We start from the raw sequence: 142,332 nt of genomic DNA on the forward strand, positions 1-142,332 counted from the left end.
GCTTCCCGGAAGGTAGAGTAGAGTCAGGTTAATCAAAAGATAGATGTCCGGTTGTCAGAGATAGATGGAAATGGATATCCTCTAAGAGCCCTTGACTGCCGTACAAATTCCTCTTTTCAGAGGTGTTAGTAAACACAAAAGAAGAAGCATCGTTAGTTGCGGGTGAAGTCTTTTAACCCCTTTCACTTTCTGCCCTCCTTTAGGTCCGGTTTCGGTCCATCTATATAAGATGCCTTTGCCACTGCCTGAAGATTGATCTCTCGGGTAGCTGCCTAAGGTGCCGGAAATAAAAACTGAATGAACTGATGCTCGGATCTTGTTGTTTAGGCTTCAATCCTGTTACGATCGGAGTGCGGGTAGATTCGCTCAGAGGCTAATGTCTGCCTATAGAAAGTTATTTTCATAGGGGACCCTAAAACTCTTTCTTCTTAGGGGTCCTCTAGATCAGCTTCTCTCTTTTCACAGTCGAACCGGTGTGACAGTTTGTCTTCCATTCAACTGCTTCGAGGAAGACCCACTTCTAATTAGTAGGAATCTTCGCCCGGTTATTGAATGCTTCTAGCTTTTTTTCTTTCTTCTAGGCGGAATAATCCCACTGTCAAGCAGAAGAGCGAGAGCGACTCGAATGGAAGGAAAGATCCGCGGAGAAAGCAATTCTCAACCCTCTGGCCTTTCCCACTATTGAATAGAAGCGAGTGAATAGAAGCTGAGAGTTGAGGCATGAGGATCTTCGTTCTCGTTCGATCATGTAAGTGGATCCCGCGGATCCTTTCTATATATGCCACCTCGTCTCTGTATGACCCTGTTTCTAAGTGTAAAGGACGAGCGCTCGGGAAAGGCTTACAAAATTCCAGTTGTTCACTCTTCAGGATTCATTCAAGCTTGCCCCACCCAGTTGGAGCTTCTCGTTCAATTACCGTGCTTGGATCTCACTAGGCTATACACCAAGATTAAAGGCGGGTCGACTTCTTTCGTTTCGTTGCTCTCTACTCGATCTCATCAGCTTGTGATAAAATGAAAAAGCTATGGCTTTTGTAGCATTGGAAAAGGCAAGATTCCTATCTCCACAGGTCTCTGTTTTATTACTTTCTTTCTTTCATAACCTGCTTGGCATTCTTTCCTAAAAGAAGGTATTCCCCCGCTAAGGACTTATGACCTATCAATGTTACTGAACGTAGCAGGAGAACGTCAAATATAGGCCAAAGGGCTGTTAGGTTCTTTCATAAGCCTTGTCTTATCCGCACAAAGCATCCTTGGCTATTAGAATCGGATAGGCATCTCCTCTTAAACCTTCTCTGCATAGCTCTTATGCGAATGTGGCCCTTCGCCTCCTCTCTTTCGTTGTCCGAGCTCTTTCTTTGCTTCTTCTAGTTTCTGTCAAAAGTGGAATGGTTTTCTGAGTGAAAGCATGCTTGCTCGTTCGCAACCTTTTTCTTCTCCTTTCACGTCCTTTGTCTATTTATCTAAGTGGGAGACCGTAGGGAGAGGCACTGTTTCAACTCCCGGAATTCCTTGCTTAAAGAATGTCCCGCTTGTTGAAGACCGGAGATTTGTCTTCAGGTCTTCAACAAGCGGGAGGGGAGTTGTCTTAAGAGCAATTGCCGTAGAATCAGACTGCCCTGTGTCCCGAGCCGAATGCCTAATGTCCGGAGCCCAATTCAAGTTCCAGCCTATGACGGCCCTCCACCTCAGCAGCAGGGGTATGAGCACCCTTACCCAAGGCAGCAGCTGCAGCCGTACTCTGCTCCAGTGCATGCGATGAACTACAATGCGGCGCACCCCTGCGTTAGCTACGGCGCGGCTCGCTATGCTACACAACCTGTTTATTCTCAGACGCACACGTATGCACATTGGGGTTTGGGGGGAACTGAGGTTGAGCCGCCATCGTATCATTTTGAAAACCATCCGCCACCGCCGTCCCATCCACCACAAGCCAACTATCCACCACATCCCTACTATTCCGCCGATTCCGATACCTTCCCCTTGTTCAGTGATGAAAATAAAAATGGGTGCCATATTATGTGAAGTCTTGGGGGTGCAATGAGGGCTTAATGGACATTGTAGTGTATGGAGGGAAGCCTATACTGCTTGTGTAAGTGATCAAGTGCATGGCGATGGTTTGTGGCTTTGTGCTATGGTATCAAGTAATGTGGATATAGGAAGATGATCAAGTTTAATCTAGGGGGAAGAATCAATTTGGGGGTTTAGCTTTATCTAGTACTTTAAGTATGTAGCTAGTAGGACTCTAATGTATGGTTTTCTTTTTCAGTAGGTAACCCAATTGTAACTGATTGCCTTTTCTGATGTATAAATTGGATTTGGCATTTGGGGTTGTTATGAAATGGTGGCTTAATTAAAGCAAAACATGCATTAGCTATTGCTGGAAAGAAATTAAACAACTTTCGAAAACAGTAACTATACCTTTAAAATCTTCACTGTTTCATATCCAGACCTGAAAGCACGAAGTAAACGCTCACATGCATACATTATTACTGGGAAAGCCAGATACATCCATGTCTGCGATGACCATTCATGAAAACAAGCATGTTATAAAGTGATGAAGCAGAAAGTAACAAAGGGCTTTGCCGTTTATAAAATTTGCTTCACTGGACTAGTACAATAATTTGAAGGAGCACTTACTGTTTTCTTGTCCCAGTTCTTGGAGAGGTAGAGAAAGTATCCATGGATAATAAAGAGGATGTACACTATGACAAAGAGGTGGTGGGAGTACCAGAAGGCATTGAACCCGGTAAGTTTCTTTAGGGTTTTAGGGGGGTTTCTTAGTCGATTGCGACGGAACCAAGGTTGAGCCAATGTGTATGCCACGAGCATTAACGCCACCATAACCACCCCGGTCCAGCCCTCGGTGCCCTTCACGAACCACCAGTAGTCGTCCGGCCGAAAAACGGCTTCATCTTGTCGTATTGATCATTGGTCGAGTGTAGTAGCTTAGGGAAGTCGCATGTCAGATGGTAAAAAATTCTATGAGTAAAATCATGGGTGTTGGTACGGTGCAATTAAGGATGTTTGATGGCATTGTGAGAATACTTGAAAATGTGAGGCATGTTCCGGAATTGAAGAAAAGCTTGATTTAACTTTCGGAGCTTGATTCTCGTGGCTACAAATACACCGGGCAAGGTAGAGTTATTAAAGTCTCCAAAGGTATTTTGGTTGTCATGAAAGGGGTTGGAAACTTGTATAAATTGCTTGGAAGCACGGTTGTTGATGGTGCACAAATGGTGATAGAACATGATGAATTTCCGGTGGCATAGAAGATTGGGTCACATGAGTGAAAAAGGTATGGGGATCTTGATGAAAAGGGAACTTATTCCCGTGCTTTGGTGACAAGGAATTTTGTGAGCATTGTGTATATGGGAAGCATCATAAGCGAAGCTTCAAGGCCGGGAGTCACACTAGTAAAGGCATACTTGACTACATTCACTCGGATTTATGGGGCCCGTCTCGCACTAAATCATGTGGAGGTGCATCATACTTCATATCTTTCATTGATGATTACTCAAGGGGTAAAATTCTTGAAGTCAAAGGATGAAGCTTTCATGGCATTCAAGCATTTCAAGACCGAGGTGGAGAAAGAAAGCGGAAGGTGCATCAAGGTGATTAGAACCGATAATGGCTTGGAATTTGTAAACAAAGTCTTTCTCAAATATTGCAAGGATGAAGGAATTGTCATGCATAATACCATTGTTCGGAGCCCTCAACAAAATGGGGTGGCGGAGCGCATGAATAGAACTTTGGTGGAACGTACAAGGTGTATGTTGAGCAATGCGGGTGTTGGTAAAGAGCTTTGGGCGGAAGCCATCAACACGGCTTGTTATCTTGTGAATAGGTCACCTTCGGGGAGAGAAAAGACCTCAAGAGGGTTGGTACCAGAAGAGGTTGTTATTGGGCTGGCCTAAAGGCAAGAACAGTTCCAGGTGGTCCAGTGGATTAAGCCCTTGTCAAGGACGGCACGCAGAAGGAAAGTAAAGAAAAACCTCCCCGTTCATATCTCTTATGCGCTTTCTTTAGCCCGAGCTGACGGAGATTCATGGAAGGCTGTTACAAGGCGTAGTCCCTGAAATTGATTGCTTTGATGACCCTAATGGGGGATGCCGTTCAATGCCTTTAACTCCCGATTTTTATATAGGAAGCTAGCCTTGAAATCGCATTTGATTCCTATGATAAGGTGGAGGACCGTCTATGCAGCAAACTCGCGTTTTGGATATAGGAAAATAACCAGAGAATTGCCGTTTCGATTGATGAGGCCAGCCCGAGTTTACCCGATTTGAGGAATTGGGGGAATCGAAGCGCCTAGTCTTTGTCATTACTTGAGCTATTTCAGCAATAAAGAAGAGTGAGCAGAGTGGCTGTTGGTTTCGTTGAAGACGTGAAGGCGAGAACTCTCACCTCTGCCAGTGGGACTCAAAACATTGATTTCAGGTTTCATTGGAGAATGAAAGTGAAAAGCAGCTTCTTAAATCACAATAAGGATCGTGCGCCTAATCCTCATAAGCTTCCGATTCGGATCTGATTCTATAATCAAAGAGACGGTTGAGTTCGCAGCTACAGGCAAATTCCACATCGTCTTATCGGCTTCGACCTTCATAGCTGTATGAGATGATCCCATCCCATTCAAGGGAAGGGGTGGAGATGGCCACAATCGTCATTGCCTATGCCTTCTGAGATGGAAAAGAAGGCCGTTTAAAGCCCTTGAAAACGTAATGAGGTGTCATAACACATAAGGCTATCGAAGATTGGCTTTTAAGCATCAGAATTCCTCACAGAAACTAAGTTGGCAACGGTTCCTTCGCTCCTCTTCCTCCCCTTGAGAGTCGAGTCACTTTCTTCCTTACATTGGTAGGGGGTTTACTAACAGATCAAAGATCTTAGTGCGAAACGCTAGTCAGAACGCTTACCAATCACCTACCGTAGGCTGCCAATAGCCACTCAAAGGGACAGGAAAAGAAGCGACTCAACGGATGAAATAACTCGAATGTCAAGGAGATGTTAATCGACTCGACTAAAAGGAGAGGAAACAAAGTAGCTCGACCAGAGGCGAGGGAATCCTTGATTTCGAATGTCAAGAGAATCGAAGGGATACCGTTCATGTGCCACACCCACCTGTGGCCCACTCACTTTTAAGCAAACTACCTGCCATCAAAAATACGGGTTCTTCAATCGGGGTTTTAAAGCAACTTGAAAAGACCCTCGTGGCCTGAAACAACTCCTTTTAAGCATCATCATAGATCTTCTATCCGAAAGCCAGCCGTGGGTAAAGACCCTCAATTTGCCGCTTTCCAATGACAAGGAGAAAAGCGGAGCTCGAATGACAAGGTTCCGAAGGAAGGTAAGTTCCGCGGATAATTATTGTCTGCCAGACCAGCCGGTACTTCTTAGTCTTCTTTGTCTTCTTCTTCATCGACACGAGCCGGATGACGCTCAAATGAAAAGGAATATCCCAGCGATGTCTATTTATGGAGAAGGCGCTACTGTGTTCGAGCCTGTTGTACCTTTTGGCCGAAGTTTCACTTTTTTTATGATTTATTTACGGTCACTCGGGAATCTCGAAACTAGTCGGTCGGTGCTTTGTGAGAAGCGTCTTACCTCTTGTAACCCGCTTGGCCACATATTCTACTAAGAAAGAAGAAGGCAAACTAGTTGGGAAAGGCCTGGAAGTTGCGATATGCCAAGCACCTATTTCTAGAATCTCTTTTTTACTTAGCAGACTCTATTTGCCAGACTTATTTCCCAGTCGTACGCACCTTTTGGAAAGCGTTTTCAAACAAATCTTAAGATGTCGAAATTGATCGGTTCGATCTCGGTTAGTTTGATTTCTCGCATTCATCATCCAAGCTTGAGTGCGCTGTCTGTCATCATGCTCCAGAGGGATGTCAGATAACATAGTCGTTTTCGCCCCACTGTGTCCTCCCCTTCCTTCTTCACAGACTGGGCCAGTCTCAGGAAATGAAGTCAACTTTCTACTGATGGAGCGGCAGGACTTTCTCCTTTTAGAGCTCTTTGAGACCACTTCGTAACCATCGTAGTTGTTTGTTCACATTATATGTCTCAGGTGCGAGACAGCCCGGGCGGGCTGGTAATAGATCCTCTCTTGTTAGTTAGCAAGGTGGAAGGGAGCTGAAAGTTTTAGGTAAGGAACGAGCGTAGACAGAGAGGGGGGCAGTCAAACCGCTATAACCTGGTATATAGAACCAGCTCACTGTAAACATATGATGAGCCCAAACAATAAATCCAAGAACACCTATCTGGCAAATCTTTCTTTGTTAAGCCTCACTAATAATCTTCCTTATCGTACTACTGGCAAGAACTCTTGAGTGAAAAGCCTCAGTATCTAACCGTGGCTTACAGCTTATAGTTGTTGTCAAGCGAAGGTAAAAAGGATTCATGAAGAAGCATGAGTTGAGCGGAAGCTCTGAAAAAGGTCGTTAAAGAAATTATGCCATTCTTCCCTGAAAGAAAAGGGGAAGGAGAGGTGTCCCAGAGATTCTACAGCTTCTGCTGCTGGTTTGGCTAAAGGCACCGAAGTTGAAAGAAAGTCGTTTCTATCTCTCCACTGAGACGTGGAAGGCACCAAAGGCTATGAAATAGAAGCAGCGAAGTGGGAAACAGGGGTACGGGCTATTGAGAAGGTAATAGCCGAAATAGGATTCGTTTTGGCTAGAGCGCCCAAATCCGAACATTGGAACCGTTACGAGCGAGCCTGTTGAGACTCGAAGTGACGCATAAAAGACCGTTATAATGCTGATCTCATGACTTGCTCGCCCTCATAAAGTGCCTTTTTCTACCGCTGCGCCTTACTCTTTGCATTCAAATCTGTAGCTGGACGATTAGATGGATGCAAAAGGACGACGTCGAGGCATGTGCGAGAAGCTCTATTTCAAAGCTTAGGCGGTCAACCCTCGAAAGGAGTCTAGTAAGCCACTCACGGCTCTTAGCATGCTGTTTTCTTACTCGACTCGATAGTGGTGGGAATGCAAAGACATCCTAAACCAGCTTCCCGGTAGACCCTATTTCCATTTCGTCGAGAAAGAACTATTCTATGACAGCTCAATTGAAGAAGGTGTAGGAGCAGAAGTAGCTCGATCATAGGCCTCCAGTGGTTATAGATCGGAACAATTAGGGCTTTCCCCTTCGGAGTTAGATAGTACTTACTTAGACGATTAACCAGAGGCAAAGCCATCCTTCCAGATCGTAAGTACACGGCCTCCACCAGCTGAGAAAGGAGGCGGAGGGGAAAACTCTCTTTCGAGAGGCAGAGACATTTTATTTCTTTAGTTTTTTTTTAGATTTAGAAGCGCTTTAAAAATAGTTATATATAGTTAAAATGTGAATTTAACTAATCTGTTGGAGATGCGGAGTTATTTTGAATAAAAATTAGAAATTGTCTACACTCGATGGGTGTGGGAGTAATGGGTAGTTATGCTTAGAGTGGGTAGTTTTAGGAAATTTTTTTAATTCGTTTTATTTTATTTTATTTATTATGTTTTGACATTTTTATCTTTGATGAATAAAATGTTATCCAGAATATTTTAATCTTTAAATGTTGAAAAGGTCAAAAAAAAAAAACAGTTTTAGCTAACAAAGCCTCTTCTCTCAATAACAGTATAGATTAGGGCAACCTCCCCAATTTAGACTTTTACCAATAAACCTAAAAAAGAAAAAAAGAAAAAAAAAATAGAAGGGGGGTATTTAGGATTTTAAGATAATGACACAAATACGCGCCCGTCTTCCATATAAATATATTACATAATTGTTGAAATTGGACAAAAAGGGAAAAAAGCTCCCCCATTTCTGTTCCTTGGTTGTCTCCTCTCAAGTTTCTGCAGAGCTTATATCGCCGGGAATCACCAGAGAAAGGTGAGTGTTCTTCTGTTATCATCATCTCCTTTGTAAACCGTAGCTAACACATTTTATTGCTTTAAATTCTGACTCAGTAGCTACTTAATTTGTTCCAAGTGGAAAGCACGATTGCCTGCCCTGACTTTTCCTTTCCTGTTCTACACTCGGTTTTCAGTAAATTTCTGATTTTAGAGTAGCAGCAAAACCCTAAATTCACTTGGTCCTCTTTATTTTCTACTCGATCATTAGTCCAGTTCTAGGTTTTGGTTAAACTAAAATGAAAGTGAAGGAGCTAACAATCAAAGCAATGGCGGAGTCTAAAGTCAAGTCCAATTCCTGTGCGGATGACCTCGAGAAACGTGTAATGAAGGTTTTCAAGGAGGCCACCAAAGACTGTGAGGACAAGGAAGTGAAAGAAATATTTGACATGATTAGGAACTATGACGACCTTAACAAGTATGCAATTTCGGTGTTCAATTCCATGGCAAATGACAAGTTTATTGAGGTAGCTAGAGAGCTCTTTAAGCCTCGCTCTGAGTCTGAGTCTGAGTCGGCTGCCATACTGCCTGATGTGGCCATCTACACCGTTGTCATTTGGGCCTGCATCTCTGCCGGCAAGATCATGGCTGCTCACAAGGTCTACCACCACATGATAGCCAACGGTGTCGCCCCCACCTCCTGCACTTACATTATTCTCATCAACACACTTGCAACCAACTCATCTTCTGATGTCAATTTTATTGGGTATGCCAAGAAGTATTTTTTGGAAATGTTGGATAAGGGGATGATGCCTATCTCATCCTCCTACATGGCCGTCTTCAAAGCCATTGCTCGCCAGGAGCCAGTGGAGAAGGCCAGGGAGTTCCTTGAGCAGATACAAACAAAGGGGTTCAGCCCTAAGTTGGATGTTCCTCACTTTGATGTGGCCTACATGGAAGAAGCAATGAATGCGTTGAAGATGTCTTATGAAGGTTTTCAAGGAAGCCACCAAAGACTGTGAGGACAAGGAATTAAATGAGATATTTGACTTGATTAGGAACTATGCCGACCTTAACGAGTATGCAATTTTGGTGTTCGATTGTATGGCAAATAAGAAGCTTATTGAGGAAGCTACTTTAAGCCTCGCTCTGAGTCTGCGTCGACGGCACATGATAGCTAGCGGTGTCGCCCCCACCAGGCACTTTCACTACACTCATCAACACACTTGCAAAAAACTCATCTTCTGATGTCAGTTTTGTTGGGTATGCCAAGAAGTATTTTTTGGAAATGTTGGATAAGGGGATGAAGCCTTATCACACCTCCTACATGGCCGTGTTCAAAGCCATCGCTTGCCGTGAGTCGGTGGAGAAGGTCAGGGAGTTCTCTCAGCAGATACAAGCAAGGGGGTTCATCCCTCACCCCAATGTTCCTTGATTTGGAGAAGCCAACCTCACAGAAGCAATCAATGCAATGAAGTTGCTTGATGATCTCGTCAACAAGACCACTGACAAGGAGATGCAAAAAGTCTTCCGCAATTGGCACCCCACCCACCTCAAGAAAGAGGCAGCGAAGATGTTTTATGCTTTGATAGCGGATGGCAATGCAACCCTGGTCAGGGAGCTCTGCGAGCAAAATTCTGAGACGGGTATATATCCCACTGTCATGCTTCACACTTTTGTTATTGAAGACTACCTCAAAGCAGGCAAGACTAAGGGTGCTCTGGAGGCGTACAGGGGCATGCTAGCTTCTGGGGTTGCCCCAAACTCCTACACTTACCGAGTTTTAATCAAGGGACTCGCTGCTGACCCCCACTTTGTTGAAGATGCCAAGAAGTGCTTGCTTGAGATGATGGACAAGGGAATGAGGCCCAATGCTGCTACCTACACTGCAGTCATAGAAGGGTTTGCAAGGCAAGAGGACAAGGAAGCCGAGGAGGAGGGTAAACAGTTGGTGGAGGTCATGGTGGGTAAGGGGTTTGAGCCAAATGTAAAGGCTATGATGGAGGTTTTAAAGGGAAGACCAAAAGGTATTATAAGAAGGGTCATCAGCATTGTTCTTTCCAAGTTGAAGGGCTGATGCTTTGGTTCATCGATGTATGAACTTTTTTAGGATTAGGATATTTCAGATATAGGGTAGCTGGTAAGAGTAGGAAACTAGGAATCATGTAGGATTGAGTTTCAACAGGGGATTTAGTGCTGTTCTCTATCATTGTGAATGCTGACCACGAAGAACAAAATCATATAGGATCCATGTGGTACTTGGTGCTTTCCTTTCTGACAGTGAATGTTGACATCAAAATATATTGTGGTGCTAATTCCTTTAATTTATATTTCTTCTATTCTGCAATTTTATTTTATTTTTACTTTACTTTACTTTTAGCCACATGAAAATATCTGCTGTTGGCAGGTTGGGCAAACAATCTGAAACTGCAATTATGCTAGATTTACAGGTTAGGACAGGAAAAAAAAAAATTCTGATTGAGGGAACCAAAAGGGACTTGAAACTTGGATTTCAGTACAAGAGTTCTTGTGGTTGTGTCTTCTCTGCAATTTGTAGTTTTAATTCCTTGTGCGTCCTTCTCTTCTTGAAACTTAACGACACCTTGTTCAATTAGTTTATTGGTTACATGACTTCATTTAGTTGTTGTCATCTTCATTTCAGTCAAAGGAATAATAATCTCAGTGGTTTAAGTAAAGTTGTCTGTTTAAGTCTGGTAAACGGGATTCTACTAATTGTCTTTGTGCTTTACTTTGATATGAGAGAGTCTGCTTCTGTCTCCTTTTGTATCCAGTCCATTTAAGGTCAGATTTATTGATTTCCTTCTGTTATTTGACCATTTGTGATTGAATTCAAAACCAATCTTTTGTTTGTTAAATGTGAAAGTGTTCAATATCTCGCAAGAAGGTTTGTGTAATTTGATGCTAGGCTTTTTATTATTTAATTTTCATATATATATATATATATATATATATATTTTGTCTATGTGGTTTACTCGTGGCTGATTCATTACCACACTTGTTAGTAATTTTAATATTCAATATCGTTGACTGTTTGACAACAGTTGTTTTTAATACCTTTAAGTTTTGCATGTAAATTGGGCAAGGTATATACAGAAGTGTATTCAGAAGTCAAAACAGATGCATGAAGTTGAAAATGGGGGTATTTTTGCATATAACAATGTTCAATAATAAGTATTAAGTTGTATGTGGCTTGAGAAATTATGATTCTTTGTTGCTTGATCATCTGGAGACCATGAATTGGAGGGAATAATTCATCATGTTCATGGCGTAGCAAAAACTTGTATTTGAGTCAACACCATCTTGCTGGGCTAGTAGCTGCTAAGGACATCAAATGCATGTTAGATGTGAGGATTTACAGAATAGTATTAACTTTGTCAAAGCTTTTACTTTTCTCTGCCATACGAGTCAATAAGTTTGGTTGAATCTTTTTTTATTCTGTTTAGATTAAATTTCATATGAGGTAGTTATTATATGTTGTCGTCTTGTCGAGCACTGTCACTCAAGAGGTATATGGATCAGGATTATGCATCAAGACATCAAAGGATCGGATCGCTTGGATTCATGAGGCATATTAAAACTGAATTAATATAGAGGATCAGATCTGTTATAGAGTCATTGACATTCTGCAGGAAGGACAAAATGATGATGGTTGAGCCAAGAAGATGATAGATTCTCAAGGCAGCTTTACATGTGCACATTGGATTGATGATGCTTTGCTTCATCGTTTTTATGCCAGCAGCTCTAAGATTAGTTGGTTTCATATAGGGGAGTAGTGTGACTGCTGACATTAAAGTAGAAAAGCATGTAGGATTGGGTTTCAATCCTGCACTGCACCAGCAAGAAAAAAGTTATGAATTATCTCTGATCTTGGTTGTAAGATTATTAAGTTCTAAGGTAATATTTCCTCTTTTCAAGCTTTTGCTGTCTAGAAAACTGCGACTTCCGTTTTACAGAACTTTTGTAGTTTTATTTCCTTCTTGATTTTTAATTCTCTGTTAATGAACATTGTAATGGCACATGAGTTGTGGACAGCACTTGTTTTTGATGGTACTTCTCTATGTAGTCTGTACCACCACCATTTTTGTGTTGCTTTCTTTACTACCACTTTCATTTTGTTGCTGCATTCGTTGCAAGAGTCGGTGCTCAATGTTTAGTATCACGTTTTCTTATTCGTATACTTTACTGATGAATTAACTTTTACTCTGTAATTTACAGTTAGGAATATCAGAAACAGCTTCTCCTGCTGCACTTTTGAGTCCAAATATGATCCTAAAAGAGGCACTGCAATTTGTTACCCGAGATTTGTGATGGTTCTGAGAAAATCTTCACCTAAAGTAATTGTATAGAAAGCAGTAATTAAACTAGGCTATATATAGTCCAGTACATGTTTTCAGATATTATTAGGGCCTTGGGGCATTAAGTTTTGCATATGCAGACATTTATGGTATAAAAGGTCACTGGCTTTGAAAGATGAGCTTTCAAGAGTTTTTTTTACTTCTCCTTTTTCTCAAAAAAAAAAAAAATAATAATAATAATAATATTAATCAACCACTTTTTCATGTAGTGTAACTCCATAATTATAATTATTTTATTACGAAATGTGCCTTTTTAAAGTGAATGAAAAAAGATTAATAAAGATACGGTGTTATTATTGGATTTCCAATTTTGGTATCAATGTGGTCGAGCTAGGAGAAATATTTGAAACGATCGCAAATGCATGGATGAGGCCATGAGGGAGCTCCATATCTTCAAGGCGCCTCCAGCCTCTTGAGACTTTAGTTCAAATGCGATTTTCTTTCTCGAGGCACATTCAAATTAAATTTCGATGGCTTTGTTCATCAAAGTGGTGTAGCTGCTATAGGTTTCATTTTTGGATAATAGCTGCTATATGTGAATATGAATAGTAATGATTATTGATACTTTCATGTACAAATTAACATATTAGAGTTTCTTTGTTAGCTAAGATGTTAAAGTACGATTGGGTAGTTAGATCAATCTAATAGTTCGACAGCCCTGCTTAAAATTTTTTAGTGTAATGTTGATTGGTTCTTCAATATAAATCTTCTCGTCTCTTATCACCTTCTATAACGGTGAGATTCTAATAAGGATTTCGTGAGGACTTTTAAATCAATGGTTGGATAATATATGTATTGTAGAATTAATTTTTATACTAAAATTGAGATCACTCATCCAACCGTTAATTTAAAAATCCACATTGAGTCCTCACTGAAACCTTCCGTCTTATTATATTGAGTTTTTCCCCTCAGACGGGTCAAAACTTTCATGAACCGGACAGAATGATACCCAACCTTTCAAAGTGACCAAAATGGTACCTGAACTTTCAAAATGTGACCAAATGGATACCTCCGTTAAATTTTCGTCACTTTACCGTTATTTTCATACACGTGCCGCGCACATGACTTAAAATTGAGGGCTATTTTGTCTTTTTATCTATCAGAAACCTAAATGGTCGTTATTGGGCCGGGTTTTTTTTCTTTTTCTCTTCTTCCTGCTTCGTGTGTTCTTCTTTTTCTCTCTGTTTCTGTTCCTTCGTGTACCAGTGGAGGTCGCGCCGGCAATAAGGCGAAGGCGGCGCTGCTGCTGCAGGCGGGATGTACTGCAGGCGGATCTGCGCGGCTGTGCGACTGGGTTGCTAGGCGTGAGGCGTGCTGGAGACGCCGGGAACTGATCGACGCCGAGAGACGAGGCCGGTCTGGTCGATCTTGGATGTTGTGACGGTGGAGAGCGCCGGCGGCTATGATGAGGAAGAAGATTGTCGAACTGGAGAGGGAGAAGAACTGGAGACGCTGGTCTGTCGGACTAGGCGGAGGACGATGCCGTGGGGTTCTGTCTGGGGAAGGACCCAGATGGGTACTGCAACGAAGAAGGATCTGGGCAGTGTGATTCACAAACCGGCGAAGAGGGATTTGGGCAGGATCTGGGTTTGGGTTCTGAGGCCGGATTTGGGCCGGCGCGACCTCCACTGGTACACGAAGGAACAGAAACAGAGAGAAAAAGAAGAACACACGAAGCAGGAAGAAGAGAAAAAAAAAAAAAAAAAAACCCGGCCCAATAACGACCATTTAGGTTTCTGATAGATAAAAAGACAAAATAGCCCTCAATTTTAAGTCATGTGCGCGGCACGTGTATGAAAATAACGGTAAAGTGACGAAAATTTAACGGAGGTATCCATTTGGTCACATTTTGAAAGTTCAGGTACCATTTTGGTCACTTTGAAAGGTTGGGTATCATTCTGTCCGGTTCATGAAAGTTTTGACCCGTCTGAGGGGAAAAACTCTATTATATTACTCCTTAATATTTAGTCATTGCCTTTCACAGTAACAGTAGGCTCTGGTTTTCTCATTTTAAAATTTGAAATTGTCCAAATTAAAGGAACACTCCTCCATTTCTCCTCCTCTGTTTGCTCTCCTCAAGCGACCCCAAAATTCCTGAAGAGCAACCGCCGGAAACCGTCGCAGAGAGGTGAGTGAGCTTCTCTTCTTCTGCTATCATCTTCGTCTCAGATTAGAAACCCTAACACAGGTTATTGACCCAATTCTCTTGTAGAAGTAGCTACTGTTTAATTAGTCTGTATTGAATAGAAGACCCAATTTCATTAGCTGCTGGTTTTCAAGTGAAGTTTTGATCTTTACACTCCGGCGGTGGTAGATTAATGTTTGTTTCAAAGTCGAAAACACTAATTGTACTCGGCTGATTTGGGTCTATTTCCTTTTCTCGATCCAACAACCAAATCAATGGGGGACACTGCTTGCCCCAATTCTTGTGCTGATGACCTCAAGAAACATGTAATGGAGGTTTTTGAGGAGGCCACCAAAGACTCTGAGGACTTTGTTTTGCCACTAAAATTTTCCATGATTCGCAACTATGATGACCTTAACGAATATGCTATTCAAATATTCAATTCTATGGCAAACGACGACCTCCTCGACGAAGCCAAAGAGCTCTTTAAGCCTCACCATTGTCATCGGGGAATATGCCTTTGCTGGCGAGATCAAGGCTGCTCTCAAGGTCTACCAGCGCATGTTAGCCACCGGTGTCTCCCCCACCTCCCACACTTACACTCTACTCATCATGGCTCTTGTAACAGACTCTTCCGATGTCAATTATGTTGGCCTTGCCAAGAAGTATTTTATGGAAATGTTGGATAAGGGATTGAAGCCCCATGATGTGTCCTATATCTCTGTCTTTGATGCCATTGCCCGCCGGGAGTCGGTGGAGAAGGCCAGGGAGTTCATTGAGCAGATAAAAGCAAAGGGGCTCAGCCTTGAGTCCATTGTTTTCAACTTTGACGAAGCCCACCTCACAGAGGCGATGAAGACAATGAAGTTGCTCTATGATCTCATAAACAACACGACTGACAATGATATACAAAAGCTCCTCCGCAAGTGGTGCACCAGTGGACATGGCTTCCAGAAAAAGTCAATGAAGATCTACAAGGCTCTGGTAAAGTATGGCAATGCAGACGAGGCCATGGAGGTTCTTATGTTGTTCATTAAGGGCATAAAACCGGCCGCCCTAATCCATACCTGCGTTATTGAGACCTACGTCAATGCTGGCAAGATCAAGGGTGCTCTTGAGGCTTACAAGGACATGTTAGCTGCTGGGGTTGCCCCAAACTCCTACACTTACACAGTTTTAATCAAAGGACTCACTGCTGACCCCAACTTCTTTGGAGATGCCAAGAAGTTTTGCTTGAGATGATGGATAAAGGGAAGCGGCCCAATGCTTCTACCTACACTGCGGTGATAGAGGGCTTTACAAAGCAGGAGGACAAGGCAGCTGAGGAGGAGGGAAAAGAGTTGGTGGAGGTGATGATGGGTAAGGGACTAAGGGGTTTGTGCCAAACGCAAAGGCTATGATGGAGGTTTTAAGGGGAAGACCAACAGCTGTGATAAGAAGGGTCATGAACATTGTCCTTTCTAAGTTGAAGGGCTGATGCATTGCTTCATTGATGTATTCCAGCAGTTTTGGATTGGGATGTTTCAAAAATGGGATAGCTAATGAGCTTAGGTGATCATGTTGGATTGAGTTTCAGTAGGGGATTTTGTGCTGTTCTATATCATTATGACATGTTGACCTTGAAGTCTTTGGTGCTAATTCCTGCAGTTTAATCTGGTTCTGCATACATATTTTTCCTTTTTAGCCACACTATTATCTGCTTTTGACTGGGTGGGGATCGCAAAACGTATATCGATTTGCACAGGTTGCTTTTCTTGCTATGCAAAACCATGACTGATTAAGGGAGGGAAACAAAAGAAATGTGAAACTGGAACTCATTGGTTGAAGTAAAGACGTTTAGTTAATTCAGAAAAGTGGGCTTTGAAGTGATCTCTTCTACTAAGGGTGTCTCCACTTCACTTTGACATGAGAAAGAAAAATTTTCTGTTTCTGGGTTTCTGCCTCCTTTGTATGCACTCTATATGAGGTAACATTCATTCATTCTGTTTTTCTCTCATTTTACCCTTTGGGAATATCTGTAAGTCTTACACATATCTTCTATTGACTAATAATCTCTTAGTATTAGATGTTCAATAAATATTAGTTTCAGTAATGATTATAAAATTAGATTTAATATCCTAGTTTAAATCACTATGCACTTTCTAGGATTTTGATGCCTTCTGGATTTGGGAATGTGCTGATAAAGCGAAGTTTACAAACAATTACATATGGTTGTCTGGTTTTAATGTTATCCATCAATAGTTTGTTAAGTGTACAAGTGTTCAAACTCTTGGAAGAAGAGTTTTGTTTTTGATGTACTTAAGTGTGATGTTAGTTTTTGATCTTTGTTGTATATATGTAGCTGATTACTGCCCACTTGTTGTCATTAATTTTGAATTTGTTTACAGTTGACTGTTTTGGGAAACAGCCACTAATGACATTAGATTCAATGCCATCAAGGTTAGATAGAGGTTAGGCTAATTTTGCTTAATGCCATTAATAGGCAGAAGTTATTGAACTTTGTCATAGCGTTCTCTTTCCTCTACCAATACAAGTCAATTAGGGTTGAATCTTTTTGTCTGTGTATTCGATATGTGGCCCACTGCTATTATCTGTAGTCGAGATAGTCACTAAGAGAGTAAGAGGTATATGCATTGGGCTTTATACAGTCACTAAGAGTCATACGTTGAGACATCGAACTGTCAAATTTTTGGCATATTTAACAGCTTTCTTTGTAATTGTCAATATTAATGGAGCTTTCAAACTGCCAATACTTGACCAAGACCCCGGACTTCAGTCGGGTCCCCAAATCTTGAGAGACTTCCCAATTCCATTAGAATAAAATCATGTGTTCAGGGATATTCGATAGGATTGGCTCTGGAGTAAAATTTTATCTGTAGCAATTGGAGGTCTCAAATACCTGGTTTTATTGACTCTGATAGGTTATAGAAAGTCTAGAGATTGCATCAGCACCATAGTATCTGTGTAAGGAAATTGGATACAATTGGTTATTCTTTATGTTCTAGGTTTTTACTCCCAGTTGCAACTCTTCAGATCTGGTCTTTGGCCTCAAAATGTTTCCTACTTTCTTTCCAAACTAATTAACCAGCTTTCGACCAATTTACTATGTGGCCTTATGTATTTATTTCCTGTTGGCTTTGTTTGAATGTAGATGGCAGTAGTGTCTTGGCCCTGGGTTGTCGGGTATTGGTTTAATTAGCACTAAAGGGGGTGTGATCAGTGATCATTTCTTCTATTGTTCCTTGTCAGGTTTTGGTGTGGGCTTTGGGATGTGTGCCATGGCCTCAGACTGGTCTCTGATCTTGGTTACAGAGCTGTGAGGTGGAATCTTCATTTCTGTTCCTCCAACTCACTCGGAAGACTTGCATCCTCTCTAGAGTCTCATATACAGTTGCAAAGAGTTGTTGGGAAGGAGTTGAACTGCCCCCATAAATTTGAGCCTCTCTTAAATCTTTGTTGCCAACTCTCTTGCATTCCGTTTTATTTGACCCTTTTGGGACGCACTGTTGCATTGCACCAGCAAGAAAACATGTGTTGCCTTTTCGATAGTTAGGTATGCCAAAGATGTCATTGGCACACACGTACCTTAGTTATGGCTATACTAAGCTTCCACTAGAAATTAGAAATCTAACAAAGGACTGATTTGTCCAACTAAACCTGAGTACTTTCAAAATGAAGTCCCTTCAGTCCGTTGTAGAAAAATTTTGATTGCAATTTTTCAGTGTAGATTTGTTTAACTTCCTTGCTTTACTGCACCCTGCATTTAATTGGAAGCAAACCTTGCATCCAGTGGTGTTAAAGATACTCTTGTAAAGGTCAGGAAGTTATATAAATCTGCACTGAAAATTTATGACCAAGATTCTGTTGCGACATTACCAATTTATATGAATCGGCACTGGGTTAGCTTTCTTCTGGATAATCATAACTGTTTTCTATTCATTTAAAATTTGTTTAAACATATAGTTTTGTTAATCATCTGTTTTCTACTTTTTTACTCGATCTCATACCACTGTCATTGTGCTACTTTCCTCTATACTGCTACTTTCTAATGCTACTTTATGTAGTACCACTTTTATTCTTTTGCCACTATAATAACAAGACTTTGATGCATATGAAAGTTATTTTCCTCTCTTTTCCCAATAAGTCGACGACACTCCCTATTCTTTCTCAAAGCTTTATAGGCCTTTTTTATTATGACATGTTTTATCCTGTAATTTACCAAGAAATTTAATCACACTCTTCAATTTTGCAGATGGGTACATCAGAAACAGCATCTGGTACTGCACTTGTTAGTCCAATTTTGTTTAAAATTGAAACCCCTAACTTCATTCACTAATTTTGGTGATTGGTCTCATTCCTTATAATTCTACAACACCGAATCCTCAGTGAAGCTTTGGTTTTTGTTGTTTCTCTTGCCTTTAATATTAATTATTGCTACAACTAAACTACAGCTAACAATCGAATCAATGGCGAACACTACTTCCTCCAATTCAAGTTAATTTGTTTCCAATTGAAGACCTAACAATGTTTCGCTGATTTTTCCTTTCCTTTTATACGGTTCAAGTATCGTTCTGATTTTTTACACTCCGGCTGTGGAAAAAGTTAGGGTCTTGGACAATCTTGATTCAATTAAGTAACAACCTTAATGCAGAACTGGAATTGGCATTACTTACTGATCTAGGAATTCATGATTGTGGTTACTTAATCGACTATGAAAACCAATTTTCTTGTCAAACACTGAAGAGAAGCTAGGTGAACATGATCTAGGAAGTAAGCCAGGCCTTTAGGACTGAGTTTCCTTTTTGTATGCTTGTAAATACACTAGGTCCTTGCTCTATCGAGACCAATCAATACATTATGAGATTGCCTACATAATTTACAGTGATTGATCAGAGAAGAAGGCTTAGAGGCTTAATGCAATACCAAGGAAGAACTAAGAGGACGTCTAGGGTAGTGCTTTGTATTGAATGCTGTTTGTTGAGTGATGCTTTATGTTCTTGATTATAAGCATGATTATACAGGTATATATACATGTTTTAATATAGAAAACCCTATATATCTACAGTCCATTGGTTTAAGCTCCTATGTTTGTTGTTTCAAATTTAATTTCTTCTACAACTAAACTACAGGGAATAATCAATTAATGGCAGACACTAGTTCCCACAATTCTTATGCTGATGACCTCAAGAAACATGTGATGAAGGTCTTCCAGGATGCGACCAAAGACTGAGGACAAGGACTTGAAAGAACAATTTGACATAATTCGGGACTACGATTCCATTAACAAATATGGGATTAAGATATTCAAATCTTTAGCCGATTCCCACAGCTCCTTAAGGCTCTCTCTGAGGTAGCCAAACTCCCTGACATGGCCGTCTACACCATTGTCAATGGGGACTACTTCGCTGCCGACAAGACCAAGGCTGCTCTTAAGGCCTTTCAGCACATGATAGCCACTGGAGTCGCCCCCGCCTCCTGCACCTACACTATAACCTTCACAGCTCTTGCATTACACCTCTCTGATGTCCATTTTGTTGGGTATGCCAAGTACTTTTATGGAAATCTTGGTTGCTCTATCTCACAGAAGCAATGGACTCGATGTAGATGTATGATGATTTTGAGAAAAGCATAACTGACGATAATTTGCAAAACGTCTTCTGCAAGTGGAGCGCCCACCCCAACCTCCTCTCCAAAGAGTCGAGGAAGATGTACATGTTTTTGCTGGAGGATGGCAATGTAGAGCTAGCCAAGGAGCATACTTCCCATGGTCCTATGATGGAAGGTTTAAAGGGCAGCACAGCTGTAAAAAGAAGGGTCCTGAACATTGTATTTCCAAGTTGAAGGGCTGATGCTTTGCTTCGTTGAGGTTATGCCAGCAGCTTTAGGAATATATGGGGTAGCATGTGAGATGGGAAATTATGTAGGATTGTTTTTTCAGTTGTGGGATTTGGTGCTGTAGTAATCTTTTGTGACATTGGAGAAGTGTGAATGCTAAAATTGAGGTAGAAAATCATGTAGGATTGAGTTTCAATGTTGATTTGGTACTGTTCTATCTGTCTGTTAATTTTGACATTGAAGTAGTCTGTGCCTCTGTGGTGCTAGTTTCTTCAGTTTCTGTTTCTTTTATTCTGGTGTTCTGCATTCATTTTCTTAAAAACTTTTTAGCCATATGATATTATCAGCTTTTGAAGGGTTGGGCATGAAGAGATGCTTCTCCTTTGGTATCTCCAAAAGGACAAACAACCTGTAATTGTTGTCATGCTAGATTTACATTTCCGAAATTGAAAAAAAAAAAAAAAAAAAAACATTGAGGGAACATGAGTAGGGATGGCAAAAATCCCCAGCGGGGCGGAGCTCCATTGGATACCCGCCCCTAATGGGGGGAGAATTCGGAGACAAATGGGGAATGGGGATGGGGATCCCCAATCCCCGCTATCTAAGATTAGGGATGGGGCGGGGATGGTATTGTGATCCCCATCCCCAAACCCGCCCCAATAATATATACATATATTTAACTTTTTTTTTTTTTGAAAGAAAGGACATCATATTTCATTGAGAAGTACTAATTGTTACCAAATAAATTGCTAAGTCCAGGAGGGACATGCCCACTCCAAGAAATCTGCAATCCTGAAACCAAAGCATACTTAGCTAGCTTGTGAGCTAGCATATTTGATTCTCTATACACATGAGAGAAAAAAGAACCAGCTAAATAAGAAATAGACAAAGAAATGTCATCAACAATTCTACCCAACTGCGAGGTATCATCTCCATCAGTTTGGATAGCTTGAACCAACTGCAGGCAGTCTGATTAAAAAATAACTGGAGCTAGAGAATTTTCCTCCACTAGCTTGCAAGCTAATCTGCTTGCCAAGGCCTCCACCACTAGTGGCTGCAACACATCAGAACACTGACCGCAAGCACCTGCCACCACTGTGCTATCTGCATCTCGTACTACTATCCCTAACCCTCCCCGACGTGTGCCTTGATCAAAGGCACCATCGATATTCACCTTAAGCCAACCTGCAGGAGTAATACTCCACGGCTTAACCTGCCTCCCCAATCTAGGTGTCACACTATGTCTGGCTACCACATATGAATGCAATATAGAAGTAGTATGACAAAAGACCTGCTGCACAGTCCTTCCCTTCCCAACCCAAAGTCGTTGGTTTCTCTCTTTCCACACTCCCCATAACAACATCAGCAAAAAAGCAAAAGCACGAGGTGTGACTAGAGTATAACATAGAGCAAGCCAATCTAGCAAAGAGCTAGGTGGAGTATGCAAAACCAGAAGCAAATCTGGTGCCAACCCAATGACATCACGCGTAAAACAACACTCCCTACTAACATGAGATAGGGTCTCCTCTTCCGAGTTACAGAACAAACAACCATCCTCAACTGGGACTCTTCTACTTCTGAGTTGAGAAGCAGTTGGGAGTATAGAAGCACAAACTTTCCAAACATGTACCTTAACCTTTCCAGGGATAGGAGCTGCCCAAATAAACTTCCAATGACTCGGATTGGAATTAGAGGAAGAGCCACTAATGAGCACCAGATGTAGTGAAGCAAAGGCAATTTTATATGCACTCTTTGTAGTAAACAGACCATTCATATCAAAATGCCAAATTAGTCTATCCGGAACAATGCTTCTACTAAGCGGAATGGAGCAAATTAGTAAAGCTTCATCCGCATGAAAATTTTCAGAAATAAGCTCTTTGTTCCAATGACCATCCACCATCAGATCGCTAACTAACACCAGAGGAGAGGGACCATACCTTATTGGACGAAACAAATTCGGCCTTGGAATCCAAGGATCATCCCAAATCCGAATGGAAGTACCGTTTCCAACCTGCCATCTAAGACCCGCTTGTAACACTGATTTAGCAGCAAATATTCCTCTCCAGCAAGCAGAAGCATGAGTAGGTGTAGTAGCATTTAAAAAAGAAGAGTGTGGAAAATAACGAGCTTTAAATAACCGACTCACCAAAGAACCCGGATACCGAATCAGTCTCCATCCTTGCTTGGCAAGCAAGGCTAAATTATGAGCATGCAAATCTCTGAAACCCATTCCACCCTCCTCTTTGGAGCGACAAAGACGCTCCCATGACATCCAATGAATTTTTCTTTCATTAGGTTTGCTGCCCCACCAAAACTTAGCGCACATTTGATGTAGATCATCACAAAAATTATTTGGAAGTAAAAAACAACTCATAGCATAGGATGGTAGAGCTTGCGCTACCACCCTAACCAACAAATCTTTGCCAGCTCCACTCAAGAGCTTACCTTGCCAACCAGCTAGTTTCTTACTCAAGCGTTCTTTTATATAAGCAAAAGTTTCAGTCCAATTCCTCCCCAAGTAAGTAGGAAGTCCCAGATATTTCTCATGCTTGACTTCAATGGCCACACCCAAAAAACTTGCCAAAGAAAGCTTATCAGCCTCAGGAACTCTCTTGCTGAACACAATGCTACTCTTAGCAAAGTTAATCTGTTGACCAGATGCCAACTCATAAGCATTCAAAACAGATTGTATATGCTGATATTCACTTAGAGTGGCCTTCCCAAAAAGAAGACTATCATCAGCAAAGAGAAGATGGTGAATTATCGGAGCACCCTCACAAATTTTGATCCCCTGTAGCTCACCATGAGTAACTTTACGTGCCAGTAGAGCAGAGAAAACCTCAGCACATAGTAAAAATAAATATGGTGACAAGGGGTCCCCTTGCCGGAGTCCTCTGGTAGGAGTTAGATAACCTCTTGGTTGGCCATTAATCAAAAAAGAGTACCTCACAGTAGTGACACATTTCATGATAACTCCAATCCAATTCTCATCAAAGCCTAATCTGTACAGCACCGCTTCTAGAAAACTCCATTCCATCCGATCATATGCTTTGCTCATATCCAACTTCAAAGAAAAAACACCCTCTGAGCTAGAGTAACAGTTATGGATAAAATGAGACACCTCATTTGCCACCAGAGTATTGTCTGTAATCAACCTGCCTGGAATAAAAGCGCTCTGAAATGGAGAGATAATATGCGACAAAATTTTCTTAAGCCTGTTAGCAATCACTTTAGAACATATTTTGTACAACACATTGCACAAAGCTATAGGCCTCAAATCCGATACCGAAACAGGATCCTTTACCTTTGGAATTAAACAAATATGTGTATAGTTAATCTCACCAAGAAATTGACCAGTATGCAAAAAGAGTTGAACAGCAGACACTACATCACTTCCCACAATCTCCCAATATTTTTGAAAAAATAAAGGTGGCATCCCATCAGGACCAGGGGCCTTCGTAGGATACATCTGAAAGAGAGCAGTTTTTATCTCAGCTGCCGAGTATGGAGCACACAAATCAGCATTCATCTCCGCAGTCACCTTTGGTTGCACCAATTCAACCACACTCTGCATATGAATATAGTTAATATCATTTGCCTTAAACAGTCTAGTGAAGTAACGCAAGACAACCTCTTCCATTCCTTTCATAGAATCCTGCCAGACCCCATTGTGATCAAACAAACCAAATAATCTGTTCTTAGCTCTACGATTGGAAGCCTTCCGATGGAAATACTTCGTGTTTCTATCCCCATCTGTAAGCCAAGACACCCTAGACCGTTGCCTCCAATATGCACTCTCCTCAGCTAAAAGCCCTTCTAACCGAGAATGCAAATCAAAGCATTCCTCCTAGTAAACCTGAGTCATAGGCAGATAAAGGATCTGCAATCTGTCCCTTATGTACCCAAACTCACGACTCCTTGCCCTAAATGTGACACGCTGCCACTGATTTAGAGAGAAACGAGTTTGCATTAGCTTCTTCTTGACTTGAAGCATAGGCAAACCTTCTGCTGTCATCTCCCAACCCTGACGCACCACGTCCTGACAATCAACATGCAAAGTCCAGAAACTCTCAAACCGAAACTGGAATTGACGACGTTCCACAGTGGGGAGATTACCACGATGAACACCTAACAAAATTGGAATGTGGTCACCATGAACTGGAGGCAAATGCACAACCCTGGCTGCGGTGAACACATCCATCCATGTTGCAGTGGCTACAGCTCTATCTAGACGGCTGCGCATACCTGGACCACTCCATGTGAATGGCTGCCCTTGAAATCCTAAATCATAGAGATCACACTCCGACAAGCAATCCCGGAAGGGCTGCATTTGGCCTTCCCTACGCACTGCCCCCCTTTCTTTCTCATAGGCATGAAGGAGCTCATTCATATCTCCCACCACCACCCAAGGTAGTGCACACTCAGCGCTTAAAGAACGAAGCAAATCCCACGTTCGGTAACGATCAGCAGTAGAAGGGTGACCGTATAGCCCAGTTAACCGCCAGGCAATGCCGGAACCATCCGTCTCACGCACCTCAACATCAACATGGTTTCGACTCTTAGAACGGAACCTGTTATCCAGTTCATCTCCCCAAAACAGAGCCACACCTCCGCTCTGCCCTTCACTGAAGACTGCTTCACAGTTAAGATATCCAATCTGCAGTCGCAGATCGTTCAGATAGTTCCAATCATCCACCTTCGTCTCCGAAAGAAAAATGATCGAGGGTTTCTGTTGTTGGATCAACAGCTTCAGCGCCTGAAGCGACGCAGAGTTATTAAGACCACGGCAGTTCCAAGCCAGAACCTTCATAGCTATCAGACGCCGGGACGTGCAGCATCGCTGACGAACGGCAAATATTGTCGCCGACGAAGCAGCGAGATAGACAGCGTGCTGTGAAGCAACGCCTAAAAGACCTCCCACGTGAGAGATCAGGATTCACGGACGACGAGAGTCCGCCTGGTGGTAGCTACGCACCGGCGTCGGAATGAATACCGAAACTGCGGTGAGCAATCTGCCGAAACTGCGGTTATATATATTTAACTTGTATATATTTTAATTTATTTTTTATAATATAAATCACAAATATATATATTTACTACTTTACTTTAATAGCTACAGTTTTACTTTAATGATGTTTTGACTTTTGCACTTATTGAATTATGATTTATGAATTTAATCATATTTTTAATTTATTTGTTGTAGATTTTGATTTAAAAAAAGGCAATATGAGAAAAAATTATCTTATTTATTAAATTCTTATTGGGGATTTGGGGTGGGTTTGGAGGCTTAGTCCCCAGTGGGGATGGGGACGGGGAATCCCCAATATATTTTTATTGGGGATTGGGGCGGGGATGAGGGTAGAAAATGACCCCGGGAATGGGGATGGTATTGTGATCCCCATCCCCAACCCGCCTCATTGCCATCCCTAAACATGAGCAAACTTGAAACTCGGGAGGGTTTTTTTTTTTTTTTTTTGTTGGACCAAAATGAAACTCCGGAGTCTAGTACAAGGAAGAACTGAGGTTTTGAAGCGTCAGTTTGTATTTTTAATTATTTGTACATTTCAGCTGCCAAAAAAAAATTATTTGTGCATTCAGCATCATCATCAGTGAATGTAATTCAAAAATCTACTAAATTTATACTTACTGGAGCAACAGCTTCAGTATATATGGAACTCTTCTTGAACAGCAAAAGTGCCATCAAATTGACACCAATTCACATAACAATAAAAGAATATTATTTACTCAAGTAATAGTGGTAATAACAATTTGAAAAGATTTAACATCTACAACAATCCTAGACTTGCATATGCACAGAGCAAATTCAACTAGTGACAGGACCAAATTAACCAACATGTCTCCGACGTCGATCTGATAAGATACTCTTCTTCTCCCCATCAGTCCGTTTAGAGAGAGGAGCACAACCATCATCAAGATCTTAAGAAAAAAGAAATCTGCAACATGTAATATGTAACTCTCTGATCCACTAAAGACAATTAGAAATAGGAATTGAAGAACCCAACCATTGAAGCAAAACAAAGTCGAAAAAAGCTCTGGACCTTCGTCTTAATTAAGCAACACTGAAACCAGAACCAGTCTTAGACCAAAACTGCTCCATTCCTTCACTTTAGTTTCTATTTCCCACCTTCAATTTTTCGTTATTTTTCTTTAATCAGAACTCTGTGATCCACTGTTCTGCCAAGGTGATAATGAGAGCTCTGAATATTCAGCAAAGATCAAATCGGAGACGAGCCTACAGAAAGATGGGTATCTGTCATCACCGACAACGAGGAGAGTCTCCGCCTTCACCGACAGTGGGTCATCGGGCAGGTCCACAGATATTGAAGAATTGAAGGAAAAGAGCCCTAGCTTAATATTATTGAATTAACTGGTTAAGGGGAAGAAGGGAAAATAATCAGATGTTAAAGAAAAGAGGGAAAAAAAAAAGACACGTGTTGGGCAAATGGAAAGAGATGATAGGTTTGATTAGGTATTGTCAGCCAAGTATTATCCTAAAGTCAATAGTATTGATCATTGGTCAAGTGTAGTAGCTTAGGGAACTCGCATTTAAAATGGGAACCTGCATAAGATATGTTATTAGATTCCTAAGTTAATTGAGACGCATCGTAATTGAGATGTCCTTGTGATGTCTCATTTTTCTAAATCATAATGATTCCTTTGTGTTAAATGTAGAGTTGCTTAACCTAGGTTGCATTTTAAAAAATAGGTTAAGTGTAGAGCTTTTCTCTCACTTAGCATATACATAAGGAAAAACAATAGGTTAATTCTAACGGTGAGTTAACTTGAGCATCATCCTCCATGCATAGATAAGACTAGGTTAAACCTGGTTTTGCATACATAATTGATTAGTGGTGCATACATTAGTGGTGCATACAATCCCTTACTTCTGTTCACCTATTGATTCTCAACCTTAAGCAATTTCGTTACTTGTTATTTACTTTTAATTGTTTTGACAACTTCAAATCAACTATTAAACTCAGAATATCTTACAATTAGTTCTATAAGTCCACTGTGGGAGACCCTACTTCCATATTCTACAATTGACATTTAAATCAGTAGTAGGAAAATTGTTGGCATAAGAACGTCCGATTAGGATGCCATCTTTAAAAGTCAGGAAAAAATGTGAACAAGGGCATAGTAGTAAATTCCTAAATAAAAGAGAGGAATGATGGAAAAGTAAAGAAAGAGATGAGAACGGCCGCCCAAGGACGTCTTTGCCGGCTGGATATGAGATCAATTGACTATCCCCGCTGCCTCTCCCTACAAACACTACAATCACCTCTCGATGTATCATATTGTACTAGATCACTAATCATTTAATTGAAGTAGATAAGATATAGAAATAGAAAGAAGCCAGAAAATTGATTATTTAAGTTGTTTTTTCTTTTCTTTCTTGTTTTTTTTTTTAACCAAATATCACTTAAGTTCTAATAATTAGTGATTATTAGTGTGCCGACGTCTAAACTTGGTAAAATAATTGACGAACTAGTTGAGATTGAAGTCGGAAAATTTCATCGAGGTTGTTAGATATATATTTTTTTTTACGAAAAAAATATTCACTAACCTCTCAAAGAGTCAAAGTCACATAAAAGTAACTTTTTACACGTATGTGCATACCCTTACACGTGAGGATACATTAATGACAAGAAAAATTACCTTTTTTTTTTTGGTAATGTTTACCAAAAATTATTCGTTAACCTTCAAAACGCATGTAGCAATAAGTATTTTCATTGTGAGATGCACAAGTAAATTCAATATTTGCATGAAATTAAAAAACTAAGTAAGAAGGCTAATGCATTGAAAAAGGCTAATAAAACAAACTTTTCAATTTACTTGAAGTGATGTCAACTCATCTTTTTTTTTTTTTTAGATAGAAAAATTCATTCAATCAAACGAAAAACATACAATGTGGGGGACATATGGACCAAAATCCCATGGAAGCACAGTTACAGATACCATAAGGGCAAAGGGTCTAAATTCTAACCACAATACACCTATTTTCAAAGCTACATCAATAATACGAGCCTCATCAATAATATGTCGGCTCATCTTTAAAAAGTGATAATATGAGCAAATCAAAGATGGATTTACTTTTCAGTCGGCAACCCTTTTAAATTTAGCTTGGGCGGTTTTGATATCAGCTCAGTCGGTTGTTAAATCTTCTTCTAATCGAACAAGAAGATCTTATTCTAAAGGAACAAGAAGATCGAGCCTGATGTATTAGGAGTTCTATAAGAACCCAAGGTGGTATAATACTTGAATACTATTTCTATTTTCGATTCGTATAAAGAACTTTAGACCCTCCTATATATTGACAAACGCAAACTTTAAACACCAAAAGCTATCATTTAGTTTTACCAATTACTAAATCGATTTAGGCTTAAGAAAGTTTTTGGCTGCTGGTCCAATTTTGATAGCTATGGTCCTCGCCGGCCCCACCAATCCAATGGTCACGCCTCTCCTCACCGATCTCTACCAGTTCACCATGGCCTACGCTTACTGGAAAGCCGGCAAGCACAAGGAACGAGCCGTGTTTGATTTGTATTTCCGCAAGAATCCATTCGGCGGCGAATACACAGTGTTTGCTGGATTAGAGGAATGCATCAAATTCATTGCTAATTTCAAACTGGCCGACGACGAAATCGATTTCGTCCGCCAATCCTTGTCTACTTCATGTGAGCTAGAGGAAGGATTCTATAAGTATCTGAGTGGAGTTGACTGTTCCGAAGTTGAAGTCTATGCTATCCAAGAAGGATCAGTCGTTTTTCCAAAGGTTCCTCTCGTTAGAGTTGAAGGACCAATCGCTGTGGTTCAGTTACTCGAAACTCCATTCTTGAATCTCATTAATTATGCGTCATTAGTTGCTACAAATGCCGCAAGGCATCGTTACGTTGCTGGAGAATCTAAAATGCTACTTGAGTTTGGGCTTCGACGAGCTCAGGGACCTGATGGTGGAATAGGGGCATCTAGGTACTGCTACATGGGAGGATTTCATGCAACAAGTAATGTTGCCGCTGGAAAGATATTTGGGATCCCGCTTCGCGGAACACATTCGCATGCTTTTGTCAGCTCATTCATGAGCCCAGACGAGATTATAGATAAATCACTTCGTCATAGCAGTGATAAGCGCAGTACTTGTGAGGATTTTGTTAGCCTGGTTCAGACTTGGTTGCGCAAAATTCAGTCGTGGTCAAATTCATTAAATGGTACTTTTGGTGGTGAGACCAATCATAGTGAGCTTGCAGCATTCACATCGTATGCCCTGGCATTCCCTGATAACTTTCTAGCTCTTGTAGACACATATGATGTTATGAGGAGTGGAATTCCCAACTTTTGTGCGGTTGCTTTAGCACTCAATGATCTAGGGTACAAAGCAGCTGGCATTAGGTTGGATTCAGGTGATCTAGCATATCTCTCCTCTGAGGCTCGAAAGATTTTTCTCATCGTTGAGAAAGAATTTGGAGTACCTGGATTTGGAAAGACGGTTATCACAGCTAGTAATGATCTAAATGAGGAAACTTTGGATGCTTTAAACAAACAGCGCCATGAGGTTGATGCATTTGGAATTGGGACCCATGTAGTTACTTGTTATGCTCAAGCTGCTCTGGGTTGTGTTTTCAAGCTTGTTGAGATAAATAATCAGCCTCGCATCAAACTTTCTGAAGATGTCACAAAGGTCTCCATCCCTTGTAAAAAACGATCGTACAGATTGTTTGGGAAAGAAGGTTATCCCCTGGTAGACATAATGACCGGAGAAAATGAACCACCTCCAAAGGTTGGAGAACGGATCCTGTGTCGTCACCCCTTTAATGAATCGAAGAGAGCATATGTAGTGCCGCAGCGTGTTGAGGAACTTATGAAATGCTTTTGGCATGGCCCAGGTGGAGTGAGAGAAGATCTGCCACCATTAAAGGACATCAGGGAGCGCTGCATCAGCCAACTCGGGAAAATGCGCCCCGACCACATGAGGAGACTAAACCCCACTCCGTATAAGGTTAGTGTAAGTGCAAAACTGTATGACTTCATTCACTTCCTATGGCTCAATGAGGCACCTGTCGGGGAGTTGCAGTGAGACTCACTCTGTAGTAGCAAGGGTAACATGAAGCAGTCCACATATCGCAGAGCAAGCAATGATTAAAGGTCTAGCCGTTTAGGAGCTTCTTTAAATAGTTTACCGCATACACATGAATGTCCAACACATAATTAGTTCAAATCCTGCAGTTACAGCATGCTCATAAACCACAAGGTAGTTTCTAGGATTTTGATGCCTAACAGTATTGAAACAGCTAATAAACCAAAGTTTGTCAACAGTAACCTCTGACTTTCTAGTTGAATTTGAAGTATGAATCTTGCAAGAAGATTTGTGTTTTTGATGTAATCCATTTTGATGCTAGTTTCTTTAGCTGTGTGGCAGACATGTAGCTGATTCATAGCACACTTGTTATTAATTTAATATTTCTTACAGTTTATGATTATGACAAAGGACAACAGTTGTTTTTCATTTCTTTAATATGGCATTCATCATGAATGGGCAAGGTACATATAGCAGTGCTTTGAGAAGTTAAAACTGCTAGTATTCTTGCACTCGAGCTTTTTGACAATGTTCTACCAAATGTGTTAGGTTTATGGTATGATAAGCTAGCTAGGTTCATGTCCTAAGGACAAAAGCAAGTCTTCTATGTGGAAAGTCTCTTACATTGGTATTTGGTATGGTTTAGGTCTTTAGGAGAATTGTGAGTTGAATGCAACCCAACAAGTTAGTACATTCTCTTTTGGTGCAGGAGCAAACTATCAGGAGCAAGCAGCTTTTACAATGAAAAATGGGAAAATGAGGAATTCAGTACTAGAACTGTAGTTTCAAATGGCTCCGAAAAGCAAGTTTTGTAAAAGATTTGAGTAGCCTTCCTTTATTTCTCAAAGTTATGGTTCATCCATGTTTGGAAGAATGGTAGATATATGGTCAGAGGCATTGGATAGACTTGATTAAGATGAGGATAGATACCTATAATGTGCTTGAAATAAGTTATGATGGATTCAGGGATAAAGAGAAGAGCGACCAGAAAGAACATTGGATGCAGAGAAGAAGATTGCATGTTTCTTCAGAGGCTAGTGAACCTGCCTTATAAAGAAATGCACTTGAAAGTTGATCCTTCTCAAATATGTGCAGCCCATTATTGTTTAAGATTTGAAATGCGAACTTTGTAGATGTGCACTTTGAATTATCCTTAACAACTAACGGTTTTGGAATGCCGTGAATGCCTTCTAGAATCCCTGCAATTGTTTTCAACCAGATCAAGGGTGCCACATTTAACCACTCTGGATGAAAGTGTGAGGTTATATTAATTTACTTGCACTGGTATATTTTCCTTGCATTGGATTTGTCCCAAGTGGTTAAACAGTTGGTCTTGGCCTCAAAATGTTGGTAACTCTCATTCCTCAAACTTAGAAACCAGGCTCACTCAAATATTGAAGGTAGATATCCTTTCCACCAATCTATTGTGTGGCCTTACCTTCTTGTTGGCTTTGTGAAACTGAATGTGGATGGCAGTAGTAGTCTCTGCCCTGGGATGTCTGGTATTGGTCTAATTAGCACTTGGGGATGTAATCAGGTCTTCTATCATTACTTGTCAGGTTTTGGGGATTGGCTTTGGGATTTGTTCCATGACCTCAGACTTACCTCTGATCTTGGTCATAGAGCTGTGCTGGTGGAACCTGACTTGAGTTCCATTGTTTCTGTTGTTCCAACTAACTAGGAAAAGGTGCATCTTCTCTATAGCCTCATATAAACGCAAAGAGTTGTCGGGAAGGAATTGAACTAGTGTCCTGCCCCATACATTGGCAGAAAATCTGTGTTGCTGACTCTCCTGCATTTCATTTGATAACAGCCTTTTGGGAACCACTGCTGCTTTGTACCGTACCAGTAAGAAAAAAAGTGTTTCATTTGTAAAGTTAGGCATGTCAAGCACTGTAACATTGCCATACCTGACCTAGCACAGTTGTGGCTATGCTAAGGCTTCCAGCATACATTAGACATTTTAAAGTGAATCCTTTGTAGGAGTAGACCTGAGCTGCTATCCATCTTTGAAGTTCAAAAGATATTTTGACAGGATTACATGTCCATTTCAGACTGGCAGTAAATGTGGATTGTTTTGTTCTTAAAAAAGCTGCAGCTCCTTATACTAGAGGTTGTATAAACGTCATTTCCTTTTCAGCTAGATTTTTACCCCTATGAATTGCTCACATCAATAACATAGTTCAACCGAGATTTTTTAACTGAGACCTTCCTTGAACTTCTTGGTGCAGGAAGAATATGGACAGTTGGTTTAAATATTTTGGCCTCTCCCTATAACACACATACACAGGGTCGTGATTGCATAAATGATACTCTGATAAATTAAGAAGTTTATCATATTGTAGTTTGGCATCCCAAAATCGAGTTGTTTCGTCTCTGTATACAATTATGATATTTCCCTCCAGTCTTCTAAGCCGAATCCCTGTCTAATGGAGTCTTTCTTGTTGACAAGGAAACCACCACCACCTCCATCATTTGCTTAATTGCATAGCAGGAATACCTAACTAGGCCTGTTAGACGATATTTCCTTCTCAGTTTATTGTGTAGGTATGTCGAATCGAATCATAAACTAAATGCATAGATTGCTTGCTACAACATGCATGTGTTATGGCATCAGTCTATGAAGGCTAAGGCTGTATCCTTTCATAACGGACTGTCTATATTGTTTCTTTTACAGGCCTGTTTGATAAGCTAATTGCCTTGTTTCTTCTGCAAGCCGACCTCAAATGACCTATAAAAACGAGACGGAGTCGGCTGTTGAATCAATAGATAAGTTCTTAGCAAACATATTCGATCAAGTCTCCCTTAAACATGTTGTATGTGAAGCAAAATTTATAGCTCTTGCAAATCTGAGGCATTTCTCATCGACTCCATAAATTATCAGACTTAATGTTGATTTACTCGGCTTTGGTTGTAAAATGGGCTTCTCCCTTAATCCTTAGACCCCTGGACCCGATTCCGACCCGAAGTGAAGCGGTGCGGTTCGGTGAGTGCTCAAAACGGCGCCGTTTTAGATGCGGTGCGGTTACCGCACCGGAAAATGCGGGCGGGTCGGGTCGGTAACCGGATTTCCGGTCCTATATGCCCAGTCCTAGCTAAAATTGCCAAATTGAAACGGAAACACTAGGCAACTTGAACAAAATAAAAAGACCCAAAATTGCACATAACAGGTGGCCTAAAAATTAAGGGCGCGGGTCGTTTATTTTTTCACATTTTTAAAATTTAAGCAAAGAAAAAAAAATAGAAACCATTTCTCTTCGTTGGTACTGTTCTCTGCAGCAGAGCTACCGCCGGAGATTCATCGGAGGAAGGTGAGTGCTCTTCTCTTCTTCTTCAGTTATCGTCATCTTCTCCTTTTGAAACCCTAACACAGGTTATCGATCTGAATTCTCACACAGTAGTTACTGCTTAATTTAATTTGTTTCTACTTGAAAACCTAGCTAGCTAGCTTAGTTTCACTGAATTTTTCGTTTCTTTACACACTAGGTCATAATTCAACTTGGAAATTTCTACATTTTGGTGGTATTATACTGTTTGTTTTGAAGTAGAAAACCCTAACTTCGCTTCACGTACTTATTTGGATCCTCAGTCAAGTTCTGATTTTTAAGTTGAAACTTTGATTTCTGCTGTAAATAAACTACTTAGAACAATCGGATCAATGGCGGAAACTAGTTCCCCCAATTCGTCTGCTGATGACCTCAAGAACCATGTAATGAAGATTTTCCAGGAAGCCACCAAAGACTGTGAGGACGAGTGCTTGAAAGCAGTATTTTGCACCATTGGGAGGAGCTACGATTCCCTTAACGATTTTTCGATTAAGTTGTTCAATTCTATGGCAGATACCGGCATCATTGACAGAGCCAGAGAGATGTTTAAGCCTGTCTCTGACTTGGGCATTCTATCTCCAGTGGCTGTCTTCACCATTGTGATTATGACCTACGCCGGTAATCACAAGGCCAAGAGTGCTCTTAAGGTCTACCAGCAAATGATAGCCACTGGTATCAACCCCGCCTGCTACACTTACGTTCAACTCATCTGTGTACTTGCAACAGACTTTTCCAATGTAAAGTTCCTTAGGTATGCCAAGAAGTATTTTCTTGAAATGTTGGATAAGGGGATGAAGCCCAATCCTACACCCTTCTGGAAGATTATGGAGGCCATTGCCTACCGAGAGCCAGTGGAGAAGGCCAAGGAGTTCCTTGAGCAGATAAAAGCCAAGGGGTTCATGCCTCCCGACAGTGGTTTTCACTACAAAGAAGCCTACCTCGCCGAAGGAATGCAAACACTGAAGATGTATGCTAATCTTGTCCACAATGACACCATTGATGAGGATGTTAGAAAATACTTCTTCGTGTTGCGCGCCTGCCCTGGCTACGCCGAAAAACTGGGGAGCAAGATGTACAGTGCTTTGGTAGATGATGGAAATGTAGACGAGTATTGTCCTTTCCACCTTGAAGCAGTGATGCTTTGGTTCATGGATGTTATACCAGCAAGCTTTAGGATTAGGGGGCTTCAGATATGGAGGAGCTAGTGAGAGTAGAAAACTGGATTTCAGTATAAATTTTGTGCTGTCCTCTATTGTTGTGAATGTTGACATTCAAGTATCCTGGTGCTCTTATGAATTTAATGCTCGATTTTTAACTGTGCCGTAGGCGTTGTTGATACACAGCACACTTGTAATTTTAATGTTTCTTATTCATTGATTTTTAGTCTTTTAGAACAGTTGTTTTTCATTCCTTTAATTTGTCATGCATGCATGTAGATAGTGGATTGAGAAATCAGTATATATTTTGTGGGATTGGGTTACAATATGGGATTTTTTGGCTGTTTTCTATGATATTGAAATATTTGTAGTTTCTGTTTCTTTTATTCTGGTTGTCTGCATGTTATTTTATTTTCTTCTTGCTCAGATGGTATTATCTGCTTTTGATAAGATGGGCATGAAAAAATGCTTCTTCTTTGGTATATCCAAAATGAGAAACAGTTTGATATTTTAGTTATGCTAGACTCACAGTTCTGAGATTAAAACAAAAAAAATAGTTAGACTGGGAACCAAAATAACTTGAAGCTTCAAATTCACTACAGGACCTCCTGTGATTATGAATTCCGTGCAGTTTCTATAATTCTCAGTGCACTGTTGTGTTCGCTTGAAACTTAACGATTTCATATCCCACTTGTGCAGTTATTAAGGGTTAAATGACTTCATTTAATCACTGCCATTTCCTTTTGAGTAGAAAGGAGTAGCAATCCGAAGTAAAGATGTTTATTTAAGTCTGATAGGGTTGTTGTCGTCTCCATTTGATACTAGTCGTATTTTTACTTCCTTCCAAATCAGAAAGAAAGGTGCACTGCATTTGCTTATGAGGTAACATTCATTCATTTTCTTTTGATCTTATTTGACCTTTAGGAATTTAGGAAAGTTTTGCACATTTCAGTTTCATGATATAGTAGTCCCTTATTATTTGGTTATCAAGTCAATAATAAATGCTGCTTTTTCTTAATAGTTTCAAGTTACTTGCATCAAATTAGACTTCAGGCACAAAAAAGTTTCTTCATCCATTATGGTTTTGAATTTAACATAAGTTTGCCTGGAATTTACCTCTGCTTGAACCCTCAAACGCTCACTTGAAGCACTAGTTAGTTTCTAGAATTTTGATGCCTAACAGAGTCGTAATAGCCCTAATAAAGAGAAGTTTATCAACACTTTTGTAGTTGAATTCAAAGTATGAATATTCTGTTTGTCAAATGTGCAAGTGTTCAATATCTTGCAAGAAGATTTGTCTTTGATGTAATTTTTTGATCCTAGTTTTTTTTACTGTAGGGTAGCTTCACAGAACACTAGTTATTAATATTTATATTGCTTACAGAGTTAGAGTTGACTGGTTTTGACAACAGTTGTTTTTCATTCCTTGAATTTATCATGCATGTATATTAGGCATGGTACATATAGCTGTGTATTGAGAAATCAGAGCACATGAAGTTCTGAGAGTATTCTTGCACTTGAGAAATTGTGAGAAACAAAAGTATTGTACTTGATAGTTAGGGTTTGTGAGAAATGTCAATGCCACACTGAATGCACAAAATCATGATAAGTGGACTGAAGCATTGGCACAGCCACACAGGCAGCACAGCTGTGGTAGTACAAGGCTTTCTGTGAAATTCTCCTTTTGTTCGAGTAAACCTGAGCTGCTAACGATCTTTGAACTTTCAAAAGATGTTTTTGACATGAATACTAGTCTAATCCAGAAGCTGAGAAGCAGCGGCTAAAGGAATGATATCTCCTACATTTCAAGTTTTTCTCTCCCTCATGTCCTCCAAGGATGACTGTGAGTAAATAGATAATGATGCAGCATCTTGTTGTGCAAAAATTTTCTCCATTGCTGGTGCTCAAATTCTTTGTACATCAAAAACTTTATTTTGACAAGTTTAGTTGAGATTTCTCCAACATCATTAGATATCTGGTGGCAGACTGGCAAGTAAACATAAATTCATTTGCCCTTCATAGAAAGTTGCAGTTTTACATGCTACGGAGATGTAAATGATCATTTAATTTTCAGCCAGATTTTTTATGTCTATCTCACCTCGATAATAACATTACTTTATAGTTCTTCTAGTTCAAAATTTCTTAACGATTATTATTATTATTATTATTATTTTTTTGTGACTTTGTCCAATTTGACTGAAAGTTTGTAATAGTAATATTTTCATAGTAGCTTAAAAACTGAATGATCAAGAGATCAAAAAGTGGGAGGATTTCACGAGCGATCCCCTAAAATTGCTAAGAAAGAAATCCATAACTAAGACCCTATATCTATACAAAAACCGTATGGCTATTGGTATGATATCCACACATTTCAAAGTTTCCTCCCTGATGTGTCACTGCGAGTAGTTAATGCATCGTATTGTTGAGGGCAACGTTAATGGTACCCAAATTCTTTGTACATCGAAACCCTTTATTTTGACAAGCTATTTTGATATCTCTCTTGAATCAATAGATAAGTTGTTAGCAAATAAAATTCAATTAAGGTTCCCTCAAAAATGTTGTATGTGAAGCGAAATTCACTGTTCTTATTAATCTGAGACATTTCTCATCGACTCCATAAATTATTAGACTAGGCTCTCTCTCAATATTGATTTACTTGGCTTTGGTCGTAAAATGGGCTTCTCCCTTAGTCCCTTTAGGATAGTTGAGTAGCGGTTTTTTTATTTTATTTATTTCTCCTTTTTTTTTAGAGAATGTGGGTGTGTTTGCCTCAAAATCGTCTCGGCCGTATTGGGGGTTGAGGGACTTGTGGTTGAATCGTCATTCTTGATACGCGGGTGTGCCAACTCGCGGCCGAATGGTTGAGCAAGGTTCTAATCTGATTTGCGCTTGTATTTGACTTCTTAACAAATGATTGTAGGCCGAGGAAGGAACCTTCTCGGCCGTTAGGTTCTTATAACTCTGTTGCAAGGACTTCGGTTAGGCGTCAACCCTGACCAGGATCTTCGATTACGTTTACTTCTTGAGTGAATTCAAAGGTTCGGGTGACAAGCGAGCCCCTCTGGGCTTCGCCGGTTTTGTTCGTCAGATGTCCGAGAAACTCTTCACGTCGGAATCGGGTCTGGGCTTCGCCAGTTTTGTTTGTCAGATGTCTGGGAAGCTCTAAAGCTCCGAAGCTCCAAGCCGGAATCGAGTCTGGGCTTCGCTTGCAGGTCTCGGAAGACGCCAAAACTGTGGTCTATTGGGGGGCAATAGACAGATTATTGCCCCTCAATAATTTCTTAACTGTGGTTAATTAATCACTAAAATTAGAGTTTTGATAAATCTTATGTTGTTTTGAGTTTATTAAAGTACAATAATCTGTCAATGATAGAAACTGGTGATTTTTGGGGTGGTCTATTGGGAGGCAATAGACAGATTATGGCCCCGCAATAATGTCTTAACTGTGGTTCATTTATTACAGGTCATTTCAACAAAATGCTGCTAGATTCATTAACAATCTATTGGGTGAAGGTACTCGCAAATCACGGTGAAGACGAAGGTGAAGTAGACTCGGTTATCAAAGCGTTGTGAGGTGATGTGTGTGTGAACAGCGAAACGCATCGATCCAATCCGAACTAGGCAAAAGAGATCGACGGACGAGAATTATATGTTACGAACTACTCCTAAGTGCGAAAAGTAAAGTGCATATAAAATAAAGAACAAGGAAGTAAAGAGCTTGAATGTAAAGTACTGAAATGAAAGTAAGAAACTAGAAATGAAAACAAGTTATGAGAGTTGAATCGCAAGGCAAAGTACCTATGAAAGATATATAGCAAGAGAAAAGTTTGAGTAAAAGTTGTATATTGATTTGTTTGTGTGGTACAGGACTTTTTACAATGAGTTACAAGGCACTATATATACAGATCAAAAACCCTAGCTAACTTGTCCTCCAAGACGTGGAAATTCAAGTAGGATTCATCTCCCTTTTCTAGATTAATTCATTCATAAATGTTATGATTTGGCTGATATCCGGAATCTTCACAATTGAAATCCTTAATTGACTCGAACTCTTTCCTTGTAAGGATTCCTTCTTTGAACCGATGTTTGCCAGTTGGCCTTGGTCGAGCACATTTAAACTCCTTCTTAGCCTGTCTGTGTAGTCACTCATTTGAACTCGGATTTCCCAACCATGTAACCGTGTGATCCACTTTATCATCTTTTGGGTTGTTCGGCCCAAAATCTCAAACCTCGGTCTAGTGATTGAAGGATGCCTTTATCTCAGTCGTACAACTCAAAATTCTAATCTCGGTCGAGTGACCGAACAACGCCCAGTCGGACAACTCAAAACTTTAATCTCGGTCGAGTGACCGAGAAACTCTGATTTCGGTCAACACCTTTATTTCGGTCGTACGACCTAAACTCTATATTCTCGGTCGACCCAATACTTATTTGGCTAATTTCCTCATCTCAGCTGAATGACCAATGAATTTCATTCTCGGCCGAATGATGGTGTGACTTCTGTAACAACCTGGAATTTTAAGTACATATTTAAGTGATAATATTTCCTTTACAAGCTTATGCGTGTGTGTGAGTGTGTGTATATTCAAGCAGTCTATCACCTATTACATATAGACTTGTAGGAAACTAGTTTTACTTAATGAGTTTTAGAATTTTTGAATGAGACCTTATAAACCCAATCAATGAATCTCTTTCTTATGTTTTAGTGAATCATAGGATTCATAAGCTAAAATAGATTCGTTAATCAAGATGTAAGTTATCATATTTTAGTATGCAGTGGAAATGAGACATCTTCGACGTACAGTGTCATCAGTTCTATGTAGCAGCTGCAAATTGATATTTATTTGCCCTGGTCAATAAGCTCATGTATCATTTTGCTCAAGTATGCAGACATTTCTTGTTAGAGATAAGTTTAGCTGAATCAAATCCAATATATATAAACAAGATGGAGTAGCTTTTCTAATCAAGCATATTTAGCTTAAGGTGGCAATATTAAAGGACGATGCCTTAATAGCTCCTACTATCAAAATTTTTAACTAAGGTTTGAACTGAGAAGGTTATACAAGCCTATCCTTAGAATCACATTGGCTCTTGTTCAGCGAGAAGGTTTCCTTATAGCATGAGGTGGTGAAAGTAAAAGCTCAAGGTCTTAGACTGTGATTAGTCTTTTGACACCTCCTACTCATGGAATATATATCTTTATTATATGTTAGTATATTGTAAATATGTAATCTTGATGATCAAGTTATATCTAGATAAGATCATTCATGTCAATCACTTCATAGTGCTCGGTGATTAAGTCATTAAGTGATAGGTATGGACTAACATGCACGCATCTATATGCAGATTTTATTATTATAATTGTTTTGCTTGATGGCCAAGAACCTGACTACTATAAATAATAGCTATCTACTTGATTCATATCCACACTACTATGAGAGCAATAGAACAACAGAACTTGAGCGAGGGAGATAGAGAGAAAGGAGTAGAATAGAAAGAAAGAAATAAACAGAAAAGAAAGGAAAGGAAACAAAAGAAAAGAGATACTGGGAGAAAGAAAAGGATATGTGAGAATGAAAATAGAGAGGAAAGGAAAGAGGTAGAAGAAAGGGAAGGGAAGGCATGATTACGAAGATTAGTAGATTTGGGATTCAAAGGTCTGTTTCGATCCTAAAATCTATTTCTATTTCTATGGAACTTTGTTCATGTGTTTTTGCTCAGTTCTAGTCTAAGTTGGCTTAATATTTTCCACAGTTAATAATGTAAATGATTTTTAAACAGAATGCAAGCATAGAAACAAATCAAGATGATTAGAGAATTGGTTTCATAAGAATGGGTGTCCTGAGTAATTCTTAGGTTGTTGTTTGAGTTAGAATTCTTATTTTGACTTAACAACAAGAGATTAGAGTGATCAAAGAACCTATATTCATCAGCTTAACAACCTTAGGCTGAGCAGTAACCTCAACCATTAGTTTGTAGGCATTGGAGAAAGCTAGAACAAGTTTTTGATAATCATTTAGTTAACTTTGAGCAACCATATCCTTTGATCTACACCTTCATTTTAGAAACCATTTGCATGTGTTGAAAGCTTATAATGTAAGCTTGATATCTATATAGTTTCGTACAATTTCATTAACGATTCATTGGTTAAGTTTGAGGCTAAAAATAGAGGTCTGCATTATGTAGTTTTTGGTTGGGTATTTGAAGTTTCTGTCGTCATGAAAGTTTCAGTAGATATCTTAAAGATCATTTCAGAATTGAAATATCATGAAGAGGAGTTTTCTAGAGTAACTTATGATTTTTCGAAGTTGAGGGTCTGCATCAGGAAATTCTTTCAATTGTCACTATGTTTCTGTTTGTTTCATTTGATTTCAATAGTTTCCTTTATTCAAACTTGTTCACAAACTGAAAATAGGCATTCTTAACTTTCCAACAAAACTTATGACACCACTTTCAGACTTTATTTTGGATAGTTATGTCATTGTGAAATTGGCTAGCCATATCTGTTTTTCGTCATAACAAATCTGCAAGACATTTTGGTTGGTTAGTTTGCACTTCAAATGAAATCTAAATGGCTTGAGATTGTAGGTACCATTTTCTTAAGACAGAAGTGTTAGAGCAAATCACTCTCCTACATTGATTTCCTCCCTCTCCACAATCAAAACTGATTGTGTAACCTCTCCACAATCAAAACTGATTGTGTAACTGTAGATTAGTTTTGAATATTTGTATTTATAGCATTGAATTCTGTTGGTAACAATAGAGCAGATCTTAGCTATATAATTGTACAATTGTAGACATACAAATCAAGGAAAATCAATTTCAACATGGTATCATCCTAGGTCTAGGATCCTTACCTGTGTCTCATCTTCTTCTCACATCGTGTTCTTTAATCTTGTCCTCCTGCGTCTCTCCTTTATCTTGTGTCTGTTCTCACTGTCATCCTCTCTCTCTTAGCAATAATCCAGTAATATTCCAGCAGCAATACTTTTCCAGCGGCAGGAATCCTCTGTACGTGATGCAGCACCACCACAACCTACCTGGGTTATTCCCTTCTCCTACTTGGGCTTCCTCTTCTTCTCCATGCCCACAAGGTTTTTCCAGCCCAAGTACTGCTCCACCCTTTCTTTTAATTCTTTTTGTCATAATTGCGCACTTACCAAGTCCCATCAACTACCTTTTCCTTCCAACCATATTTCCGCCTCTTCTCTATTTTCTATCATTCATAGTGATGTATGGATGTCTCCTACCTTGTCTGTCACTGGCTTCAAATATTATGTTCTTTTCACAGATGAATACTCTCGTTATATATGGCTTTATCCTATGCGTCGGAAAAATGAGGTCCTTACTCACTTTCAAAAATTGGTTGCTATGATTCGCAATATTTTCCACAGTTCTGTACAATACCTTCAAAGTGATAATGGTACAGAATATGTCAACAATGCCTTCTCCCAGTTTTGTGACTCTTTGGGCATCCAACAACGATTTTCTTGTCCATACACTCCACAACAAAATGGGCTTGCTGAAAGAAAACATAGACATATTGCCACTATGGCTCGCACTCTACTTCTCACCTCGGGTGCTCCTCACACTCTTTGGGCTGAGGCTGTTCTCACCTCTGTATATCTCATTAACCTTCTTCCCACTTCTACTCTCAATTGGGATACTCCTCACACACGTCTCTATGGTCATCCTCCTTCTTATTCATCCTTTCGTGTTTTTGGTTGCTCATGTTTTCCTTACCTAGGTACAAATGTTCCCAACAAATTGTCTAGTCGTAGTGTCGAGTGTGTCTTCCTTGGTTATAGTCCCCAACACAAAGGTTATCGTTGTCTCGATCCAAACACCGGTCGTGTCTATATCTCGCGTTATGTTTTATTTAACGAAACCAATTTTCCCTACAAAAATTTGCAGGTACACACTAATTCAGCTTCAGATCACTTCGAGTTCACTCGTCTCTCCAATCGAGTTAACATTGCACCTCCGCAGGCCATCCTGCCCAAGCCCACCTGATCACCAAATTGAGCAATCTGCCCTTCCTTTTCGCGCAGACCAACCCAATGACCTCGGTAAGTCAAGTCTGCAGCACAATGACCCAAGTTCACACTCTGGTGAAAATCCACCCTTGGCGTTTCTCGAATCAGACAGGCACTCCATCAATCTCGTGCTTCCGCTTTCTTCATCGCCAGCCCAGCTGCCCTCATCGCCGCCCACTGGTCGTGCTCCTCCAGTCTTGACTTACCGCCGCCATCACCGACCGGTGGCTGCACCCGAGCCGCCTGCTCAGTCCACCCTCGATCAGCAACCGAACGATGACGCTCCTCTGGTCATCACCGATTCTCCTATCGTTGCAGAACCTCCGATCGCCTCTGACCCTCCATCGCCGGTCATTGTACCTCCCCCTCCTCTACCAATTCCGGCACCAGCTCCTCCACCAATCCCGGCGGATGAGGCGCCACCCCCAACACACCCCATGCGGACTCGGCTCCGAGATGGAATCATCCAGCCCAGAATTTGCACGGATGGCATTGTAAAGTATCCCATTCCAAAAACTCTTTTATCTGTTATTAATTCCATGGAACCCACTTGTTATACTCAGGCTTCCAAAGATGTGAATTGGAGAGCTGCCATGACCGAGGAGATTAATGCTTTGTTGAAAAACCATACTTGGTCCCTTGTTCCTCCCTCTCCATCTCAGCATATTGTGGGTTGCAAATGGGTGTTCCGCATTAAGCGGAACCCGGATGGCTCACTTGAGTGTTACAAGGCCCGCCTTGTTGCCAAAGGATTCCATCAACAGCACGGGATCGACTATGGTGAAACCTATAGTCCTATTATCAAGCCCGCTACCATTCGAACCGTTCTCTGTGTTGCTGTGTCTATGGGTCGGCCTCTCCATCAGCTGGATGTCAAAAATGCATTCCTCCATGGCTATCTTCAGGAAGACGTTTACATGACTCAGCCTCCTGGCTTCGTCGATTCCTCTGGGCCCTCCTATGTCTGTAAGCTTCACAAGGTACTTTATGGCCTCAAACAAGCACCCCATGCTTGGTTTCAACGCATGAGCTCTTTTCTGCTTTCTGTTGGCTTTCGACATAGTAAAGCTGACTCATCTTTATTCATCTATCAACATGGACTGCATACAATTTTCTTTTTACTCTATGTTGATGACATTGTCATTACGGGCAGTAGTGATCAGCTTCTTCAAAGTTTTATTGATGCCTTGGGCCGTGGATTTGACATTAAGGATCTTGGTCCCCTTCACTATTTCCTTGGTTTACAGGTCAAGCCTCATTCCAACGGCCTTCACATCAATCAACTCAAGTATGCTCATGATATTTTAAAGAAGCATGATCTATTACTCAGTCAACCAGTGAGCACCCCAATGTCGGCAAAGCCTGTCCTCACCACACATGATGGTGATCTTGAAAATCCAACTGCCTTTCGTGAGATGGTTGGCTCCTTGCAGTACCTAACCATTACACGCCCTGACATAGCCTTTGTGGTCAATTCTGTGTCACAATTCATAAGTCAACCTCGTGCTCCACATCTCATTGCAGCCAAACGTATTCTCCGCTATGTCAAAGGCACACTAGGCCATGGTCTCCATTTTAGTCCTTAACGCGAACTTGCCCACCTTTCTGCTTACTCTGATGCCGATTGGGCCGGCTGCCCAGAATCTCGCCGTTCCACTTCCGGCTATCTCATTTACCTTGGCAATACCCTTGTCTCTTGGTGTTCCAAAAAGCAACCTACCATTACTCGCTCCAGTGCCGAATCTGAATATCGATCCCTTGCTCATTCCAGTGCCGAGACAACTTGGTTAGGCTTCTTACTATATGAACTTGGTGTCCATATTCAGTACCCCATTCGGCTTTACTGTGATAACCTAAGTGCCACATACATGGCTTCTAATCCGGTCTTTCACGCTCGCACCAAGCACATCGAGTTAGATTGTCATTTGTTCGTGAAAAGGTAGCACTTGGGAGTCATCAGGTTCATTTTGTCCCTTCCATCGATCAACCAACTGATCTTCTTACTAAACCACTTCACAAGCAGCGGCATAATCTCTTGTGTACCAAACATGTGCGTCCTGAGCCGCTCAGTTTGAAGGGGGGTGTTAGAGCAAATCACTCTCCTACATTGATTTCCTCCCTCTCCACAATCAAAACTGATTGTGTAACCTCTCCACAATCAAAACTGATTGTGTAACTGTAGATTAGTTTTGAATATTTGTATTTATAGCATTGAATTCTGTTGGTAACAGTAGAGCAGATCTTAGCTATATAATTGTACAATTGTAGACATACAGATCAAGGAAAATCAATTTCAACAAGAAGCTCGGTATTGAAGTATGTTCTTATGGCAGAATCATAGCTTTGTGTTTAAAATAAATTATATGCTTATGCATAGGAAATGTGAATTGTACTTGGATATTTACTTTTTATGTAGGAACATGTGTCTATACAATAGCTTGGAATCCAGGTAGGGGGATCTGGGGAACCTCTACTCAACCGAATTTTATGCATATATGTTGCTTGACATGTTTGTTTTGGAATGAATGAATATTTGATGCATCATCCAGTGAGTACAAATGAAGTATAAGGGTGGCGATGGTGATATGTGTAATGCTATCGATATAAGAAAGTTTGAAATTTATCTTTTGCATAGTTGAGTCCATAACCTCAGCAGGTACTAGATCCCAGGTATACCCATTGTTGATGTGCAATTAGTATAGGATTGAAAGGGTAATTCGGGACTGGCGAAAGGGGCATGGACAAGATGACTAGCAAAAGAGGGCAAGGGGGATTGATTTTTGGTGGGGGTTAGTTCATATAGTTGAGTACTCTAAGTCACCTTTGTGGTAAAATACATGGTATGCGATATGTAGGCTCAGTTTATTCTGTTGTGTGAATTATCGGGAATAGAACATGCACACCATATGATGATTATGTGGTCATCATTTGTATGAAGAGGAATAGGTCCCTACTGAGCCGCAAATTGAGCTCACCCCTTAACAGTCTTGCAGGTTAATAAACACAAGAACTATGAAGATTAGTGATTGAAAGCAATTAGAGTTAGTTGGAGTTTTGAATATGTAAAGATCATTATTCCGGAAGTGAGTACTCTTAGTGATCTTGAGTTGGATTTATCCTTATATCAAAATGAGAAGTCAATTCCATTAACAAAGTGTCGATTTTATTTTCTATTAATTTATTTTTACTCACACCTTGGATTTCGGGAAAATATTAAAAAATAGCCTGGGTCCGGGGCGTGACAACTTCATTCTTGGCCTTTACTTAATCTTAGCCAAAACTCTCTCTCATCCAACAGCTAGAGCTTAGTAGGTCGACGTGCAAAAAATAGGTGCAAACAGGTGAAAATGAACGTAATATTATAAAGAATGGAAAATTTCACAAACTGTACACCAAGTAAAGGCTACTAATAAAACTTATACATAATTTTCCAAACCAATCATTTTGGTACACGGACTCCTAAGCCTGACCCACTTTGTAGACACACCGTCACTAACGTTGTGAAGACCTCTGCCACCTGGCATAATTTAAGGGGTAAATTGGTCTCTCTCTATCTCTTGCTCTCTCTTGCTCTGGCCACCCATCTATTTCTCTCTTACTCTAGCCACCTCTCTCTCTCTCTCTCACCTATATCTTACCGTGTCCTCCTTCTCCTCCACCTACCATGACTACGTCTCCACCATCTGCTCTACCGCCGGCGTCATCGCGGTCTCCGTCGAGTACGACCTCTTCTCGAACCGGCCCATACCGGCTTTCTATGAGGACTCTAGGGCCTCTCTCCAATGGGTCGCCACCCACGCCAAAGGAACCAGGCCGGATCAATGGCTAAACGAGTACGCTGACTTGAACTGTATCTTCGTCGTCGGCGGCGACAGCATGGAAGAGACCGATGATGAGATGTGGCTTTACATAAACAAGGATAATGAAGGGGTGCAGGATAGGAGGTTAAAGCCGGCCGCGGAGGATCTGGGCCTGGTAAGGTGTAAGAAGGTGTTGGTGTTTGTGGCAGAGAAAGACCATTTGAATGGAGTGGGGAGGAGCTATGTGGAGGAGCTGAAGAAGAGTGGGTGGAAAGGAGTGTGGAGATGAAGAATAAAGGGAAGGACCATTGCTTTCATTTCCATGAAACTAAGGACAAGGAGGCTGTGAATTTGGTGAAGACAGTTTGTTCATGGTTTCGAGTTTTGGATCGACCCAGATGAAGTTCCAAGTCGGGTCAATGCTGTTTGTTGTGTTGTGCCTTTGTTCTGGAGCAAAGTCCTAGTGCATTAGTAGCCAAAGTTGCGATGCTTTGGGTTCTTAATTATTACTTGCGGCAGGGCACTAATCTCACTTTCATCGGAACCAATCTCAACTTCTTATTACTTTGGGTTCTTATAACTCTAGGTGACCTGTTCGAGTGCTACATCGTCTCCGAGGAAAATGGGCCCAAGGGTTGTGGTAGTGATCGGAGGTGAGGATGGGGCTGGGATTAGAATTAGAATTAGGGTTGTGGTGGAATTAGAAGTGGAATTAAGTTTGATGGGTGTGGATTTGGAAGGTGGAGGAGATGCAGTGGTCGCTGGAGTCATAGAGTTTTCTGGGTTTCGGTGTGTGGAAAGAGAGAGAGAGCGAGAAAGTCAGAGAAAGAAGAACCTTTTTTTTTTTCCTGACCAAAAAGAAGAGTCAGAGTGAGAGAGTACTAAACTACCCCTTGACAAATGAAAAATGGAATAAAGTTAATGGCGTCATTAATGTCATGTATGGATAGTGGGTTGAGATTCAGATTTCGTGTACCAAAATGATTGGTTTGGAAAATTATTTATAAGTTTTATTAGTGGTCTTTACTTGGTGTACTGTTTGTGAAATTTTCCCTATAAAGAAATAGGTCATCCAAAACTTGGGCTGCGGCAAGATTGAGATATCCTAGGGAGCCCTATAGCTAAAACCAAAATGAAACAAAATAACCAAGGCAACCTAATATGCAATATTATCCTAAAGAATTAAGACCAAAGTAACCAGTAACTTGACACTACTAGGGAGAGTTCCGAAACAGTTTAAGAACTAACCCTAATTTATTCATAAAGCCCTTAGACCTTCCTACACAAAGGGGGTGTCCCCAGAGCACTTGTTAGACCTATCCCAAGAAAGCAGACAGGTCCAAGTACGCCAAGTCCTTATTGATTCCCAAGAAACCCAAGTACAAGAGGCCTAAGTAATCAAGGCTCTAGGGTTGACAGCTTCTGTCCCCACTGCTGCATCTGTCGATAAACAACTCCGACGTCCTTAGTCAGCCATGTCCAGAACGGCATCTCATTGCGTAGTAGGCCTAGCCAACCTAAATGGAGTGTAACCTCTGCCAACTACCTCTGCACCTTCCTCCATCATCTAGATGGAGATTCGCTCTGGCATTGTCCATGGTGTCTCTTGCATGGTGGATCGGTCACGCCTACCTCTTATTCCATCCAATCCGCTCCGCGAAGGCGCGGGTTACAAGTGCGGCGTTTAAAAGCCACCTGAAAGCCATCGACCGCCAGTGGTCTTGTCCAAGGCCATCGTCCCCACGACGCTAAGCTTAAACACGCGCACAAGTCTAACACACAACCCGCCCAAAAAAACACCTTCAAGACCACACCAATTCGCCGATCCTGGCTAGCCATCGATGTATTAGCTAGCAACCGCTTCGCCACAAAGAGAAAGGAAAGAAGGAGAAAGCTGAGGCCAACGCAAGACCCTAGATGGGGATGATGCCTGAACTGGCGACCCCAAAGGCCTACGATCCGCAAACAAAACTCAGACAGTTTGGTGTCCAAGCTAAACCATAGCAAAAGTCCTCATTCTTGAAGAAGTTAAGTAGTTGTTAGTTCAATGTTTTATTTTTATAAAAAGACAATTATGCTTGTTTGCAACTTTGCAGTATTGATTTATTGATTTGAGGCAATTTTAGTACTTATGTACTGTAGACATTGATATTTGATATAATATTTTGGGATTCCAAGTGTTTTCGAAATTAGTAACTTGTTTCTCACGTTGTCGTTAGATTATTTTCATTTTGAAAGTCAATTAGATTTGGAAGTAAAAAGACACCACAAATTGACCATTTATTCGAGTTAGTTATTTAATCTCAATTTCTAGAGAATGACCAGAATTATAAAACATTGAAAAAAAAAAAAGAGGGATAAAAAAATGCAAAATTAGAAAGCGAACACTAGACAATTTGAACAAAATAGAAATAACAAAATTACAAATAACTAAAAAAAAGGTGGCCTAAAAATAAAGGGAACCTATAAAAGACGGGCGCGGTTCGTTTATTTTTCACATATTTAAAATTTAAGCAAAAAGAAAATAGAAACCATTTCTCTTCCTTGGTACTGTTCTCTGCTTCCGGAGCTACCGCCGGAGAATCATCGGGGGAAGGTGAGTGCTCTTCTCTTCTTCTTCTTCTTCTTCTTCATCAGTTATTTTGGAACCCTAACACTAGTTATCGATTTAAATTCTCACACAGTAGCTACTGCTTAATTTAATTTGTTTCTAGTTGAAAACCTAGCTACCTTCATATTTCTTCTGAATTTTTCGTTTCTTTTACGCTCTGGGGCTTAATTCAAGTTTGAATATTTACATTCCGGTGATATTATACTGTTTGTTTTGAGGTAGAAAACCCTAACTTTAGTTATTTGGGTCTCTTTGCCTTTTCTCTTTTACACTAGAAGCTCAGTCAAGTTCTGATCTTTGTGGTTTTAAACTTTGATTTCTGCGGCAAATAAACCACTGAGAACAATAGGATCAATGGCGGAGACTAGTTCCCCCAATTCTTCTGCTGATGACCTCAAGAACCATGTAATGAAGATTTTCGAGGAAGCCACCAAAGACTGTGAGGACGAATGCTTGAAAAGTGTATTTGGCACCATTGGGAGGAGCTACGATTCCCTTAACGATTATTCGATTATGTTGTTCAATACTATGGCAGATACCGGCATCATTGACAGAGCTAGAGAGATGTTTAAGCCTGTCTCTGACTTGGGCATTCTGTCTCCAGTGGCTGTCTTCACCTTTGTGATTATGCTCTACGCTGGTGAGCGCAAGGCCAAGAGTGCTCTCAAGGTTTTCCAGCACATGATAGCCACTGGTGTCAACCCCGCCTGCTACACTTATGTTCAACTCATCACTGTACTTGCAACAGACTTTTCCAATGTAAAGTTCCTTAGGTATGCCAAGAAGTATTTTCTTGAAATGTTGGATAAGGGGATGAAGCCCAGTCCTACTCCCTTCTGGAAGATTATGGAGGCCATTGCCTACCGAGAGCCAGTGGAGAAGGCCAAGGAGTTCCTTGAGCAGATAAAAGCCAAGGGGTTCATGCCTTCCGACAGTGGTTTTCACTACAAAGAAGCCTACCTCGCCGAAGGAATGCAAACACTGAAGATGTATGCTGATCTTGTCCACAATGAGACCATTGACAAGGATGTTAGAAAGTACTTCTACGTGTTGCGCGCCTGCCCTGGCCACGCTGAAAAACTGGGGAGCATAATGTACAGTGCTTTGATAGATGATGGAAATGTAGACGAGGCCACAGAGTTCTTTAACGAAGTTGAGGAGACGGGTATAGAGCCCATGGTCCTAATCCACACCGCTGTTATTGAAGCCTATCTCTCGTTTGGCAAGGCCAAGGGTGCTCTGGAGGCATACCTGGCCATGTTAGCTGCTGGGGTTGCCCCCAACTCCTACACTTACACCGTTTTAATCAAGGGACTCAGTGCTGACCCCAACTTCTTTGGAGATGCCAAGAAGTATTTGCTCGAGATGATGGATAAGGGGAAGCGGCCCAATGCTGCTACCTTCACTGCGGTGATAGAGGGCTTTGCAAAGCAGGAGGACAAGGCAGCTGAGGAGGAGGGAAAAGGGTTTGTGCAGGTAATGATAGATAAGGGGTTTGTTCCTAATGCGAAGGCTATGATGGACGTTTTAAAGTTTAGACCAACATCGGTAATTAGAAGTGCCATGAGTATTGTTCTTTCCACCTTGAAGCAGTGATGCTCTGGTTCATGGATGTTATACCAGCAAGCTTTAGGATTAGGAGGCTTCAGATATGGAGGAACTAGTGAGAGTAGAGAAGTGGATTTCGGAATAAATTTTGTGCTGTCCTCTATTGTTGTGAATGTTGACATTCAAGTATTCTGGTGCTAATATGAATTTAATGCTACATTATTAACTGTGCAGTAGGCGTTCTTGATTCAGTGCACACTTGCTGTTAATTTTAATGTTTTATTCATTGATTTTTAGTCTTTTACAACAGTTGTTTTTCATTCCTTTAATTTGTCATGCATGTAGATAGTGTATTGAGAAATTAGAACAAATGAAGTTGAAACTGGGAGTATCCTTGCACTTGGGAACTTTTGAAAAATAAAAGTATTGCATTTTGATAGTTAGTGTGCCAGAGATGTTGTTGGCACACTGCACGTCTTAATAGCACAGAGGCACAGAATCACTATAGATGGACTGAAGCATTGGCACACCTAACATAGTTATGGGAGTTATATGTAGTCCAAGGCTTTCAGTAGACATTAGAAATTTTACAAGTCTCCTTTTGTCCGAATAAACCTGAGCAGCTATCAATCTTTGAACATCTAAAAGATGTTTTGTCATGAGTCCTAGTGTATTTCAGAAGCTAAAAACCTGCGGCCAAAGGAATAATATCTCTATGTTTTAGGTTTTCCTCTCCCTTATATACTCCAAGGATGACTACGAATATATATATAAGGCAGCATCTTCTTTAATTTGCACAACATTAAAAGTTTCTCCTATTGCTGGTGCTCAAGTCTTTTGTACATCATAAACTTTATTTTGACAAGTCACTTGTGATTTCTCCTCAATCATTAGAAATCTGTGGCAGACTGGCAGTAAACATGAAATTTTTTTTTCCTTCAAAGAAGCTGCAATTCCACATGCTACAGAGATGTAAATGGTCATTTCATTTTCAGCTAGATTTTTTACATCCATGAATTTTTCATGTTGATAATGGTGTTGCTTTGTTGTTCTACAAAAATTTTAATTTAACTTCTGCAGATTTCACCCCAAGACGTTTGTGAGCCTGTATCAGGTTATAGCAGCTTTATTGTTCTCTAGTCCTGGGTTTGCTCTATAGTCAAATCTGCATTTAGTTTGTACTTCGAACCAAATCTGCATGTGCAATAGTGATAAAGATAATCTTGTAAATATATGAATCTTCACTGAAAACTTAGGACCAAGATTGGATCTTATGTCGACATTACCATTTTATGCAGACCATTGTAAGATTTCCTCTGGCTTTTCACAAGCATCTAGTATCCAGAAAAGCTACAGTTTCCGATTCATAAAACAGAGCTGTTTTCTTTTCAATTTTCAGTAATTCTCTGGTAGTTTTAACATTTGGTTTAGGACATGAAATGTGAACTGGGGACAAGACTTGTGCTACTTCTTACTCTTATCAGTTATCAATATCATTTGGTGCTACTTTCTTCGATACCACTAGCAATTTTTGTATACCAAATTACAAGCACTATCACTTTGTTGCTGCTTTGAAACAAGATTCAGGTGCTTATAGTTTAGCATATATGGCATCTTGTAATCATGTAATTAACTAAGGAACATAATTTTCCCCATTAATTTTGCAGTTTCAAACTGAAACAGCTTCTGCTGCTGCACTTGTGACTATTAGTATAATATGAATGATATTCAATTTAGACTTGATAATTAAGATCATCACCCACGGTTGGATAGAAGGCCGATCGTTTTAGACATTTTAAGTTGCATCTGGTGCCAAACGAATTGTGTCTGATAATTTAATGGATTACTACTGGGCGAAAATCGGGTACAAGCAACTATTTCAAGTTCAATTAGGAAACTTCCCTTAAACAAGCCCGGAAAGGGGCTTCCTTTTAATCCTTATTTAAAATCTACCTTTTCCTTAAAGGAATAGGATTTCTCACCATACTTTCCTCGTCATTCCTAGCAATTTACACTTTTATTTTCTCCTTGATTCTTAAGGAATAATTAGGTGCTAAGGCTTATAAATAGGGGCTTCATGAGGACACCTCAGTCCAACTCTGAATTTGTTTCAAATTCATTTCCTGCGACGTGCAACTAAACTACAGTGACGAATCAAATCGATGGCAGACTCTACTTCCCCCCAAGCAACATGCCAACATGTAATGAAGGTTCTTAAGAAGGCGACCGAATACTGTGAGGACAAGGACCTGAAAGAAATGTTTGACATGAATATTGGGGACTATGACTCCCTTAACGAGTATGCGATTAAGGTGTTCGATGCTATGGCAAATGACACCCTCGCTGAGGAAGCCAAAGAGCTGTTTAAGCCTCGCTCTCAGTCGGCCGTACTACCTGACGTGGCCATCTACACTGTTGTCATTTGGGCCTGCATCTGTTCAGCAAGATCAAGGCTGCTCACAACGTCTACCAGTGTATGATAGATAACGGTGTCGCCCCCAACTCCTGCACTTACATTATACTCATCAACACACTTGCAAAGAACTCATCTTCTGATGTCAATTTTGTTTGGTATGCCAAGAAGTATTTTTTGGAAATGTTGGCTAAGGGGATGACGCCTCCTTCATCTTCCTACATGACCGTCTTCAAAGCCATTGCACGCCAGGAGCCAGTGGTGAAGGCCAAGGAGGCAAGGAGTTTCTTGAGCAGATACAAGCAAAGGGGTTCAGCCCTAGGTTAGACGTTCCTCTCTTTGATGTGGCCTACATGGAAGAAGCAATGAAGGCATTGAAGATGTCTGACGTTCTTATCAACGCTACCCCTGATAAGAAGTTGCAAAAACTCTACCGTAAACCCCTCAGGGATGAGTTTCTGAAGATGTTCAAAGCCTTGAAAGCCGATGGCAAGTATGACCAGGCCATGGAGCTCTATAGGCGCGGCTGGGAGACAAACATAATTCCAGAGGTCGTACTTCACACCGGTGTTATTGAAGACTGTCTCAAGGCTGTCAATACCGAGTGTGCTCTGAAGGCTTACCGGACCATGCTAGCTACTAGGGTTGCCCCAAACTTCTATACACACACTGTTTTAATTATGGGACTCACTACTGACGCCAATTTCTGTGGGGATGCCAAGAAGTGCTTGCTTGAGATGAAGGATAGGGGGATGAGACCCAATATGCTGCTACATACACTGCGGTTGCGAAGCAGGAGGACAAGGTAGCTGAGAGGAGGGCAAACAGTTGGTGGAGGTGATGATGGGCAAGGGGTTTGTGCCAAATGCAAAGGCCATGATGGAGGTTTTGAAGGGAAAACCAAAAACTGTAATAAGAAGGGTCATGGACATTGTCCTTTCAAAGTACGTTGAAGGGATAATTTGCTTCATGGATATTATATTAGTAGCTCCTAATCTCGACATGTAAGATTTGGTGCTATTCTGATTCTGGATGATGACATCAAAGTATTATGTGGTGCTTATTCCTTCACCCACAATAAAGTATCTGCTGTCAACATATGTTTGGCGTAAAAATATGCAAAGGAAAACAGTCTGAAATTGTAGTTAATTATGCTAGCTAGATTTACACAAAAAGAACCTTAGAAGTGACTTGTTCTACTTTCAGCAAGCCAGAAAGGTGCTCTGGTGCTGTCTTCTTTTGTATCTACTCCACATAAGGTCATTGGTTTAACTTTCTCTCTTATTTCTGTTTAATATCTTATAATCAAATTGTAAGTCAATAATATTATTGCAGCTAGCCTCCTTAATAGTTTCAAGATATGAATATCAAATTAGACTAGAACGGGCAGATATAAGTTTCTTTCATCCATGCATTATGTTTTTTCTTCTTCTTTTTGTCCTATGCATTATGGATTTGAAAAACATAACTTTCCTGGAGTCTGAATATTAATTTACCTACATTCTAGTGTAGAAGCACTAGGTAATTTATAGCCTTTGGGTGCCTTACTGGATTGGAAAACCTTAATAAAGCAAAGTTTATCTAGTGTTGTTGTTTCTGTTGTAAACAAACTTCACTTGTAAGAACTGAGCTCCGTTATTCTGCATGAGACGAAGATGTATGTCATTGGCACACCCAGCTTAATTAAGGTTCCAGTAGAAATTGGACATTCTTCAAGGGATTGATATGCCCGAGGGTATGATATCTTTAGCTTTCCAATTTTCCATTATTTGCTCTCATGACTACGAGTAAATAGCTGATGAAGCATGTTTTCTTGAACAATTTTTTAAAATTTTGACTCGATTTTGAACTGTATTCACTCCAAAGGAAAGATGACGCATTAGGTAAGGTTTACCCAAGACTCAAGTGAAAGGTGACTAGAGTAATTGTTGACTGCAACGATGGGAATGCCCGGCAGCCCCGCCCCATCCTCTGGTGATCGAGTGGTGACTCAAAGCAATACTAACTACACCAAATTCGATCAAGTCTTCCTCAAAACATGTTCCTTCACATCTATGTAAAGCGAACATGCAAATTCAAGACATTCTTTATTATGAGATTTGTTTTTTATTTTTTTTATTTGATTACATCAAACAACCAAAAAATATAACAATTAGTATTAGATCAGAAAGATATTGACAAAAGTTTTTCTATTGGAACCTCCAAATTTACTTACTTAACCTCTATGCTTTTTACACCTCTTTATCAAATTTTTAAATACTAAATTTACTCACTAAACTTCCTCAAATAACCTCACTCATATAATTTGCAAACAAATTATTATCTTTAAAATAAAACAATTTAGTCATTTCAATGATTTAATCACTCTATAAATCTTAACTAAATATACATTACTTAATCAAACTTGAGTTTCAAAAATTAATATCTAATCAATAAGAAAATGCCATGAACTTTTTTTTTTTAATTCTATTTTAGCTATGCAAAAAAAAAAAAAAAAGTCATTCATTTTTTTTAATGTTTATTTTTTTTCTGTATTTTTTGTACCACATGATTAATTATTTAAATATTTTATTTATTTATTTATTTATTTTACAAATATAATGGATTGACTTAGATTTAGGTCATAAATCATAAGAGGAATTATTTTGTTTTCCCTCACCAATATGTGTTCAATATATATATCATACATTTTTATGTCACATGATCTTAATACATTTTTATATATTAATTCTTATTAAATATATATGAATGCTTTAATGAGTATGTAGTGAAATTGGAAAATAAAAATAGATAAGGAAAATAATAAGGCATATATACAATCTAATATTATTGAATTGAAAAGTCTACATAAAATAAATGTAATATTTTTTTGGTATAATTATTGTCCTTAATAGTCATTTTATAGTATGTTATATATGTCATTTAATAATTCATAATAGAGTGAGATCAAGTGAGCAGATTTGGAGGTCTCAATAGAAACTCTCTATTGACAATATTAAAGTATGAAAATCAAGACAAAACCCTATACAACATTGAATTGCACAAATAAATCATACTTTTATGATCACTAATAAGGAAACTGTGCGTCTATTGCCATCATACTATTTTCTTAGTTCACCCTACAAATATTTGAATTATTATTACACACGTGCAAAATGACTAATAAATACACTAATTTTCTAAAATTCAAATCTATAAGAAAAACTAAATACATAACAAATTAATTAAATATAAAGATTACTTAATTTCTCAATGGATAACATCAATCTTCATTTTCTCCACCCAAATTTGAATTTACTATTTTTTTTGTCTTTTTTGTTTTTTTGGGTTTTGAAATGGGGCTGGTGTGGCTGCCTCAAGCCTTGATTAATGAAATTGCAGAATACATTGGGGGGGGGGGGGGGGGGGGGGGACGTAGAGCCTGAACCCCAAATTACAATAAGCATAAAGAGAAAATCCTGAAATAATACCAAGATTCTCCATAAAATCTATGTATTCTAACAAGCACCAATTAGCAAAGAGTGCATGAGTGGCTACTCTATTTGCTTTGATATAGCAGTGACATACTGGAAAGATAACTCTATAATGAAGAAGCATCATTACAAATAGCACAGCTTTCCCACTATGTTGCCGCATGGAAAAAAATCCGGCGGCACTCAATTTCATCCTACCACTAAGAGGTTGAGTCCATTTGATTAACCAAGCAACTCGCCGCCTGGCTAGACCAGACAAGGCACACTGAGTGTGCATACCAGGACAACGCCCATATCGCCCTGCCCTAAAATGGCAAGGATTTATTGCTGGCATATAGCCACATTTAGCTAATAATAACAAAAAACAATAAAACAAAATATAAGGGGAGTTTGGGCCCAGAGCCCAATCCCAGGCCAAAAACACACTTAGCCCAATCCAAGAGAACAATAGACAACGGCCACCTCACCCCCTTCCCGCAAGCCAGATCCACGCCGTCCGCCCATCGACGGCCAACCCGCCACTCCGATCGAACTCAGGCCGACCCGCCATCCCTCCGTCTTCCCCAACACCCCAATAGGCATCGCCGCCACCCCTCTCCACCGGATGGCTACAAGTAACACAGACCAAATCGGATCACTCCGATCCAATCTGAGTCCTTCAAAGCTTGTCCTCTCACCACCAGGCGAAGTCAATAGCCACCATGGGGTGGTCGACTGCAACCAGACCCACAAGCCGCTGAGCCCGATCTGCACTTCCCCGGCATGACCACCTCGCGGTTTGGAGAACGAAGCCACCGCGCCACCTTCTATTCGACTGGGTTTATTCCATGAATAATCATCACCGGACACTAGGTCCCCTTTAACCCGTCCAATGACGCTACCGGAGGGTTTGCTCGCTTTTGCTTTTGGCTCTCAAGGTCTCGCTCTGCAATACTTTTTTTTGTCTTTTTGTTGATTCCTCATCGTTAATTCTTTATTCAATTCACAAAACCATTAGTGAAATCAAAAGTAAAAATTAATTCATTAACTTCATCAAAATCTTTGAAATACCCTCTGTGAACACGGAAAGTAAAAATTTAAAACATGAAATAAAAAAATCAATCTCATCTTTATTGCTCATAGTAGTTAACTTACTAATCTTTTGACATGGATTGGCATATATGAACATTGAAATAAAAGAAAAAATATAACAAATAGAGGTAAATTAGATTATGATTTTATTAGGAAACTTTAATATATTTTATTTTTTTTATTGGTATAAATTAAATAAAGATTTTCGTTAAAGAAAATTTTTCATTTTTAATTGGATATGTCATGGAAAGAAAAGTGGATTAGATAAGTAAATTTAAAAATTGAAATTAAAGTATAGGGTGTAATGAGCAAGTAGGATGAACGGATAAGCATATTCACCCTTTATTGCGATTAAGGCATAATAACTTTATAGTTTTCTAATCCGACCATTTATGTTGTATAACGTAATACAAAGATTAGCTCGGTAAAAAAAGACAATCAAATTAAAGACATTTTAGTTATTCATTTGTATGAAATATATGGACGGTTCATCATAATAGTAGTAAGTGTTGTTAGAACCATCCATTTGTTTGATTCAATTAGATAATTAAACGATTTCTGATTCGATTGATTTTTTACAAAGATGATCTTTAAAGGCTTATTTAAGATATAGACCGTTAGATTATAAATTTATTAAGTAAAAGTATGTTAATCAACAATGGAGGTGAATATGATCGTTCACCTAAGGGTGAACCTAAGAATTGTTCAGTTGTAAGTGGGAGGCTGTGAGTTGAAAACTAATTGTTGGTATGATAAAAAAATAAAAAAATAAATAAATAAAAGGATAAGGTAATCCCAAAGCAGTGACGCCATACATGAGAAGAAATGGGTCACACTAAAAATGTAGAATCGCTTATCATCAGTTGATTGATTCTCCATCAAACTTGAAATACTTCCGATAATTCACCATTGTCACTCGACCTGTCTGTAAGATCCATGAACCGAATCCCACTTTGCAGTAATCCTAGTTTCTTTGAATCCCATGCACTATTTTGATCATGTATGCTTTGAAATGAGAAAAGCTTAACCATTTTTTACTTTCTTTTATCGAAAAGGTCGACAAATTCATCTAAAATAAAGGTTCGCAAGACTATCTCTCCGCAGCTTTGGGGTTGCCCCAAACTCGTACACTGCTTACACAGTTTTGATCAAGGGACTCGCTGTAAGCATAAGAATGTTGGTGGATTCGGTTTTCATGATATCACATTGCTTCAATCAGTCGCTAGTAGCTAAAACAGTGTGGAGATCTGACTAATGTTCAATTCGGAATCACTAGTGAGTTGGGTCTTGGCATCCAAGTACTTTCCATGGCAAACCTGGGCATCAGTTTCTTTGGACCTTTAGCCTTTCCAGTTCAGGCTTCTTGGTCACCTTTAGTAACTGAGGCGTTAGCCCTCTGTAAAGGATTGTTGATATGCAAACAGCTTGATTTGAACAAAATTGAAATTGAATGAGATGCAGTCAATGTTCTGAAGGTTTTGAATTTGGAGAGTGTGAATTTAAACAAAATTGGAGCAGTTAAGATGGAGTGAAGTTATTGCTCTGAGAGTTGTTAATGGTCTCGTGGAAGCATGTGTGCAAGAGAGGAAACCGCGTTGCCGAGGGCTTGGCTAGTTCAGCTTTGAACCAAGTAAATGAGCTGTACTGCAGTGAGATTGGTCTCCCTGGGTAGATGAGTTAGTTGATGCAGATGTCAATGTAATTCATCCAGTATTAATGAAATTTCACTCTGAATATAAAAATAAAATAAAATAAAGGTCATAACAAGCCAGGAATTAGGAAACTTTCCTTTAAACAAGCCAGGAAAGGGGCTTTATTTTAAATCTACCTTTTCCTTAAAGAAATAGGTCGGATACCATATATGCTTCCTTATTCTTTCCCAAGATAAGCTAGGCCTATAAATAGGGGCCTCAACCAGCAAAGAAGAGCACTTTGAACCTCTGAATTCTGTAGTTTCAAATTTATGGTTTGCTATAACTAAACTACAGTACGTGCACAAACATATCAATGGCAAACACTACCATTTCCCCCAATTTTTCTGTCGATGACCTCAAAAAACATGCAATGAAGGTTTCCAAGGATGCAACCAAAGGCTAGCTATGAGCGCGTCTATTATAAATTTCTCATGATTCACAACTATGACGACCTTAACGAATATGCAATTTCGTTGTTCGATGCTCTGGTAATTGACAACTTTTTTACTGAGCAAGCCAGAGAGCTTTTAAAGCCTCGCTCAGGGTTGCCTGTACTACCATCCTCACTATGGTCATGATCACCTATGCCAGTGCCGGCAACACCAACGCTGCTCTAATGGTCTACAAGCAAATGTTAGCCACTATTGTTACCCCCACCTCTTTGACCTACGCTGCACTTAAAACAGACTCATCTTCTGATGTCAAATATGTTGGGTATGCCAAGAAGTAATTTTTGAAAATGTTGGATAGGGGGATAAAGCCCCATTCTAGCTCTTACATATCCGTTTTCTAAGCCATTGCCACCCGAGAGTCGGTGGAGAAGGCCAGCGAGTTCCTTAAGCAGATAAAACCAAAGGAGTTCATCCCCGAGTCAAATGCTCCTCGCTTTGAAGAAGACAACCTCACAAAATCAATGAATGCACTGAACTGGCATGGATATCTCATCAACAATACCAGTGACAAGCAGATGAAAAAAGTCTTCGGTAAGTGGAACCAAAGCTACCTTAAGAAACAGTCGAAGAAGATGTGCGATGCTTTGTCAAAGGATGGCTATATAGAAGAGTACATAGCGTTCTGTAAGTGCAACTATGCAACTGGCATACTTCCGATGGTGGCACTCCATACCAGTGTAACCTTGAGCTGGGCAAGACCAAGGGTGCTCTAGAGGCGTACCGGCGTATGTTAGCTACTGGGGTTTGCCCCAAACTCCTACACTTACATTGTTTTAATCAAGGGACTCTCTGTTGACCCCAACTTCGTCAGAGATACCAAGAAGTGCTTGCTTGAGATGATGGAGAGGGGGATGAGGCCCAATGCTGCAACCTACACTGCTGTAATAGAGAGCTTCGCAAAACAGGAGGACAAGGCATTTGAGGAGTAGGGATGGCAATGGGGCGGGTTGGGGATGGGGATCACAATACCATCCCCATCCGCATCCCCAGGGTCATTTTCTACCCCCATCCCCACCCCAATCCCCAATAAAAATATATTGGGGATTCCCCGTCCCCATCCCCATTGGGGACTAAACCTCCAAACCCGCCCCAAATCCCCAATAAGAATTTAATAAATAAAATAATTTTTTCTCATATTGCTTTTTATAAAATCAAAATCTACAACAAATAAATTTAAAATATGATTAAATTCATAAATCATAATTCAGTGAGTGCAAAAGTCAAAACACCATTAAAGTAAAAGGGTAACCATTAAAGAAAAATAGTAAATGTATATATTTGTGATTTATATTATAATAAAAAATTAAAAAAAAAAAATATATATATATATATATAAGTTAAATATATGTATATATTATTGGGGCGGGGATGGGGATCACAATACCATCCCCGCCCCATCCCCAATCTTAGATAACGGGGATTGGGGATCCCCATCCCCATTCCCCATTTGTCCCCGAATTCTCCCCCCATTAGGGGCGGATATCCAATGGAGCTCCGCCCCGCTGGAGATTTTTGTCATCCCTACTGAGGAGGAGTGCAAAGAGTTGGTGGAGGTGATGATGTGTAATACCCCGAAAATTCAAATTAATTTCCGTTGACCTTTCGGAAATGATTTCATAGTCGCGGGCACAAGTACAAAGCTGGAAATGATGTGGAATTACCTTCGGACGAGTTTTTATCAAAAACGGAACGTTTTAGGGGGGTCACGAAAATTGACTTTTTATATGTTAGGAATTTGGGAAAACTACCTTCATGAAAGTTGAAGAGCGCGTCGATACAAGTTCATGCATATGTGGAACATGAAAATCGGAGTTTCATATGAAGGACTTATAAGCGACGGAAATTACTTCCCTTTTTGGAAAATTTGCCTATAGATAGAAGTTTCCCAAAAAAAATCTGTCACTTTCCATTTTTAGAAAATTTCCTAAAATTTCAGGAATTTTCCTCTCTTCTCTCTCCTCCACGCAACCCTCAGACCTAATGACTTTTTCCCTATCTAACCCGACTATTCTGGCCAGGGATAGTTTCTATTTATATTTTTTTCTACTCGTCGATACAATTGTTTGCATATATAATACGTAATTTTTGTAGATCGTACGTATTTGTTATGATTATTATTGTTTCCATCGTTTTGGTTTTTGATCCGTAAGGATTGGACCATCCAATCGACTGGAAATTTTGATATGATAATTGTAAGGCTGTTTCGTTGACTTTGAGTGGTCACGGATGAAGATCCGACTGTTGGATCTTTGTATAAATGTGAAAAGACGATTCGGAAGAGAAATCCGTGAGAATCCGACTGTCAGATTGTTGTATAATTTTGATAGGATGATCCTAAGGCTAACCATGAGGACCCGACCGTTGGATCATAATTTAATATTGTTAAGGTTCATTTAGATGAGGATCCGACCGTTGGATCACCGTATAATTAAGATCCGATCGTCAGATCATCGTATAATTGTGTTTTGAGAATCGTGTGTTAAGTTGAGATCGTATGTGATTAGGTGATTGAAGGATTTGTTTTGGGTAGACGATTGTGATTGTGATTTTGGGCTGTTACGAAGACGCAGCTGGATTAGAGGTGAGTAAATCTCACGTGGTTTATTTACGAACCAAATTTCTTTATTTTACATTTAATCGTTAAATTGAGAAAAATGTTTTATGGAAATAAATATTTGTTTTAAATAATATGGACTTGATCGTCTACGGACCATAGGTAAGTAAAAACAAGATTTTATTATAAAAATAAATTTTTCGGTTTTTAATGCGTGCGAACTATAGTCAGTATTATGAGTCATTCCTGAGCGGATGACTACGTGTGTGTGTGTGTGTGTGTGTATATATATATATATTTACGTGAAATACATATATGGATGGTGTGGCATTGAGTGAACAAATAATAGTTATTTCACTTGGATTATTATTTTTGAGTAATTATTATCTGCGGAAATAGAATATGTATTGGTGATTTTGTAGTGATACGAGCAATGTGTGTGAGTGGTTTCATTACTGTTTTGGGGTATGACTTTTCAGGAAACAAAATGTTTTGGGAAATGGTATTTCTATTGTTTTGAAAAGTGTTTGAAGATGTGGGAATCATAGGTTGTGATTTCTCCTTTTCGTGATCTGAGTAACATTTTGGGTCCAATGCGACTCTTTTAAATGTTTTGATTTAAGGGTCAGGTTGGCTTAAGGATCCGGGGTCGCAGGTTGTGACCTTAGGCAAAATATCAGAATCACGTTTTTGGCCGGGTTAGTGATTACGATCAGTTAGAGCTCTAGTCTGTCTGCCAACATGTCTAGGTTGAACCAGATTTTCATATTGATTTGTTAGGTTAACATTTCCTATGATTTTGTCACAGTGTGACTTGTAAGAGTCCTTTTGATAAAAAGGTGTTGAGTTTTGGATAAATTTATTAGTGTGAGTTGATAATGTCTTTAATCAATTTCCTTGTTATTTCTTTTGTTTAAATTTCTATTTATTTTGTTTTTCGTTTATATTGTTTAATATCTCTATTTATTTTCCTTGTTCATTTCTAATGTTTGATTTCCCATTTATTTCTCTTTTTAATTTTATTGTTTGATTTTACTGTAATCTCTTGAACTAAACTATATGCAGGGATTACTATGATTTTTGATTGTATGCATTTTGGTTATTTCCTGAATTGATTTTCTATGCATGATTAATGGTTTTATTTAGTTTAATTGGGGAGTGCAGTGATGGGTGAGACTCATAGCAAGTTGAGAAATATTATTACTTGTTGTGGTGATAAATACATCTTGTTGAGAGGAAATTAAGATGAGTGATTCATTTGATTGTTGTTGAGATTTCAAATGATTTGGGTTGTCAAGGGGGTAACCTGTATATCCTCTTGATTCTAGATATACTCATTGTGTTGGTTCTATGTATTGAGTTAGAAAAGTGTTAGTGGTTATTTGGATTTACTCATACGAGCTTGCAAAAGTTTACCGGGTTGTTGTCATAACCCGGTGCACTATTCTACGGTGTAGGGATTATTGTGTAAGTTAGAATACTGATTACTCATCATCGAAGCCGAGGTGGACTTTCTGTAACGTGGGCGTAGAAGGGTGCTTATAGTTGTAGTCTTCCGCTGTATATATAGTGAGTTAGTGAGTGTGTTTACATATTGAATTGTTATTCAGTTTAATTTGTAAATTTTTTCTAATATAACATGTGGCTCTAAAGTTTAAGTCAGTGTTGTCATTGAGTTCGGTTTGTTTAGTTGCTTTAATAAAATAAAATAAATTCTAAGTGCTTTAGCGTTTCGAATTTAGATTTATTTATTCAACATTTGGGGTGTGACATGATGGATATATAAGGGGTTTGTGCCAAACGCAAAGGCTATGATGGAGGTTCTAAAGGGAAGGCCAACAACAGTAAGAAGGGTCATGAACATTGTTCTTTCCAGGTTGAAGGGCTGATACTTTGCTTCATGGATGTCATACAAGCAACTTTAGGATTTTATTTTTTGGACGAATATGTAGCTTCTTATTATGTAGTTTAGCACATAGATTGTGGACTGCACTTGTTTTCTGGTACTAGGTTATGTATAGCCCCAATATAGCTATATGTCTTCATATATTATTAGGGCCTTAGGGGCATCAAGTTTTTACATTGTGAATGCATACGCAAACAGTTAATTATCATCATGTCCTTTCCGAACTGAAGAAACAAACTGTTATTAAGTTGTTACTAGCCATCGACATTCATCACCTTTTTCTTTTCTGCAAGTAAATTAACAATTATTTATAGCTCTGCTATATATATAGATTCATATCTTATAATAAAAGGCACAAAAGTTTGTTTTTACCACCAAGAATACTTACTGGTGACTGAAAAGACTTGAGTGTATTTTGCTTGTTCTAATAAGTAATTCCAAAGTGCATGCTGCCTCTTTAATCTTATAATGTGCAGGTGATGACACTACCAAAAATATTTCAAGATCATAGATTAGAAGAAAACTTGGCAAATTCAATTATATATAACATGTTGGAAACGGCAACTTCTTTCCGTACTTTTAGGGGGATGTATTGTAGTTAGATTTTAGTGGATTTTTTTTAAGTAATAGATTTCAATAGATTTTATGAGTTTATTGATTTGTAAAGACTTTTCAATAGATTTGTAAAATTTTTCAGGATTTTATATAAATTGATTCGTGTACACTTTTTCTGATTTGTATAAACTTTTTGCTAGAATTTATGGATTTTGATGGAGTGTTTTTGTTGGCCCAAGACCAAAAGAGTGAGAAAAAAAAAAACAAAAAGAAACAGAAAAGGAAATCGAGATGAGATAGAGAGTGAAAGCAGAGAGTGGGTATGGTTTATCAAATTTTCTGATGGTTTATCAAAAGCTTCATTTTTCTTCATCTTCTTTTGAGTAGACATAGAGTATTGTTTCTTAAACCATTTCACCCTGTGGGTGTAATGTTTATAAGTCTTTTCACACCCTAGTTTTTTATTAAAAGATGGAAGCATTTTGATCTCAACTGTTTTTTTGTCTATCAAACTACTTTGAGGATCGCGCCAACCACGTTTGGCAGCATCAACTAAGACTTGCAGTAACTCATTGCTCTCTTCATTACTCCATTTGTCATAATTTCCCACATCCTTTCCCTCTTCTTTGGCTCCTTTGCCCTTTACTTGTTGCGGAGGTCCCATTGATAATGCTATCAAAAATCATACGTGCTTTTAATGAATGCATTTATACATCTATACATCTATTTCTATGTTTAATTTTTATGTTCTGGTGTGAGACCAATAACATGGCATTGATTTATGTTTGGATTACTGATGCAGGTTCACTACACTAAGGAACAAGATAGTTTTGCAATCTAATATGAATGTGGCAAAAACCAAAGCAGCAACTATCAAGAAGCAATGCAGCAATTATCAAGTAAAAATGTGATGTCTCCAAATAAAAAAAGACTACTGCATCTTTACCTTAAAGCATAAGGAAATCATCGAACAATTTATGAAGGCCAAAAGGGACTATTGCATCTTTGAATGCATACATAATAAACACTGCAGATTCATTGATTATGTACCTGTAAGTTCTTTTCATGGCTTTATTATCTAGAGCAAAGAAAATAAGCAAACAAAGTTAAGAGTACCCAAGGTATGTTTTGGGTGATATATATATATATATATATATATATATATATATATATATGCTATATGTACTGTCTGCGGCATTACAACAAATTAAGCAAAATGCTGCTTTGTAGTTTTGTAGCCTAATGCGTACGTATGTATATATGCTATATGTACTGCAATAATCAAAAAACGTCAAGGCCTTCCATCAAAAAAAAAAAAAAGACAAGGTCTTCATTGAATCAACAAAAACACCAGTCCAAGCAGTCGTCTTTGGTATTTTTTTTTTCTTCAACTGTATTTCATTATAGTTATCTTTGATTGTTTGTTTCTTTTCTCTTTATCTTCTCTTTATCCTATTTGCTTTTAGGAGGAGTTTAGGTTTCGCAACAAAAGTCAACAAGAACATCCACATAATTTCAAACCGTATGTCTATAGATGATTTCACATTAGTAAGAATTGATCCTTTCACAACAACAAGAATTGATTAATTTCACACCAACGAGAATTGATTATTTTCACACCAACAAGAATTCTACTGAAGTCAACCTAGGGCATATGGCACAATTCATAGATGATCAAAATATGGATACATACAATAGCAATATGTTCAAGAGCAAAGAAAAGGATTGAAACGAGAGAAAGGAGATCCAAGTTTCAATCCAAAACGAGAGAGAAGAGAAACCCTAGAAAAGAGAGAAGAAGTTTCACGTACCTACGTCGAGCTGCTGTGAAAAAAGAATATTGTGAAAATCTTTGGTGGAGACGTTGGATTTGTTTGGAGCTTTGGTATTTATACCTGAGGCTCTACAATCCACAAGAGTTCACTATTTTATAAATTCTATAGAATTCATAGATTTTTTGAATACTTTCAGATTTTTATGGAATTAAAATCTCCCTTTACAAATCCACATTGAATACCCTAATACTTACAACAACTCTTTAAAAGTCTTATTAAATCATAATTGAATATTCCTAGATTTTTCAAATCCAAAAAAGTCTTTAAAACACCTTAGAAATCTAAATACAATACACCCCCCTTACTTACTACGCTAATACGAAATGGAAACTTCAAGCCACTTATAAAAGAAATTAAGGATAGCTAGCTACCATCTGATTATGTAGCAACTTTTATCAACTTGATTGATAGAAGTTGCCATTTCTTCAAATATTTGCATATACTTGGGGAATGGCAACATCTTCCGCCTTGGGCGAGGGATTCATTAAGCACCTATGGTCTTATCATGAACAAATGAAAAAAGAGAAACGAAAACTTATCTCAGTTTGATTATGAAGAATTGAACATAACAAGATTAGCAATTTCAAGGAATTTTTTATTAATAAGTTTAACACCAAAAGAAAAGAAATTAAATCGTATCCTTCTACATATAAAATTTGACTAAAGAATCAGGAAAACAGTAAAGACAAACAAAAGGAAATTACAGTTGGAACGTTGGCAAAATCCAGATTGGTGGTTGATTGCTCATCTTCACTATGGTCGAAGCGTGAGCGGTTTGGACCGGTAAAAACATTTTACTTTCAACTTTATACACACCAAAATCAGTAGGTCCGTCTGCCCCAAGTTTAATACGTATAGGATTAGAATCATGCATGAAGTATATGCAACGCGGAAGACATCCTAGAAAACTTGCAGCCAACACAGAAAATGAAGGGGTAAAGCTATCGTATGTTAACATTTCTCATACATCAACTATTTTTACCACTTTAAGGACTCATGTTACCACTTTGAGTACTAATATTACTATTTTGAGCACTTATATGATAAACTAAGAAAATTTACCACTTTAAGGACTCATGTTACTACTTTGAGGACTAATAAAACTATTTTGAGGACTCATGTGGTAACTAAGAAAATTTACCACTTTAAGGACTCATGTTACCACTTTGAGGACTAATATTACTATTTTGATGACTCATTTTACCACTTTTAAGGCAATTATATGTATGTCATACGTTAACACATTGTAGAATTTTCCCCAATATGCAATACTGGAGAGTGGAGACACACACAGTTCAGAACATGGTTAATAAACTCGATTCATGGAAATACTATCGAGAGCCTCATGTAAAAATTAGTAACAAAATAAAACAGATGATAAAGATGAACAAATAATAATGTAGATCTCTAAGAAAAAAGACCTCGAAGTGGATCCATAGGTTGACTTGATTGGTTTCCAGTCTCCAGTACACGGAAGTAGAGAAAATAAGGGTTTTAGATTCAAACTTGTGTATATATAGGATCCATTTGGGCCTAATCTTGTGTCGTGCTTTGAAGGTTTTGAGGTTTGTTTTGGGGCGTCTGTCCCTTTAATTATAAAAATAATTGTATTTCAATTCCTTTTTCTTTTTGGATTGTAAAAACTAAAGGAAAGAATACCACTCTAGAGTATTGGAGCCTTTGAGGATAGGAAACCGATTGCATATGGCATGGAGACAATTTCGAGGAAGCAGATTTAATATAAAACGATTATTACATAATGTCACACCTTGATGGGAGCATAAGGAGACAGCTTCTATTTGAAGAAAGACGATATGTTATATCAAAAGAAAATATTACCGATCATGTGATGTCACATGTAGTTTTGGGATTTAGTCCAAGTCACATCAACTAGTAAAGTTATGTAAATAGCAGCACAACTAAATTTTAGAGAGTCGCTGGCCCCTTCTGGGCCTTGTGGCCTTTGCTTTATTTGGACTGCCCATTGTAAATCGGATACCAACATATTCCTATCTCTTGAACGTGCATCTTCCTTCCTTCTTGCAGTAAGAAGGAAATCCTTGATCTCATGAATTTGCTTCGGCATTGTGTTGGTTGCTTGGCCTCAGAGGCTGTGAAACTTGAGAGAGTATTCAGTGCACCGACTTGCACTTACACCAATAGAAATGAATGACTGGATAATATCAAGTGCATTTTTTTTTTGTTTAAGAAAAGGTTGCCTATAGATATCAATGGCTCAAAGCTGCTAGAATTGTTAGTTCACTTGCATTGCCGGCATAAAAGAATTTTCTATGAAACTCTCGACACCACCTGTTGTTTTCCCTTGTTTTATTAACTCATTTCAAAACTGTAGTTTAATTAGATTAATATCAAGCTACAGTCTTGATTTATTTCACTTTAATAAGTATTTATTTTATTCAGATGAGTGGCAAATAATAGGGCATATTTTTAGTTGGTAAAATTTTAAGAACAGTACATGAGGTATGGACCACTGAGAATTAAGGTTTTCTTACTTTATAAAACTGAATAATGGTGTCTGGGCTTCAAAACCCGACCTAACATACTTGCATGCCGTCAGTTTGACTGTTAGTCAGCTAGGTTTCCGTCACATTTCTAAGGGCAAATTCATCTCTTCAATGATGTGGAAACAAAAAATGGATGTTGTTATGAACAACCAAAAATTTCTCTCTACACCCAATATGCAACACTTCATCATCATCTTCACCACCGTTGCCTCCCTTACCACCACTATTGCTACCTCATCAACTCCGACGAAGCACGAGTTGAGCAACCTGTCCAAGAAATTCGTAGAGAGCATCATCAATGGAAGAACCAACCCCAACGCCAACGACCCTAATCCCAAATCCTCCTCCGAACTCGATCGGAACTCCCCCTCATCTTCAAAAGAGTAAGGCAGCCAAGGAACTTCAAGAACAAGTGAAGCTTCTAATGGTGGTGGAGATGGCGAAGGTGCATGCTTGATGAAGATCGAGTAAGCCGATGTCGCCCATTCTCTCCCACCCACATCCCTCACTTCATTTCTCCTATCAAAGCTTTGTTCTTCAACAATCTTCTTTGGCAAACAAACAACCCCCACTTCATTTCTCCCCAAACCAAACTCATGCCTCTCCCAACTTTCATCAAATAAGTTCTCTACACCTCGATGCCCATGAAAACCTTCTTCGTCAATATTCTTCTCCTCAACTTTTAGATTTGATTTTCTGGAAATTTTATGAAATTGGCTCACTGCAAATAAGACAATGGGAGCTACAAACCCACCACCATGATGATGTTAAGAATTGAATTTTTGTTTTGTATAAGAACCCTTGATTGAATTGGTGAACATGGTTATGGAGTTTCTGGAAAACAGGGAGTGTTAACGTTTGGATCCGTTGGGATCTCTAGTTAGCTTTAGAGAGAGAGAGAGAGAGAGAGAGTGACACAAGCGAAGTATAGTGGTTCATCTCCCGCCTTAGCGGGAAACTACGTCCACTTGAATGCACAGTTAAGTCGAAGAGCATATATGAAGTATGAAGTATGAATGCACAGTTAAGTCGAAGAGCATATATATATGAATGTCGGCGACTCCAAAATATAAACAAAACTGCATATAGAAAAAGCACTTAACTTTTCGTAAATCCCAGACTCAGCGAACGTCGTGCTTTGAGCGAGGGGCATGTTGACTCTGATCGAGACATGGCCGGGGCTGAAGTATAGCGGAGAATCAAAGATGGGTGAGAGAGGATCAAGAACTACCGGGTGCTGAGAAGTCTGGGGGGTGCCCCGAGAAGATGGATTGAACATGGGTGTCCAGAGAAGATGATAATCTGGCCCTGGGCATGGTAAGCGATGGTGGTGGCTGTGATTGCAGCGCATTGATGGAGCTTGATACTGGCGCTGGCGGGTATTGACCGCTAGGCTTGCCAAGCGGAGACATAGAGCTCGGTGGAGTTGGCTAGCGGGTTGTCCGGCGGAGCGGAGCATGGTGCTCGGCGGAGTGGAGGCTATGCGCTGGTGGGCGGGCCTGGCGGTGTTTGCTTGCAGTGGGCTGACGCTAGCGTGCCGGCGTGCTTGCTGGCGGTCCGGTCTGGGCTAGCGGTCCGGTGGTGACCTGGCTGGCGGTTCCGCTAGTTTTAGCGGAGGTTTTGAGTTCGGCGGAGCTCGAAGCTCAGGAGAGGCCGGATGCTCAGGGAGGTGCTGCTCAGCGGTGAACAGTCCAGCGGAGGTGGAAGGCCGGCGGAGAAAGCTCGTCCAGCGGAGGAAGAAGTCCGGCGGAGCTGGGGTGCAGCGGACCTGGAGCTCGGCGGAGCGGAGGGGCAGTCTGGTGGAGCAGAGGATGGAGCCCTCTGGGTGGCACGAAGCAACTGCGGAGTTGTACAGCGGAAGTGCTCCGCTGAGTGTTGACTAGCGGCGGTGGAGCTGCTTGGCCTCTGGACGTCCATCAGAGCTTGACTAGATGAGAGGCCCAGCGGAGGGTGCCCGGTGGTGTTTCACTCAGCGGTGGAGGCTAGCGGTGCACAGTGTGGAGGAACCTGCAGTGGGTGGAGAGCGCAACAGTGAGCTAGCGGAGTCGTGCAGGAAGAGTTCGGCGGAGGTGCTGGTGGAACTCGGAGTTCAGCGGAACATGAGTTCGGCGGAACCGAAGTCTGGCGGAGCTGGAGCTGTGATAGAGACCGAGTTTGGTCGAAGAAGTTGGACGGAGCTGCAGTTGGGTGCGCAGCGGCGCTGCAGAAGTTCGGCCGAGCGGAGGTTGCCGGCGGAGCCAGGGCCAGCGGCAGCATATGAGCTCCACCCCAGCGGTGAAGCTCGGCGGATCTGCAGTCAGCCAGCGGAAGAGCTGTGCAAGCCTTCGGAGCTGTCCAGTTGGGCGGAGCTGCTGGCAGAGCAGAGCCGGCATAGAGCCGAGCTCCGGAGTTGCAGTGAGCGGAGGTGGTGCCGCTGATGGTTCTCCGGCGGAGCAGTCAAGTTGCTGGTGTGGTTGATCTAACGGGAAAAGTTGAGAATAGGAAAAAATGGAGAAGGGTGCCCAGAGAAATTTTCTGGGTGTCCAGAAATTTTTTTTTTTTTTGGTTGGCGTTGACCAAGTGTATAGTTCAGCGTTGACCTTTTTTGAGTTGGGCGTTGACCAAAAGTTGATCAAGCCTTATGGGCGTTGACCTTGCCTACGGGCGTTGACCGACCCCGCCGGGCGTTGACTGGCCCGGCCGGGCGTTGACCGGCCCCAATTTGATGTTGAATGAGCGTCGACTCGACATTTTCGGGTCAAAGTTTGTGGTAGGTGACGAAGCCTTTGTGTTGGCTTCCCACAGACGGCGCCAATGTTAACGTTTGGATCCGTTGGGATCTCTAGTTAGCTTTAGAGAGAGAGAGAGAGAGTGACACAAGCGAAGTATAGTGGTTCATCTCCCGCCTTAGCGGGAAACTACGTCCACTTGAATGTGTACTAGTGTGTCGAGCCTTGCAGCCCAAGTGCATTACAAAGTGTGTAATGGAGTGGAGATGGAATGGTGTTTAAGTGGGAGGAGGCATTCCTTTTATAGGTGAAGGAATGCTTCTCCTTTACATGGTTTTCAATGTGGGACAAGCAACAACTATTCTAGTGTAGAAAGCCTAGTTGTGAGGGTAACTTTGCAAGGCCGGAAAGGTGGCTTCCCGGCGACGGATTTGCGACTTCCGGATACCGTAGCGTAGCTTGAACATAAGGCTACAAGATGCATGTCTCGGTTGGGCCTCACCATGGCTTGTGGGTGTCCCAAAGAGGGTGTTAATTATGCTTGGTGAGATAGCAAACTAGCTTGCTAGTAGAGGTATCTACAGGGAGGGAGGGGGGGGGGGGGGGGGTGGGAGAGAGAGATAGAGCTATATATGGAGTTTCTGGAAAATGGGGAGGGAGTGAGAGTGGGAATACTAAATTACCCTTTGAAAAATGGAAAATGACATAAGGGTTAACAGTGTTATTGAAGGCATGTACCAAAAGTGTGTCAGGTTTTTAATCTCAAACACCGTTCTTTAGTTTTGTAAAGTATAAAAATCTTAATTCTCAGTGGTCCATACCTCATGTACTATTCTTAAAATTTTGCCTTTTTAGTTTTCAAGATCTTAATATTGAAAAGATGATTATGAATATTATATTCTTTGATTGAATCTCATACTTATCCAAAGTTGAATAAAAATGAGGACTTTCAATCTTGTGGTATAAATTTTTATTTTTATTTTTCAAATTTTCTAGAAGGACAAAATGGGAATTAAATATTAAAAAAAAATTAGGAGGTCCATATACAAAATGTGGAGGTATGAGTAGAACCATCCTATTGAAAATCTATAACTCTAAAAACTTTGTATCTAAGTCATTCCAATTCTAGACGAATCTTTAAGACGTCAACTGAATATTCTTTAAGAATGAATTTTTAAATACTCAAAACTATATATTGGTACAAATTTTTGAAAACAGGTTACCACGGGTGTCAAATACTATAAGAAAATGACTTGAACTCTTGCTCATGTCGATTAGTCAATGTCACTATCGTTCACAAATCACAATATATATATATATATATAGATATACGAACCTCGATCAAACGAATAGTATTTACTCAAATAAAAAAGAGTAAATTACAGAGAGGAAGACTAAACCAAACCTCTCTCGACAACATTAATAGAAACAGAAATTAGGAAGACCGATTTGGTATTACAAAAACTATGAATGTAGGTCGAGCCAAATCCCACCAAACTAAACCTGAGCCAAATCACAACACATTTATTTTCATTCATCAATTATATATCCCTAACAAATTCCTAGCGCCTCTTAACACCCATGTTTCCAAAGAAAGGGAATACATCATGTTTGAGCCCAAAAGTAATTTTAGCAATATCCTTTAAGAGAATTGAGCATAGCGGGCCAATAACTGCGGCCTAAAAATGAGCCTACTTGGGTTTCGGTTACAACTTCGCCCATTCCAGAATCCGTAAGGAAAAAGAGCCTACTTGGGTTTCGGTTACAACTTCGCCCATTCCAGAATCCGTAAGGAAAACAAGCCCTTATAGGATTCAAGTAGCGGAGACCGATTAGGAATCTTCAATCAATAATTCTTCTATAGCAAGGGACAGCTGAAGCCCTAGGTATAAATACAAGGTTTCAAGGGTAAACAAAACACAACTCTTCAATCAACTAATCTCTCAAATTATCCAAAGTCTCTCCGTAGCAACCTACCTTTTACCTAGTTGAAACCAGCGAAGTAAGGGTAATGCCCTCGCAACCCAGCGAAGCTAAAGTCACGCTTTAGCAAAATCGTGCTTTCTCTTACTTCCCGGTGATTGCTTTGCTCAACTTACAACATTGAGTATCGACTCGGTGATGCAAGAGATCACACCACAAGTCCTTACTCATAAGGTAAAAATTCTTTTCCGAAAGGCCTAGAAAAGAACTTGGTGATGAGGTTGGTGCTCTCCTCATCCACAACGTTTAATAAGAAGTCAGGTCAAGGGATCCCCCGACGACTACACCGCACGATGTTGGCATGCTCGAGCACTCAAAATAGACTGTTTGCTAGCCAGACTGGTTTTGGAGCCAAACACATCATAGCAACGGAAGTCGTAGCTGCTGTCCTTGAAGGCAAAAAGATAAGGGGACACACAATAGTGATTGCCTTCTCTTCTTCTAGTTCTTTCAATTGTCTTAAACGAATGGACTAATCAATGAAAGAGAGAGGTCTGGGGTTATGCGGGGTGAGAAGTTTGGGTTTACAATCATGTTTTGCTTAAGATGATTGTACTGTTCAATGGACATGCAAGTGATGAGGGGATTCTCTTTGGGTTACAGAGAAAATGAGGTTTGAGTTTTGAAATACCTGCAGTAGCTGTTCAACAACGGAAACCCATTCCTTTGTTACCATCCCCTTCCTTGGTAAACAAACACGAGTTACTACATCAATATTACTGGCAGGAAAAAAAAAATGAAACAAAAGAATGAAGAAAAGAGCAGAATACCCTTTCAAGTAATATAAGCCAACACGACCTAAGAGGTTGCTTGTTACTTAATTAGTTGCTAACTCAAACTCTGTGGCTACTTTACTACTAGTATCAGTACTACTGAAACAATATGGAAACTGATTCAAGCAATAACATTTTCCAAACACATCAAATTAAAGCTTAAGTACTCTTGGAGATGACAAAAAAAGTGAGGTTATGGTTCAACATATTTAAACGGAGTGGCTGACTAGTTATTCTTATTGTGGTTCTTGGCACCAAGCCTCATTTTTTTTCTCCAAGCCCGTAGCCTTCACCCAGCTTTCCACGGTTATCATCAGACAAGTGATTTTCATATTGCTTCTCACTGAAATACACCCTGGCAAGACTTGCAAAGGATTTGGTGATCCTGCATACCAACACAAGAACATATAACTTAACACGAGCACCTGCTTAACAATAAGGCATACAATTTCACACCAGTCATCAACAATCAGTGTACTATTACTTTATATATTGAACATATCTCAAATAGTGACCTATTCATTGGAGAAGAAATGGGGCGAATGAACTAGTCCTAATGAGGACTTAGGAGTTCTTTTCCTATAGCATTTGCTAACATCCATTTCCAGAGCTAGCTTTTGCTCATGACAATGGCAGAGAGGTTAGCCTCTACAGTTTGACTTTTAATCAGTGTATGAGGAATCTAGCACCCTTAGATAGTGGTGGACTGACCCTCTTTAATTTTTAGTCTTTGTTCTAGAATTTGATACAAACTGTAATATTAATGCTCACACAGTTTCTGGAAGTAATAGCTATGGTAGATTAATCTGACATTGAACACATCTGTAATAGACATCAAATCATTCTCTCTATTTATGTTTGTCTCCATTTCCAATCATGCATGCTTCTTCTTCTTTTTTGCCAAAGAAACGTCAATACAACAAAAAAAAAAACAAAGAACAAGCACCTCAACACCCACATTTAAAAAGACTCAAGGAGGAGGAACGCTTGCATCAAAAAATATAAAATGAACAAGGGAATGAGGAGGGTCTTCCACCCAATCAGGACGGCATGTCCTTCTAAAAGCCAAGGAAGCAACAAAGTCTGCAGCTTGATTAGCATGTCTACTGGAACAAGACCGGCTCACTTAATGAAAGGAAGAAACCATTTTCCGAATCTGAATCAGAACAGGGCAAGCCATGATCCAATCTACCGAACTCTTTGGATTTAACAAAGCTAAAATGAGAGACTGAGAATCTGATTCCAAAGAGCATGAATATTAAAGAGAAGCTTGAGAAGGCATACTTGTAAAATAAAACAACCAAACCCATGCCAGCATCATTTGACTCCATTCACAAAAAGTATAGACCCACCTAGTTCTTCATAGTTCTCCTAAACTATCAACATTCTCGTTCACCTGGTCAGCTACTGACCAGGGATGATTTGCTCACTTACCATCCGATTGAAATCGGACGGTTGACAGGTTTCTATATTTTGGGGGATGAGATCTGTCAACCGTTCGATTGAAATCGGACGGTAAGTGAGCAAATCATCAGAAGGTAAGTGAGCAAATCGTCCCTAGTCAGTAGCTGACCAGGTGAATAGGGCCGTTTATATCGTTTTGTTCTCAATTTTGCATGCAAGAAGTAAACCCCAAATGTGGGTTTTTATTTTTCTCCTTGCTTTATAGGGGGGAAAAGAAAGCTCGGTGGTAACATGATTATAAAGTACTATTTGTGCTTGGTTTGTTTGATTTCATCACATCTCGTTTGATTTTGTCAAAAAATATATGACATCTATGTATTGATAGTTCAGCCCCGTTCACCTGGTCAGCTATTGACCAGGGATGATTTGCTCACTTACCATCTGATTTCAATCGGACGGTTGAGAGATCTCATCCCCTAAAATCTAGATACTTGTCAACCGTGAAATCGGACGGTTGACAGATCTCATCCCCCAAAATCTAGATACTTGTCAACCGTCCGATTTCAATAGGACTGTAAGTGAGCAAATCATCCCTGATCAGTAGATAAATTAAGTTTTAGAGTTCAATTTCTACTTACATTGAGGTCCTTAGACTTGTTCAGCCTCTTGACTTTCTTCCTCTTGTGATTCTTGTTTTTCGACATCGTAAACCCTGATAGCTTTGCTTGCTCGATTGCTCGACTCTGTTGTTTGGATGAGGGGTTTAATCTATAACAATAATTCTAGGGCTTGATATTTATAGCTCAGTGCCTCAGCTCGGCTTGGCTTTAGTCTGAGTGGACACGTGTCCAGATATCTTTTGATGATCATTTCACGCTTTCATAAACTTGAATAACTAATACTCATTCTGGTTTATGTTTAATTAATTAGAATTTGGAGATGCATGGGTTACTAAAAGCATTGACCCGCATCTTTAGGTTTCCAATTTTTTATTTTTTTTTGTTCCAAAAAAGTTTAGGTAAGAGGAAGGCTTCCCTACACTACCAATGCCAGGGTAAATGTACAACCTCAACCCAACAGGACTTACGAAATTGGCCAATGTCTCAACCCAGTCCATTAGTATGGAATTATGTAGGACATTTTCTAGATTGCCCACCAAATGAGAGATTGTTGGTAGTGAGGATCGAACTTGTGTGGATGTCATAATGTCAAATAATTTTTTTGGGACTATTTTTTCCAGAGTAGGATTCTATCAAAACTCTCATTTTTAAAGAATTATTGTTCGTGATAAAAAAAAAATTGTGGTAACGTACATTAAATTTATTATTAAGAGTTGAAATTAACAAAAAAAGTATTTTAATATCAATTCTTGAAATTACGTACAAGAGTAGGTAACTACCAAATTATTGGTCTCATGATGGGGATTGAGACCACTTGATCTTTTACTAAGAACTCTCATGGTCTAGTCGTTAGTGAGGACTGAGGATATGATCCTATAATCCTCCATTTCACGTGACACCCACGAACATTTTTGAATTTTGAAAACAAATCACTAAGTCGGTTTATAATACTCAATTCACCTTTTTGAATACTTAAAAAGCTAAATACGTCTCCTTAATTTTACCAAAACACTCAATCTGTATCTTTAACAATTTGTTGTTCTTTTTATTTTTATTTTTTTATTTTATCTCTATCAATTCAATCACAAAGAATTCTGATTAGAGCAATAACTTTTCATCTTCTTCGTGAATTTCAAAGGAGGTACCATAGTTAAGAATAAGAGAACATAGTTAATCTATTTTGATGTGTACAAGTTGATCAATCAACAATTGCTATAGGGGAACAATTTGGTAAGTTTGTGGAAGTTATGGAGCCAGGATGTCATTCCCTTCCTTGGTTTCTTGGGCATCTCTCTCACCGTTTGCAGCAATTGGCTGTCCGGTGTGAGGCCAAGACAAACGGATAATATCTTTGTCAAGTTAGATGTAGTGGTGAATTTCATAAAAAGGACTTTAATTGGAAACAATAACATATTCAAAATTTCTACAAATGTATGATCTCGTATCTAAGCATGAGAGATTGAAGGGAGAATATATTTTGAAAGTAAAAAAGAAAAATTGATGAAGTTTGTCATGGAGTTAAGAAGAATTTATGTTTCTTTTTTATTTTTCTCTCTCTGTTGTTATCTGTCTTTTCATATGAATTGACAAAATCCACTAACAATTCAAAAAAAAAAAAAAATAGAGGTCTAAATATTATATTTGGAAGTCCAACTAAAACCACTCTATCAAATGACAAATTTCACTGTTAGCAGAAAAAAATGACAAATTTCACTTGCAACCTCTCTCTTCCTCCCCTTGATTTCTCTCTCTCTCTCTCTCTCTCTCTCTCTCTCTCTCTCTCTCTCTCTCTCTCATCTAGCTCGTCGGCAAGGCAACATGCCCAATAGCAACCCCACAACATAGTCTTGCACCCACCCTTCTTCAAAATCTTACTGCAACACTTGCACCTCCGATCACCGTACAAGGGCGGCGGGACAGTTGTGACCTGTGAGGAGCATTTTTGGATTTTCTTCCTAAGAGCATCTCCAACAGTGGAAATTATTTTTTAGTTAAAATTAGCTAAAATTGTGAAATATAGCTATTGATTTAACAATGTTGCTCCAACAGTAGTAGCTATCTATAAATTATCGAATCATAAACTGACATGTGGACAAATTAAAGAGAAGAAAGAAATATAACTTTTGATTTAGCTATGCATGATTCTCTAGCTAAATATAGTTAAAACTAAATTTAACTTAGCTATAGCTAGTTTGTTGGAGTTGAATTTTGCTTTAAAAATAGTTTTTTTTTTAATTTTTATTTTTTTACGAAAATAGGTCAACCATTTCATTAAATTCAGCAAGCAGTACAAGAACGAAACATCCCTATGGGGTCGACAAAAAGCAATCGCTCCTTAGAACTAAAATAAACCCTATTCTAGACAAATAGCATCTCCTCTAGTCTCTAGTACACCCACCTTTTAGGAAGTCCACGCACCATTATTCTGACAAAAACCAGAAACCTCGAAGCAGGCATAAAAGGGAAACAACTAAGGTATTGGTTTTTGCGACCCAAGAACAAAGACTAAACTAAAAGCGATCCATCCTCAATTTGTATAAGAAGAGGAAGGCCCAAAATTAAATTAAAATTGAAAGACAAAGCAACTGCCCTGGCCCAAAACAAAACCCTAACAGCCCAATACCAGGCCCAACCAAAACACCTAGGGTAAACCCTAGGGAAAACTCTCTTTCGAGAGGCAGAGACATTTTATTTCTTTAGTTTTTTTTTAGATTTAGAAGCGCTTTAAAAATAGTTATATATAGTTAAAATGTGAATTTAACTAATCTGTTGGAGATGCGGAGTTATTTTGAATAAAAATTAGAAATTGTCTACACTCGATGGGTGTGGGAGTAATGGGTAGTTATGCTTAGAGTGGGTAGTTTTAGGAAATTTTTTTAATTCGTTTTTTTTTAATTTTGTTTATTATGTTTTGACACTTTTATCTTTGATGAATAAAATGTTATCCAGAATATTTTAATCTTTAAATGTTGAAAAGGTCAAAAAAAAAAAAAAACAGTTTTAGCTAACAAAACCTCTTCTCTCAATAACAGTATAGATTAGGGCAACCTCCCCAATTTAGACTTTTACCAATAAACCTAAAAAAGAAAAAAGAAAAAAAAAATAGAGGGGGGTATTTAGGATTTTAAGATAATGACACAAATACGCGCCCGTCTTCCATATAAATGTATTACATAATTGTTGAAATTGGACAAAAAGGAAAAAAAACTCCCCCATTTCTGTTCCTTGTTTCTGCAGAGCTTATATCGCCGGGAATCAGCAGAGAAAGGTGAGTGTTCTTCTGTTATCATCATCTCCTTTGTAAACCGTAGCTAACACATTTTATTGCTTTAAATTCTGACTCAGTAGCTACTTAATTTGTTCTAACTTCTAAGTGGAAAGCATGATTGCCTGCCCTGACTTTTCCTTTCCTGTTCTACACTCGGTTTTCAGTAAATTCACGAAATTTAGAGTAGCAGCAAAACCCTAAATTCACTTGGGCCTTTTTTTATTTTCTACTCGATCATTAGTCCAGTTCTAGGTTTTGGTTAAACTAAAGTGAAGGTGAAGGAACTAACAATCAAAGCAATGGCGGAGACTGAAGTCAAGTCCAATTCTTGTGCGGATGACCTCGAGAAACATGTGATGAAGGTTTTCAAGGAGGCCACCAAAGACTGTGAGGACAAGGAAGTGAAAGAAATATTTGACATGATTAGGAACTATGACGACCTTAACAAGTATGCAATTTCGGTGTTCAATTCCATGGCAAATGACAAGTTTATTGAGGTAGCTAGAGAGCTCTTTAAGCCTCGCTCTGAGTCTGAGTCTGAGTCGGCTGCCGTACTGCCTGATGTGGCCATCTACACCGTTGTCATTTGGGCCTGCATCTCTGCCGGCAAGATCATGGCTGCTCACAAGGTCTACCACCACATGATAGCCAACGGTGTCGCCCCCACCTCCTGCACTTACATTATTCTCATCAACACACTTGCAACCAACTCATCTTCTGATATCAATTTTGTTGGGTATGCCAAGAAGTATTTTTTGGAAATGTTGGATAAGGGGATGATGCCTATCTCATCCTCCTACATGGCCGTCTTCAAAGCCATTGCTCGCCAGGAGCCGGTGGAGAAGGCCAGGGAGTTCCTTGAGCAGATACAAACAAAGGGGTTCAGCCCTAAGTTGGATGTTCCTCACTTTGAAGTGGCCTACATGGAAGAAGCAATGAATGCGTTGAAGATGTCTGATGTTCTTATCAACGCCACCACTGACAAGAAGTTGCAAAAACTCTACCGTGAGTGGAGCACCACCCGCAAACCCCTCAGGGATGAGTTTCTGAAGATGTACAAAGCCTTGAAAGCCGATGACAATGATGACCAGGCCATGGAGCTCTATAGGCGCGCTTGGGATACAAACATAATTCCAGAGGTCGTACTTCACACTGGTGTTATTGAAGACTGTCTCAAGGCTGGCAACACCGAGTGTGCTCTGAAGGCTTACAGGACCATGTTAGCTACTGGGGTTGCCCCAAACTCCTATACATACACTGTTTTAATCAAGGGACTCACTGCTGACCCCCACTTCATTGAAGATGCCAAGAAGTGCTTGCTTGAGATGATGGACAAGGGATTGAGGCCCAATGCTGCTACCTACACTGCAGTCATAGAAGGTTTTGCAAGGCAAGAGGACAAGGAAGCTGAGGAGGAGGGTAAACAGTTAGTGGAGGTCATGATGGGTAAGGGGCTTGAGCCAAACGTAAAGGCTATGATGGAGGTTTTAAAGGGAAGACCAAAAGGTGTTATAAGAAGGGTCATCAGCATTGTTCTTTCCAAGTTGAAGGGCTGATGCTTTGGTTCATCGATGTATGAGCTGCTTTGGGATTAGGATGTTTCAGATATGGGGTAGCTAGTAAGAGTAGGAAACTAGGAATCATGTAGAATTGAGTTTCAACAGGGAATTTAGTGCTGTTCTCTATCATTGTGAATGCTGACCAGGAAGAACAAAATCATATAGGTTTCATGTGGTATTTGGTGCTGTTCTCTCTGATGGTAAATGTTGACGTCAAAGTATATTGTGGTGCTAATTCCTTTCCTTTAATTTATATTTCTTCCATTCTGCAATATTTTTTATTTTTTATTTTTTTATTATTATTATCTTTTTTACTTTCAGCCACATGAAAATATCTGCTGTTGGTAGGTTGGGCAAACAATCTGAAACTAGAATTACGCTAGATTTACAGTTTAGAACATAAAAATATATTTCTGATTGAGGAAACAAAAAGAAACTTGAAACTTGGATTTCAGTACAAGAGTTCCTGTGGTTGTGGCTTCTCTGCAGTTTGTAGTTTTAATTCCTTGTGTGTCCTTCTCTTCCTGTAACTTAACGACCTCTTCCCAGTAATGTGTTCGATTATTTTATTGGTTACATGACTTCATTTAGTTGTTGTCATCTTCATTTCAGTCAAAGGAATAATAATCCCAGTGGTTTAAGTAAAGTTGTCTGTTTAAGTCTGGTAAATGGGATTTGAAGTGAACTTTTCTACTTATTGTGTTTGTGCTTTACTTTGATACGAGAGAGTCTGTTTCTGTCTCCCTTTGTACCCAGTCCGTTTAAGGTAAGATTTATTGATTTCCTTCTTCTCTTATTTGACCATCTGTAATTGAATTCAAAACCAATCGTTTGTTTGTTAACTGTGCAAGTGTTCTATATTTGCAAGAAGGTTTGTGTAATTTGATGCTAGGCTTTTTACTATTTAATTTTCATATTTTTCTTTTTTTTTATCTGTGTGATATACCCATGGCTGATTCATTACCACACTTGTTAGTATTTTTAATATTCATTATTGTTGATTGTTTGACAACAATTGTTTTTAATACCTTTAAGTTTTGCATGTAGATTGGGCTAGGTAGGTATATACAGAAGTATATTCAGAAGTCAAAACAAATGCACGAAGTTGAAACTGGGGGTATTTTTGCATATAAGAGGATGTCTAACCATTTTCAATAATAAGTATTGAGTTGTACGTGGCTTGAGAAATTATGATTCTTTGTTGCTTGATCATCTGAAGATCGTGAGTTGGAGGGAATAATTCATCATGTTCATGGAATACTAGCATAAACTCATAATTGACTACACACTATCTTGCTGGGCTAGTAGCTGCTAATGACATCAAACTTAGTGACGTGCATGTTAGATGTGAGGATTTAAGAATACTATTAAAGTTTGTGAAAGCTTTTCCTTTTCTCTGCCATACAAGTCGATAAGTCTGGTTGAATCTTTTTATTCTGTTTAGATTAAATTTCATATGATGTAGCTATTGTGTTGTCGAGCACTGTCACTCAAGAGGTATATGGATCAGAATTATGCATCAAGACATCAAGGGATCAGATGGTTTGGATTAATGAGGCATTCTAGAGTTGAGAGATTTTGGATTGGCGAATGTTGTTAACTCAAACAACAAGCAACCATTAACCGGTCACGTGGTGACCTTGTAGCATCCCCCCTCCTGATTTTCTGATGGGAACAACACCTTATGGAGGATTTCTGAAGGATTGGCTGTGTATATGCAGAACTTTTCTTGGGAAGCCTGTTTGTTAAGGAAAATGAGGTGATAATATTGTGAACTTTTTTAGTACTTACACCTGCTTGAACAATTCATGAAATGTGGTGGATATGATGCTTTCAACTTATAAATATTTGACAGCTGAACTTTTACATTACATATATACTCATCTTAGTGGTTGAACAGTTACCAAATTTTCAAGCTTTGTGGTTCTCCACCTGACGAACACTGGAAAACTTCAAAGCTTTCTCGTGCAATTAGTATTCTTATGAAAGGTCTTTAGGGAGAGGTGTATTCCCAGCGACTTAAGTGGACCTATTAGAAACTCTTCTTTCAGTAGCCCTAGCAAATGGGTTAGTAAGTGGTGATGAAATATGATCTTTGCCATACTAGTGGCTCCATAGTCATCTTTTTCCAACTTAGTTTTGCATATAGAGCAATCTGTTCCAACATTATGCTGATTTAATGTTCTATCATGACTTACTGGAAGAAATTTCGATCAGAATAAGGCCTTATGCTTGTGATCCATCAAAGTTGTAGAAGTCTCTGCCTAACAAAGAAATGGATGCTAACAGTTGTGAGGATGCACAAAGGTGAAGCTTGTTATTCGTGATTATTCAAATTGAGGCTGTGATTGAGAGATCTACAGGACTGCTACTAGATCATTTTGAGTGACCTGCGTTCAAATATAGTTCCATGTCTGTCCGTGTGTGTGTGTGTTTTCTCTGTGTGTGTCTGTGTGCGCGGGCGACTGTGTGCTTTTGTTTCTGTTATAGAGGGAAGCAGCAAGAAGCTACCCAGGAAGATAAGAGATTCTCAAGCAGCTTTACATGTGCACAGTGGATTGATGCTTTGCTACATCGTTTTTACGCCAGCAGCTCTAAGATTAGTTGGTTTCATATAGGGGAGTAGTCTGACTGCTGACATTAAAGTAGAAAATCATGTAGGATTGGGTTTCAATCCTGCAGTGCACCAGCAAGAAAAAAATTATGAATGATCTCTGATCTTGGTTGTAAGATTATTAAGTTCTAAGGTAATATTTCCTCTTTTCAAGCTTTGCTATCTAGAAATCTACGATTTCCTTCTTACAGAACTTTTGTAGTTTTATTTCCTTCTTGATTTTTAGTTCCCTGTTAATGAACATTGGTTTAGCACGAGTTGTGGACGGCAATTGTTTTTGGGTACTTCTCTCTGTAGTCTGTACCACTACCATTTTTCTGTTACTTTCTTTATCACCACTTTCATTTTGTTGCTGCATTCGTTGCAAGAATTGTTGCTCATTGTTTAGTATCATGTTTTCTTATTCGTATCTTAAAGGCACCCCCAACTTCTTGAGACTTCGCTCAAATGCAATTTTCTTCCTCAGGCACATTCAAAGTAAATTTTGATGGCGTTGTTCATCAAAGTGGTGTTGCTGCTACTGGTTTCATTTTTGGATAATAGCTGCTATAGGTTTCATAATCAAAGATGATAATGGAAATTCTATTATCGCTGGTTTAAAATATGGTCGCACAAATGTTCCTCTGGTCGAGTCGTAGAGAGCATTGCCCTAAGAGAAGGTCTTTCTTATAAGCTAAAGACTTTATGCATGTTGTGGTGGAAGAGACTCTTGGCTTGTTATCAACTGTGTTAATGGCAGGCTGTGGCGTTCAACGGAAATTCAAAATGATTATTCCTGACATTAACAAATTAAACTTTTCTGTCTTAACTGCAAGTTTCTTTGCTTCATTCAGTTTCGTTCATGTCTTTCACAAATTAAACTTCTGTGCTGATGCATTAGTGAACTTTGGGCTTAAGATTAGTGGTGAAAGAGAGAAAGATTAGCTTTTCTTTCTTTGAGTAAAATGAGGTCAGCTCTTTATTGAAATTGAAATATTACAACGATACCATGCGAAAAAGCATAAAAAAGAAATAAACAAGGCGAAAGAAAAAGATGCAAAAATTGCATCTGAAATACAAAGAATTAAAAATGCAAGAGCAGTAGCGTCGAAACGCATTGCTGATTTTACACTACGGATTGCAATCGTGTAGTGAATTGAGTAGTCGATGGTTTGACTAGCCATCGAACTCCAACGCACAATTTGACAAAAATAAACTTGGCGCCGGAATGAAGGCACTCTCCCACCTAAAGATCGAAGCCGGCCAAGGGTGTCAGAACATGGCCATGTTGGCAGACGATCTTTCACAAACAAATACCATAGAATTGGGTCCTGGATCCAATAGTAAAGCACAGGAGCCCCAATCCATTCTAGCGAGTCATAAAAAGCCCACCAAAGATAGTGGGCTGCAGATCAAACCCAACTTCCACCCGGATCCCAGATCTGGCTCCGTTTGTCTAGCCCACCCGGATCTAGGATCCGGTTCCTGCTGCCGACGAACAGGGTACCGACGCTGTCACACTTTACCCCGTGACTTTTATTAAAAGAAGCTGCCTTACTACTATAGCCATCGCCGACCGCCAAGTCGTTGCCGTCGTAGCCCCCAAAAAGCCCGATCCCAAACCCGGATCCATTTACACAATCAGCACCGATCACTGAACCTAGAAGCCCATGACCAGCCCCACCGTGAATCCTGCTGTCTGCATAATCCCTTGCTACCAGACCACCTGCAAGTACCTGGATCCCACAAACCCCAAACGGTTCCACCCCCATCAACCGCCGCTCAATCCCTCCTAACCCCTGCCACACGATTCAAATCGGAGCAACCACCGTCAAAAAACAACATTGAATCCTTAAAATTCTCACACCACATTAATCCATTGCTCCCAAAAGCGACGAGGGCAAACATACATAGGCCGAAGCCTAAAGAGATCTCCAAGAATGGAGTAGGTTCAGGCCGCGACAACCCCATAAGAGGTGCCGCTTAGGGATGGCAAAAATCCCCAGCGGGGCGGAGCTCCATTGGATACCCGCCCCTAATGGGGGGAGAATTCGGAGACAAATGGGGAATGGGGATGGGGATCCCCAATCCCCGCTATCTAAGATTAGGGATGGGGCGGGGATGGTATTGTGATCCCCATCCCCAAACCCGCCCCAATAATATATACATATATTTAACTTCTTTTTTTTTGAAAGAGAGGACATCATATTTCATTGAGAAGTACTAATTGTTACAAAATAAATTGCTAACTCCAGGAGGGACATGCCCACTCCAAGAAATCTGCAATCCTGAAACCAAAGCATACTTAGCTAGCTTGTGAGCTAGCATATTTGATTCTCTATACACATGAGAGAAAAAAGAACCAGCTAAATAAGAAATAGACAAAGAAATGTCATCAACAATTCTACCCAACTGCGAGGTATCATCTCCATCAGTTTGGATAGCTTGAACCAACTGCAGGCAGTCTGATTCAAAAATAACTGGAGCTAGAGAATTCTCCTCCACTAGCTTGCAAGCTAATCTGCTTGCCAAGGCCTCCACCACTAGTGGCTGCAACACATCAGAACACTGACCGCAAGCACCTGCCACCACCGTGCTATCTGCATCTCGTACTACTATCCCTAACCCTCCCCGACGTGTGCCTTGATCAAAGGCACCATCGATATTCACCTTAAGCCAACCTGCAGGAGGAGGACTCCACGGCTTAACCTGCCTCCCCAATCTAGGTGTCACACTATGTCTGGCTACCACATATGAATGCAATATAGAAGTAGTATGACAAAAGACCTGCTGCACAGTCCTTCCCTTCCCAACCCAAAGTCGTTGGTTTTTCTCTTTCCACACTCCCCATAACAACATCAGCAAAAAAGCAAAAGCACGAGGTGTGACTAGAGTATAACATAGAGCAAGCCAATCTAGCAAAGAGCTAGGTGGAGTATGCAAAACCGGAAGCAAATCTGGTGCCAACCCAATGACATCACGCGTAAAACAACACTCTCTACTAACATGAGATAGGGTCTCCTCTTCCGAGTTACAGAACAAACAACCATCCTCAACTGGGACTCTTCTACTTCTGAGTTGAGAAGCAGTTGGGAGTATAGAAGCACAAACTTTCCAAACATGTACCTTAACCTTTCCAGGGATAGGAGCTGCCCAAATAAACTTCCAATGACTCGGATTGGAATTAGAGGAAGAGCCACTAGTGAGCACCGGATGTAGTGAAGCAAAGGCAATTTTATATGCAATCTTTGTAGTAAACAGACCTTTCATATCAAAATGCCAAATTAGTCTATCCGGAACAATGCTTCTACTAAGCGGAATGGAGCAAATTAGTAAAGCTTCATCCGCATGAAAATTTTCAAAAATAAGCTCTTTGTTCCAATGACCATCCACCATCAGATCGCTAACTAACACCAGAGGAGAGGGACCATACCTTATTGAACGAAACAAATTCGGCCTTGGAATCCAAGGATCATCCCAAATCCGAATGGAAGTACCGTTTCCAACCTGCCATCTAAGACCGGCTTGTAACACTGATTTAGCAACAAATATTCCTCTCCAGCAAGAAGAAGAATGAGTAGGTGTAGTAGCATTTAAAAAAGAAGAGTGTGGAAAATAACGAGCTTTAAATAACCGACTCACCAAAGAACCCGGATACCGTATCAGTCTCCATCCTTGCTTGGCAAGCAAGGCTAAATTATGAGCATGCAAATCTCTGAAACCCATTCCACCCTCCTCTTTGGAGCGACAAAGACGCTCCCATGACATCCAATGAATTTTTCTTTCATTAGGTTTGCTGCCCCACCAAAACTTAGAGCACATTTGATGTAGATCATCACAAAAATTATTTGGAAGTAAAAAACAACTCATAGCATAGGATGGTAGAGCTTGCGCTACCACCCTAACCAACAAATCTTTGCCAGCTCCACTCAAGAGCTTACCTTGCCAACCAGCTAGTTTCTTACTCAAGCGTTCTTTTATATAAGCAAAAGTTTCAGTCCGATTCCTCCCCAAGTAAGTAGGAAGTCCCAGATATTTCTCATGCTTGACTTCAATGGCCACACCCAAAAAACTTGCCAAAGAAAGCTTATCAGCCTCAGGAACTCTCTTGCTGAACACAATGCTACTCTTAGCAAAGTTAATTTGTTGACCAGATGCCAACTCATAAGCATTCAAAACAGATTGTATATGCTGACATTCACTTAGAGTGGCCTTCCCAAAAACAAGACTATCATCAGCAAAGAGAAGATGGTGAATTACCGGAGCACCCTCACAAATTTTGATCCCCTGTAGCTCACCATGAGTAACTTTACGTGCCAGTAGAGCAGAGAAAACCTCAGCACATAGTAAAAATAAATATGGTGACAAGGGGTCCCCTTGCCGGAGTCCTCTGGTAGGAGTTAGATAACCTCTTGGTTGGCCATTAATCAAAAAAGAGTACCTCACAGTAGTGACACATTTCATGATAACTCCAATCCAATTCTCATCAAAGCCTAACCTGTACAGCATCGCTTCTAGAAAACTCCATTCCATCCGATCATATGCTTTGCTCATATCCAACTTCAAAGAAAAAACACCCTCTGAGCTAGAGTAACAGTTATGGATAAAATGAGACACCTCATTTGCCACCAGAGTATTGTCTGTAATCAACCTGCCTGGAATAAAAGCGCTCTGAAATGGAGAGATAATATGCGACAAAATTTTCTTAAGCCTGTTAGCAATCACTTTAGAATCATATTTTGTACAACACATTGCACAAAGCTATAGGCCTCAAATCCGATACCGAAACAAGATCCTTCACCTTTGGAATTAAACAAATATGTGTATAGTTAATCTCACCAAGAAATTGACCAGTATGCAAAAAGTGTTGAACAGCAGACACTACATCACTTCCCACAATCTCCCAATATTTTTGAAAAAATAAAGGTGGCATCCCATCAGGACCAGGGGCCTTCGTAGGATACATCTGAAAGAGAGCAGTTTTTATCTCAGCTGCCGAGTATGGAGCACACAAATTAGCATTCATCTCCGTAGTCACCTTTGGTTGCACCAATTCAACCACACTCTGCATATGAATATAGTTAATATCATTTGCCTTAAACAGTCCAGTGAAGTAACGCAAGACAACCTCTTCCATTCCTTTCATAGAATCCTGCCAGACCCCATTGTGATCAAACAAACCAAATAATCTGTTCTTAGCTCTACGATTGGAAGCCTTCCAATGGAAATACTTCGTGTTTCTATCCCCACCTGTAAGCCAAGACACCTTAGACCGTTGCCTCCAATATGCACTCTCCTCAGCTAAAAGCCCTTCTAACCGAGAATGCAAATCAAAGCATTCCTCCTGGTAAACCTGAGTCATAGGCAGCGAATAAAGGATCTGCAATCTGTCCCTTATGTACCCAATCTCATGACTCCTTGCCCTAAATGTGACACGCTACCACTGATTTAGAGAGAAACGAGTCTGCATTAGCTTCTTCTTGACTTGAAGCATAGGCAAACCTTCTGCTGTCATCTCCCAACCCTGACGCACCACGTCCTGACAATCAACATGCAAAGTCCAAAAACTCTCAAACCGAAACTGGAATTGACGACGTTCCACAGTGGGGAGATTACCACGATGAACACCTAACAAAATTGGAATGTGGTCACCATGAACTGGAGGCAAATGCATAACCCTGGCTGCCATGAACACATCCATCCATGTTGCAGTGGATACAGCTCTATCTAGACGGCTGCGCATACCTGGACCACTCTATGTGAATGGCTGCCCTTGAAATCCTAAATCATAGAGATCACACTCCGACAAGCAATCCCGGAAGGGCTGCATTTGGCCTTCCCTACGCACTGCCCCCCCCTTCTTTCTCATAGGCGTGAAGGAGCTCATTTATATCTCCCACCACCACCCAAGGTAGTGCACACTCAGCGCTTAAAGAACGAAGCAAATCCCACGTTCGGTAACGACCAGTAGTAGAAGGGTGACCGTATAGCCCAGTTAACCGCCAGGCAATGCCGGAACCATCCGTCTCACGCACCTCAACATCAACATGGTTTCGACTCTTAGAACGGAACCTGATATCCAGTCCATCTCCCCAAAACAGAGCCACACCTCCGCTCTGCCCTTCACTGAAGACTGCTTCACAGTTAAGATATCCAATCTGCAGTCGCAGATCGTTCAGATAGTTCCAATCATCCACCTTCGTCTCCGAAAGAAAAATGATCGAGGGTTTCTGTTGTTGGATCAACAGCTTCAGCGCCTAAAGCGACGCAGAGTTATTAAGACCACGGCAGTTTCAAGCCAGAACCTCCATAGCTATCAGACGCCGGGACGTGCAGCGTCGCTGACGAACGGCAAATATTGTCGCCGACGAAGCAGCGAGATAGACAGCGTGCTGTGAAGCAACGCCTAAAAGACCTCCCACGTGAGAGATCAGGATTCACGGACGACGAGAGTCCGCTTGGTGGTAGCTACGCACCGGCGTCGGAATGAATACCGAAACTGAGGTGAGCAATCTGCCGAAACTGCGGTTACATATATTTAACTTGTATATATTTTAATTTATTTTTTATAATATAAATCACAAATATATATATATATATATATATATATATATATTTACTACTTTACTTTAATAGCTACAGTTTTACTTTAATGGTGTTTTGACTTTTGCACTTACTGAATTATGATTTATGAATTTAATCATATTTTTAATGGGTCGTGACCACTTACCCAATTTTAACCTAAAAATTGCCCACTTACTCCACCAACAGTTTTTTAAACCCACTTACCCAATTTAAACCTAAGTGACATTTTTACCCCCAGTCTAATATCTCTCCTACTATCACTCACTCTCTCTCTCTCCGCCATACACATATCCAAACCCATAACCATACACCAGATTTGACCCAGACTCCATCAACTCCTCTGACTCCGGCCATCTCGACGCCGACAGGGACAGGACGACGACTCCAGCCCGAACAGTGATCTCAGTGGCCTCAACGACGAAAAAATCAAGCGAAGACTCCACCAGCGATTCCAGCCCGAACAGCGATCTCAGTGGCCTCAACGACGCCCACCAGCGAAGACTCCACCTGATCATCTCCTAGCACCGGCGACTACTCCACCTGCACACCTCCGCCAGCAACAACCTCGATCTCACTTGCACACCGCCGCCAGCGACGACCTCGATCTCACCTGTACAAGCTTACCTCGACCGCCCAGACGCCGACGACTCCCTCTCCGGCGTTCAACCACCGACCCGAGCCAGTCGATTGCATCCCAGCAGCAGCGAATCATCAGCCATTCGACCCAGACCGGACCCGCCATCGACAACCAATAATCATCTGCCATTCGATTCATACCAGACCCGCCATCGACAACCACTGCTCTTCCCTCAGATTTCGACTTCAACCCAGACTATCGACATATAAATTGATATATATATATATATATATATATATATATAATTGAACATATAAATTGAGGCAGTAGACACATTATTGGCCCCCAGTAGACTTTGAAATGAGGGACAGGGATCACTATAGTGTGGTGTATTGATAAGTTACCTGTTGTTTTCTGTGTATTAAAGTCAAATTATCAGTGAATCATACAAAATGGTGCATTTTTGGTGGTCTATTGGGAGGCAGTAGAGACATTGGACTTTGTATTGGGGGGCAATAATATGATTATTGGGAGCCAATAATATGATTATAAATTGATCAATTGTGCCTGTAGTGTATTCATTTTGGTTTTGGGACTTGACGGCAATAATATGATTTTTGGGAGGCAATAATATGATTACTGGGGGGCAGTAATATGATTACTGGGGGGCAATAATAGCCGGATTCGGGATTCCGGTCATCGGTCACCGGATTTCGGTTACTGATTTCCGAAATCCGGTCATCGGTCGCCGGAATCCGGTCACCGGTCGCCGGAGACCGCGCCGGCCACTGGTCACCGGAGCACAGCAAGGTGGAGGGTGACTTCTCTCTCTAAGTGAGAAAGAAGGAGAGGGCAAAAAAGTCTCAAAAAAAAAAAAAAGAATTAATTGGGTAAAGGGGAAATAATCCCTTAGAGTGTTTTGGGTAAATGGGGTTAAAAAACAGTTGGTGGAGCAAGTGGGCAATTTTTAGCCTAAAATCGGGTAAATGATCATTTCCCCTATTTTTAATTTATTTGTTGTAGATTTTGATCTTAAAAAAGGCAATATGAGAAAAAATTATCTTATTTATTAAATTCTTATTGGGGATTTGGGGTGGGTTTGGAGGCTTAGTCCCCAATGGGGATGGGGATAGGGACGGGGAATCCCCAATATATTTTTATTGGGGATTGGGGCGGGGATGGGGGTAGAAAATGACCTCGGGGATGGGGATGGTATTGTGATCCCCATCCCCAACCCGCCCCATTGCCATCCCTAGTGCCGCTCCTCAAACCCTAGTAGAGAGCGTAGGGAGTGATAGGAAAAAAAAATTTCCAATTGTTTATACCAACTTTGATTCCTTAAACAAAGATTATCTTTCCTTTAATGCCCTAAATGCTTTCAACTTCAACAATTTTGGGTCAAGATTGATTTAAGAAATTTTGTATTTAATCTCCTTTTATTTGTATATATCTATAGGGATAGCCAATATGTGAATATGAAAAGTATTAAAGTAATAATTATTGATGCTTTCATGTACAAAATCAACATATTAGAGTTTCTTTGTTAGCTAAGATGTTAAAGTACGATTGAGTGGTTGGATCAATCTAATAGTTCGACGGCCCTACTTAAAATTTTTCGTTGTAATGTTGATTGGTTTTTCAATATAATTCTTCATTTCTTCTTATCATCTTTTATAACGATGAGGTTCTAATGAGGATTTTGTGAGGACTTTTAAATCAATGATTGAATAATATATGTATTATAAAATAAATATTTAAACTAAAATCAAGATCACTCATCTTATCATTGATTTAAAAATCCTCGTTAAATCCTCATTTTAAAGTCCTGATTAGAACCTCTTCTCTTATTATATTAATTATTACTCCGTAATAATTACTCATTACGTTTTACAGTACGGCGCGGGTCTTTTGGTTTTCTCATTATAAAATTTGAAATTGTCCAAATTAAAGGAACACTCTCCTCCATTTCTCCTCCTCTGTCTACTCTTCCCTCCTCAAGAGCAACCGCCGGAAATCGTCACTAGCAATCGCCGGAAACCGTCACAGAGAGGTGAGTGAGCTTCTCTTCTTCTGTTATCATCTTCGTCTCATTATGGAAACCCCAACACAAGTTATTGACCTAATTCTCTTATAGAAGTAGCTACTGCCTAATTAATCTGTATTGAATAGAAAACCCAATTTCATTAGCTACTGGTTTTCAAGTAAAGTTTTGATCTTTACACTCCGGCGGTGGTAGATTAATGTTTGTTTCAAAGTAGAAAACCCTAATTGTACTCAGCTGATTTGGGTCTATTTCCTTTTCTCGAGCCAACAACCAAATCAATGGGGGACACTGCTTGCCCCAATTCTTGTGCTGATGACCTCAAGAAACATGTAATGGAGGTTTTTGAGGAGGCCACCAAAGACTCTGAGGACTTTGTTTTGCCACTAAAATTTTCCATGATTCGCAACTATGATGACCTTAACGAATATGCTATTCAAATATTCAATTCTATGGCAAACGCCGACCTCCTCGACGAAGCCAAAGAGCTCTCTCTCTGACCAGGGCATACTGCCTGACGTGGCTGTCCTCACCATTGTCATCGGGGAATATGCCTTTGCTGGCGAGATCAAGGCTGCTCTCAAGGTCTACCAGCGCATGTTAGCCACCGGTGTCTCCCCCACCTCCCACACTTACACTCTACTCATCATGGCCCTTGTAACAGACTCTTCCGATGTCAATTATGTTGGCCTTGCCAAGAAGTATTTTATGGAAATGTTGGGTAAGGGATTGAAGCCCCATGATGTGTCCTATATCTCTGTCTTTGATGCCATTGCCGTCTGGGAGTCGGTGGAGAAGGCCAGGGAATTCCTTGAGCAGATAAAAGCAAAGAGGTTCAGCCTTAAGTCCAATGTTTTCTACTTTGACGAAGCCCACCTCACAGAGGCAATGAAGATAACGAAGTTGCTCCATGATCTCGCCAACAACACGACTGACAAGGATATACAAAAGCTCTTCCGCAAGTGGTGCACCAGTGGACATGGCTTCCAGAAAGAGTCTATGAAGATGTACAAAACTCTGGTGAAGGATGGTAATGCAGACGAGGCCATGGAGGTTCTTATGTTGTTCATTAAGGGCATAGAACCGGCTGTCCTAATCCATACCTGCGTTATTGAGACCTACGTCAATGCTGGCAAGATCAAGGGTGCTCTTGAGGCTTACAAGGACATGGTAGCTGCTGGGGTTGCCCCAAACTCCTACACTTACACAGTTTTAATCAAGGGACTCACTGCTGACCCCAACTTCTTTGCAGATGCCAAGAAGTTTTTGCTTGAGATGATGGATAAAGGGAAGCGGCCCAATGCTTCTACCTACACTGTGGTGATAGAGGGCTTTGCAAAGCAGGAGGACAAGGCAGCTGAGGAGGAGGGAAAAGAGTTGGTGGAGGTGATGATGGGTAAGGGGTTTGTGCCAAACGCAAAGGCTATGATGGAGGTTTTAAAGGGAAGACCAACAGCTGTGATAAGAAGGGTCATGAACATTGTCCTTTCTAAGTTGAAGGGCTGAAGCATTGCTTCATTGATGTATTCCAGCAGTTTTGGATTGGGATGTTTCAAAAATGGGATAGCTAATGAGCTTAGGTGATCATGTAGGATTGAGTTTCAACAGGGGATTTTGTGCTGTTCTATATCATTATGGCATGTTGACCTTGAAGTCTTTGGTGCTAATTCCTGCAGTTTAATCTGGTTCTGCATACATAATTTTCCTTTTTAGCCACACTATACTATCTGCTTTTGACTGGGTGGGGATCGCAAAACGTATATCAATTTGCACAGGTTGCTTTTCTTGCTATGCAAAACCATGACTGATTAAGGGAACCAAAAGAAACGTGAAACTGGAACTCAGTGGTTGAAGTAAAGACGTTTAGTTAATTCAGAAAAGTGGGCTTTGAAGTGAACTGTTCTATTAATGGTGTCTCCACTTCACTTTGACATGAGAAAGAAAATTTTTCTGTTTCTGGCTTTCTGCCTCCTTTGTATGCATTCTATATGAGGTAACATTCATTCATTCATTCTGTTTTTCTCTCATTTGACCCTTTGGGAATATCTGTAAGTCTTACACATATCTCCTATTGACTGATAATCTCTTAGTATTAGATGTTCAATGAATAGTAGTTTCAGTCATGATTATAAAATTAGATTACAGGAAAATACACATTTCCTTAATCCTCTTATGAACTCAAAATTATATCTGTCGGCTTTACTTCATATTAATATCCTAGTTTAAATCACTATGAACTTTCTAGGATTTTGATGCCTTCTGGATTTGGGAATGTGCTGATAAAGTGAAGTTTACTAACAACTACATATGGTTGTCTGGTTTTAATGTTATCCATCTATTGTTTGTTAAGTGTACAAGTGTTCAAACTCTTGGAAGAAGAGTTTTGTTTTTGATGTACTTCAGTGTGATGTTAGTTTTTGATCTTTGTTGTATATACGTAGCTGATTACTGCCCACTTCTAGTCATTAATTTTGAATTTGTTTACAATTAACTGTTTTGGGAAACAGCCACTAATGACATTAGATTCAATACCATCAAGGTTAGATAAAGGTTAGGCTAGTTTTGCTTAATGCCATTAATAGGCAGAAGTTATTGAACTTTGTCATAGCGTTCTCTTTCCTCTACCAATACAAGTCAATTAGGGTTGAATCTTTTTGTCTGTGTGTCGGATAAATGTGATGTGTGGCCCACTGCTATTATCTGTAGTCGAGATAGTCACTAAGAGAGTAAGAGGTATATGCATTGGGCTTTATTCAGTCACTAAGAGCTATATGTATTAGGCTTCATACGTCGAGACATCGAGCTGTCAAATTTTTGGCATATTTAACAGCTTTCTTTGTAAGTGTCAATATTAATGGAGCTTTCAAACTGCCAATACTTGACCAAGACCCCGGACTTCAGTGGGGTCCCCAAATCTTGAGAGACTTCCCAATTCCATTAGAATAAAATCATGTGTTTAGGGATATTGGATAGGATGGGCTCGGTAGCAAAATTTTATCTGTAGCGATTGGAGGTCTCAAATACCTGGTTTTATTGACTCTGACAGGTTATAGAGTCTAGAGATACTTCGCCATTGCATCAGCAGCATATTATCTGTGTAAGGAAATTGGATACAATTGGTTATTCTTTATGTTCTAGGTTTTTACTCCCAGTTGCAACTCTTCAGATCTGGTCTGTGCCCTCAAAATGTTTCCAACTTTCTTTCGTCAAACTAATTAACCAGCTTTCTACCAATCTACTATGTGGACTTATGTATTTATTTCCTGTTGGCTTTGTTTGAATGTAGATGGCAGTAGTGTCTTGGCCCTGAGTTGTCAGGTATTGGTTTAATTAGCACTAAAGGGGGTGTGATCAGTGATCATATCTTATATTATTCCTTGTCAGGTTTTGGTGTGGGCTTTGGGATGTGTGCCATGGCCTCAGACTGGTCTCTGATCTTGGTTACAGAGCTGTGAGGTGGAATCTTCGTTTCTGTTCCTCCAACTCACTCGGAAGACTTGCATCCTCTCTAAAGTCTCATATACAGTTGCAAAGAGTTGTTGGGAAGGAGTTGAACTGCCCCCAGAAATTTGAGCCTCTCTTAAATCTTTGTTGCCAACTCTCTTGCGTTCCCTTTTATTTGACCCTTTTGTGACACACTGTTGCATTGCACCAGCAAGAAAACATGTGTTGCCTTTTTGATAGTTACGTATGCCAAAGATGTCACTGGCACACATGTACCTTAGTTATGGCTATACTAAGCTTCCACTAGAAATTAGAAATCTAACAAAGGACTGATTTGTCCAACTAAACCTGAGTACTTACAAAATGGAGTCCCTTCAGTCCCTTGTAGAAGAATTTTGATCGTAATTTTTCAGTGCAGATTTGTTTAACTTCATGGCTTTACGGCACCTGCATTTAATTGGAAGCAAACCTTGCATCCAATGGTGTTAAATATAATCTTGTAAAGGTCAGGAAGTTACATAAATCTGCACTGAAAATTTATGACCAAGATTCTGTTGTGACATTACCATCTTATGTGAATCGCCACTGGGTTAGCTTTCTTCTGGATAATCATAACTGTTTTCTATTCATTTAAATTTTTGTAATCGTCTGTGCTTTAGACATGGTTGTGTCAAGGCCTGTGCTACTTTTTTACTCGATCGCATACCACTGTCATTGTGCTACTTTTCTCCATACTGCTACTGTTTAATGCTACTTTATGTAATACCACTTTTATTCTTTTGCCACTGTAATAACAAGACTTTGATGCATATGAAAGTTATTTTCCTCTCTTTTCCAAATAAGTCGACGGCACTCCCTATTCTTTCTTAAAGCTCTATAAGCTTTTTTTTATTATGACATGTTTTATCCTGTAATTTACTAAGAAATTTAATCACACTCTTTAGTTTTGCAGATGGGAACATCAGAAACAGCCTCTGGTACTGCACTTGTTAGTCCAAATTTTTTTATAGCTAAATGTAAAATGGCATTCAACTTTGACATCACATATATAAGATCATTACCTTAAGTAGTTACAAGCATATATTTCTAGTTGCATATGATGGCAAATGAGTTTTTTGCTTTTCTTATTTCCGTTCAACTTCTAAGTTGTGGAAATGGAAAGTAGCTTTAAATAGTCTGGCCTTTGCCCATTATATGCATATACATAAATGGCTTTAGACCAAAAATGAAAGAAGACTTTGTAACCATTAAAGATTTAACGGATACATGGGATAGGCGCGGGAAAAAACCATTAAATATCTTGGTATCTTTTCACATGTCAAAATTTGAACTCCCATTTCCCGTCCATAGTGTACTGTTCTCTCTTCCACAGCAAAATACAGAGTTCAGTCCTGCAGAGCTACCGTCGCAGATCATGATAGAAAGGTGGGGGAGCTTTCTTCCGTTATCTTCGGCATCTTCTTTTTGGAAACCCTAGCACTGGTTATTGATTTAATTCTTACACTAGTTCCTAGAATCCTAGTTAAGTTAATTTATCAAAAGGAAAAGAAAACCCAACTTTATTTCACTGATATTTCCTTTCCTTATTTTCAAATCTGCTCTTAGTAAAGTTCTGATTTTTACACTACGGTGGTGGTATATTTTTTGTTTAAAATTGAAACCCCCAACTTCATTTCACTAATTTTGGTGATTGGGTCTCATTCCTTATAATTCTACGACACCGGATCCTCAGTGAAGCTTTGGTTTTTGTTGTTTCTCTTGCCTTTAATATTAATTGTTGCTACAACTAAACTACAGCTAACAATCGAATCAATGGGATATTCACCATATACTGAGAAAAACTTTCAAGACCTAGCCGCTCTCGTGCTAGGGTTACTTTCTAGGGTTAGAAAGCAAGCTACGTTGATCCATGGATCTGGATATCTTGAGCTGGAATTGCAGAGGCATCTGTAATGATGCTACAACTAGGGCTCTGAAGGATTTGATCTCTCAGAATCGGCCTCAAATTATTTTTTTATGTGAAACAAAGATCAGTAGAGAGGGAGACTTCTAGACGCTCCATCGGGCTCTAGGTTTTGCGCATTCAGCAGCTGTGTTGAGTGAAGGCCAGTCAGGAGGATTAGGGCTTTTCTGGACAGATGATGTGAAACTTCAGATGGGGACGACTTCTACGCATCATATGGATGCTGTGGTCGAGGGTGAACCTGGTACTCCATCTTGGAGAATCACTGGTTTTTATGGCTACACTAGAACGACGGAGAGGGACAAGTCTTGGCAATTGTTGCGAGACTTGGCTGATTTAGATTCGCTTCCATGGGTGGTGGTAGGTGACTTCAACGAAATCTTAAACTGTGGAGAGAAGATTGATGGCCCTATACGATCAGAACGCCAAATGAGGGGATTCAGGGAGGCTTTGGGCTACGGGGATCTCCTGGATTTGGGGTTTCACGGTCCGAAGACTACATGGTGGAACTCTGAAACAAAGTTGCGACTGGATCGAGCTATTTGCACTCCATCCTGGTTTGATATTTTTGGATATGCGAAGGTGGTGCATCTCCCCCCAAGTGATTCCGATCATATTCCTATATTACTCAGGGCGAGCACCGTCCCCATTCCCAAACGGCCAAGACTTCATAGGTTCAAATTTGAAGCTTTTTGGCTTCAACATCCAGACTGTGATAATTTAGTGAAGGCGACTTGGCAAACAACCGATGTTACTGGGGTTCCTATGTTTAGGGTCACACAGAAGATCACTCATACTAGAATGGTGTTGGACAAATGGCAGAAGGATACCTTTCGTATGAGACAGCAAACCATGTTAGGAATTAGAGGCCGTCTGGAAGAATTACTGGAAGGTCCGTCCTCTGAGGGTGTACAGGCTGAAAAGCAAGTACTTATGGGTAGGTTACAAAGCTTATTGTCCCAGGAAGAAATTTTTTGGAGGCAAAGATCTAAAGTACAGTGGCTGAGGGAGGGTGACCGAAATACTGGTTTCTTTCATAGAAAAGCGTCGAATAGAAAAAGAAAGAATCAGATACAGGGTTTGTATGATGAGGAGGGTACGTGGTGTGAAGATGATGATGGATTGGAAAGAGTGGTCTCATCATATTTTACAAAGATGTTTACAGCTTCGGAGTTGGATTATGAGGCTATGGAAACTACTCTTGATGCCATACAACCAAGTGTTTCCCAAGAGATGAATGAGCAGCTCTGCTTACCATATTCAGGAGAGGAGATTAAACTTGCCTTGTTTCAAATGTATCCTACCAAATCACCCAGGCCGGATGGTATGCCTCCCTTATTTTTCCAACACTATTGGGAGACTATTGGAGTGGAGGTTGTTGAGGCAGTGCAATCTTTTCTTCACACTGGTCATTTTCTGAAGCAGATTAACTTTACTCACATATGTTTTATTCCTAAGGTGTCTAACCCAGAGTAAATGTCCGACCTCAGGCCTATTGCTCTCTGCAATGTCATCTACAAGTTATGTTCGAAAGCAATTTCTAACAGACTGAAAATGATTTTACCTATGGTCATCTCACCTTTTCAGAGTGCCTTTGTTCCAGGGAGGTTGATTATTGACAACATCTTGGTTGCCAATGAAATGGCTCACTTTGTGCACAATAAGAGGGAGGGTTCGGAGGGCTTTATGGCGCTGAAGTTAGACCTTAGCAAGGCTTATGATCGTATGGAGTGGATCTTTCTTCGAAAGGTTATGGAACGGTTTGGTTTTGCTCAAAGGTGGATTGATATGGTGATGCGTTGTGTTACTATGGTTAGATATTCTTTTCTGGTTCGAGGTAAGCCTCGAGGTTATGTGATATCATCACGGGGTTTGAGACAGGGAGACCCTCTATCTCCATATTTGTTTCTTCTTGGAGCTGAAGGTTTCTCTGCCCTTCTACAACGAAAACAAAGTTTGGGTTTGCTACCTGGTATTGAGCTTTGCTGTGATGCCCCATCAGTCAATCATCTTCTGTTTGCAGATGACAGTATGTTGTATGCTAATGCAAGTTTGGAGGACTGTTATCAGATTCAGGATGTTATTGAAACATTTGGGAGAGCTTCGGGACAGCTGGTGAATCTTACTAAAAGTTCTGTTGTTTTCAGTAAGAATGTCTCTAAGTTTATGCAGCAGGAGGTTTCTAGTCTCTTGGGTGTGGGGATAGTGGAGTCACACGAGAAATATTTAGGGTTGCCAACCGATGTAGGCCGGAAGAAATCTGCAACTTTTCAGTACATTAAGGATAACCTTGCTAAAAAGCTTAAGAGTTGGCAAGGTAAATTATTGAGTGGTGCAGGGAAGGATATCTTGATCAGGGTGGTTGCTCAAGCCTTACCGACTTATGCTATGAGTGTGTTCCAACTCACGAAGGGTTTTTGTGAAGATATGGAACAAATGTGCGCTAGGTTTTGGTGGGGAAGCACATTAGATAAAAGGAAAATACATTGGAAGTCCTGGGATGCTCTTTGTAATCCGAAAGAGGAGGGTGGATTGGGATTTCGTAGCCTTTCAAAGTTTAATTCTGCAATGCTAGCCAAGCAGGCTTGGCGTCTTATCTCTAATCCCACTTCATTGATTGCTAAAATATACCAGGCCAAATATTACCCTTCAGGGTCTTTTTGGACAGCAGAGCCACATGCTTCTCCATCGTATTCCTGGAGGAGTATTTTGGCTACAAGAGAGTTAATTTTACAAGGCTCTATTTGGCAGATAGGGAATGGGGAGCAGGTACGGGTGTGGCAGGATCCTTGGGTTCCAAGACTACCTCAACTTACACCGATCGCTCTTGCTCCTATTGTTAATACGTCTCTTAAGGTCAGTGCTTTAATTATTGATAATTCTTCTTGGAATGAAGGGTTGGTTAGGGAGCTATTCTCTGTTGAAGAGGCTGAGGCGATTTTATGTATCCCCTTAAGCTCTAGGGTGGTTGAAGATAGATGTGTGTGGAGAATGGAGAGTAATGGGGGTTTCTCTGTTAAGACTGCATACAGACACTCTTTTGTGCATTCTCCAGCTAGGGTACCTAGTACTCTAAGTGTCACTAATGATTTCTGGAAACAGATCTGGAAGGGGTTCATACCTACTTCGGCTAAGCTACATGCTTGGAGGGTGTGTAATGATGTTTTACCTTCTTTGGAGCGTCTTGCATCTAAACAGGTGATTCTTGAATCCCAGGTTTGTATCTTATGTGGGATTGAGCCGGAAACTACACTTCATTTGTGTCGAAACTGCTCATTTACAAGACAGGTGCTACAAACTAATAGAAGGGTGAGTAGTTGTTTGGATATACAAACTGATGGGATGGATGTTTTGGAGTGGTTCAACTTATGTGCTAGTCATCTTTCCAAACAGGTTTTTGAGGATTTTATGTATTTGCAGTGGTGTGTTTGGAAGGAACGCAATAAGCGTGTGTGGGAACAGAAATTTTCTCAGGCTTCTGATGTAGCGTTAGGAGCTAGCACAAGGTTAGCCGAATTTCGTGTTCACAACGGTAAGGCGGGGAACATAAGTCGGAATGCCACCGTGATACGGTGGCAACGCCCCTCTGATGGGATACTCAAGGTTAATATTGATGGGGCCTTCCTCTCCACTACAAGGCAGGGAGGCTTAGGTTTTATTATCCGAGATTCTAACGGCTCCATGTTGGTGGGGGGAGCTATGCCTCTTCGAAATCTGCTGTCGGCTGAGCATGCAGAGATTTTAGCATGCCAAGCAGCTGTGAGGTTTGTTCTGGACCATAACATGATGCCGGCTGTGATTGAGACTGATTCGTTGTTAGTAAAACAACAAGCTGCTATTAATTCCAGTTCGAATACTTGACTACTGGGTAGGCTATACGATGATATTAGTGAGGTATTGAGGTCGATTCCAAATGTGAAAATTATCCATACAAGGAGGGAGGCAAACCAGGTGGCTCATCTTCTTGCAGATCATGCCAAATCTCTCTACAGGGAGGCGTTTTATGTTTCAGCACCTAGCTTTTTAGCAGCTGCTCTTGCAGCTGACGCTATTACTATGTAATCTTTCACCATTTCAATAAAGGGTTGACTCTTTTACTCAAAGAAAAAAAAAAAAACAATCGAATCAATGGGGAACACTACTTCCTCCAATTCAAGTTAATTTGTTTCCAATAGAAGACCTAACTATGTTAGTTTTTTCCTTTTCTTTTATACGGTTCTAGTATAGTTCTGATTTTTACACTCCGGCTGTGGTAAAAGTTAGGGTCTTCGACAATCATGATTCAATTAAGTAACAACCTTGATGCAGAGCTGGAATTGGCATTACTTACTGATCTAGGAATTCATGCTTGTGGTTACTTAATTGACATGGAAAACCAATTTTCTTGTCAACACTGAAGAGAAGTTAGGTGAACATGATTTAGGAAGTAAGCCAGGCCCTTAGGACTGAGTTTCCTTTTTGTATGCTTATAAATACACTAGGTCCTTGCTCTGATACATTATGAGATTGCCTACATAATCTACAGTGATTGATCAGAGAAGAAGGCTTAGAGGCTTAATGCAATACCAAAGAAGAACTAAGAGGACATCACTAGGTTAGTACTCTATAATTTTATATTGAATGTTGTTTGCTTAATGCAATACCAAAGAACCAAGAGGACGTCACTTGGGTAGTACTTTATAATGAATGCTGTTTGTTGAGTGATGCTTTCTGTTCTTGATTATAAGCATGATTATACAGGTATATATACATGTTTTAATATAGAAAACCCTATCTGCAGTCCATTGATTTAAGCTCCTGTGTTTGTTGTTTCAAATTTAGTTTCTTCTACAACTAAACTACAGGGAATAATCAATTAATGGCAGACACTAGTTCTCACAATTCTTATGCTGATGACCTCAAGAAACATGTGATGAAGGTCGTCCAGGATGAGGACAAGGACTTGAAAGAACAATTTGACATGATTCGGGACTATGATTCCATTAACAAATATGGGATTAAGATATTCAAATCTTTAGCCGATTCCCAACTTGATGATGCTTAACATCTCTTTTAGGCTCTCTCTGAGGTAGCCAAACTCCCTCACATGGCCGTCTACACCACTGTCAATGGGGACTACTTCGCTGCCCACAAGACCAAGGCTGCTCTTAAGGCATTTCAGCACATGATAGCCACTGGAGTCGCCCCCACTGTAGAATCGCTGTAAATCTGTATGTAATTAGGATTTTATTTAATTAGGATATCCTGTAATTATGGAAAGATTGTTTCCTATTACAGTTAGACTACTCCTTTGTACTTGTATATATACCCTCATTGTGGGATGAATAGAATTATCGAATTAACCTTGAATTGAAGTATTCTTTTCTACTTGGTATCAGAGCAGGTTCAATCCTTTGAACTTGCCTGCATCCTTTGAATCCTGAATCCTGAATCCTGAATCTTGAATCCTGAATCCTGAATCCTGAATCCCAAAGCACACCACAAACCGCTGCGTACCACCACCATTAAAATCAAGCCATCCCTGAATTTTTGAAACCCTAGAAAAACCAAACCTAAAAAAAACAAACAAATCCCAAATTCCTCAATGGCCGTTCAACGCCGACCAGGTCCTCCTCCAGGCTTCTCAGGTCCTTCTCCACGCCGTCCTCATGACAAACCAAACCCATACGCAAACAAAAAATGTGTTGTCTGTGGGGAAGTAGGTCATACCAAGGAGCGGTGCTATGAAGTGATCGGCTACCCTGATTGGTGGGATTTCACCAGGAAACCGCGAAAGAATCCGGGCAAGGCAGCTATTGCTACTACAGAGGAAGAGCATCTCGACAATGCCTCCGCTAATATAGCGCAGTCAGGTATGAAGGGTAAGGCTACTTTGAATAATACATGGATAATTGATACAGGTGCATCTGACCATATGACCAATGACCCAAGTCTTGTGAAAAACCTTAGACGTTCCCCTCAAGACATTGTCTCTACTGCTGATGGTACTCCAACTCCGGTCACCGGAGAAGGTTCTATTGCTTTATCTGATACTTTAACCCTTGAATCTGTCTTAGTTGTTCCATCACTAGCTTATAATCTCTTGTCTGTTGGTCAAGTTATTTTAGCTCTTGCATGTATTGTGACCTTCTATCCGTCTTTCTGTGTGTTTCAAGACATTCTGACTCGACGGATTCTTGGTTATGGTGTTAGAAGGGGGAAATTATACTATCTGGATTTGACAGAGACTGGAAAGAAACAGAAGCATCTTTTGGGACAAGCTAATCATATCAACGGGGTAGAGAATGCGAAGGAAGCTGTATGGTTATGGCATCGCCGTTTAGGTCATCTGTCCTTTCGTTATCTTAAGAAGCTGCAACCTCAATTGTTTTCAGTTGTTAGCGATTTGGATTTCCACTGTGACATCTGCGAACTGGCCAAGAGTCACCGTATTTCATATTCACTAAGTCTTAATAAAAGTCCTGTTCCTTTTATGAAGATTCACTCCGATGTCTGGGGTCCTGCGAAAATTCCTTCTCTTTCTGGAGCTCGGTATTTTGTAACGTTTATTGATGATTGCACTCGCATGACATGGGTGTCAATACTGAAGAATAAGAGTGATGTATTTGGAATGTTTACCGAATTTCACAAAATGGTGGCAACTCAGTATCAACAATCCATCAGAGTGTTTCAGTTTGACAATGGTGGAGAGTTTGTGAATGGCCCTATGATTGAGTTTTGCCGGTCACATGGAATTCGTCATCAAACCTCCAATTCTTATACTCCTCAACAGAATGGTTTAGCAGAACGGAAGAACAGGCAGTTGATGGAAGTTGTTCGTGCTTCCTTGTTTGGTATGAATGTACCTCGATCCTATTGGGGAGAAGCAGTAAAATCAGCAGCATATCTTATCAACCGTACTCCTTCACGGGTGATTGAGTTTCAGAATCCTCATCAGAAGCTTCATACACTTTTGACCATCCCTTCTATGCCTAATTTGGAGCCCCGGGTGTTTGGGTGCACAGCCTATGTTCATATTCCCAAGCCTCAACGCAGCAAGCTTGATCCCCGTGCCCGTAAGTGTATCTTTGTTGGTTATGCTGACTTCCAGAAGGGTTATCGATGTTATGATCCTCTTACTGGCACTATACATGTCTCTCTTGATGTTGCTTTTCGTGAATCCGAGCCTTACTACTCAGGGGGAGCTTCTCAGTCTTCTCTTCAGGGGGAGAGAGGTTGTGAAGGGAATCCTCGTTCTCGTTCTATTATTGATTTTGATGTCTTTGAAGACTTGGAAAATTTGGAGGATAGATTTGAAGGTAGAAATTCGGAAACAGACAATGTGACTGCCGAACAGAGCATTGTAAATTCCGAAATAGACAATGCGACTGCTGAACGAAGTGTTGCGAATTCCGAAACAGAAAATGTGACTGCCGAACAGAATGCGACTGCCGAACGAAGTGTCGCAAATTCCGAAATAGAAAATGTAACTGCCGAACAGAGTGTTGTGAATTCCGAGACGGAAGAGACAACTTTTTGGATAGTTTGAATCAAAATCAAGACATATCTGAAGCTCACACACAAGATATTTCCCCTTCTGCATCACCAACTGAAGATCCCGGTCAGAATGATCCACCTCAGGTACCCCTAAATTGTAATGAGTCTTTTGGGTTAGAAAGTGTCGAACCTAGGAAATCACAAAGGGTTACCAAGGGAATTCCTAAGAAACAATATGAACCAGATATCAAAGCCAAAGCTAAATACCCTATAGCTAATTTTATGTCTAACCATAGGATTTCTGGGTCACATGCACTTGTTGTTAATCAATTATCTACTGTATCTATTCCTAGTAACGTGCAGGAGGCATTGGCGGATCCAAAATGGACAAAGGCGATGAATGAAGAATTGGAAGCTCTTCAAAAGAATGCAACATGGGAGCTAGTACCTATGCCGGTTGGAAAGAAGACTGTAGGATGTCGTTGGGTATTTACTGTGAAGCTTAATGCAGATGGAACTATTAATAGATACAAGGCAAGGTTGGTTGCCAAAGGATATACACAACGCTATGGGATTGATTATGAGGAGACTTTTGCACCTGTGGCAAAGATTGATATTGTCCGGATTCTAATCTCACTTGCAGCAAACAAAGATTGGCCCTTGCACCAGTTTGATGTGAAGAATGCGTTTCTTAATGGGAATTTGGAAGAAGAAGTGTACATGGATGTGCCCCCAGGTGTTAAGAATTACCTAAGTGACGTTGGCAAGGTGTGTAAATTGAAGAAGTCTTTGTATGGCCTGAAGCAGTCTCCAAGAGCTTGGTTTGGAAGATTTTCAAAGTCCATGAAAGCCTTTGGATACAGACAAAGCAATTCTGACCATACCTTGTTCATCAAGCGCAAGAGTGGTAAGATTACAGCTCTTATTGTGTATGTTGATGACATGATTGTTACAGGGGATGATCCGAAAGAAATAAATGAATTACAAAAGTATTTGTCAAAGGAGTTTGAAATGAAGGATCTGGGACAACTGAAATATTTTTTGGGTATTGAAGTTGCAAGGTCTAAGAAGGGGATTTCACTTTCACAGAGGAAATATGTTCTTGATTTACTTGCTGAAACGGGGATGCTGGACTGCAGACCCATCGAGACACCCATTGAGATGAATCACGGACTTGCTATCTATCCTGATCAAGTTCCAACTGATAAAGGGAGGTATCAACGTCTTGTAGGAAGGTTGATTTATCTTTCACATACTAGACCTGATATTGCTTATGCTGTAAGTGTTGTTAGTTAATTTATGCATTGTCCTAGTGAAGAGCATATGGATGCAGTCTTTCGTATTTTGAAGTACTTAAAGATGGCGCCAGGTAAAGGGTTACTGTTTCAGAAAAAAGATGAATTGGAAGTTGTTGGGTACACAGATGCAGATTGGGCTGGTGATAAAACTGACAGACGTTCTACATCTGGATACTTCACTTTTGTTGGAGGGAACCTTGTCACTTGGCGTAGCAAAAAGCAGAAAGTTGTTGCCAGATCAAGTGCAGAAGCTGAGTTCCGAGGTATGGCACACGGAGTCTGTGAAATGTTGTGGATTCGTAATGTCTTGAAAGACCTGGGATACAAGCTTAAAAAGCCTATGGATTTGCATTGTGATAATATAGCTGCCATTGAGATTGCACATAATCCAGTTCAGCATGATAGAACAAAGCATGTGGAGGTTGACCGTCATTTTATTAAAGAAAATCTTGACAGAAAGGTTATTCGCTTTCCATTTGTAAACTCAGAGGAGCAATTAGCTGATGTTCTTACTAAAGGAGTGTCCAGGAAGGTATTTGACAGCTCAGTTGACAAGTTGGGCATGATAGATATCTATGCACCAACTTGAGGGGGAGTGTAGAATCACTGTAAATCTGTATGTAATTAGGATTTTATTTAATTAGGATATCCTGTAATTATGGAAAGATTGTTTCCTATTACAGTTAGACTACTCCTTTGTACTTGTATATATACCCTCATTGTGGGATGAATAGAATTATCGAATTAACCTTGAATTGAAGTATTCTTTTCTACTTGTTAAACAGCGACAAGCGTGGCCCGTGGTCCACCATTGTACCGATACTGTCCCAACTTAACCACCCGTTAGGTGTTGGGTTTTAATCACAAAAGGCCTCGGTACAATTGGGTGAGATCCACCCACTATAAGTTATATTTCATTTGTCACTTTTTCAATGTGGGATCTTTCCTCTCCAACACGCCCCCTCACGTGCAACCTAACTCTAGGTCTGCACGTGAAATTAATTAATCCAATTTCCACATTAGAAATTGGGACACAAGTCTCATATCGGAGACTTGGTCGATACAATCCAAGGCCCACATTGGACACTTGGTAATTTCAATGGCAATATAGGGAACCCCAATTTGGGTTCATGATACGTGCCTACGTGGAGACGCAATTGGAGAAGGACCCGCTCTGATACCATGTTAAACAGCGACAAGCGTGGCCCGTGGTCCACCATTGTACCGATACTGTCCCAACTTAACCACCCGTTAGGTGTTGGGTTTTAATCACAAAAGGCCTCGGTACAATTGGGTGAGATCCACCCACTTATAAGTTATATTTCATTTGTCACTTTTTCAATGTGGGATCTTTCCTCTCCAACACCCACCTCCTGCACCTACACTATAATCTTCACAGCTCTTGCGTTACACCTCTCTGATGTCCATTTTGTTGGGTATGCCAAGAAGTACTTTTATGGAAATCTTGGTTGCTCTATCTCACAGAAGCAATGGACTCGATGTAGATGTATGATGATTTCGAGAAAAGCATAACTGAATAATTTGCAAAAAGTCTTCTGCAAGTGGAGCATCCACCCCAACTTCCTCTCCAAAGAGTCAAGGAAGATGTACACGTTTTTGCTGGAGGATGGCAATGTAGAGCTAGCCAAGGAGCATACTTCCCATGGTCCTATGATGGAAGGTTTAAAGGGCAACACAGCTATAAAAGAAGGGTCCTGAACATTGTATTTCCAAGTTGAAGGGCTGATGCTTTGCTTCGTCGAGGTTATGCCAGCAGCTTTAGGAATATATATATATATATATATATATATATATATATATATATATGGGGTAGCTGTGAGATAGGAAATTATGTAGGATTGGTTTTTCAATTGTTGGATTTGGTGCTGTACTAATCTTTTGTGAAATTGACATTGGAGAAGTGTGAATGCTAAAATTGAGGTAGAAAATCATGTAGGATTGAGTTTCAATGTTGAATTGGTACTGTTCTATCTGTTCGTTAATTTTGACATTGAAGTAGTCTGTGGTGCTAATTTCTTCAGTTTCTGTTTCTTTTATTCTGGTGTTCTGCATTCATTTTCTTAAAACTTTTTAGCCACATGATATTATCAGCTTTTGAAGGGTTGGGCATGAAGAGATGCTTCTCCTTTGGTATCTCCAAAAGGACAAACAACCTGTAATTGTTGTCATGCTAGATTTACATTCCGAAATTGAAAAAAAAAAATGAGGGAACAAAAGCAAACTTGAAACTCCGGAGTTTTTTTTTTTTTTTTTTTTTTGGGGGGCCAAAAATGAAACTCCGGAGTCTAGTACAAGGAATTCCTGAGGTTTTGAAGTGTCTGCAGTTTGTATTTTTAATTATTTGTGAATTTCAGCTGCCAAAAAAAATTTATTTGTGCATTCAGCATCATCATTAGTGAATGTAATTCAAAATTCTACTAAATTTATACTTACTGGAGCAACAACTTCAGTATATAAGGAACTCTTCTTGAACAGCAAAGTGCCATCAACCAATTCACATAACAATAAAATAATATTTTTTACTTAAGTAACAGTGGTAATAACAATTTGAAAAGATTTAACATCTACAACAATCCTAGACTTGCACATGCACAGAGCAAACTAGTGACAGGAACAAATTAGCAGCTATCATGATTCGATCTAATATGCTTAATCAATTGAGCATATGGTTCCTTCATTACCAACCAAATAATATATAGACCATCACTGGCTCCAAGGTCAGCTAGTAGCTGTGACAAAGATGACCACTGGTATACTGTCAAGTACTGATCTTCAAAGTAGAATTTTAAGTTGTTAAACCCATCAGACTGGAAGTAGGCACAATCCATATGAATGACATAATTATCACCTGCAAGGTTAAATTTTTGATCTACATCATCCTGGGAGGGGGAGCTGCTGTTCCATACCAATAGAGCCTTGCACCTCACTAATACCATCCCCTTTCAAGTTGATGCGATTCTGATCCAGTGTATATGTATCATATCTCCAGTTGGATAGGGCGGCAGCGCTGGCAATGACGATGATACAGAGGCAAGTGTATCCCCTCCACTACGTAATAACTAAGAAAAAGAAGCTGCTTAACACCATCAGCAGCTATATTGACAGCATTCACCATCAGTTCTATGCTCCAACACAATCAATATATCAATGATATAGATCTTCTGAAAATCACTAATAAAATAGTAGAGAATTTTATAGCACCAGCACCCCTGATAATCCACGAGAGAATCTTCATTGAAACTAGTTAAAATGGGAAGGACCGCTAAGGTATAAAACCAGCTTGGAGAGAAAATTGTTTCTACCCTTCATTATATCATCACTAGCATAAGCAGCAGCTGCACTGGCTTCATCATTAGGAACAAATGGACTCAGAATCACAAGAAATTACCTTAACAGGATCTGCATTCTCCATTAGACCATTAGCATCACTGGAGGACTGGATATTGGGAGAGCAGTGGCCACTATTAAGGCGATCAGTAGGAATAGAAAAAGTAGAAATATAAATCACTATAGTGCTCAAAGTATTTCAAGTAGCTAAACTACCTATGGCAGCTCTAGGATGATTACTAGAACCAGCATCAACAGCAGGGAGAGAAGTGAAATCCAACACTGATTTCAGAGGTTTGGTTCCTAGTTGACAAACTTTCAGAATTTTTTCTTTAAGGTACCTCTGACCCCTAATAGCTACTTTGTGCTTGCTGGGGTTCATTATCCTTTTTTTTCCTTGCACTAACTGAAAGTTGTCTAATCCTCTCATGTTTACTGCTTCTGAGGTTATTAAGAATAACTTTAGCCTAGTAAAATATGGAAATGGTGCATATGTAAAGCTTCCTACATTGATCAGGTTGTTGTAAATGGTGCATGAACATTTGATATGCTTTTCTGATCTCATTTTGACAAGCTGACATACAAGCTAGCTTGGTTTTCCGGTGACATTCATTTATTTTCTTTGTTTTTAATCCTTGTTCAGACTAGTTCTATTACTTGCGTTTTTTGTTCTTGGGTTGGTGAATGGTGATAGTTAAGTGTGGTGCTCAATTGCTAATTATACTTCCAGAAAAAGAAAAAAAAAATAAAGAACAAAATAAGAGCTAGCTCGAATTGATTGGGTTTAAGAGTAGGTTAATTCTGTTACAATGTTAGGGTTAGGGAGTTGGTGACAATGTAAACAATCACAGATATTCTGCTAGTGTATAAACGATGAATCAAAAACCAAAACATATGCGCAAGTACCGAAATTAAAAGAACGGAAATGTTATTAAAAGCCAATGTCTAAATTACAACAAAAGTTTTACACTTGCATAATCTACTAGAAAGAAAAAAAAAATGAGAAAGATCAAGTACAGCAGCTTTTGATCTGGAGCAGCTAGAGTCCCTCTACAAGAAAATTCTGAAAACTGGTGTTTCACAAAGGCTTGTCCTGCGTACTGGAATAGTGATAAAGACTCGGTGAAACCAAAAGGGACTGTGGTCTGACTTCAGTCTAAGGAACTGTTGAACAACACATCAGGAAACTCCTGCCACCATCAAATATATTGCATGCATGATTTGTCAAACCTCGCTTTCTTACGGCTCCCATTAACCATACGTCTTCTTAAACCAGGCAGTCTTGAGACGATGCAATAAACCCTAGGTGAATTAAGTAGTTCGAATCCATCCAGCAAGCAAGTCCAAATGCAACACCTCCATATTTTACAGACGCATAATTGTTGACGTTTCCTACCAGCATTGAAGGAAGACTATGAAGAGAAAGAATATCATCCAAATGTACCCAAAGACCATTCCTGACCATAAACAGAAATATCCAATCCAAACCCTGATCATTAGAAACTACACCAGTGATAGCCTGATAAAAGGAGCAAGTGCTAGCAGTAGTTTGACTCCACGAGAATCCCAAAGGATCCAAATACGTTCAGAGAATCCCAAAAGCATAAAATATTCTATATATTGCCACCAATTCTCTGCTCAAATAGACCTAACATATTAATTAAATAGAACTTCTGAAAATCACTAATAATACTAGAGGAAGTTTTAGCACCAGCATTCCAACATTCAGACTGGGAACGTCCAAGAGAAGACATGATTTCTACTTGAGTAAGAAAACTCCATAGCATCATCATTAGCATAAGCAGCTACACTGGCCTGATTATGAGGCACAAATGACTCTCACAATCACAATAAATCACCTTAACATATCTTCATCCTCATTTTTACCATCAGATTGGGAGGACAGTGGCCACTAGTAAGGGAATAAGATGAAGGAAAAATATCAATCACCATACTGCTACTTTTAGGCGAATAGCCTATCTACCTATGGCACTTGTAGGGCTGCAGAGGTTGCAATAGTTTTTTTTTGAGGCCTTCCCACCTTCTTGTTACCACCAGTGGTCTTGAGCATTAGACACAGGAGAAACAGTAGCTGAAGTAACGAAGTTGCCTTTAGATCCAACTGGATCAGGAAGAGAACTCTTATGGTTCCTTTTAAGCAGAACATTCCATGATCCGACTACCTCAGAATCCTTACAAGATTGAAGCACATGAAATCTGCATCCAATAGCAATATTCGCTGCAGATGAAAGAGGCTTCTTCTTCTTTTTTCGCATAAAGGAGATGGTAGGATGAATTGAAGTAGGATGAACTCTGTAGCTTCCCAGGCATGGGAACAGTATAAGCAACATTCTTCTTAATGCCTTTCCTTTTAATCAGAACATTCCATGATCCCAAAGACCCAAACCAACCATATTAGCATCCTTCAGAATCTTCTCAACAGTAGTATAAGGTAAAGAGCTAGAGCTAGTAGGCGTAGGAACATCAACAACATTATCCATAGGAGTCACAGGCATCTCGGAATCATCATTCTCAACACACCATCTCTAACATGCCCAATTGACCAACATTTATAGCAAACTGGTGGAAGATTCTCATACTGAAGTTGGGTGTAATAATCCTCAACACAAAATTCAGATTGCAGAGGTAATTTTCAGATCACTTTCAACACAGAAACTTGCATATTTACCTGGAACCTGTGAAGCCATATGACTGTCCAACCTCGCATGTAGGTCACACTTCAGAGAATGAGCCCCTACGGAACGTATCCACATTGGCTTTGCACTAGCTGTCAATATCTTCAGTTCTTCACAATACTAAACAAAGATTTTTTTTTTTTTCCCTAACAGTGCTAATAGAGAAGGAAAAGTTAGGGTGAAATGACAGCAATGTATAACTTTCTAATGCTCTAAAACCTGTTTGTGTGAAAGGTTGAAATCGAAAGCTGGTGTGATGAAAATGAGAACAACTAATGATGTAGTAAATACTAATCAGAACATATATCTATTCTTACTCAATCTCTTATGGTTGTCTCAAGAATGTACCCCAGCTTTGAAAACCATGATCTCTTCTTTGCTGGAAGTCTCTGCTGAAAGACGAGAGGGTACAGAGCTCGAGAAAAAGGAAACAAAAAGAGGAAGATTTTGTCATCAATTTGGTATAAGAAACCACACATGAATGTTTAATTTAGGGCTGTCACTCGGTTGGTTCGAATCGGTTTTAGGTATTACCAACTTCAAAACCAAAGCTTTCGGTTTCAAAATTGAGTTACCAATTACCAACCAAAATTTTCGGTTTTTAATCATATCAACCAAATTCGGTATTTCGATTTTCGGTATTACCAACTTTAGGACAACTAATTCTTTGAAATAAAAATTAGAATGAACAAAACTAAGTTTTTCAATTTTATAGTCGTAAACTTTGTATCCATCTACTAATTATAGCTTTCTTTTGTATAAATGACATCAAGTTTTAGCCATTTTCTATAAAACTAGGTTTATTTAACAATCTGTGACTTGGTTACTTAAAATACATGTACTATTAATGTATTACATGTAGTAAAGTTCATACTATTATGAAAAATGTTATGTTTATTTCTTAATATACACATATGTGTATTGAAAACTATAGTATATAAAGCTAATATAAAATAATCGGTAGATTCGGTATTTACCAAAAGCAAACCAATTTTTTCGGTAATTTTCGATTTCGGTTTTATCGGTCTCAGTTACCAAAAAGTCGGTTTACCAAACTTAAAACATCGGTGGGTATTCGGTCGGTTTGGTAATTACCAAACCAAGTGACAGCCCTAGTTTAATTTGGTTAGACTAAAGGGACTACAATAACCCAATTCAATCAATGAGTATCTAAAATTAAATTTGCCTAAAAATGTGCACTAACTAGAGATTAGTTTCACAGCAAGAAACCCAATCAGAGAATAAAATACCTCAGAATGTGCTCACTAACTAACCACAGTTGTCCTGGCGGCAGATAGATGAAGGTTGATGAGGGAAAATCGAAGGGGGATTTCTTTTGGAATGACATGAGTGGGACGTGGCTGCTAATCATGTTTTTCATTTCTTGAGAACGAGAGGGCATGGCCAGTGGAGAACCCAAGACATCTCCAGTAATAGTTCTCCGCCTCTTTAGTCTTGGAATCTGACCATCTTGCTCCCCAGATCTCTTCCTTTTCATCATCATATGAGAAACAAGATTAAATCTTTTCTTTTTGGGTATACAGAAAGCCAACAAGTCAGTCCTCCTCTTAGAAAAAGAAAGAGAAATAGAAAAATTGGACCTTTTCTTCTTGGGAATGAAGAAGGCCTTCTCCAGATGAGCGGCCAGCAAGCCTTTCTTCTTCATAATCTTGAACTCCGTCAACATCTGAATCGCAACATCGCAAGATTTCAAAGAAGAAGAGGAAGCCCTTGTGTTGGAATCAAAGCCAGCAAGATCTGCAACCTCCGAGAGGAGGTTTAACCCTGAAACATCAAAACCAGAATCGCCCATTGTTTCGGTCACAAATTCCAACGCAGAACAATCCCTAAATTCCTTGTGGGTTGGGAATTAGGGTTTTCTGGGTTGGGGGAAATTGAAGCACAGAGAGAGAAAGAGAGAGAGTGAAGTGGGAACCGCGTAAGGCAATTGACACGTTTTCTCAGCCAACTATCCCAGAAGTCAAACGGTCAACAATGTCATGATGAGTAAGGTAGTAAGGTTTTTTTAATTCCAAAAACTCGTTGATGAGGATGATGATGATTTTAACACAAATGAAGTACCCAAGTGATCACTCTTTGAAATTGATCATCTTGCTATCCAGATTTATAATAAATTAAAGCCTCTTCCTTTCATGTTATTTTCCTTGTTCTGATGAGAAGCAAGCATAGACCTTTTCTTCTTAGGTATAATGAAGCCCAACAAGTTAGTCCTTTGATAGGAGCATAAAATGCGACAATTTATATTGTTTATTTTCACATATTTTGTTATGCTAATTTTCTTATTATATAATTTTAACTTTGCTTTATTATTTTAGATGTCTTATGGAGCAAAGAACAAAATAAAGGAGATAAGCATGTGAGAAGCATATGCAATGTAACAAGAAGAGAAAACGTATATCCTAGGCATGTGCAAGGCACATGTGGTGCTGAAGATGGAAAACTAAAACCATGATTCAATACGAAAACTTGATTGAAGAGGGAGAACTCAAGAAGCATTTCCTGAGACAACTAGGGAATGATTTCGTGAATAATGGAGGAACCTAGAAGTTTGCTTCAATAATCCTACAAGTCCTATTGGCTTATGTTTCAGGCTTTTATGATTCAATTAGATAAGGTGGTGTGCTTCCACTGGTCTTACTTATGCATCAATCAGAATACTTAAAGGAGACTTGGAATTCAAGAAGAATTCATGGAAGTAAAGCATATAAAAAGAACGTCTTTGTGCCATTGAACTTTGCCAAGAATGGTTCATATATACCTTTGCCAAGAAGGGGTTTCGGCTTAGAAGAGTAATAGTATGCGGCTCGTTTGATTGATTCGACCCGAGTGTTTCAGCCGTGCTTAGTGGCTAATCTCTCTTAACAAGCAGTCACCGTACCCTCGATGGCTCTTCAACCTAACCCTCGACGGCTCTGTGTGATCTTCTCTCTCTCTTTCTACAACATACACTTGTGCCCTAGCTCATCTGATAAGACCCGCCCTGGAATTCACCCTGAAATCAGAAATAGTCATGCGGGGCCCACCTTAGGAGAAATCTTACTGAAAATTCAGCAGCACTTCCCCTAAAAATGGACTACCCAACCTTGCAGAAAACAACTGAACATTTCTAATCATACAAATCGAGTTTCAATCCCTGGAGCCTAGCTACATGCTCTTCATAACCACAATCACCCACCCACTAAAATATAATAGGGGTCACAAGCTCTCGGGTCTCTGTGAATTATAAATATAACAAATCATAACACATATTCAACACACATTCATTATACATGAATGTAATTCTCATCTTCCATAGCATTAGTCGACCCCGATAATTCAAACCATACTTAGATATACACTTGATAAGTGGTCAAAAACGCAGTTATATCTTCATAATTGCTTAGCTATTGAGTATTTTGCTGGCCTAAATTAATTTAATTATATCATATTCTTGATTTATTAGGTTTGGGACTTGGATGATGGAATTCGACAATTAAAGGCCCAAAAGAGTTGTTGTACTTGGAGGTGGACATGTTGACTTTATTGGTTAATTGCCTTGTATAATTATCTTTAAGGAGGGGATAAGTGTTCCACGTGACCTGTTCTCCATCTTTTCTTCTAATCATTTGAAGACACCTTCCCTTTGCCTTGCCGCAACCCAAGCTCTCCAAATACTCATATTCAATTGCCTTCTAATTCAGGAGGATTGAAGGGGTACCTCGCAATTATGAAGAGCCAAACTCCTACAAGCTCCTTGAAGTCAGTAGAAAGAAGAGTTCAATTACAATTTAGGGCACGTTTACTTACTTGGAATTGGAAGGAATCATTACGGGGTAAAAACATTCATGCGTTTACTAACACATAAAGGAAGCAGAATGATTCCGGGTAAAAAAAATTTCTACGTTTACTAACACATGAAGGAATCAGAATAGGTGTAGGTCGCACCTCCTTATCAGGAATCGATTCTTGAATACTCAGGAATTTAATTACGAAGGGAAGAGATGGGTTTAGGAATCAATCCTCCGGAATCAATACCAATTCATTTCTTCTCTCATTCCACTTGTCTCCAGTTCATGATTATTTTCCATTCCAACTAAGTAAACGTGCCATTAATCTCTTTATGAATTGGGGCATTTTGGCCTACGTGAAATGAGGAAGTTCATTCAAAAGAGGATGTCTTCAGGCATTAGATGTCGACAAAGGGCTAGGCAATCAACAGCATATAAGAAAAGGTTCGGGCAGATTGGTTTCCTCTCTCTCCTTTTTGTCACGCCCCGAATTTTGAATAACCAATTCAAATCCGAAACATGAATAATAATTATTACGAATAACGTTCTGAATTTTTTTCGCAGAAACAAACACACCTCACACCACTCAAAAATACATATCTCAAAAACCTCGAGGTAATCATTACAACTCACTCTTACAAAGTAAAATTGTAAAGCTCTAAATGAGCATAACGAACCTCACAATATAAAGCTATAGCTCAAATACCACTACTCTAAGCAGCCCAATTACTATCCTGGTTCTCCTGACCTGCAAGATTATCCGCTACACCGTTTTAATAGTGTACCAGGATTGCAACAACATAAAACCCGGTAAGCTTTTGAAAGCCCATATGAGTAAATTTAAGAATTGCACGATTTAATTTAAAATTTCAACTCAAGCATTTCTTATCATAAAAATTGAAGTGCACAACGTCACTTCAAGCATCAATCAACTCACATCTCGCAATATAACCATCACAAACAACTAAACTTTCTCTCTCTAATATATATATACTCATGGGCATACAATCCTTATTTTAATCCCCCATGCAGCATGTTATACTTAAGGGCATACGATAACTCACGTTATCCACAATGTCACTTCAAGCATCAATCAACTCACATCTCGCAATATAACCATCACAACCAACTAAACTTTCTCTCTCTAATATATATATACTCATGGGCATACAATCCTCATTTTAATCCCCCATGCAGCATGTTATACTTAAGGGCATACGATAACTCACGTTATCCACAACGTCACTTCAAGCATAAATCAACTCACATCTCGCAATATAACCACCACAAAACAACTAAACTCTCTCTCTAATATATATACTCATGGGCATACGGTCCTTATTTTAATCCCCAATGCAGCATGTTATACTTAAGGGCATACGATAACTCATGTTATCCCCCTAACAGTATAATGTAGTCAAGGGCATACGATAACCCAAGTTATCCCCCAAACAGTACAAAGGCAGACAGTCTAGAGCTCTAACTGAATCGTAACCTATCACCTTGGCCAATGTTCAATCTTACGATAATACCTGCCTCAATCATCAACACGATAAGCACACTCAACTCCAACTTTTAATTCATCTCAACGACTCAACTATCGCACTTTACTCAATTACTCTTTATCATAATCAACTCAACATATAAGATAAACTATATCTTCTAAAGAGTAATGCTCAAAATGATAAATCAATTAATCAAATCAATACTTCACCCAATGTCACACCATTCAATATATATTCCACACAAAAATGACCACTAATACCAACTATAGTTCAGCAACAAAAACAAGAAATTCATTTTATAGTTTAAATACATTTTACTTACCTATGGACCATAGATGAACAAGTCCATATAATTTAAAACAAATATTTATTTCCTTAAAAACAATTTCCACCATTTCACAATTAAATAAAATTCACTGAATTTCGGTTCGTTAATGAACCATGTGCGATTTACTCACCTCGAAATTCCCATTGCGTCTTCAAATTCGCTCAATTCACAACCGAACTCGTCCACTCAAGTAAAACCGTCAATCACCTAATCAAATATGACTTTAACTTAGCCAGTAACTCAAAAATATACTTAAACGACAATCCAACAGTTGGATTCTAAATTATACGAAAATCTGACGGACAGATTCTCACTGTTAGAACCACAGATTCTTTGCATCTCTCTTCCTCAACTCAAGCCACAAACAAATCTCTTTCATTAATTGATTTATCTCCAGCTTGATATTGCTACTGTCAAGGATATGTTATGGCTAGAGTTTAGCATCTGTTACAAGGCTAGGATTGAGCAGTTTGATATTGTTGTATTTTCACTTGAATGCTTTCTGTAAATATAACCATGTATACTGCTATATATTGTATAGAGTGCAATTGCACAAATCAATGAAAATCAATTTTTTCATGGTATCAGCCTAGGTTTCTGGTTCTCTCGTCTAAAATTCTTTCCTCTTCCTCAATGGCTCCTTCCTCCTCCTCCAACACCCCTGCCCCCACCCAAAACGCTTCTCAATTCCTCAAACTTCATGAATCCAACTACTTAGTGTGGCTACGACAGATCAAACCTTACCTCCGTGGTGCTAATCTCTGGGGGTATGTTGATGGGACCATTCCAGAGCCTGCAGTCACCATCACCACTCCTGCCACTGCTGACACTCCTGCCAAAACTATTTCTAATCCGGAGCATGCCAATTGGGTTACCGTCGATCAACAAATAGTGAGCATCCTCAATACATCTCTCACTGAAAATATAGCTCGCCTTACCGTTGGGTTTGACACTTCTCAAAGCATCTGGGATTGCTTGTCGCGTCATTTTGATCAAAAGTCTGCCGCCAATGCTACAGCTCTCCGTCCTGGCGTCGTGACTCGTCTCAGTCACGGGCTTATTCAGCCCCGACAACGGACTGATGGCACGGTCCGTTATCCAGTCCCTCGTGCTCTCCTATCCTTGGTGGACCTTGCTGAACCTACCTGTTACTCCCAAGCTTCCCAAAAACCAGAATGGCGTGCGGCAATGACAGAGGAAATTAATGCTTTACTCAAAAACAACACATGGACCCTTGTGCCTCCTTCTTCTTCTCAACCTCCAATTGGTTGCAAATGGGTCTTTCGTATCAAGCGGAAGTCAGATAACTCTATTGACAGGTATAAAGCCCGCCTTGTTGCCAAAGGCTTCCATCAACAGCAGGTATCGATTATGATGAAACCTTTAGTCCTGTTATTAAACTTGCAACTATTCGTACTGTGCTTACTATTGCTGTTTCCCGCGGTTGGCCACTCCGGCAGTTAGATGTAAAGAATGCCTTCCTTCATGGCATTCTTAAGGAAGATGTCTTCATGCTCCAACCTCCTGGCTTTGTGATCCCTCCAAACCTCATTATGTCTACAAACTTAACAAAGCACTTTATGGATTGAAACAGGCACCACTGCTTGGTTTCATCGTATGAGCACGTTTCTATTATCTGCTGGCTTCACTCAGAGTATTGCCGACCCATCTCTCTTTATTTATCGCCATGGGTCACATATTATCTATTTTCTTTTATATGTTGATGACATTGTGGTGACTGGGAGTGATGACAGTCTCCTAAAGAGCTTTATCCAGTGTCTTGGGCGCGGTTTTGACATCAAGGACCTAGGTCCTCTTCATTATTTTCTTGGCTTACATGTTACTACACATCCTCATGGGCTACACATCAATCAACTTAAATACGCTCATGATATTCTTGCTAAGCATGATCTTTTATTTAGCAAACCCTTCAGTACACCCATGTCTGCTAAGACTACTCTTACTACTACTGATGGGCCCCTTCTTGACAACCCTACAATTTTTCGAGAATTGGTTGGCTCATTGCAGTACCTTACTATCACTCGTCCTGACATTGCCTTTGCGGTCAACATGGTTTCTCAGTTCATGAGTCAACCGCGTGCTCCACATCTGGTTGCTGCCAAACGCATTCTTCGTTATGTTAAAGGTACTCTTGGACATGGATTGCAGTTTACACCCCAACGTCAGCCTGTCACCCTCTTGGCTTATTCTGATGTGATTGGGCTGGTTGTCCAACCACTAGGCGTTCCACTTCTGGCTATCTCGTGTATCTTGGCTCCAACCTTATTTCTTGGTGCTCTAAAAAGCAGCCCACCATAGCTCGTTCTAGTGCCGAGTCTGAATACCGCTCCCTTACTCATGCTTGTGCTGACACAATGTGGTTAGGCTACCTTCTCTATGAACTTGGCGCTAATATTCAGTTTCCTGTGTTATTGCATTGTGATAATTTGAGCACAACATACATGGCTTCCAATCCCATCTTTCATGCACGTACTAAGCACATTGAACTTGACTATCACTATGTCCGGGAAAAAGTTGCCCTTGGGAGTCATAGGGTATGTTTCGTTCCTTCAGTGGATCAGCCGGCTGATCTACTCACCAAGCCTTTGCATAAGCATCGTCATTCTTTACTGTCAACCAAACTTGTGCGTCCAGGACCCTCAAGTTTGCAGGGGGATGTTAGAACCACAGATTCTTTGCATCTCTCTTCCTCAACTCAAGCCACAAACAAATCTCTTTCATTAATTGATTTATCTCCCGCTTGATATTGCTACTGTCAAGGATATGTTATGGCTAGAGTTTAGCATCTGTTACAAGGCTAGGATTGAGCAGTTTGATATTGTTGTATTTTCAATTGAATGCTTTCTGTAAATATAACCATGTATATTGCTATATATTGTATAGAGTGCAATTGCACAAATCAATGAAAATCAATTTTTTCACTCACGAATCACCTCCCGAATCACTTTTTACAATTATACTAAGATCCAACGGTCAAATATTCACCTATGACCACACAAAGTCTCTGGGACAGTCATACGATCATTATACCAAAACTACAAGTCTATCGGACGGTCCGATCTTCACAGATCACAAATCGAACGATAGAAATCTATTGAATTCGTAAAATTCATAACTTAATCATACGATCTCCAAAAATTATGAATTACATATGCAAATGATCGTATCGATAAGTAGAACACAAAAATGATAGAAACTATCCTTGGGGTAGCTGGAGGTCGCCCGAAACCACCATCACAGTGGCGGTGCTGTCGCCAGAAAAAGTCAAAATTTGACAAAACTTCCAACACAAAAATTCTTCATTTCGACTCCAATTTCACTTTTCATAACTACAGCAAAGTCATATTATAAGCCAAAAGATCCAATTTTACCTTGGAAGTCGAAGGATCCGATGAACCCTAGTTTCAAAAACTTCAAAATTCGATCTCCAAAAATCAAATCGTTGCAAGCCCTTTTTTGGATAGTATCTACGTCCTCTGGGCTAGAAAAGACCTTAAGAATCATGAGCTAACGTGGCCGGAGGAGTGAGAACCCACGGGGGCGATTTCAACGTTGACAGCTCCACTTCTTGACCTTGTACCGCCGTGTACGGTGCTTCCCACAATAAATAACCCCACAGACGTGTAGAGGGGACTGAGGTGAGCAGGATTCCCTTTAGAATAGCTCCGATTGGTGGCCGGAGCTGGGAGAACGACGGTGGCAAAGGGAGGAGAGAAAACAGAGCTGGGTTTCCATTTTTGGAAATCTGGCCTTTTTTGCAATTTTCATAAATTTTCGTCCTTTATACCAAAATGGAAATTTTTTCCGATGGCCATAACCTCTTCATACGAACTCCGTTTTTTGCGTTCCACATATGCACGAACTCATATCGATGAGCTCTACAACTTTCATGAAGGAAGTCTTCCCAAATTTCATACGTATAAAAAGTTGATTTGTAGTAACTAGGGCTGGCCTCAGGTCGGTTCTGCAGTTTGCAGTACTCAATCCGGAACCGAAACCGATCGACTATTGCTTATCGGTTCGGATTTGCTGTTTTTGGGATCAAGAACCAAGGTAGAACCGAACCGACTATGTTCGGGTCGGTTTTCGGTTCCTAGTTCGGTTCTTCAGTTCTACGGTTCCTAGTTCGGTTCCTCGGTTCCTATGTTAACCAAACTGTCAGTTTGGCATGAAATACTACTTTCCAGCCATTTTTAGTTTCATGTTTCCTGTTTTCCAGACACACACTCAACATTGCACAATGCCATAATCTATTCACTCATTCATGCTCAACATTATCTACATATATAACAATCAACAATTCAACATCATAATTGCAAATCAGCAATTTCGAACAATTCTCAAACTATCAAAGCATGAAACTCATGAAAGCAACTAATTGTCAAACAACAGTTCAATAGAACCAAGTAACAAACGGCAAAACTATAGAACAATGCAAAGCTGCAAGTATGCAACAATATACAATTATACATACTCCAGCGCAAACTGCAGCAAATAAAAATAAGCAATAGATTGTGCATAGTCCATCCAGAACAATGCAGCTGCGTCAATTTGCAGTAAACTAAAATGAATTGAAAGTCTCAAACTAAAATGAATTGAAAGTAGCAGAATTAACTCTAGGGCATCAAATCTGAACAATCACTAGGGATTCGATAAACCCACTTCAAAGACCACAGCTTTCAAGGGACTCTGGAGCTTACCAATTTCACTCGAAGTGCTCACGAGCATCACATGCTATGGACTCTAGAGCTTACCAGATCTGGAGCTTAACAATTTCACTCGAAATCACAAGCTATGGTCGCTGGACTGCACTCACTGCAAGACTGGGTTCAAACGAAAAGGAAAAACTGAAAAAGTGGTCAGATTTCACGGGAAATTGCAGAGTGATGAGAGTATAGCGAGAAAAATGAAAGGATTGAAAGCTTACATTGACCAAATCGTAGACAGATCTGCATCAACCAAGTCCCAGACGGAGCTGCATCAACCAAATCGCAGATGGCCAACACAAATCGAAGACGAGATGTTTCTGGGTTCGTCTCGCTCTCTCGTCTGGGTTCGTCTCGCTCTCTCGTCTGGGTTCGTCTCACTCGTCTGGGTTGAGAGCCTGAGAGAGTCAAAGTCGTCTTCGAATCTGAGATAGGATGAAGAGTGAGAGAGTGATCTAGGATGGAGACTGAGAGACTGAGAGACTGAGAGAGTCTCCGAATCTGATCTAGGATGGAGAGTGAGAGATTGAGAGTTTGAGGGAAGATATAATTTAGGGTTTTGATCGAATGGATAGGAGATTATGAGATAAAATGGAAGGTTCTGATCGCATTTGGAAGACCTGATCACATGAGAAAGGGTCTATTTTACAGAAATAAGCTTGGCCTTATTATCCAATTATACAATGACATGTGTATTTCGGTTCCAAAGAGGTTTTAAAACCAAGCACCGGAACCGAACCAAATAGACAACTCCAGGAACCGAACCGAGAAAAATGCAAACACATATGTCGTAGAACCGAACTGAACCGAGACTTTCAGTGCGGTTCCTCCGGTTTTACGGTTCCAAATCCCAGCCCTAGTCGTAACTCTAAAAAATGTTCGGTTTCGAAAATAAAATCGTTCGAACTAATTCCACAACTTGTTCAAGCTTCGTACTCACTCCCACTATGGCGAAATCATTTCTAAAGATCCATGAAATTAAATTTGGATTTTTTTTTCGGGGTATTACACTTTTCCTCCTACCTCAGTTCATCTGCTACGTTGTACTCCTCCAAACTCATGGATCATTTTGTGGCTTTCATTTTTCTTATGAAGAACTAATCTCCCAGCTAAGGCTAGGGGAGAAACCTTGGATTCCCTATGTAGTTTTTATTGTTCAATTTGACAAGAACGTCAATGCAAATTCAGTTTTTGGATGAGTATTCGACAAGAACGTCAATGCAAATTCAATGAGTATCTAAAATTAAATTTGCCTAAAAATGTGCACTAACTAGAGATTGGTTTCACAGCAAGAAACCCCAATCAGAGAATAAAATACCTCAGAATGTGCTTACTAACTAACTGCAGTTGTCCTGGCGGCAGATAGATGAAGCTTGATGAGGGAAAATCGAAGGGGGGATTTCTTTTGGAATGACCAGAGTGGGACGTGGCTGCTAATCATGTTTTTCATTTCTTGAGAACGAGAGGGCATGGCCAATGGAGAACCCAAGTCATCTCCAGTAATAGTTCTTCGCCTCTTCAGTCTTGGAATTTGACCATCTTGCTCCCCAGATCTCTTCCTTTTCATCATATGAGAAACAAGATTAGATCTTTTCTTTTTGGGTATACAGAAAGCCAACAAGTTAGTCCTCTTAGAGATAGAAAGAGAAATAGAAAGATTAGACCTTTTCTTTTTGGGAATGAAGAAGGTCTTGTCTAGATGTGCGGCCAGCAAGCCTTTCTTCTTCATAATCTTGAACTCCATTAACATCTGAATCGCAACATCCCAAGCCCTTGTGTTGGAATCAAAGCCAGCAAGATCTGCAACCTCCGAGAGGAGATTCAACCCTGAAACATCAAACCCAGATTCGCCCATTATTTCCGTCACAAATTCCAACGTAGATCAATCCCTAAATTCCTTGTGGGTTGGGAATTAGGGTTTTCTGGGTTGGGGGAAATTGAAGCAGAGAGAGAGAAAGAGAGAGAGTGAAGTGGGAAGTTGTTTGAGGCGTAAACCGCCTCTCTCACGCGTTCTCTCTATAAATAATAAATAATCCATTTTAGAAAAAAATAATAATAATAATAAATACTCAACATGTCTGTCTCGATGAGCAAGGAAAATTTTAATTCACTAAATTATGACCGTTGGGCTGTGACGTCATAAACTTCTCTTTCTTCCAGCACCCTTTTTTTTTTAGTCTTTAATAGCATAAAGTTAAGTCTACTACAGGAGACCCTAATTCCATATTCTACAATTGACATTCAAATTGGTAGTAAGAAAATTGTTAGCATCAGAATATTCGATCAGGATGCCATCTTTAAAAGTGCATAGTAGTAAATTCATAAATAAAAGAGAGAAATGATGAAAAAGTAAAGAAAGAGATGAGAATGGCCGCCCAAGGACGTCTTTGCCGGCTGGATATGAGATCAATGGAATATCACCGCTACCTCTCTCTACAAACACTGCAATCACCTCTCGATGTATCATATTGTACTAGATCACTAATAATTTAATCGAAGTAGATAAGATATAGAAATAGAAAGAAGCTAGAAAATTGATTATTTGAGTTTTTTTTTTTTAACCGAAGATCATTTAAGTTCAAATAATTTCAAATTAAAGATAGAATTGTGATTATTAGTGTGCCGACGTCTAATAATTGATGATCTAGTCGAGATTCAAGTTAGAAAATTTTTTTTTTTTATTTTTTTATTTTTTGGTTACAAGCGGGGCCTAATGGGCCCAAATAAAAGCAGCAAAAAGAAATTTAAGTGTTAAAGGAGCTCCTCCTAGCTCTAGAAACAGCAGAGATGTCATCAAGATATGCCTGAGCAGCATGGACAGAGAAAACAAAAAAATCAGTAACCTCTCAAAGTCAGATAAAAGTAACTTTTTACACGTGCATATATCCTGACACGTGTGGATACATTAATGACAAGAAAAATTACATTTCTTTTGGACAATGTTTACCAAACATTATTCGTTAACCTTAAACGCAGGTAGCAATAAGTATTTTCATTATGAAATGCACAAGTAATTCAATTGGAATTAAAAAACAAAGTAAGAAGGCTAGTGCATTGAAAAAGGCTAATAAAACAAACCTTTAAGTTTACTTGAAGTGAGGTCAGCTCTTCTTTAAAAATGGATAATATAAGCAAACCTAAGATTAAACTCAAAATCCCAACTTTTAGGTCGGCAACCCTTTTCAATTTAGCTTGGGCAATTTTGATACTAGCTCAGCCGGTTGGTAAATCTTCTTCTAATCGAACTACTATTCTAAAGGAACAAGAAGATCGAGCCTGATGTATTAGGAGTTCTATAAGATCGAGCCTGAAGGACCATTAAGTCGAGTGGTATAATATTTAAATACTATTTCTATTTTCATATAAAGAACTTTAGAACCTATTGACAAACACAAACTTCAAACACCAAAGCTATCAGTTAGTTTTACCAATTACTAAATTGATTTAGGCCTAAGAAAGTTTTTGGCTGGTAATAAACCGATGCCTATTTTGTTTGCAAGCTCTGGTCATCCGAGAGGTCACACTGACATAATTTGCAAGATTTATGGACCATTACCTCGACCCTTGATTCATCTTTGTTGTTTTTCGTTGGTATCAATTCTAGGCATCAATAATAACCACATGAGGTAGTTGAGTTGGCAAACTCAACTATTCAAGAGTTGGGAGGAATGCATGGTAAGAACTACCCACCCAAGTTTGAAACACATCTTGGTAAAATTTCTTTGGCCATTAGTCTTCTAATGTAACATCGATCCCATCTTGAATTAATAGAAAGAAAAAAAATCAGAATTTGAGGTGAATTGGAATTATTCTTACCACGATCTATCGTTTATAAACACTAATTGAACAAAAAACATTAACTTCACTATCGTCTAGATCTCGGTGCCCTTTCTTTCTCGTCCTATGAACTTTAAAAAAAAACTAGCTCCTCCCCTCTCATCTTTTTGTTCTTTCTTTTTCTTTTTGCCTCCTTGAAGACTCTCAACCTTTCCCTTTCTCTCTATATCTGCTATGTATCAACAAGAAAAATAATAGCACGTATAGGTTTAGAGACCTACATATATTTGTTATATGAAGATACTATTCATTTAAATTTCTTTGAATACACATTGATAAAATCAATAGCAGTCAATTTCTTCATTTACTAGAAATAACTAATTCATATTCTTTATGCACTGCTCAACTCTATTGAGACGATAAGAAAATATTATTTCATTTTCTCATGGTCTCATGATATTTCTTATTTGAGAAAGATATATTTTATCTATTTATTACTAAACAATCATATAATATGCTAGTAAGATTATTTATTTCTAAAATGTCTGGGGTGTTTCATTTGGGCTACCTACCCCCCGGGAGGGTTGGGGGATGCTTTCTAGGAGCAAATGCCTAGACCAAAAATTCCATAGACATCAACAGTTACAGAAACAAGAGGGGACAAAAGTGGCAAAATTCCGAGGACTAGAATAGCCATTTAACACAAACACAAGGACCAATAATTACAAAGGCAGAACCGAAGCAATTTGAACTCCCCCACTTCTCTTGGTTGGTGCACTGTTCTGTTCGTCTCCTGCAGAGCAGTCAGTCGTTGAAAATCATCATCATCATCATCAGTGAGTGAGCTTCTCTTCTTCTTATTCTTCTTCTTCTTCTGTTTTCTGATTGTCTTCTTTATCCCTAACTTATGTTGTCTTCTTTATCCCTAACATGTGTTACTGATCACAACCCTTAAACAGTAGCTACTGCTTAAATTTGTGTTAAATAGAAAACCCAACTTCATTTTACTCGATTGTAGTCAAGTTATGATTTTTATGGTCTCTTGTTGGTTCTAAAATACAAAACCCAAGTTTCACTGATTTGGGTTGCTTTCCTTTTCTTCAGCCAAGCTCTGATTTTTTGTTGTCTCGAATTTAATTTCTTCTTCGACTGAACTAGAGAGGAGAATTAAATCAATGGCTGACACACCTAATTCTAGTGATGAAGACCTCAAGAAACATTTGATGAAGGTTTATGAGGATGTGACCAAAGACTCTGAGGATAAGGAATCGAGAAAAATATTTGATTGGATTGTGGACTACGATGCCCTTAATGCAAATACGATTCATATGTTCAGTTCTCTGGCAGATTGAGCGAGAGAGCTCTTTAAGCCTCACTCTGAGCAGACCACACTGCCGGAAGTGGCTGTCTTCACCATGGTGATTATGGCCTATGCCGGCAATGGCAAGACCAAGGATGCTCACAAGGTCTACCAGCAGATGATAGCCTCCAGTGTCACCCCCACCACCTACACTTACACAGTACTCATCTGCGGATTTGCAAAAGACTTTTCGGATTCTAGTTTTGTTGGGTATGCCAAGAAGTATTTCCTTGAAATGTTGGATAGGGGGATGAAGCCCCAATATCAACCCTACATGTATGTTATGGACGCCATTGCCTACCGAGAGCCAGTGGAGGAGGTCAAGAAGTTCCTTGAGCAGATAAAAGCTAAGGGGTTCATCCCTGAAATCGATGGTTTTCAATACAAAGACGACCACCTCACAGAAGCACTGCAGGAAATGAAAACGTATGTTGATCTTGTCAACAAGAACATCACTGACAAGGCTGTTCAAAAATTGTTCTGCGAGTCACGCACCTGCCCCTGGATAGAACGGTCGATGGAGATGCACAAGGCTTTGGTAGAGGATGGAAATGGGCATGAGGCCATCGAGTTCTATCAAACCATTCAACAGACAGCCGTAGAGCCATTGGTCCAAATCCACACCTCTGTTATGAAAGCCTACCTCAAGTTGGGCAAGACCAAGGGTGCTCTGGAGGCGTATCTGGCCATGGGTCGCCCCCAACTCCTACAGGCTACACTTACACTGTTGTAATCAAGGGACTCAGTGCTGACCCGGACTTCTTTGGAGATGCCAAGAAGTACTTGCTTGAGATGATGGACAAGGGGAAGCAGCCTAATGTTGCTACCTATACTGCGGTGATAGAAGGCTTTGTGCTTTGGGAGGAAACGACAGCTGAAGAGAAGGGCAAAGAGTTTGTGGAGGTGATGATGGGTAAGGGTTTTGTGCCTAATGCGAAGGCTATGATGAAGGTTTTAAAAGGCAGACCAAAACTGGTAATTAGAAGGGTCATGAACATTGTACTTTCCAAGTTGAAGAGCTGATGCTTTGCTTTATTGTGGTTATGCTAGCAGCTTCGGGATTAGGTGGTTGGTTTAATTATGGGGAGGTAGTAGCTTCAGGATTATGAGATCATGTGGGATTGGGTTTCAGTAGGGGACTTGGTTCGTTTCTCTATCATTTTGAATGGGACATTGGGGTAGCGTAATGCTGAGATTGAATTAGATAATTATGTAGGACCGGTTTTCAATACCAGATGTTGACCTCTCTGTTTGTTAATGTTGATATTGAAGTAGTCTGTGGTGATTATCCTTTAGTTTCTGTTTCCTTTTTCGTGGTCTTGTGCGTTCACTTTTAGACACCTGAAATTTTCAGCTTTTGAAGGGTTGTGCATGAAGGAGAAGCTACTTTTTTGGTATATCCAAAAGACACACCTTAAATTGTTGTTATGCTAGATATACAGTTCAGAGATAATAATTAAGGAAATGGATAGTTTGAGGGAACAAAATTGAACTTGAAACCTTGGATTTAGTTCAAGAACTTCTGTCATTTTGAATTGTCTGCGGTTTGTATTTTTAATTCTTAATGCATTCTTCTCTTATGTTGAACGAAGGACCTCTTGATCACAATCTATGCAACTAATTTAGGGTTAATCGCAAGACTTCATTTAGTTGTTGTAACCTCTGTTTGAGTAGAATGGAGTGGCAATCCATGTGGTTGAAGTAAAGGTGTTTATTCAAGTTATAAGTGGTCTTTGAAGTGAATTGTTCTACAAATTGTGTTTTTCTATTCCTTGAATTTAGAAAAAAAAAAAAAAAAAAAAAATACCCTGCTTCTGGTGCACATGAGGAACAATCATGTGTTGTTGTTGGTTTTTTTTTTTTTTTTTTTACTCTTATCTGACCATTTGGGAATATATGTAGATTTTGCACTTTCAGTTTAGTGGCATCGTATTCTCTTGTTCTTAGATTATCAGTCAATAGGAAATGTAGCTTTGTCTAGTTTTGAGTTATGCCTATCAAATTTGATTATTGGCATAAACATTTCCTTCATCTGTGGTACTAGGGCAATGTTTATCAGTATTAACCCATCGCTATCTGATTGAATTCAAAGTACCCATCGTTTATCTGCAGAATGTGCAAGTGTTCAAAATGTTGCAAGAAGATTTTGTTCTTGAGTAATTCAATTAGATGCTAGCTCTTCTCTCTCTCTCTCTCTCTCTCTCTCTGCTGTATACATCTAGCTGATGCATACTTTATTTATATGAATTTTTCTTATAGTTGATTGATTTTGAGAATGGTTGGTTTTTTTTTTTTTTTGCCTTCTAATTAGTGCAGGTAGATTGGGAAAAGTATATACAACAATATATTCAGAACACATGAAGTCAAACTGGGAGATTTTTGACTTAAAGAAAATGTATAGTTGTAAATGATAGAGTACTAGCTTTATGAAATGAGAATCATAATTCTTTGTAGCTTCATCATGTGAACATCATGAAGTAGTACCATCTCGTTCATCAGGTAGTATTACCTCGTTTTTGGGCAAAAATGATCTTGCTGGAGTAGTAACTGCTAACAACATCAAGTTTCAATGACATGCAGGTTAGGTTCACAGAGCATTAGCAGTATACAGTTAGCTGTGTAGTAGAAATTTCCTTTGTTCATTGCATTAGGCTGTGATCACCCTTTACCTCAAATTTGTTGTTTAAAGAGACGATGATTACCAATAGGTGATTATTATTTCATGCCAAAAATAAAATGTCTCCTTAAAACTTTTGCAAGTCTGCACTTTTCCATTAACACCCCTTCACTTACCTACCCTTTCTCCTAATCTCTCACTCTTTTTCCTTTTTGTGCAGAACAGAGTTTGTGTTTCTTGGCTAATTAGTTTGGAATATTATGTATTTTGGGAAGCAATGATCCAGATAATTAGTTGTGTTTGTTTTCACATAAGGAATGCATTTGGGATTCAGTTCAGATTTCACATATTGCATAGCGAGTGCACATAAGGAACCCAGTTGTAGTTAGTTATATTGCAATTCGATTAGCCTTTGTCTATAAGAATAACCATAACAAATTTCACTTTACTTGTACCAGTGAACTGTTCTACTAATGGTGTCTCCACTTCACTTTGACATGAGAAAGAAAATTTTTCTGTTTCTGGCTTTCTGCCTCCTTTGTATGCACTCTGTATAAGGTAACATTCATTTATTCTGTTTTTCTCTCATTTGACCCTTTGGGAATATCTGTAAGTCTTGCACATATCTTCTATTGACTAGTAATCTCTTAATATTACATGTTCAATAAATAATAGTTTCAGTAATGATTATAAAATTAGATTACAGGAAAATACACATTTCCTTAATCCTCTTATGAACTCAAAATTATTTCTGTCAGCTTTACTTCATATTAATATCCTAGTTTAAATCACTATGCACTTTCTAGGAGTTTGATGCCTTCTGGATTTGGGAATGTGCTGATACAGCGAAGTTTACAAACAATTACATATGATTGTCTGGTTTTAATGTTATCCATCTATTGTTTGTTAAGTGTACAAGTGTTCAAACTCTTGGAAGAAGAGTTTTGTTTTTGATATACTTAAGTGTGATGTTAGTTTTTGATCTTTGTTGTTTATATGTAGTTGATTACTGCCCACTTGTTGTCATTACTTTTGAATTTGTTTACAGTTAACTGTTTTCGGAAACAGCCACTAATGACATTAGATTCAATGCCATGAAGGTTAGATAGAGGTTACACTAGTTTTGCTTAATGCCATTAATAAGCAGAAGTTATTGAACTTTGTCATAGCGTTCTCTTTCGTCTACCAATACAAGTCAATTAGGGTTGAATCTTTTTGTCTGTGTGTCGAATAAATGTGATATGTGGCTCACTGCTATTATCTGTAGTTGAGCATAGTCCCTAAGAGAGTAAGAGGTATATGCATTAGGCTTTATGCAGTCACTAAGAGGTATATGTATTAGGCTTCATACATTGAGACATCAAACTGTCAAATTTTTGGCATATTTAACAGCTTTCTTTGTAATTATCAATATTAATGGACCTTTCAAACTGCCAATACTTGATTAAGACCCTGGACTTCAGTCGGGTCCCCAAATCTTGAGAGGCTTCCCAATTCCATTAGAAGAAAATCATCTGTTCAGGGATATTGGATAGGATTGGCTCTGTAATAAAAATTTTATCTGTAGCAATTGGAGGTCTCAAATACCTGGTTTTATTGACTCTGATAGGTTATAGAAAGTCTAGATATACTTCGCCATTGCATCAGCATCATATTATCTGTGTAAGGAAATTGGATACAATTGGTTATTCTTCTGTTCTAGGTTTTTACTCCCAGTTGCAACTCGTCAGATCTGGTCTTTGGCCTCAAAATGTTTCCAATTTTCTTTCCTCAAACTAATTAACCAGCTTTCCACCAATCTACTATGTGGCCTTATGTATTTATTTCCTGTTGGCTTTGTTTGAATGTAGATGGCAGGGCGAAGACTTGTCAGTTATTGGTTTAATTAGCACTAAAGGGGGTGTGATCTGTTATCACATCTTCTGTTGTTCCTTGTCAGGTTTTGGTGTGGGCTTTGGGATGTGTGCTATGGCCTCAGACTGGTCTTTGATCTTGGTTACAGAGCTGTGAGGTGGAATCTTCGTTTCTGTTCCTCCAACTCACTTGGAAGACTTGCATCCTCTCTAGAGTCTCATATACAGTTGCAAAGAGTTGTTGGGAAGGATTTGAACTGCCCCCAGAAATTTGAGCCTCTCTTAAATCTTTGTTGCCAACTCTCTTGCATTCCTTTTTATTTGACCCTTTTGGGATGCACTACTGCGCTGCACCAGCAAGAAAACATGTGTTGCCTTTTTGATAGTTAGGTATGCCAAAGATGTCATTGGCACACACGTACCTTAGCAATGGCTATACAAAGCTTCCACTAGAAATTAGAAATCTAACAAAGGACTGATTTGTCCGACTACTTACAAAATGGAGTCCCGTGTAGAAGAATTTTGATCGTAATTTTCAGTGCAGGTTTGTTTAACTTACTGGCTTTAGTGCACCCGTCATTTAATTGGAAGCAAACCTTGCATCCAGTGGTGTTAAAGATAATCTTGTAAAGGTCAGGAAGTTATATAAATCTGCACTGAAAATTTACGACCAAGATTCTGTTGCGACATTACCATCTTTTATGAATCTGCATTGGGTTAGCTTTCTTCTGAATAATAGTAACTGTTTTCTATTTATTTAAAATTTGTTGGGCGAAATACAAATTACTACCCTGTGGTTTAGGTTTAAAATCAATTCAGTCCCTGAACTTCTAATTTCATCAAAAACACCCATGCACTTTCAATTTTGACCTAATAGGTCCAATTTGTTAGTTTTCCGACAATTGAGTTATTTAACTTGTTAATGTGGCTCATATATAGCCTATGTTTTATGATGTGGTGTCGAGGTGGTCTGCATAGTCAATTTATGAGTGAGTCATACTAATAAAAATAAATATTTTTTCAACAAATAATCCAACTATAACTTGAACCCATAACAGAATATTAACGAATTGGACCTATTAGATCAAAATTGAAAGTGCAGGGGTGTTTTTGATGAAATTAGAAGTTCAGGGACTGAATTGATTTTGGACCTAAATCACAGGATACTAACTAGTATTTAGCCCAAATTTATTTTAACATGAGTTTTTTGTAATCGTCTGTGCTTTAGACATGGTTGTGTCAAGGCGTATGCCACTTTTTTCCTCGATCTCATACCACTGTCATTGTGCTACTCTTCTCTATACTGCTACTGTTTTAATGCTACTTTATGTAATACCACTTTTATTCTTTTGCCACTATAATAACAAGGGGAGCGGATCCTCTCCTGAGCTCATTTGTTACCTGAGCTTCCTGAGCTTTCATTTCGATTAGGACACGTGGCTATACTGAGATCCGATGGTCTACAATGTCAGTTTATCCTTCTCTTTTTTCCGTCTCCCATTCTTCTTCTACTTCGAGAGAGGGATTGGCATTTCAATCTGCTTGACTGCTTCAGTCAATGAATAGGATCAATCTCTCTTTTTGGGTCTAGCTCTTTGATCTCCGATCTTCAAGAATTAGAATCATTTTCCGAGTTCGTGTCTGTTTGAGATCTAGTGAAGAATTGGATCAATTCAAGAGGGTTGAATTGGGTTTTATGGATTTGAAGAACTGGCCTTTTAGATGAGATATAGTATATTTCTTTGATCGAGTATGCTCTCTTTTTGTTTCATCTTTATCTCTTATAGTCTTATACTGTCTTGGGAAGCTTGCACAATTAGATGAGATTCTCTTTACCTCTTTCTCTCTCCTTCCTATACTGCTGCATTTCGTTTAAATCCAAGACTGGACATGATACAATTGATAGTCATGGACATGTTCTTTAAGCTTCCATAAATAAATGCAATTTCTGAGCATTTTGAACACCATAGTCGATGCCCCCTCGTTTAACCGCTGCCAAGTAAAGCTTTCCGGCGACCACGTTGACGCTCGAGCTCGGGTAGTGGAAGTGTGGATTGTGGTGTTGTTCTCTCTCATTGGCCTCGGTGGTCCTCGGGTGGGTTGCGAATCGGAGCTGCAGATTTTGAACTGAGAGCTTCTACTGCTCGCGTGGCTCTGTTCTAGTGTTCTTGATCACTTAGATCCATAGAAGTATAGATCCTTGTTCCATCCAGTAAGCAAAAGAAAGGAAGAATGTTTCATTAATTTGATATAATTATCCAATTTGTAGTTACCCAATTTGTGGTTATCCAAATTGGTGCAAAAGAAATGAAGAGAAGCAAAATTGGGACAAAGAGAGAGAACAGAGGAGAAGAAAAACTGAGAACGAGAGAGAACTGCAGTGTGAGAGAAGAGAAGTACAGGGGGGAGATACATGAAGTATATAAATAAAAAGCCAAGTTTGTTGTAGGCCATCGGATCTCAGTATAGCCACATGTCCTAATCGAAATGAAAGCTCAGGAAGCTCAGGTAACAAATGAGCTCAGGAGAGGATCCGCTCCCAATAACAAGACTTTGATGCGTATGAAAGTTATTTTCCTCTCTTTTCCCAATAAATTCTTTCTTAAAGCTTTATAAGCTTTTTTTTTATTATGACATGTTTTATCCTGTAATTTACTAAGAAATTTAATCACACTCTTTAATTTTGCAGATGGGAAAACATCAGAAACAGCCTCTGGTACCGCACTTGTTACTCCAAATTGTTTTTATAGCTACATGTAAAATGGCATTCAACTTTGACATCACATATGTAAGATCATTACCTAAAGTAGTTACAAGCATATAGTTCTAGTTGCATATGATGGCAAATGAGTTTTTTGTTTTGCTTATTTCCATTCAACTTCTAAGTGCTGGGAATGGAAAGTAGCTTTAAATAGTCTAGCCTTTGCCCAGTATATACATACACATAAATGGCTTTAGACCAAAAATGAAAGAAGATTTTGTAACCAAAAAAATAAGTTGAATAAAGATTTAACGGATACATGCAATAGGCGCGGGGAAAAACCATTAAATATCTTGGCATCTTTTCACATTTCAAAAGGGAAAAAAATATAAACAGTACCTGAGGTAAGGCCCATTCTAAATTTTTATACCTAAGTTTTCGAAACTATCACAATACTACCCAAAATAATCAGCCCGACCCAATATTCGTACCTGCCGTCCATAACGGCGTTAACCCACATGCTACGCGCCAAAATTAGATGGGTATTTGGGTAATTTTCTTACCCAGCCCTTGTCTGTCTCCTCCAGCGAAGCAGACCCTTTTCTTTCTCCGTATTTCTCCCTCTCTGTTTCTCTGCCTCTCTCTCTCTCTGCCCCAATTTCACCAGAACCCAGTTGCTCTGAAACACCAGCAACCATCCTCCTCCCCAATTTATAGGTGAGTACCTTTGGGTTGCTTTTTGTCGCATTTTCTGACCTGGGTATCGAGCTTCTTCGGCGAAACCGCCCCGATTCGTAGAAATTGGACTGCGAAAACGACGGCAGGGACGAGAGTGATGGGGATGTTAGGAGGTGGAGGCTTTCGTGATTAATTGGAGCGAAGACTAAGCACTTGCGTCCTCATATCTAATTTTTTTTTCTTTCTTATTCATGCTTTCTGGATTTGGTTGTTGTGTAGGAATGTTTGAAGCTTTTTTATGCAAAGATTGCATCTTGGTTTGAGTATTTTTGGGTTGATTTTGATGGAGCTGGATTATAGTCCTAGAAGCTTGCAGGAAGGATTATAGTACTCAAATCTGTAGGTTGATCTGAAATTGGTTTTTGTTACTGTCGAAGGCGTCTTCAATCTTCATTTGGGCTGCTCAGCTCTGTAATTTGCTCATGTTTCTGGGTTTTGGGTGTTTAATGATGCGTTTTCACCATTGGTGGTAGTTGGGTTTGTGTGTAATTCTGGTTTGCTTTCGCAAAATGCTTGCTTGTTCTTGATTATTACATGTGAATTGTGATGGGGCTGCAGTTGAGATTTTGGAATGTGGTTTTGCTAAGACTGAGAGATGGAATGTGGATATAAATGACAAGAAGTTGATTTATGATGATCTGAGGGTGATGAAGAATGGGTTGTAAAAGAATGGAACTTCATGGGGAATTGATGTTCATCAAAAATCACGTGCCTTCAAATAATGCAATTGCCTGATGCGAAACTCGTCATATGATAGTTATGAGTGATAAGTTCTTGGTCTTGCTTGATAGCATGTTTCTGTGTTTGTTGGATTTGAATGGGGACGAGACAGAGAGAACATGGGTTTTCTGGGTTTCAATGAGGTAGAAAGAGAGTATTGTTAATACTTTACTTTTTCTTTTTTAATTTCTCCCTCTTCATTAATTATTAATATTATTAATACTAACTTTAACAACTTAACCACTTGGTCGGATTTACCCTTGAAAATACTCCACCTGGCATGCAGCTTAACATCGTCTTGGACGGCGTGTATGAAAGTTGGGTCGGGTTGGGAATTCCAGGTACCATTGTGATAGTTTTGAAAACTTAGGTATAGAAATTTAGAATGGGTCTTAAGTTAGGTACTGTTTGTATTTTTTTCCCCATTTTAAAATTTGAACTCCCATTTCCCGTTCTTAGTGTACTGTTCTCACTTCCACAGAAAAATACAGAGTTCAGTCCTACAAATCTACCGTCGCAGATCATGATAGAAGGTGAGTGAGCTTTTTTCCATTATCTTCATCATCTTCTTTTTGGAAACCCAAGCACTGGTTCTTACACTAGTTCCTAGTTAAGTTAATTTATCAAAAGGAAAAGAAAACCCAACTTTATTTCACTGATATTTTCTTTCCTTATTTTCTACACTCTGCTCTTAGTAAAGTTCTGATTTTTACACTCCGATGGTGGTATATTGTTTGTTTAAAATTTAAACCCCTAACTTCTTTTTGGTGATTGGGTCTCATTCCTTCTAATTCTACAACACCGAATCCTCAGTGAAGCTTTGGTTTTTGTTGTTTCTCTGCTTGCTGCTACAACTAAACTATAGCTAACAATTGAATCAATGGTAAACGCTACTTCCTCCAATTCATGTTAATTTGTTTCCATTAGAAGACCTACTAACTATCTTTCACTGATTTTTCCTTTCCTTTTACACGGTTCAAGTACAGTTCTGATTTTTACATCCCGGCTGTGGTAAAAGTTAGGGTCTTGGACAATCATGATTCAATTAAGTAACAACCTTAATGCAGAACTGGAATTGGCATCACTTACTGGTCTAGGAATTCATGATTGTGGTGAACTGGAATTGGCATCACTTAATTGACTAGGAAAACCAATTTTCTTGTCAACACTGAAGAGAAGCTAGGTGAACATGATTTAGGAAGTAAGCCAGGCCTTTAGGACTGAGTTTCCTTTTTGCATGCTTATAAATACACTAGGTCCTTGCTCTATCGAGACCAATCAATACATTATGAGATTGCCTACATAATCTACAGTGATTGATCAGAGAAGAAGGCTTAGAGGCTTAATGAACTAAGAGGACATCACTAGGGTAGTACTTTATATTGAATGCTGTTTGTTGAGTGATGCTAGCTGTTCTTGATTATGAGCATGATTATACAGGTATATATACATGTTTTAATATAGAAAACCCGATCTCCAGTCCATTGATTTAAGCTCCTATGTTTGTTGTTTCAAATTTAATTTCTTCTACAACTAAACTACAAGGAATAATCAATTAATGGCAGACAATAGTTCTCACAATCTTATGCTGATGACCTCAAGAAACATGTGATGAAGGTCAATGAATAGGATGAGGAGAAGGACTTGAAAGAACAATTTGACATGATTCGGGACTACGATTCCATTAACAAATATGGGATTAAGATATTCAAATCTTTAGCCGATTCCTACCTTGATGATGCTTAACAGCTCCTTAAGGCTCTCTCTGAGGTAGCCAAACTCCCTGACATGGCCGTCTACACCATTGTCAATGGGGACTGCTTCGCTGCCCACGAGACCAAGGCTGCTCTTAAGGCCTTTCAGCACATGATAGCCACTGGAGTCGCCCCCACCTCCTGCACCTACACTATAATCTTCACAGCTCTTGCGTTCCACCTCTCTGATGTCCATTTTGTTGGGTATGCCAAGAAGTACTTTTATGGAAATCTTGGTTGCTCTATCTCACAGAAGCAATGGCCTCGATATAGATGTATGATGATTTCGAGAAAAGCATAACTGAATAATTTGCAAAACGTCTTCTGCAAGTGGAGCATCCACCCCAACTTCCTCTCCAAAGAGTCAAGGAACATGTACACGTTTTTGCTGGAGGATGGCAATGTAGAGCTAGCCAAGGAGCATACTTCCCATGGTCCTATGATGGAAGGTTTAAAGGGCAGCACAGCTGTAAAAAGAAGAGTCCTGAACATTGTATTTCCAAGTTGAAGGGCTGATGCTTTGCTTCGTCGAGGTTATGCCAACAGCTTTAGGAATATATGGGGTAGGTGTGAGATAGGAAATTATGTAGGATGCATAATTATGTAGGAGATTATGCTACAGATTTTGAACGGATTGATTATTTTGGACGTCTTTGGCTATCCTAGAATGCATCTATTTACTTTCGATTCATTTTACATTCTTGTCCCATATTAATACAATTATTTCGTTTCTTACTACATTCAGAATTTGCCCATCTCACCAGAATCATTTGATCTTTACCAAACATGATCATCTTAAACAGCTTGCCCCATCTTTTTTTTTTGAGGGGAATGAAAGACTAATTCATTGATTGAGTATCATTACAATCCGAGATTAATATAGCCTCCACAGACAGAGGAATATGTGAAAAGAAATCTATCTGAAAATCAATATTCTTTGCTTCCTGAGCCAAGATGTGAGCCACACCATTAGCATGTCTTCCAACCTTGAGGACACGAGCATCCAAAGCCTCATGCAACAGAGCTCGCAAGTCTTCTAGCAAAAAACCGAGTTCCGAACAGTCCAGTGCAACAGAAGATAATGCAGACACCAAATCCAAACAATCTGTCTCCACCATCAGGGGCGTAAGATGGTGTTCAATAGCCAGTTGCACCCCAAGAACTAGAGGTGGCAAACGGGCTGACCCGGCCCGGCCAGGCCCATTTTAAGCGGGCCTAGTCGTGCTTCGTGCCGTGTTTGGGCCGGCCCATTTATTATGGTGCCGGGCTCGTGCCGGCCCATTTACATAAACATTAAGCCCGGCCCGGCCCATGGCCCGAGCCCATATCGTGCCGGGTTAATAACGGGCCGTGCTCATGCCTACCCACTATAAAACACGATTTTAAAATCTTAATTTGAACAAATAAAAATTAATTTTATTTAACTATTTAGAAAATTAAAATAAATTAAGTTCTACAACGTTTTTCTTAATCTTAGCTTTTTAAGATTTGATTTCTAATAATTTTTTATATTCCACTATACGAAAGAAAGAAAAAAAAACTCAAAATATATTGTTTTTAGTATATTATTGTGAGATGAATCTTTATTAATATAATGAAGATTTAATATCTATTACTTTTTCCTTCATTCTATAGTTATATTATTATGAGATTAGTCTTTCTTAATAAACATATATTTAATATTTAGAACAAAAATACTTATGTCAAAATAAGGATATAATGTTTTGTTTTATTATTTTGACAATATAAAAGAAAGCATTGGTGGAATTGTCATGAGATTTTAAATAAAAATGTCTCATATTCAAATCTCATCATTGTAGTTTTTTAATATTTTAAAAAACAAAATGAAATTTTGTGTTTGTAGCGGGCCGGCCCACAATATCTCGTGCTCGGGCCGTGCCGGGCCCATTAATGGCTCGGGCCGGGCCGAGCCAATGGGCCAATATTCTTAGGCCCAGCCCGACCCGTTATTCTAACGTGCTCGGGTCGTGCCGGGCCACTAACGGGCTTGGGCCGTGCCGGGCCGCTTTTAAGCGTGCCGGGCCCGTGCCGTGCTCGTGCTTATTGGCCCGTTTGCCACCCCTACCAAGAACCAATGCCAGCAGCTCCGCATGCCGAGTTGATTGAGCTATTGTTATGGATTGCCGAAACCCATGAAGAAAAGCCCCGTCATTGTTACTTCCCGAACCTAAATTTACTGATTTACTAATCATTAGGACGGTAAACGACATTTACTTTCACTTTTACTATCGTTTCAGTACTTTTAGGGGGCCCTAAAATATGACTTTTTGTTCGGGTCAAAATTTGAGAAAATGTTCTTCATGGAAGTTGTAGAGGACGTTAAACCGAGCGCGTGCATATGTGGTACGTAAAAATCGGAGTTCGTATGCGAAAGTTATGGCCAAAATACTAAAGTTACTGTTCATGGTAAGTTTCTATAAATAGCCGAGTTACTGTGGTAAGTTTCCATTTTCGGAAACTTACCGAGCCTCTCCCTTCTCTCTCCCCGATTCTCTCTTCTTCTCCGACCTCTTCACCTTCTTCCGGCCATAACTCCTCCATCCGGCGACGGATTTTGACGTGTAAGATGTCGTTGGAAAGCTCTCTTCATTTCTGGGTTTGTTTCGTAGCTTAATATGAACTGTGGAAGGTGCAGCAACGAGAAGAAGAGGACGGTCACTGTAGCAGTTTTGAGTCAACGCCTATATTTTCAGATTCCGGCAGTCTCCGGCCACCAAATTGGCGTCGAAGGTTCGGTTTTTGACATAGATCATTTCCCCTAAGGTCTTTCATTTCAATTTGCAGTGTAGAGGTCGAATTAACAATTTCAATTTCTAGGGTTCTTGGAATTTCTGGAAAATTTTCACCCGCCAAATTGGAGCTCTTCCAGGTAAAATTGGAACTTGTT

General features: G+C 39.6%; 11 protein-coding genes across 16 annotated transcripts; 9 read left to right on the forward strand and 2 right to left on the reverse strand.

Moving 5' to 3' along the window:
* Positions 1-7,801: 7,801 nt before the first annotated feature.
* On the forward strand, positions 7,802-81,826 carry LOC112178330 (pentatricopeptide repeat-containing protein At5g65560). Of its 2 annotated transcripts, none has more exons than XM_040511595.1 (2): positions 7,802-7,875; positions 80,218-81,826. In XM_040511595.1, exon 2 carries the CDS (start codon positions 80,276-80,278, stop codon positions 81,530-81,532), a length of 1,257 nt encoding a protein of 418 aa, XP_040367529.1. In that variant the 5' UTR covers positions 7,802-7,875; positions 80,218-80,275; the 3' UTR covers positions 81,533-81,826. The 2 variants fall into 2 exon arrangements, with proteins under 2 accessions (XP_040367529.1, XP_024172255.1); XM_024316487.2 differs by lacking the exon at positions 7,802-7,875 and adding an exon at positions 79,908-79,976.
* Positions 8,165-8,857, forward strand: LOC112178322 (pentatricopeptide repeat-containing protein At4g38150). Its single transcript, XM_024316479.1, has one exon. It carries the CDS (start codon positions 8,165-8,167, stop codon positions 8,855-8,857), a length of 693 nt encoding a protein of 230 aa, XP_024172247.1.
* LOC112178323 (pentatricopeptide repeat-containing protein At5g65560) lies at positions 9,307-9,912 on the forward strand. Its single transcript, XM_024316481.1, has one exon. The coding sequence runs from the start codon at positions 9,307-9,309 to the stop codon at positions 9,910-9,912; it is 606 nt and encodes a 201-aa protein (XP_024172249.1).
* LOC112178324 (protein Rf1, mitochondrial) lies at positions 14,232-20,374 on the forward strand. 4 transcript variants are annotated; one of them, XM_040511598.1, is made up of 3 exons: positions 14,232-14,339; positions 14,424-16,302; positions 17,586-18,564. In XM_040511598.1, the coding sequence occupies exon 2, from the start codon at positions 14,742-14,744 to the stop codon at positions 15,576-15,578; it is 837 nt and encodes a 278-aa protein (XP_040367532.1). In that variant the 5' UTR covers positions 14,232-14,339; positions 14,424-14,741; the 3' UTR covers positions 15,579-16,302; positions 17,586-18,564. The 4 variants fall into 4 exon arrangements, with proteins under 4 accessions (XP_040367532.1, XP_040367531.1, XP_040367534.1 ...); XM_040511597.1 differs by adding an exon at positions 18,589-19,075 and having other exon boundaries at positions 14,248-16,302; positions 17,586-17,889; XM_040511600.1 differs by lacking the exon at positions 17,586-18,564 and adding an exon at positions 19,466-20,374 and having other exon boundaries at positions 14,248-16,302.
* LOC112178325 lies at positions 21,145-24,981 on the reverse strand. Its single transcript, XM_024316483.1, has 2 exons — positions 24,028-24,981; positions 21,145-23,826 (listed from the first exon to the last, which is right to left on the reverse strand). Exons 1-2 carry the CDS (start codon positions 24,979-24,981, stop codon positions 21,145-21,147), a joined length of 3,636 nt encoding a protein of 1,211 aa, XP_024172251.1.
* On the forward strand, positions 28,612-31,040 carry LOC112178326 (nicotinate phosphoribosyltransferase 2). The gene has a single exon (XM_024316484.2). The coding sequence runs from the start codon at positions 28,612-28,614 to the stop codon at positions 30,262-30,264; it is 1,653 nt and encodes a 550-aa protein (XP_024172252.1). The 3' UTR covers positions 30,265-31,040.
* LOC121050711 lies at positions 33,459-34,954 on the forward strand. The gene is made up of 2 exons (XM_040511596.1): positions 33,459-33,575; positions 33,910-34,954. The coding sequence occupies exon 2, from the start codon at positions 33,923-33,925 to the stop codon at positions 34,793-34,795; it is 873 nt and encodes a 290-aa protein (XP_040367530.1). The 5' UTR covers positions 33,459-33,575; positions 33,910-33,922; the 3' UTR covers positions 34,796-34,954.
* LOC112178327 (pentatricopeptide repeat-containing protein At5g16420, mitochondrial) lies at positions 49,106-50,948 on the forward strand. Its single transcript, XM_024316485.2, has 2 exons — positions 49,106-49,179; positions 49,544-50,948. The coding sequence occupies exon 2, from the start codon at positions 49,549-49,551 to the stop codon at positions 50,788-50,790; it is 1,242 nt and encodes a 413-aa protein (XP_024172253.1). The 5' UTR covers positions 49,106-49,179; positions 49,544-49,548; the 3' UTR covers positions 50,791-50,948.
* LOC112178328 lies at positions 59,255-60,774 on the forward strand. The gene is made up of 3 exons (XM_024316486.1): positions 59,255-59,357; positions 60,188-60,522; positions 60,628-60,774. The coding sequence occupies exons 1-3, from the start codon at positions 59,255-59,257 to the stop codon at positions 60,772-60,774; spliced, it is 585 nt and encodes a 194-aa protein (XP_024172254.1).
* A 3,714-nt stretch (positions 81,827-85,540) lies between the features above and the next one.
* On the reverse strand, positions 85,541-89,490 carry LOC112178331. Its single transcript, XM_024316488.1, has 3 exons — positions 88,912-89,490; positions 86,379-88,799; positions 85,541-85,927 (listed from the first exon to the last, which is right to left on the reverse strand). Exons 1-3 carry the CDS (start codon positions 89,488-89,490, stop codon positions 85,541-85,543), a joined length of 3,387 nt encoding a protein of 1,128 aa, XP_024172256.1.
* A 38,788-nt stretch (positions 89,491-128,278) lies between these two features.
* Positions 128,279-130,390, forward strand: LOC121050789 (pentatricopeptide repeat-containing protein At5g61990, mitochondrial-like). 2 transcript variants are annotated; one of them, XM_040511954.1, is made up of 2 exons: positions 128,279-128,517; positions 128,786-130,390. In XM_040511954.1, exon 2 carries the CDS (start codon positions 129,097-129,099, stop codon positions 129,772-129,774), a length of 678 nt encoding a protein of 225 aa, XP_040367888.1. In that variant the 5' UTR covers positions 128,279-128,517; positions 128,786-129,096; the 3' UTR covers positions 129,775-130,390. The 2 variants fall into 2 exon arrangements, with proteins under 2 accessions (XP_040367888.1, XP_040367889.1); XM_040511955.1 differs by having other exon boundaries at positions 128,840-130,390.
* The last annotated feature ends 11,942 nt before the right edge of the window (positions 130,391-142,332 follow it).

Source organism: Rosa chinensis, chromosome 7, assembly GCF_002994745.2.
Source record: "Rosa chinensis cultivar Old Blush chromosome 7, RchiOBHm-V2, whole genome shotgun sequence".
Taxonomy (NCBI): domain Eukaryota; kingdom Viridiplantae; phylum Streptophyta; class Magnoliopsida; order Rosales; family Rosaceae; genus Rosa; species Rosa chinensis.

What these genes read in the sequence shown, in the direction of transcription:
- LOC112178322 (XM_024316479.1), top strand. Translation starts at nt 8,165, where the DNA reads ATGGCGGAGTCTAAAGTCAAGTCCAATTCCTGTGCGGATGACCTCGAG.
- LOC112178325 (XM_024316483.1), bottom strand. Translation starts at nt 24,981, where the DNA reads ATGAAGGTTCTGGCTTGGAACTGCCGTGGTCTTAATAACTCTGCGTCG. An exon ending in TTTATCTGCCTATGACTCAG is followed by an intron (nt 23,827 to 24,027) that starts GTTTACTAGGAG and finishes GGGGTCTGGCAG; the next exon opens with GATTCTATGAAAGGAATGGA.
- LOC112178331 (XM_024316488.1), bottom strand. Translation starts at nt 89,490, where the DNA reads ATGACTCAGGTTTACCAGGAGGAATGCTTTGATTTGCATTCTCGGTTA. An exon ending in AGGTGAAGGATCTTGTTTCG is followed by an intron (nt 88,800 to 88,911) that starts GTATCGGATTTG and finishes TCTCCATTTCAG; the next exon opens with AGCGCTTTTATTCCAGGCAG. An exon ending in GTGGGCATGTCCCTCCTGGA is followed by an intron (nt 85,928 to 86,378) that starts GTTAGCAATTTA and finishes ATCGTGTGGCAG; the next exon opens with GGGTTAGGAGGGATTGAGCG.
- LOC121050789 (XM_040511954.1), top strand. Translation starts at nt 129,097, where the DNA reads ATGGTGATTATGGCCTATGCCGGCAATGGCAAGACCAAGGATGCTCAC.
- LOC112178327 (XM_024316485.2), top strand. Translation starts at nt 49,549, where the DNA reads ATGGCGGAGACTAGTTCCCCCAATTCTTCTGCTGATGACCTCAAGAAC.
- LOC112178328 (XM_024316486.1), top strand. Translation starts at nt 59,255, where the DNA reads ATGGTCTCGTGGAAGCATGTGTGCAAGAGAGGAAACCGCGTTGCCGAG. An exon ending in GCTGTACTGCAGTGAGATTG is followed by an intron (nt 59,358 to 60,187) that starts GTCTCCCTGGGT and finishes CCGTTTTCTAAG; the next exon opens with CCATTGCCACCCGAGAGTCG. An exon ending in TGGTGGCACTCCATACCAGT is followed by an intron (nt 60,523 to 60,627) that starts GTAACCTTGAGC and finishes GTTTTAATCAAG; the next exon opens with GGACTCTCTGTTGACCCCAA.
- LOC121050711 (XM_040511596.1), top strand. Translation starts at nt 33,923, where the DNA reads ATGGCGGAAACTAGTTCCCCCAATTCGTCTGCTGATGACCTCAAGAAC.
- LOC112178323 (XM_024316481.1), top strand. Translation starts at nt 9,307, where the DNA reads ATGAAGTTGCTTGATGATCTCGTCAACAAGACCACTGACAAGGAGATG.
- LOC112178324 (XM_040511598.1), top strand. Translation starts at nt 14,742, where the DNA reads ATGATGACCTTAACGAATATGCTATTCAAATATTCAATTCTATGGCAA.
- LOC112178330 (XM_040511595.1), top strand. Translation starts at nt 80,276, where the DNA reads ATGGCGGAGACTGAAGTCAAGTCCAATTCTTGTGCGGATGACCTCGAG.
- LOC112178326 (XM_024316484.2), top strand. Translation starts at nt 28,612, where the DNA reads ATGGTCCTCGCCGGCCCCACCAATCCAATGGTCACGCCTCTCCTCACC.